The sequence below is a fragment of the Salvia splendens genome, chromosome 11 (assembly GCF_004379255.2).
Source record: "Salvia splendens isolate huo1 chromosome 11, SspV2, whole genome shotgun sequence".
NCBI lineage: Eukaryota > Viridiplantae > Streptophyta > Magnoliopsida > Lamiales > Lamiaceae > Salvia > Salvia splendens.
The window spans coordinates 738497-878626 of record NC_056042.1 but is presented as its reverse complement, the minus strand read 5'-3'; the positions used below and the strand labels follow the sequence as shown (position 1 = coordinate 878626).

Below are 140130 nucleotides of genomic sequence, written 5' to 3'. Positions count from 1 at the left end.
TTCCGTTAGTTTCTGAAATATAGCTTTCAATTCAGATTTCGTTTCTGTTTCAGTGGATTTTCCCTAGATTTATGCACAATGCGCCCCAACATAGCTCGAATTCAGCTCGTGAGTTCACACCCTGAGGTTTACGATCCGTGTGATGATTCGTTTGCATTGGTTGATGCATTGCTAGCCGATAGAGCTAGCCTAATCGACCACCGTCCGTCGATTTGTATGGAAATCGGCTGCGGTAGTGGCTACGTCATCACTTCGCTCGCTCTGCTGCTCGAGAAAGAGTGCTCTGGCTTGTACTACATTGCAACGGACATAAACCCCCACGCCACCACAGTGACGCACGAAACACTAGCAGCGCACGGGTGCTCTGCTGAGGTCGTGCACACGGATATTGCATCGGGGCTGGAGAGGCGCTTGGCCAGAAGTGTGGACGTGATGCTGGTGAACCCGCCTTATGTGCCGACTCCGGATGCAGAGGTTGGCTGCCGCGGAATCGCCTCCTCCTGGGCTGGGGGAGAGGATGGGAGGCGTGTTATCGATAGGATATTGCCGGTCGCGGATGACCTCCTGTCGGATAAGGGCTGGCTGTACATGGTTACACTCACTGCGAATAACCCCGTGGAATTGTGTGTACAAATGAGGAAGAAAGGGTATGCTTCTCGGATTGTCCTGCAGAGATCGACTGAAGAAGAGAGCCTCAACATCATCAAGTTCTGGCGGGATGTGGATACTTTGCAGGAGGCTAATGAGTGTACGGAAGTTGAGAAAACGGAGAATGGGATCGGGTTGGGATTGCCTCATTTTTCTCCGTTCTCGTATTGGAATTATGGGAACCGCACTGCAAACTAGCGTAAAGAGGATGAGGAGTCATCTCGTCTTGATTGGTAATGGTTTCATCTCTTCTTTCTTATATTTTTCTGTTACTTTATCAAGCAATAGACGTAGATAGTTTATGAACCATGTTTATAACTCTAGTTTCTTTCGTTTCTGTGGCTGTGCTACTCGGAGCTTGCTTACACATACGCAGTTTTGGCTGAACTGCGGAATTTAAGAGGTGAAAAAATGTGAAGTTACATCTGGTATTGCCCTGAAATAGAAAAGTGAAGTGTTCAAGATTAGGAATTATGTGTATATTATAGATTTTGAGAAAATGGATTAACTCTCTGTCTCAAATGCAATTGTGTAACTGTGTGCATGTTTTTTTCAAACAGTGCCGGTTCTCAGTGGATCAGCTGATGCATCATTGCTCTATCAAGGATGTAGCTAGCTGACTCAACGAAAAAAGGGGGCTTACCAACGTATATTTCCGTTGGTAAATGCTGAAAATCCGGCAAAGGCGTCGTCATGTCTGTCACAAATTTTTACCAACGACGTCAACTGTCAGTAAAATGCCGTCCCAAACGTCGACGCCATCCCTACCATGGTTTACTGTTGGAGTATTACTGATTGGTGTCTGTCGGTAATTGTTTTTTTTTCTAACTACCTTGTTCGTTGGCAATCCGTCTGTGTTTGATTTTTATATTGGGATGAAATATTGTCATTTTTATAAAATGGTGTTTCTTTTATTTATCAACTTGATTTAGTAACTCATTCCCTATATCAATCGAATCATTTGTACAATTAAAAATGTTCAAACCAATACTTTCTTAAGTCTTGTAGCCTTCTTAGAAACCTCCACACCGGAGCCATCCACCACCAAATCTTCCCCCACCACCACACCGCCTTCGTCTTTGTAAAATAGCAACGGTGTTCATCGCACCGCTGCAGTATATATCCAGTAGCCACCTCCACTCCCACCTCCACCGTCTACCCACCGGAAACCCTTGCAAAGGCCTCCTCCCACGGAAGGCCGCGAGCGTCCACCACCGCCCTGCGGCGGGCCGTCTTCTTCTTGCCCTGGGAGAATCCGACGATGATGGCGCTGCCCACGGAGCTCCGGTTGGGACCGTAGTAGAGAGTGATGTTGATGTTTTCGTAGCGGAGTGGGTCGTAGGCGACCTCTCTTTTGAATTTGAGGTCGATGATTATGGAAGTGTTGAGGTTTGAAGCGTTGTTTGTGTGTGAAATTGAAGATGAGAAAGATATTGTTATGGTTTGTGTACATATATCTAGTATAGTAGTATATATACATGATATGATATTGTTCTAGAGATGTTATTATATATAAATAAGGTGTTCGATGGATACATAGAGCCTAATTATACTTAATCTTGTGATAATTAATGTCACTTATGATTAGGTCTTAAAATAAGTTAATCTTATTGTGTAAGTAGCTTACAAATCATATAAAATTACTATTAGTAACAATGTTTGGTGATTGTTTCCTTTTGCTAGATTGTAGTATGTTCTTGATAGTTATTGAATGAGGTTTATCAATTTGGTGATTGTTTCCTTTTATTCCCCCGTTTAATTTGTTACACTTTTTAAATGAATAATTTTAATTTCACCATAGTATTTTTGATTGGATATAGTACATTTTTATTCCCCCGTTTAATCGCTCTCCCGCACTTCACTACCAAAGTACCAATTGAGACCAACACCATTTCCATCTCCAAAATCAAATTGAGCTGTGATTTCTTCAATCCCGAGCTTCCCGAGTCGCCAATTGATAGGTTTTAATCAGAGATTGCGTGATTCTTTTCGCGCCGAGTAAATGCGGCGGCGCGGCGGAGATTACCGGTGGCCGGCGAGGCGGAAATTTCCGAATGCGCTGTGGTTATCGCTTTGTGGGTTCGTGATTCTGCTCTTCGTTTTGGTGTTGAGACGCGTGAATCATCGTCCCACTTCGAGATCGGTTTATACCAAGGTAATTTTTTTCATCGATCCAGTTTCTGATTCAAGCTACACTAATCTGCGTGTTTTGAGTGATTTCTGTATTCGCATTGCAATTTTGAGCTTGAACTAGTCTCAGTGAATATTTTTGTGGTTTATTTCGATGGCTTTTACCTTTGAATTTTGATGGTAATTTCGCAGTAGAGAAAAATGCATAGTTGTTTATGCACTTTGGTGTGTGAAGAATCTATTCCCTCCGTATTCAAAAAATAGAAACATTTGGTAAAGTAAGAAAAATTGGTAAAGTAAGAGAGAGGAAAAGAAAAATCGGTAAAGTAAAAGAGAGGAAAAGAAAAATGAGTAAAGTAAGAGAGAGGAAGAGAAAAAGCGGTGGAAGTAGAGTTAGTGGATTGTAGGTTCATGCCCAAGATAGAACTAGTTGCTATTTTTTAAAAACGGAGGGAGTATTATTTTAGTGCCTCAATAGCTTCAAGATTGGAACAATAGTGAAATTACTTAAAACATTTATACTCCCTTCGTTCCGTGTTAAGCAAGACGCTTCTTTTGGACACGAGAATTAAGGAAGTGGAGTGATGATAAAGTAGCAAAGATAAGTAGATAAGGGAATTGATTATTGCCAAAAGAGGAAAGGAGTCATTTAACTTGGGATGTCCCAAAAAAGGATACGAATCGATTAACTTGGAACGGATAGAGTGCTTATTTAGTGCCAATATTTGGCCTTTATCAGCTTCAGAAGGATTTATTGTGTTGTTGTTTGTATGAAATTAAGCTTTTAACAGCTGCCAGTTGCTATAGTCTAGAAATGTTGGCTGGGTTCGCGTATATGCAATATGTTCGGATTTAACCGTGTGGCTGTCTTTGAGGGATTGCTTGCACTAGGTTTATTAGTTTTGGTTTAATCGAATAATTAGACTAATGCTGCTATATGGATGACTATATATATGTTGAAGTTAAGAAAAGTCTGAACTTTTATGTGTTAATCATGGTGATTGTAGGAGTATTGTCTTTGTATTTGAGAATTATTAATGAGATGGGTTCGACGGATCTTACTAAAGCGATAAACGTGTGTCGATTTGGATGTTGGTGCAGCAAGATCGTAGCTCTTGTTCATTGCAGGGAACCTTCTTGAAGGTTCTTGGTATTTAGTTGTTTTGTGTTTCGTATTTCGCTGACGTATGAATTAGTTTGCTCGATTTTTTTCGTTGTGAATCTGATATCGATATCCCTTTTATGTTATATATGCAGAGATCGCCTACACACGAAAGATTCACTGATGGGCTTAACATCACTGACGAAATGTTGAGTCCCGATTCTCTGACGAGGCAACTGAACGACCAAATTTCTCTGGCTAAGGGATTTCTGGTTATTGCGAAAGAAAGCAACAATCTGCAATTTGCGTGGGAACTCAGTGCTCAGATTCGAAACTCACAGATCCTTGTGTCGAATGCTGCCTTAAGACGAACTCTGCTGACAATCAGCGAATCAGGAACTGCTGTTCGCGACATGGCTCTTATGCTCTTTCAGGCTCAGCAGCTTCATTACGATAGCGCTGCCATGATCATGAGACTGAAGGCCAAGATACAAGGTTTCGAACAGCAAATGAGCTCGACCAACGAGAAGAGTTCAAAGTATGGACAAATCGTGGCTGAAGAAGTCCCGAAGAGTTTGTTCTGTCTCGGTGTTCGACTGACCGGTGAATGGTTTAGGAATGCGTATTTGCAGAGGAAGCTCAAAGAGAATCGGCAAACTGCTTTGAAGCTCAATGATAACAGCTTGTATCATTTCTGTGTCTTCTCCAACAACATCCTCGCTACTTCTGTTGTTGTGAACTCGACATCCCTGAATTCGAAAAATCCCGAGGAGATCTTCTTACACCTCGTGACTGACGAAGTCAATTACGAAGCAATGAAGGCTTGGTTCACAATGAATACTTTCGGAGGGGTGACAGTCAATGTTCAGAAGATCGAAGATTTCAGCTGGTTGAACGCGTCTTACATACCTGTTCTCAAACAGCTCCAAGACTCCGAAACCCAGAGATACTACTTCTCCGACAGTGGTGGCGACAATCGGACTCCGATCAAGTTCCGGAACCCTAAATACCTATCCATGCTCAACCGCCTCAGATTCTACATCCCCGAAGTCTTTCCCTCCCTAAAAAAAGGTGGTGTTTCTTGATGACGACGTCGTGGTGCAGAAAGATCTCTCGCCTTTGTTCTCGAAACGTCAACGGCGCAGTCGAGACATGCATGGAGACATTCCACAGATACCAAAAGTACTTGAACTACTCCCACCCACTCATCCGAGAGCACTTCGACCCAGCCTTTGAGCCCTTCATCGATCCACACTTGATTGAGAAGGGAGCGGTCCTGCACTTCAATGGGAACTCGAATCCCTGGTTGAAGATCCGGATGGAGAAATACAAGCTACTTTGGGATAGATACGTCGATTACAGCCATCCGCTGATGCTGCAGTGCAACGTCCGTTAGGTTCGGTTTCGAGAATCGGAACCTCCCTACACTGGGATGGTTAGATGCATCCTTGCTGGGGTTAGTTAATTTAGCCCTTCATATTTTGGTTATTATTGCAAAGATTTGTTTAGTTCATTGTTGTATCATATCGTATATGATACGTGAAGGGAAGATCAACCAAACCCGAGTGAGGTTTTTATCATAAAACCAACTGGTGATAAGAGGAGTGACTCGATAGGTATTTAAGTTGATTTCTTTCTACTTTGCATTTTCAATGTCGAGCAACTCATATGTGAATATCTCAACCGAGCTAGTTATAAGTAGGTCCAAATACTAATGTGAAACAAACATGGATCTGCAAAACATTCAAGAAATCCCTTAAAAACTAAAACTCAGTCTCCTCTGTTTCTTCCTTGTCTTCACTTTCATCAGCACCTCTAACATCTCTCTCTTCTGCACTTCTCTCAGCAGCTCCTTTTCGTTGCTGGTGCCCGTTTCCATCCTCCGCAGTCTCATCTCTCGGCTGCTCATTCTCTTGTTCGCGCCCGCCCTCTGTCTTCCTCTCCGAGCCCTCGGCCAGCTCTTCCAGCGACGCATGAGTTTGCTCCGTGCTCGTGTTTCTGAGTGCACCATCCGCCATCGTTGAATCTCCGTCGCTCTTCCTCACTTGCGCTTGCTTCCCAATCGATCTCCATCTCCTCCCCTTAGCCCGCCTCAGATACCCGCGTTTCCCTCTGAATCTACGAGTGCTTCCCCGCACCTCCGATTCCCGATCATCCGCGCCATCACCCTTCCCTCTCGTCGCATCATTTTCCGAGCTCGTGTCGTTCACCGCCTCCGTTTCTGCCGACGCACTCTTCCCTCCTCCACTCCCCGTCGCGTCCGCCTCCGCCACTGTCGCATTCGATGCCGCCAGGCGAAGGCTCAGATCCTCGATTTCGCCTTCCTTCCGCCTCACCGCCTCCTTGAGAGCCTCAACCTGAAGGCGGCTCTGGTCATTCATCTGCGCATACTTCTCCTGGAAGGCCGACTCGACCGCCCTCTGCTCCTCTCTCAGAGACGAAATCGTCGACAGCATCTCCGACACCTTGGCGCTGAGCTCTGCCTTCTGAGACCCGAGGCTCGCCATGTTCGTCCGCATCTCCTCCGCCTTCCTCCTCGTCTCCGCCACACGCTCCCTCTCCTTCTGCAAGAGGAGATGGAGGGAGAGGATTTGGTCATCCTTTTCCTTGATCATGAGTGAGAAAGAGCTTCTCTCTTTAAGCCTATGGATTCCCATTAGGCCAAGAATTCCACATCCAAAAACACAACACACAATTGCCATTACTATGTAAGCATTGCTCCATCTCCTTCTGTAGCTGTGGCTGTGAGTTCCCTTCATTGTCTCTCTCTCTTTAGAAAATGGATTGGGAAGTTTTAAGGGGGAAAGATGGCATAATTAATGTGTGTTGCTTCTCATGACAAAAAGGCCTTTACTCAGACAGTCAGCTCATGCATTTCTAGAGAGAGAGGCACAGTTATACATGCATTTTGTGTATGTAGAGTGGCGGAGAAAGCAAGGAGGAGAGGGCGTAGATTCAGGCCATTTTTTTGGTTATATTCTTCTAATTTGTTGTATAAAAATAGATGGGATTTATTTTGTTTAGAATTTGTGTGTTGTCTTTATACACATGCAATTGAGTTTGCGGAAAAAGGAGTGCACAACACCACCGCATTTGTTGAGCAATTGGAGGAGCGCTGCCTTCTATGCATAAATTGTGTTGACTAAACTTTTTGACTTACAAAGATAATACTCTCTTCGTCCTAACTTAGTTTCGATTCTGACTTGATGCGAATTTTAAGAATTTTGTTAAATGTATAAAGCATCTGCAATGACGATGAAGATTGAGTGACGGATTGAAGGATGCGGCTCAACTACCGTGTTGATGAATAAATTGACACCGTTATAAGAAAATGATGTTTAGTAAATTAAATGGATAAATAAAATACTCCATCTGTTCCATTAAATATGAAACATTTGGGAACTGATACGAAATTTTATGTAGTATTATTTTGTGAGTTAATAAAAAAAGAGTAAAATAAGAGATGAAAAAGTAGAGACAAAGTTGTTTTCATTTTAGGAAATGTTTCGTTTTCAATGAGTCAATCCAGAAAGGATAACGTTTCATTTTTAGTGGGATAAATGGATTATAAATTATTAAAAATGAGGATTTTTGCTAAAATAAAAATAAATGACTCACTTATCTTAGATATTTAGAAAGAAACACACTAACTACTTAAATTCAAGCACAACAATAAAACCCATTTCTCAATTAAAGTAAAATAAAATTTACAGAATGTACATCTTTCATCTTGTTAGAGAGAAACACTACTTGCTTAGAAAAATCGCAAACAGCTTCTCATCTCAATCAATGCAAACCTCTCATCCCTGCTTCAAACACTGCTTACTTCGAAAATCATCAGACAACAATGTCTTCATGAGCCCCAGCAGCCTCTGAGCCCCGGGGCCAGGTCTGAAAACCGAATCATCGCCCCTCACCAAGCAAGGATCGGCCCCTCCTTCCGAGCTCCCCACACACCACGCCCCGGGGGCAAAACGGTCCGTCCGGCCGAGCAGCTCCCGGTCGATCTTGTCCAGAACCGGATCGTCCTTGTGGAACTTCCGGGCGAAAGGCGAGCTGCTGTTCACCATCTTGCCGAAGTCCCTCATCGTCAAGGACCTCGGGTGCTGCTTCGGAGGCGTGTCCCACGCTATGTAGTGGAGGTCGTGGCTTATGGCGGTGCCTTGGAACTCCTCGGTGTTGCAAAGGACCGTGTGGAAGTAGCCCTCCGGAGATGAAACGAAGTTCGTGTAGTACATGAGGATCGTCCGGGGGAGATTTTCCCACCCCCATATGCAGTACTCCACAAACGAGCGCGTTAGAACCACCCAAGCCGACCCTGCGTAAAAAGCAAGACGAAGAAGAATACTCAAAAATCGGAGTAACAAGGTTATCTATCGGTTGAGTAAAGTCCCGAAAGTAGTCATAAATATATGGCCGTTTTATGATTTTGGTCCAAAACATTATGTTTGGTACCTTCACATCCAAAACTTATGAAATCGGTCCGTTTTTTTTTCTTTTACCTTTTTTTGGATGGTCAAATAAATTCTGGTTGACCGTTAGTTTTTAACGGTTCCGTCCAAAAAAGGCAAAAAAAGGATCGATTTAATAAGTTCGGGCTAAGAAGGTACCAAAGATAATGTTTTGCATCAAAAATCGTAAAACAACCATATGTTTATGACCAGTTTTGGACTTCAGTCATTTGTTTCAAGAATTTACAATTGCGTCTAAATCGTGTAATGGCATAATAGATGAAGGATGGAAAAACGCACCGGTGAACAACTTAAAAGATGTAGGGAGAGAGCGGCGCTGAGTGGTCCAGGCAATGTCGGATTTTTTAGACAAGTATAGACCAGGATCGATTATGATAGGTTTCGCTCGCTGGTTCCTGGAAAAAAGTATGATAACAAAAGGTCGTCTTTTAGTTACATCAAACGTTTCACGCTATAGCCAATTTCTCAAGTGTCTAGATACTTACAGCTTCCAGCCGTAGATCTGTGTGTGCTCGATAAAGTTGAGATTCCGAGACAGGTTCGAGAAAACATAAAGCATATCTGCACATTGAATAAAAGCTTCAATATCTTCAAGACAAGAGTTTCACAAATAGAAGAGTCGGTGATAATGTCAATTGGAAGACACGGTGCATAACGTTGTCCACAAAAAATCGAACTTTATGCTGTTTTCGACACAATATAACAAACCCTTATTTCAAAATTTCAATACGAAAAAACAAAGAAAGCACTTATTGCTTAATAAACCAACAATTTCTGCATAGTTATGAACAATTTATTCTCAGTTTCAGTAGCAGTAGTTTCCGATTACGACACAACTCTATCAATACATACTATTTCGAGAAAAGGTGGACAGAGACAACTCATAGGATGGAGCATTTCTTCAAAAGGCTTAAGACTTTAACCGACATTCGATTCTATGTTGGGTCACATATGTTCAAGCAGTAGGTAAAGCATTAATGGCAATGAAATGCATCACCTAATTCACCGATGTGGAAATGGGCTCGAATCATAAGCTTATTTCAAATTTTGTTCACAATTAGTAAAAGAATCCAAAGCTGTATCTATTCTTACGAGCCAATGTTCATACACAGCTAAACTTAACCAAACTATCGACTTAAACAGTAAACAAATAGAATTTCTAGAAGGCAGTTTCTTCGATCTAACTACATGCCTAGACTCGTGTATGATACACGCTCAATAGTTCGAAGAAATTCAGAATAACAAAAAAACTGCTTCTAAAAATATCTAAGAACAGTTGAATGCAATGTTGAACTACCAAAGTAAGCCAATCCCTACTAGAGCTCGTAAAACGTATAATAGCAAGTCTTCCTTTCGTATACTTCATAGTCACGAGATCAGAAGGCAAACAACGTCCACCCTTTTCGAAATTTAACACCTTATGACTTAGCAACTTTTCAAAAAGCATGAAAGCATGAAGAATACACAAGAATATCACGATAATTGAGGCGAACAAGGCGGAGAACTCACCATCTTGAGTCATGAGAGGATAATCGGAAGCACTCAGATTGATAAACCAATCCCAATTCAAGCTCTCCTTCAGCAGAATGGCTACAGCTTGGAGAGTACAAGCAATCATAGTAGGACCTTTGTACGTCACCAAATTCGACTGAGCCATCACGCGCACATTCTCCACAGCGCTAAACGTCGGGTCATTCTTCACTGATATAGTCAAATTCAGCCTCTCTCGTGGAGGAGCCTCGAGATCCATGTGAAGAATATACTGATTCCTGGGATGATACACGGCCTGCAGCGTCCTCAGCATCCTCTGGCTGTCTCCCTTTGTCCCTGAAATCAGATAAGCGAGCCTTGGAGGCTCGACCTCAGCAACCTCGGTCGATTCCAAAGACTTCCTCATCTCAGATTCTATGAAATACCCCTCTGCCTTCTCCTCAGCATCCTCAAACGACTTAGTATCAAATTGCAACTGATCCCGGCCATTTTGAGACGTATAGAGCCCGAAAATGGTGCCGGTCAAAAGAGTGATCGACACGAGCAAGTTCACAAAGAATGGCATTTTCCATCTTCTATCACTAAACATCCTTCCTGAATGAGGATTGCCATTTTTCCTCATACTCAAACTCTTGTTACACTCTCTACTTTTTCAAGAAAAACCACAACTTTTATCTATGATTCTCAAAGCTCTCTTCTTTAATAAAAAATGCAATAAATAAACAGCTTCAAGATTCCCCAAATCTCCGCCCACAAAAGAACTACCTTTTCTTCAAAGGGCCGCTTTGAAATGTGGGCAAAATAAGGGTTCTTGAATTACCATATATCAAGAAAACAGAGTAGATATACCAAGAAACAAATTAATTTCCAAATTGAATTTACCCCCAAAATTGAAAAAACCAAACCTTCTACCCAGCAACAACTTCACTTAGATCCAACCATTTATAAATAATAAAACAGAGATACCAAATGGGCTTCCCCCAAGATTCAATCTTTCCAACAAAGAATTCCTAAAAATGTACAAACAAATCAAAATCTTGATAATGCACCAAGCAAGAACCTTCCCACTTCAAAAAACAGCTAAAAAGATGCAATCTTTGGATCAAAAAAATGTAATTATAAAAGAATATCTTACTATGATGGAGGAGCTATGCTAGAAATGAAAGAAAACAGAGCTGCTGCCGTTGTAAGATTCCGACAGGAAAGAGTAAAGTTGGGTGAAAGAGAGTGAGATAGAGAGGAGTACAGGTTGCTTAAGAGTTGGGTTTTGAGTTTAATAATTAACAGCATAATTATTAAATTGAATGGGTTCGATTAAATTTATGCAGCTTATAATTATTAAATTGAATGGGTTCGATTAAATTTATGCAGCTTCTATAATGGCAAAGTATGACAAAATTGGAAGGTTATTAATTGTCATTGATATTGACAAAATACCTGACAAACGTTGATAGCACGGGTGGCTTCTTTTTTTCTTGCTTCGACCGTTTGCTGTTGTTTTATTCAATAAATAAAATGCTTGTTTTTTAGAAATTGATTTGTCTATTTTATATACTCAATTTGTCATAGATTCACTACTAGTACTATGGACTTTAACCCTTTTTACTTTGGTGAAATTGTTATTATGTTTTTTAGAAATTGATTTGTCTATTTTATATACTCCATTTGTCATAGATGCATTACTTGTACTAAGAGAAGGACTTTGCTTTGGTGAAATTGTTATTGGTATTTAATAGAAAATGAAATTTACAGAATTGGACTTAGTGAAAAATATCGTGTGTTATAGACGTGATGTGGTGAGTCATTATCATTGCCTCTTTGCACCAAGATAAACCATTAGCTGAACTAATTAACACTAATTTTAATTGTGTAGACCACATGTCAAAAGTAAATCATTAGCTGAATGAATTATACGTTAGCTTTAATTATGCCATAATTATATTATATCATTTAATGTATGTATATAATATACTTGCTCCGTCCCTTAAAAATAGATAATATTTGCAATTTTTGGTATTCTTTAAAAATAAATCAATTGTATTTAAGGAATTTTTTTCTCTTCTAATGATACTTCAATTACTTTTTTCTTTCTATCTCTCTTATTTTACAAACTGTGTATTAAAATTCACACCATTCAAATATTGTCTATTTTTTAGGGTCGTAGGAAGTATATTTCTACATGGATAGGGATAAATAATACCATGAATAAGTTTTTCTCCATAATATTTAATCAGAGGACTTAATAGTAAGCTATGATGTGGAAATGGATGAAATAACAATTGATATGATGAGACAAGTAATTAAAATTTAAAATAATTATAATCAAGGAAATGAATTGAGATTTCATAATATACATGACCTATCAAAACTATTACAAGGATCTGTTAAAACAAAAAAGAGTGTGTATATATACTAAGGTGATGTAGATAAGGTTGAAACTATATAAAGATCAAATCAATTATAATGTGGTCCTTTTAATGACTTAACATTGCTAAATCCCATGCCTCTAAGAGAAATAAAGTTTTGCATATAAAAAGTGGTACAGGAATAATAAACTCCACCATAAGGCCTAACTTTTTTAGTGCTTTTAGAGTAAATATATAATCGGTCATCACTTCTGAACAACAAGTTACCATATGCCACTCTGAGGTGGAATACAAGTTCAGCATGTTTACAGAACTTTGGTGTGTTGATGGTATATTCTTTTATCCAAGAATTCGTGCCTATGTTGTTCTTCATCATTATCCAAATAACAATATGAAAACGATCTGACATATCGCATAAACATAGTCGGCTCTCCAAAATACTTAGCTTATATAAGTGCGAATGATCTGAAGTGTCACGTTGAGGGAGAGAAAAACTGGTAAAAAGCTCAGTTTCAATATCAAGGCAGCATACAAAGAGATTGCTCATTGTATCATATGCCAACCAGTAAAGATTTCCATTAAAAAAAGAAGCAACCGTTTGTGTAGGGATTTCCGATGCTCCTTCGATGCATCTCCACGCCCCTCGTCGTCCTCCTCCCCCGAGAGTACATACATAACATGACCAAAATCTAGATCCATGGTAACCACATAAAATCTTATACCACCGGCTTATTTTACTTACTCCAAACCCAAATATGGACCTAAAGTCACGGAAATGCGCAGCCAGAGGAGATGTGACATATTCAAGATTCAGTGGATTGCATATACAAAAATTATTGCACCATTTATATCGCATCCAAAGCAAACCATTAACTGAAACAAGTATAACGCGGTCGTCAAAAAGATTGGATTGATACCAAAATCTACCAATAGACAACACGATTCTAAGAAGTGGCATGAAGGCCTCATCGCAGACTATGTACACATTGTTGGGTGCAACATGGTGTTGTGTTTGGGCAAAAGCCATATACGACGGTGCAAGCAAACCCCCTTCTATCATATGACGTCATGACTTACAAACACTCTTGCACGCTATAATGCTTCTAATCGGGAGTCTTTCTGTCACGCCCACATTTTCTAAGGATAGAAAATACGGATGATCGCGACTAGGGGAGGATTAAAGAAGCGGGAAAGAAAGGGAAAACATCGTATCAACACCACAGCTCGAAATAAATGGGAATAGCTCAAATCAAATCAGAGTACCATTTCAACAATCAACAACTCCAAATGAAATATCCCAACAATACACGAACTCGAAAGAAACAATATTTAGCGGAAGCATTCGAGAGTAGAATACTATTACGTATGAAGACATAATATATTCAAAAAATTTTATTTAGTATCTTCTTCACTTTCATGCTCAACACCCACCGCGCTCGTCACCGCTCTACCTGCACATAGGGAAAACACATGCAGGGCTGAGTACTTGATACACTCAGTGGACTCATGCCGAAAACATTTTCAATAAAAATATTTATCATGCCATTAACGAGTGACCTCGGGGTTTTAAACTTTGAAAGGGCCGAGTCACTAAACATTTCACCAAAATCATCATCACCATCAACCTCATCATCATCAACATCATCATACCATATCTGAACATACATGACAAGGAATGTGGCCACATTCCAAGCTCAAAGAGATAGCGTACGATCTACGGGGGTACACTAGCCTGAGTAGGGACCCACTCCCTAGTCAGACCCGAATTCGATTAACCATACATGGCAAAAGCCACTTCAGATAGGTCTCATAGCAACACAAAAATATGGCATGACAAACATATTTCGCAAAAATAAATATACTTAGGACATAGTCCTTATTTAAAAAGAAAGCCCACCCCGTTCGTTTAATTTTCCTGAATTTGAATTCCTTACTTCGACTTCAATTTTGTTCGCAGAGAAATTTCTTCCTTGAATCCATGCTTCTCTTTCCTTTCATTTATTTTCGAGGCCGCCCGATCTTCCTATCTCCATCGACCCAACACTAGAAGTTAATCTTCAACTCATTCTTTAATTATTTTGTCCCAAACTCCACCAAATTAACATTATGACCCAAAGTAAAAGTAATAATCAACCCCAAACATTTGAAGAAGTTTCCCAAGAGGAATCAAGCTCCAGATCATCACTTAATAAGTATGCAATCCATTACTTCAACAATTAAATAAAACCCAACTGACTCATTATTCATTTGATTAATAATTCGCCCAAAATTTTGTCCAACTCCTTAACACTCCCACGTCTCCTCAAATCTGAAATCTCCATTCCCATCTCTCTTTCGCACCTTCTCTGACTTCTCTTTCGGTGGCGCTGCTGCTCTCCTTTTCACGACCGTGTAGCGCCAATCTCTTCCCCTGATCTTTCTCTCCCAAATCCTCCGCCTCCAAGCAGTCTCAAATTCCTCTGATATCACTCTGTCGAACTCCTGTCTCTTCCTCTCCTCCGCCCTCTCTCATCGCCACTCCTCCGCCGAAGTCTAGCTGCTATAGTTTCCGGCCTGATGTCACCGCCGTTCAGCGTTCAGCCCGGTGCTGTCCGCCGCCGCCATCGCCGCACAGCCGCCGCTTTGAGCAGCCGCTGCTGTTCACACACCGGATGCCAGCGCCGCTGCTCCCTCAACCGACATCTCCCTTCATCTTCACTTGTTGTCGCAGGAAAAACAGAGTACCACTGCCGCCAATGTCGCGACGCAGCAGGAGATTCTGCAGTCACAGTGTAGTTGAAGCCTCCTGCCTCCTCCGTCTCCCTCGCGCGGTTTCACGCCGTCGTATCCAGCCATCACTGGACATCCCCGGTTCGCGGCCGCTGACTGTTCCAGTGAACAGACGGCAACTCTCTCTTTCTCCTAGTCTCGGTACTTCCTTTAGTATTTCGTTTATTTGGTATTGAATGAAAGAAATTGTGAAAATTGTGGAAACAGAGTTGAAGGAGATATAAGGATTTGCTTTGTTTGTCGGAGATTTTTAAGGTAATGGGGATGTTAATATAACCGTGATGTTGCAATATAGAAGGATTTGAAGTGCTGCATATTAAAATAAAAAGAATAACTGATTTTGGGCTCCTCAAAGTGATTCTATTTAAAAAGAAACAATTAGACTAGAAAAGAAATATAATTGTTTTGGCCCAATATATATATATTAATTTTCTCATCGTCAATATTACATATCTCGTTTCTTCGGCTTCATCTTTCCTATCGGTCTAAATTGAGTCTCTCAAACGTACAAAGAACTTGAGCTTTAAAAAAATCAAGTATACGCACGACGTCTTCGAGAGCAAAAGTATAAAGGTAGGAAAAGCCGGGGTGTTACACTTTCTATGATCTCTAGCGCCATCTCTCGCGGTAGATTACTAAGCAAATCTTCCTTCATTATCACAAAAAAAATATTCTTATAATTCAATTTATAATTGATTCATCATAATAGGGTTTGATTAGTATCAACAGTGTTAAACAATAACAAGTAAATAAACAAAACCTTAGGCTTTGAGAAAGGCTTGCAACAACAACTCCCCATTGCCTCTTTGTTTCTTCTTATTCTTCTTCTAGTTTTCAGATCAACAGGAATTTTATACGTATTAGTCATAGAATGTCTATTTCTATATGGATTTGGATAAATGATAGTATATGTGAAAATATTAGATGGATTTGATGCTGAGAAGTAATCGGAATCAAGAATTTCATGGATAAGGATTTAGATGAGAGGAAACATTGAGAAGCCAAATTGGCGTTTTATAGTAAATAAATCATTAAAAGTGAATGATAGGAAAAGAATTTTTTAAATTACATCTCATTAAATATTAGTTTTACAAATATTTATATTATCTAGGATTACAATGATTTTAAAAGATATCTCATACAAAGGAAGTAAATCAATAAAATAAGAGACTATGAGATTTCTTGAACCTATTTTTCTTACTACAAAAATTCATAACAATAATTTATTTAGATACATTTTAGAAATAGTATATATCTAACTTAAAACTATGTTTATAAGTATTTTTTTTTCTTTTTTTACTTTCTATTCTCCATTTTGAACTCCAAAGCAGATTAATAGAGTTTTTTTCCGGTGGCACTCATGAGCCGAAGGTTGATTGAACAAACAAAATCGTTAAGTTATTGTTTGATCATTAGGATTGAGATGGACTTTGTCATCGTCGTTCTTATTCATTTTTTTTATTGAGAATATAGAGGTGAAAAATGCGATAATTAATGAAATGAAAGTGAAAATGTAGTTGTATTTATAAAAATTATATTTTGCATTTCCATAGTTCTTCATCCTTCAAATAAGATGCAAATAATCTGAATAATCACATAAACATAGTTGATTCTCCAAAACACTTGTCGCTTATATTGATGCAACAATTTACTACTATCGAGCTCAGTTTCAATATCAAGGCAACACACTATCATTTATACCATATAAAAAAGATACTATCCTCTCCTATATGTTGGCCCCGTGCTCCTTCAATGCGTCTCCACACTCCTTGTCCTCCTGTTCCCCCTAGAGTGTATACATAATATGACCAAGATATAGATTCTAGATAACCGTATAAAATCTCATATTGTCCGCTTATTTTACACTCATTAACGAAACAAACGTCATCGACAAGCTTAGGCTTATGCGAAGGAAGAGGAAGTTTGATAAATTCACTAGTCATTTCATTGACTACGAAAATATGATCCAAGTGTGGTACCAAACGCAAACCATTAACTGAAACACAAAATAGCCTACCAATGTTCCGAGGACTATTGGGCGGGGATGTGAGAAGTAATTCCCGCGACGATGTAGGCAAACCCCCTTCTATAATAAGGCACCATGCTTTACAAACATACTTGCACGTTATAATGCTTCTTAGCGGGAGTCTTTCCAGGATCTCTATCATCATCTCTCGCGGTAGATTTGTAAACAAACCTTCCTTCATTGTTACAAAAAAAATATTAGGTTAGGTGAAAAAAACTATTGTTTCTATTAATAATCGATTCATAATAATAGGGTTTGATGAAGTATTGCGGCAACAAATTCCCATTGCTTCTTTCTTTCTTTCTTTTTCTTCTTCTTCTACTAGTTTTTATATATATGTAATTTTATCATCGCCGCCGCCCCGCCGCCTCACCATGCATATGTATTTCTATATAGATATTGAATAAAAATAATCCACTAGTTTTATGTCTAGGGTTTTTACGCTTATCTAAATGATATATTGTGAATATATTAGATGATTTGATACTGAGAAAAAATAGGAATGTAAGAGTGAATAATAGGAAATAATATTTTAAAACTTCCTATTAAAGATTAGACATATATTAAATATGGAGATATTTGATTGTAAATTAGTATTAAACTTTCATCAAATTCTGGTTTTTGAATACTAACTTTAAAATCTGCGTGTATATTTCAAATTATTAATTTGTTGATTTTGCAACCAAGATTCTGGTGCTAACTTAGCTTAATATAAACCAAAATTCGACATATGAAATTACTTAATTTAGTAAAATATGATCCTTCTCTGGACCCCATTAAATGTTCCATATTTCATTTTTGCACGACCCAAGTAAATATTCAATTTCACTATTACTATGTTTAGTAAGTGCCAATAAATATTCAATTTCACTATTAAATGTTTACTAAAATATGATCCTCCCTCTGGACCCGGTTAAATGTTCCATATTTCATTATCTTGCTCAAATAAGTGTTGCATGAAATGCTAGAATGTATTATGTATGAATGGTGGAGAGATTTCATTGTAATTTGTGGAAGTCAAAGTTGAGCATAATTGTCTAACTAGATGAGTTCATAATGGTGAAAAAGGTGGCTAATTTGAGAGAAAAAACAAAGGTTGGAGAAAAAATATTCTCCTAATTGTATATAAGAAAGTTTGGGATATAAAAAGTGATACTTGAATAATGAACACTATATAGTTTAAACAATAAGTCGCCATTTGCTAAAATATTGAGTGGTGGAGTTCAAGATATGTTCTTTACCCAAGACTTTGTATTTTTGTAGTTATTTCATCCTCCGAATAGCAACATGCAAATAATATGAATAATCACATAAATACAATTGATTCTCCAAAATAGAACCCACATTATTTCGCTTACATATATAGATGCAACATTTTACTGGTAAATAATACCATATGACACAATAGTTCCAATGTTCTTAGAGTAGATATGTAGTCGATCGTTATATATAAACGACAAATATCCATTTTCTAAAACAATGAGTGATAGTTCACGATGAATTTTATGGAACTTTGGCGTGCTGAAGGTGTATTCTTTTTCCCTAGAATTTGTATCTTCATGGTTCTTCATCTTCCAAATAGCAATATGCAATAGATCTGAATAATCACATACACACAAGTTCATAGAACACACGTTATTTCGCTTTTATAGATATAACACTGCTAAAGAGCTCAGTTTCAATATCAAGGCTACACACGCCTCAAGGGATTCATCTCTATTATATCACTTGCCAACTAGTAAAAATTTCCATTCAAATACGATGCAAGCTCTCTGTAAGAATGCCCGATGCTCCTTCATTACATCTCCACGCCTCTCGTCCTCCTCCTACCCCTAGAGTGTATAAATAATATGACCAAGATCTAGATTCATGATATCCGCATATAATCTTATGTTGTCCATTTATTTTACTTAATCCAAATCTAAATCCATATACGACCCTAAAGACGAATAATCCTATTGTACATGCACGCCAAAGCCTAGGCATAGGCTTAGGCAGAAGAAGCGTGATATACTCACGAGTCATCGGATTGACTATGAAAAGATGATTAATGTGGCTACCCCACACCAAAAGCAAACCATCAACAAAACCAAGTTTTGACACCTGTCCCAATGATTGGGTGGAGATCGAATGCGTAGACCAGACATCTTGAATGTGAGAAGTGGTTTCCGAGCACACGATGTTGCTGGCAAGCCCTCTTCTATAAAAAGGCGTCATGCTTTACAAACATACCTGCACATTATAATGCTTTTAATCGGGAGTCTTCCCAGTATCTCTAGCTTCATCTCTCGCGGATGATTTGTAAACAAATCTTCCTTCATTAATTCAAAAGAAAATATTAGGTGAAGCGAAGACAAAACTATTCTTGTAATTCAATTTGTAATCGATTCATCATAATAGGGTTTGATTAGTATCAAGAAAACCTTAGGCTCTTTTGGTAAAGGCTTGCAGCAACAAATTCCCATTGATTCTCTCTTTCTCTTTCTACTTCTACTTTTCAAACAACCATAATTTTTTCGCCGCCGCCTCCCCACCACGTATAATTGAGTGTATCCATTTCTAGGTATGGATAAATAATCAATTAGATTTACTTCTTGTTTTTTACACGTATCTAAATGATACTCCCTCCGTCCCTGAAAATTCGTCACATTTCATTTTCTGCACTCGTTTTGGAAAAATGATACTTCATCCGTCCCCGATTAATTGTCACTCTTGATCGGGCACGGGTTTTAAGAAATGTAAAGAAAAGTTGGTTGAAAAAGTTAGTGGAAGATAGGATTCATTTTTTTATATTGGTTTTATAATAAAATGTGAGTGGAGTGAATTAGTGGAATGTGGGACCTACTTACCATTTATGGTAAAAATGAAGTGTGACAATTATTGAGGAACAGACCGAAATGGAAAAGAGTGACAATTAATCGGGGACGGAGGGAGTAATAAATAGTTAAAGTGGGGAGAGAATAGTATAGAGGAGACTAAATAACAATCAAACGAAATGAGATTTGAAAATATACATGACCTATCAAAACTATTACCAACATGTTGAAACAATAAAAGTGCATAAAATGTGTGTGCAAGTTGGTCAAGCGTTAGAGTGGTAATAGGCTAATAGCTGAGGCTAAAGGTGTAAAGTAAGAGAGAGAATAATTTAGATAAAGATTTTTTTTCTATATTATTCTCTCTCTTATTTTACTATCTCTCCACTTTAACTATTTATTATTACCTTTACAAAACGAGTGCAGAAATGAAGTGTGACAAATTTTCAGGGACGGGTTGAGTAATACTAAACATGTTATAGTTTGAATAACATGTCGCCATTTGCCAAAATATTGAGTGGGAGTTCAAGATAAGTCCATGGAACTTTGGTGAGATGAAGGTATTCCTTCCGTCCCTCTGTAGTAGAAGCGTTTCATTTTGAGCACTCATATTGAAAAAATGATAATAAATAATTAAATAAGAGAAAAAATGATAATAAATAATTAAATAAGAGAAAAAATAATATAGAGAAGACTCTTAACTATATTATTCTCTTTTTTACTTTACTTTTTTACACTTTAGCTATTTATTATAATTTTTCAAAACGAGTGCTCAAAATGAAACGTCTCTACTACAGAGGGACGGAGGGAGTATTATTTTACCCAAGAATTTGTATCTCCATAGTTCTTCATTCTCCAAATAGAAATATGCAAATTATTCATATAATCACATAAACAAAGTTGATTCTCCAAAACAATTAGCTCATAGGAACTCACATTATTTCACTATATATTAATGCTAAAGAGCTCAATCTCAATATCAAGGCAACACAAAAAGAATCTCAATATCAAGGCAACACACCAAGAGATTCCTCTATTATATCATCATATGCCAACTAGCAAAAATTTCCATAGTAATATGAAGCAACCAACCGTTCAGGGTTGGTTGGTGTTCCTTCAATAAACTTCGATGCTCCTGAAATGCGTCTCCACAGCCCCCGTGTTCCTGTTTTCCCTAGAGTGTATACATAACATGACCAAGATCCATATTTACGATAACCGCATATAATCTTATATTGTTCGCTTATTTTACTTACTCTAAATTGGAACATGAATTTAAAGCCACTGACAATCTTATGCTTAGGCTCAGGCAGAGGAAGCTTGATATACTCACGAGTCAATGAATTGACTATGAAAAGATGATTATAGTCTTTATCCCACATGAACATCAAACCATAATGTGACCATTCGCCCCAAATATTCCATAGACCCATAAGGCAACGACCATGACACTTGAATGTGAGAAGTGGTTTCCGAGGTGAAAACCCTTGAATAATAAAGTGCCATGCTTTACAAACATACTTGCATGTTATAATGCTTTTAATCGGGAGTCTTCCCAGGATATCTAGCGTCAGCTCTCGCGGTAGATTCCTAAACAAACCCAAATCATCCTTCATTGATGCAAAAAAAAAATATTAGGTCAAGCGAAGAAAAAACTATTATTGTAATTCAATTTATAATCGATTCATCATAATAAGGTTTGATTAGAATCAAGAAAACCTTAAAATCTTCTGGTAAAGCCTTGAAGCAACATAATCCCATTGCTTCTTTCTTTCTTCTTCTAGGTTTTAGATTACCTTAATTTTATCGCCGCCGCCACGAATAAGTATAGATAGCTAGATTTAGTTCTTGTTTTTTACACGTATTTATACGATTGTATGTGTGAAAATATATAGATGGATTTGATATTGAGAAAAAATCGGAATCTAACAAGTTTCATTTGATATTATGGAGTGCTTAGATGAGACGATTCTGGTTTTATAAATTATCAAACTATTAATTTATTGATTTCACAACAAAAATTTTGGTGCTAATATAGCTTAAAATAAATCATAATACAAATTATAAATAATTTAGAAAAATATGATGTTGTTTTGGTGCTTAATACGTAACGTTATTTTAATTTATATCTGATATTGTGACATAAAAAGTCATCAAAATTAAATTTTTTTTAACTACCACGAACTATGTTCTACAAATTAAAATTAGGAGTATGAATTTTGGAATTTTCACAATCAATCATTTTGGTATTAATCAAATCGCTCATATCAAAATAAATTATTTCTCTGACTTTTTTTTTAATGTTAAATCTATAATTTTCAGAATATCAACAAAAAGAATGTCTCCAAACTCGAATTGACACATAACATCAAATGTCATTTTTGGTTAAATTATCAATATTACTCCCTCTGTCCCATAAAAGTTAGTCACTTCATTTTTTGCACTCGTTTTGAAAAAATCGTAATAAATAGTTAGAATGGATAAATAGTAAAGTATAATCGAGAATAACGTAGATAAGAGTCTTCTCTACATTATTTTCAAATTTACTTTACTATTTATCCACTTTAACTATTTATTACGATTTTTTTAAAACGAGTGCACAAAATGAAGTGACTCAACTTTTAAGGGACAGAGAGATTACTAAAATACAAAAAATGTTGAAATTCTTATTTGTCTCCGACTTCTAAAAATTTAGAAAGTAATCATGAAACAATTTCAGAATTATTACATTCTTCTCTTTCTAGCAAATTATAAATTGACGTGCTACCCGATTTAATATACGTTGATAAACTTTGTTTCAAACATAATTAAACATTAGCGTTTTGCTCAATACCATTTTATCCACATATTTGAACTGGCCACCAATAAAAGAAATATGAGATAATTGCAAAATTTTCATCCTTCCGAATTTATTTTTCAGATTTCATATTATTTATTCAACAGCTTACTCTCTTATTTTTGCATAATTTAAATATTATTTATTAAATTACTGTTTTCATTTTCTTTCCTCTATCCTTCACCGTCGTCACCAAAATTCATCGATGGCAAAATTCCGAATCCTCTGAAATCCCAAAACCCCTCAAATCATGTCGACCGCGCTCTCGACCCTCTTCTCCAAAACCCCAATCAATCTCTCCCAGCCTCAAATTTCCCCTCAATTTCGTCACCGCAACACCCAATTCCCGTCGCCACTGACCAAAAAGGCGAAACCTTTGAGCAAAATCCAGATTTCCCACAGATTTTACGGCTCATTCGGGAATTCCATTGATGGGTTTTCAGTAAATAGAAGTGGATTTGTGGTAAAAGCTCAAAATGAAGAGAAGGATATTCGTGGAGAGAGCAGTATGCCCGAGAGATTCAGATATTTGACTAAGGAAGCTCCTGATAAGCCTGTTAGATGGCCCTTGCTCATTGGTAAGATTAGTTTTGCTTCTCTCTGTGTGTGTGAAATGTGTGTGAATTTATGATTGGATTATTGATTTTGGAGTTGATTTATGGTTATTGTTGTTTTTGCTTTATTTAGCTTCAAGATGACTTGAGAGCTTGTAGCATGTAACGGGATTTTATGCAATGTTGTTTTCTGAGTTAACTGAGGGCGAATAAAGGACTCTGAGAGAAAAAAGGTGATAGATTTATGTTTCTATTTTACGAAATGTGTCAATTAGAGTGGCATCCTGAAAGGAAAATGTGTCGCTTTGAGTGGGATGGAGGGAGTGCATGCAATGGATGATTTTCGATTAAGCAAAATAGATAAAAATTTTGGCATGTGCGATTGTGAAACACTACCTCTGACCCACTCTCAGTGTCGTATTTCTTGTTCAGGTGGGATTTTATGTAGTGTTGTTTTGTAAGTTAAGTGAGAAATGTAAATTTGAAGAGAGTAGTGTTTCCATTTTAGGAAATGCTTCAATTTGCGTAGGACAAATCAAAGGGGACGGACCTGCTTTAGTTAGAGTGGGATGGAGGAAGTGGTAGAGAATGTGAGGAATATAATCAAGTTCTTTGTTTAGCTAAAGATGCATAATTTTCACTATAATCTTTCTTTAATGGGACTGAAGTTTTTAGGTAAAATGAACGAGGTAGGTAATTGAAACAAGCCTACTACCAAAGCTGATCTTTTTTTTTCGACTATACTATGAGGAGCAGCTTGATCTTCTAGTTCATAGGATGATATTTCGACTTGCAACTCTTGAGTCTTGAGTATCCATAATAAGATAGGATTTTGTGGCTGAGTGCTCATTCAGTTTCGTTAGATTTTTTTGGATTTTTGTATGTTTACAAGATTTTGATTGTTTATAGCTGTTTCTTGGTTTTAGGATGATGCTTACATAGTTACATGATGAAACAATACACCTTAGTTTGGAATCTGCCCAAGGGAAAAACATAACCTTTCTTCGGTTTCTGTTTGTTTTATGCTTATGAAGCTGCGATTTTTACTGGTGCCTAAACTTTGTCATCTTTCTGAAATAGTATCCGTCTAGTTTCCCGTAGAGGACAATGTAGTTTGGGTTGCTGTCACAGGTTGTTGATCCGTCTTTTGTAGTTTGAAGTGTGGAGGTGTTGCAACATAAAAGGATCTTCGAGTTCTTGCCACAGCCTTGCGTTTTCTTCCAAATAAACATCTTTCTTATGTCCCGACAAATTTCTTGTCTAATGCGTGAACTACAGATGGTAATGTATAGGCGCAGGGACTGTAGGTCTTGTGCAGGAGCAAATTTTAGTGTTTCAGAGCTCTATTTGTCGAAGCTTTTTTATATGTATTGTGAAATTTCGTCTATTCTGCTTCTATTTTGAGTGTCATATTATCCTTAGTGATCACTAAACTGTTTGGATGCTTTCTTTCAACTTCCGATGCAATTCTCCGTTGAATGATTTTGACGTCTTACACGCCATTGATAATGTCTCGACATCGTTTTCTCCCAGTGCTGGCGTTCTTGCTGTATGCGTGGAGAACCGTCTTGTGGGAACTAACAAACTGGAGAAAGGCTCTCGGGGCTCTAGCATGGTTCTCGGGTTACATCTCGAAGCTGGTGTTGGCCTTCGTATTCCATTTCATCGGAGATCCCCTCACCTCCACAATCCGCCTAGTGGAGACAGCCTTCTACAGTATCCGATCCTTCTACTCCGGCATAGTCGCGTACGCTCCAATCCCGGAGCTGACACAGATCATTGTGCTGACATCCGCCGTGCTCGCCGTCGCGGAGGCCGCTTCCCCGGACTCCGTGAACAGCCAGCCGTATCTGCTCACGCTGGCCGGCCTGGTCGGCTTCGCCGCTGTCAGGAACTACATCACCGAGCTCTTCTTCTGGACGCTGCTCGTGGGCATGTTCTGTTTCGCTAGGTTTGTGAAGAAGAGAGACTACGTGTCGTCTGCGCTTCCCGTTGCCGCGGTTTTGGCTGCTGTGGGCGAGCCGTGGGTAAGAGTCGTCGTGATTGGTTCCTACTTGGCCTTGGCTGTCTTCCACCACGCCCAGAGCTCGGGAGGCGCAGGGGACGATGCAGGCACCCGAGCTATAGAAAGGGCGCCGGTTCCACTGTTGCTCGCTGCGCTGGCGATTGGCGTTCGAGTCGCGGCGAAGTGGGCTGGATACCGACATTTGACATGGATGATTGTTTAAGTAATCTTTACATTAAATTTAAATATCGCACCACGATTGACTCGAACCGAACCTATTAGGTTCTTGTTGGTAGATATGGTAAGGGAAATTTCGAGAAAATAGAAAAGTATTATCTTGATGTTTTGTTTCTTAATATTTGTTGTATTTGTCTTACAACTACTTAATGGAAGTGGTTAATTGTCAAATAATTATATTAATATTTTCATATCAATTGATCTGAAAAAGGTTTTCCATATAAATTTTCTTTTCTTTTTGATTAATTTTTCTCTCTAGAAATGACAAAAGAGGTGAACTCCTTGTAGTATTTTCCAAAAATATGCTTCAAAAGGGATATGGTTAAAAACCATTATAATTATAGTATGAAAATATTAATATCAATCATAAAAAACAAATGTTCATATATATAGAGATTGATGTTATTGTCAAATGAAATGGCGAATAAAAGTACACACTCTTAGCCAAAAAGGAGGAAAGAATTAAATAATTTGATTAACATACTTAGAAAATTGCAGATCCCAGATGGCGTATAGCTGAGGTTAATATTTCCCCACTGAGCTATTCTCTTGCAGTTCTTAGTGAATACATAAAATAAATATCCTAAGTTTATTTCCTTTTTTGCCTCAATATACACCTTCCATTCATTCATACATACAAATATACTTCAATTTTTTTAGAAAAACATGTATAGCAGTTGAAAAAAGAGAAGATTAAAATTTGGGTTTGTTCTTGTATTTCAAGAAAGTGCTCACACAATGAGTGGCTGCAGATTTTATCAGAAAGCTTCAGAGGCTTATTACAGCCGTTCATATCTCTATAATTTGCTTGTAGTTTCTACTGTCAGGTTTGTATTTTTGTATTTTTTTTAAAATGTATTTTGTTGTAGCTTTTTTTCATTTTAATTGATCACATGTTCATATACTACTATGTTTGTAAACGATGATTTCTAACCCGCGTTAAAAAATGAACGATTATATCATAATTTGATATTTTTCTCAATTGTGTCAGAGGAAAATTAAGTCTGATGTGGCAAATGGAAAATGCACCCAGTCAAAGATTTTATAAATTAAAACGACGTCGTTTAATCCACATAGTCGGCCACTTTTTTTTTTTTTTTACACATGTATATATGTGACGTCCACAAATTAAACTACGCATGTTCTCTTTTACTGAAATGGAGAGTGCTTGTGAAGTGGTGGAGGGCTACTGGCATGCTCAAGCAGTAGTCCGGCAATAACCGCGTACGCAGACGCTGGCGGGGCCCACATCAGGAAGGTGGTGGTGTTGGGAACCGGTTGGGCCGGCACTAGCTTTCTCAAAGGCTTGAAACATCCTTTTCTTGAAGTCGAGGTTGTCTCTCCCAGAAACTACTTCGCCTTCACTCCTTTGCTTCCGAGCGTCACCAATGGCACCGTGGAGGCTCGCAGCATTGTCGAGCCAATCCGCAACATTGTCAGAAAGGTGAGCTCATCGCATATTAATGCAGAATTGGTAAAGTATGATAGAGAGAGAGAGAGAAAAAATGCAAAGTAAGATAGAAAGCGATAAAAAGTTGTGAAAACGTTTCCATAAATACTAATTTTAGTGGACAGACCAAAATGGAAACCGAGATTGTTTACGTTGTTTCTTGCAGAAAAACTTCGGTGTTCAGTTCAGGGAAGCCGAATGCTACAAAATCGACACGAAAAACAAGAAGGTGCATTGCAAATCCACACCACAGAACAAGGCATTCAGGTAGAAATTCTTGAATTTAGAAAGATGGTCTAATCATAGGATCTTGATATGTTGTGGATCGCGTATCATGTGATGGCCATGATATTCGAGTGAGATTTTTGAAAAGAGCTGAGCCATTGGCCAACGAAGACCGAGTCACAGTTGATATTCGGATTGATGGCCAGGAAATCATCAAGAGAGAGATTGAAATCTTGGGCAACACTTGTGCATGTTTCACCACTCACTTGTCCATGAACTGAGTTGCAAACTGCATCCGCGTCTTGCTTTTTGAATCCCACTGATCAAAGCGGGAGTAATTAGTAAAAGACGAAAGAATAGTTCGTTACATAGCTCACTAGAGATAGTAATTACTAATGGAGAGACTCTGAAAGCAGTAAATTTTCTCTTACGAAATTCTCTCTTTCCTAATTGCATGGTTGCGTAATTTTATTATAAATTATAAAGTGCGATAAATAAAAAACCGATGATCGGATAATTCTTGAAATAATTTCAATACTATACTAGTGGTTCGATAAGCAATGTATAAAATTACTGAATTCGTTGTGTAGTTAACTATGGTGGAAAAAAAATGTGTTTTGAGATAATTTAGCTACACGACGAATTCAGTAATTTTACATAGTAACAATGAGGAGATTAATTTAAAGTAAGGAAAACTTACTGCCGCGGTTAACGCTCTCAGCCGTACAAATCATAAGAACAAGAGTGAAAACGAGAGCCAATTTGAAGAAGGCATAATTAGTTTGATGAGCCATTTCTAATTAATGATATATCTTTGTCAAAATGAATGTTTAATTTGAGTAGTGATGAATGCTTTAAGTGTGTTTTCCGTGAGTATTTATAAGAAGAAATTAACATAGTATGGAATGTTTTGCCGGCAAAGCCGTTCTAGTAAAATATCACACATGAATACATGATAGTGGAATTGAATAATATTCTTCATAAATACCCACTTTTCCAAAACATTTTTGAATAAACTCAAACATTTCCCACAAACTGACACACATATATAGTGGTGTTTTTTTTTTCAATGATAATGCTATATTTTGTATAATATAATAATTTACTATTTTTTTCATAAGAAACGTAGATAGATCAAAATCAATGACTCAATTTGATTCCTAATACACAAAGATAATTATTTGCCCAGCTAATCGGTTATCAATTGTCAGTATGTTAGTGAAATGTATAGTTAGCAGGGACAGCGCAATTGATTTCGGAGGACCAGATTTGTATAAATGGCCAAAGATCACATCTCACTATTGTCGTGTAGTTGCAACACCTCATCTTGGGAAGTGGTCTTCTGGCAGGTAGTGGGTTAGGCCCTTCGACCTCTTAACTTAATCTAACATATTAATTAAATACATTAATTCTAAGTTCAACTAGAAATAGAGTAAGTAGTTTATGACGAGCCGAAAAGCAACAGTGCAAGTAACATAAGACGGACGGATGGAGTATAATGCTAGTGACTTTTATGTTTTGATGTAGCATTGACCTAGAATGAGAGAGGTTGCTTTTTTGGGACAATCATTAGAAGTTTATACACTACTATTGTATTTTCAAATAATTTTCTCTAATCATTGCGAAAAATCCTATATAAACAGGAGTATACAATAATTAATTCTTCTTCTAATGACAATACTCCTCTAGATATATACATTTACAAAATAAATTATTACGATATTTCTAAATTATTATTGACTATCATAGATTATTGAAATTAGTGATAGGTCCGCATTATGCAAGGCAACCCATATTCCACTCCAATTCAAAAAATATCTACTAGAACTTTCATGACATTCACATAGTACTTATTTTTCCAAAACAAAAATGTTACACAAACTTAACCAAAACTAAAGGAAAACAAACACACATATAGACATCTTATAAATAACAACAATGCTTATTATTAATAAACAACAGACATACATAACTTAAGCCCTTATTCAGTCCCTTAATTCGGCTCGGCGCCTCCGTGAAATCCAATGCATAATTTCGGAAAGAAAAATGTTATTTTTAGTTTGATTAAAGGTAATATTTTGATTTCATAAAGTAATTTTTTTTTTAAAAAAAGTCCTATATCGATGTTGTTTGATGTCTACTTAATAAAACTATAGAACAATTGGTGGCTATGGCATTTTGAGCTGATTCCGAGATAAAATTAGGGCCTTCTGGCGATATGAGGACATGCCCTAGCTACTTCCACAAAGGACTCAGAAATAAATTCGAAATCTAAGCAATAACAATAATAATGAGTCATTGGTACTAGGGTGCACTCCTCTATGTACGGGTCAGACCTTATCGAGGTCTTTTTTTTAAAATATATTTTATCCATCAACACGGTTTGTTTTACATGTTAAGAATAATAATTGTCACTTATGTTTTTTGCAAATGTCTGTTTTTAATCACAATAAGTGTCTAAACATTGTTACTTTTACGTATAGCAAATGTCACTTTTTTACTTTTGAATAGAAAAATGAACAAAAATAATTGAAAACTATATCAGTCGACTCGAACTCTAGCATTAATCACTCTACTACTAAGCTAACACGTGTACACAACAAATGTAACTTTTGTTCATAGCATGAGTCACTTTCACAACAGCTAATTGTCACATTTTCTTAGAGGTTTTGGTGAGGAAGGGCTCATGCAACTTTAATTGAGATGTTCTCTTGCCTAATTTTGTGTATATACCTAACTGAAGTAATTGACAATTGAACCATGTAAACTTAATTAGATAAATAAATAAAATAATCTTACATTTGGGAAGCACTCGACTTGGCAACATGCACTAAAACAAGGGCAAGAAGAAAAACTGCAACACTAAGAATGGATAAATGCCTTACTGATAGATCCTAGATCTATCAAACTAGAGCACCAACAATTTGTAGCGAAACGAAGAACAAGATAAACCCTAGTTGATGTGCTAGGGGCGATTTCCACCAGAACCGTGAATGAGAATAAGTTTATACTATGGATGAAAATACTATAGAATTCTATTATTTATAGAATTATACCCAAAAACATATCTTGCTAATCAAGCAAGACAATTAAATAAAAGTTCACAAAAAGATATAGAAAATAAATAAAGATAACTAACTAAAATAAAAGATATGCTGGATCAAGAAATATATATTGGAGAGGATCTTCTGCGATATTTGCTAAATCGAGGACCCTATCACTTACTGTAATTAGCCATTTGATCTTAGCTTATAATTATAAGATTATCAAGTTAATATAGTCAGACAATTTTGTGTTTGTTATCAATAATTTGTGGTCGTATTTATAGGAGAATCGTTGGTTTCCACGATGTAAAAACCGCCGGCTTTCCTCATTTTTCACTCCTTTTACAGTATTTTAATTTGCATTGTGCTACAAATTACTGTAGATTATATTTATATTTGTGTACAAGATTACCAATGGGGGTTCTAGATTTTCAGTTTTGGTTAAACAAATAATTACAGTGACTTGGAGCCTTGAAGTCTTGAGCAGTCTGGCGGGAACCAAAATGAGGCAATTGTTGAAGTCTAAAAATCATTGAACATTTTTTTCTTTTTCTTATCTTTGTTCTATTAAATAAAGTAGCCTATATCTTTTTTTTATAATTTCTAGTATGAATAATTGTTGAAATAAATAGATTGACTATATAAAAGTTGGGAAGTTTCAATAGTTTTGGTTATACACAATTACATGTATAGTAGATACTTAATAATTATATAATAATGTTAAAAATATTAAGGTAAAGTTGTACCCTCGGACTCCAGCTAGATCCGTCACTAAAGATGAACAAAGTAGCCTTTTTTCTAATTTAATCTATGTTACAATCAATATTGTTTAACTAGTTGATTGGTGGATATTTTGGAATATTCTCTTTGTAATGAATTAAAAATATTTCGTTGTTTCTATGTTTATTCCTTAATTTGAATTACTCATTTGGATCACATAGCTTCATGAGCTATCAACAACATATGTCGAAGATTTTGGAACATTTCAGCTGGTAGAAGTTACTTTTACTATAATTATTCAGGTTACTTTACTATTGTTGATGTTACTTTTTTCATTAAGAGAAGCTTTTTTGTCTAGTGCTGATTTATATAAACAAAAGATTTATACTAAAACAATTGGTCGAAAATTAGAAAACCCCAAGTTGCTAGCGGTGCTTAACACGCGTCATGCTATTAGAGTCGAGATGAGAGAGTGTAGTGCACGGTTGCATATGAAATGGCTCGAAGTCGCGGGCTCCCACTGGAAAGCTAACTTGCAACACGACTCACGACCATCATATTCCAATTGAACGCGTGCGAAACGTCGCGTTCTTGGTGCCCTAAGGGAGCACTAGTGTATGCTAAAGCAGGAAAATTTCTAGAATCGTATGTTTTCAATTACTTACGATTTATCAAAAATTATTAGCAAAATGGTTGATCCAAATTGATGAAAGAATCCATTCAATTTGTGTATAAACTATTTGATTCTCATTGATTACCACTCGATTTGATTTATCAGCTTATTGTACTATATGTCTATAGTAAATAAACAATAAAATTCAATAATTACTAACAAACAAAAAATCAAAAAACAAAAGTTAGGTGTAATAATTAACTTCATTGGCCCATCTATTATTGAGGGTACAACTATACAAGTGATCATATACACAAATCTACACTATTTACAATCAAGTCCTTTATCTCCCAATATCTCCCATTCCCCACCCCATATTCCGGATCCGGCAACCCGACCCGCCGATCCACGCGCATTCATCCCCTCGAATAACTCAACCGAGTTGAAAACTCGGTAGATCGCTGAAATTACAATCCTACCCCTGCGGGCAGTGGGGATTCCGGCGGTCAGCTCTGCCCCCAGCAGTTCAAGTACATGACTTGCCGGAGAGAATCGTCGGCCTGCCCCCTCCTCTCGCAGGATCCGGCGGCGGCGGCGATTCCTTCCATATCGGTGCTGGAGAAGGGGCGGAGATCGGCGCCGGAGGAGGAGAACAGGCGCTTCTTGCCGTGGTTGAGGGAAGTGAGGCCGGATTTCAGCTTCTGCCCTTGCTCGGAGTGGCCGTTCACGACGGCGACGCTGGCGGCCATCCACACTCTGTTGAAGTAACTCATCTTTTGTATTTAATTTATGGTTTTCAATCGAATCTGAGGGATTAATCGGTTTGTTTGGCTTTGGTGGGAATTTTGGGGATAATTGGGGGAGTTTATTTATAGAGTGGTGAGGGGTGATTTGGTAATTTCGGACTCTATTTTGGAATTTCTGAGTTATAGCTGAGCTTGAGCTCTTATCTCTATACGTGTTACGGGAATCTTGAATTTATCGTATATCGCGAAACGAGAAACGAACTGATTAATAAATGGATTAATTATTTTAAGTCATTGAATAACTCACGAACTGATTCAATTGAATGATAAATTAGTTCATCAATCCTCATTGGATTAAAATAAAATATTTACTACATCCTCTCTATGTGTGTGCTCACACTTTTTCAACATGAATTTTAATGAAGGTTAGGTGAGTTTGTAGACCAATCACTTATTTATGGTGGACATATTGTATTTTTTTATATAAAATATGTAAATGTTGAATTTAAAAGTGAGGCAATTTCCAAATTAGTAGTACTAATTTAATCTAAAATAAGACACCTAAAAATAGATTAAAAAAACTGTTGTCAAAGACTCAAAGTTAATTGATTGGTATTCATTTTCAGATGTTTTAATTTAAATGGGTTACTTTTTTTAGAAAAATCAATTCTTTTAATTTTTAAGTATATTATTTCTCTATTCATCAAAAAAATGTGCCAATTATTTTAGAGGAGAGAGTAAATATAAAGTGTAAATGGGACAAATAATTGAGATAACATAGAAAGAGAGTGGATGGTGGCAGGTGTCGAGCTTATCCACCAAGTCACTATCATGCGACCAATTGGCGGCCCACAGCTTTCACTTCAGCCAATTGTTTAATTCCACTGGGCCCCACTATAATCTTATTCATTTTTACTTTTATGGCCTTCCAATTTTGTTGTAATGTGAAAATTTGTCGTGTAGTAAAAATCGCGCCCCTTGGAAGAGTAATTGGCTGCCCATTGGCATGAAACCAGTCTCCTCGTTACAAACTTCAAGACAAATAATATATGAAATTCACTAATATTTTTATGGATATCAAAATTCATATCTAATTGGATATTTATAAATTATAGTACAATTATTTGTAACAAGTAATGGTTGATCCCACTATGGTCGGGGGATCGAGTTACTCTGTTGTCGGCCCATGATAGTCGGAAAATCTCATTAAATTTAGTCTTTGAAGTTGTCGCCGATTCTACAATACAGTGAGTTCATGATCCACCTATCACATTTTTATAATTTTTGTCTATCATTTATCGTTAGCTAGGGTATCAACTGATTCTATTGTCGGTCCATGACAATTAGAAAATCTCATTAAATTTGGTATTTGGAGTTGTCACCAATTCTACGATGCGGTGATTTCACCGATCCATCGAACACATTTTACAATTTTTGTCCATCTATCCTCAATTACTATTAATGCATTATCTTTGTGTTAACGTTGATAACGATCTTTTCCACTGCTATCGATCATTTTTTTTAATCGGTCTCTTTCCCACTAAAATGATGGTTTTTACAGTACTAAATTACACTTGACCTTCTATATAGTTTGTGATTTGGATCCAAATTATAATCAATCATATTATTATAAAAAAACTTGGGTTTTTGATATGTAAGCATCAAAGTAAAAAGAAAAAAGGTTGAGAAAGTGGGCAAATTCACGAATGTGTATTATTGGAATCTACACACGTGCGATCTGCACTGGCAAACCAACAACACTTCACCTCAAATTCCCCACTTACAAAATTGTCACTCCCACGTGCACAAAATAATCCAATTAGTATTTTACTAGTATCAAATAAAGTTGCTTCTATATGATATAGATTATGTAAGAATTAGTCTAATAAATGATGTTTAGTTGAATGCATTAGGTAAAATCGGAAAAATTGTCACGTAAAATTAGTTTTGGAACTCAATCTCTTACTATATCATATTAATACGGAATATAATCTTGAATTATCGAATTTCTAGATGGCTTTGAGATATTGTAATTTATAATCTTTTATAATTATACTACTAGTATTATTTATTTATAGAAGAAATAATCCTAAATGTGAGAATCTCACATGAATCAGAAAATAGCGAACAACATATACATATCATATTTTTTATTATAAAAATTAGATTGTTGCTTTCAGATCTAAATTTATCCAATTCGTGAGGTTGTCAATATTTGACCGAACTCCCAACATCTAAATAAAATAAAATGTAACGTTTAATTCTGGTTAAAATGTGAGGTTATGATTACTTTTGCCTCTATTATTGCTACCACTTTGTTGCTCTCGAATCTAAAAAGACTCATAATATCTATTATATTAATCACGACAACCGAGTTCCACTTCTATTCAAGACATAATCAAGAGCACCCACAAAAAAATTAATAGTGGCAAGTTGGAATATCAATGCAGGTAATAAATAATTTGGGGGCTACTAAAAGAATTTAGGTGTGGTGTCATCAAACTATTGGTGAGATTATTTTTTATCAGATTAATTTCTTCAATAAAATTGGATCAAGGGTTGTTTGACTGTTGCTGAAATTCAGGCACATTAAATAATTGAACATACGACGAAAGTTGATTGTGATTTGAAAGAAAATTTGAGCCAAAAAGAAAATTATTCCAAGAGATGTGAACAAGGCAAGGTCTACCATTCGATCAACTTTGAAAGTACCGCTTTGCCCTTCTCTAGTTTCTTGCAGCAAAAGGCGATTTCGTCGCCTTGGCGGCCCCACACTCCGGCCCGACATCATGTGAGAGGTTTCAATCAGGGTACGCAGTAGCCCGTTAAGGGGGAGGCCTTAACCCACTGGCTGCCAGAAGCCCATTTCCAATGCCTCACACTTGTGCCTGAGAGATGGAAGCAACTGCAAGACAATAGTGAGATTCGAACCCATGCTTATTGCAGCAAGATCTGCCCTTCCATTGCCAACTGCGCCGTTGAAATTATGTGAGTGACATAAAGGATGGGCATAAATGACATTTCGAATTGGTGAATTGATGGCCGATATTAGATTAATATATGCGATTATAGTTTGGATAATAGGATTAAGAAATATATTGCCATAAAAATTCAATTGAATATTATAATTGTAAATCTATGAAAAAGTCATAAAAATATCTTTTTCGTAAGGTGTGATAAGGTTGCAGATAAGGAGAGGTGGTGATTGAGATTGAAAATAAAACGAAGACTTTAATGAGACTATTGATTTTATAGAGTAGAACACTTATTGCAATTAATTTGTTTCCACGTTTATATGAGCTAATGACATATCATAATAGAAAACTATAGTAATGTAAATAAAAATGTAAGAATAGTACTACTATACTAGTAATAATTTAGACTATTATGTCTTGGATAATGATTGTGAAAATTGCAATGTTATACACGAATTTAGTACTTGTACAATATTCACTATTACACGAAATTACGTAAATTTGTTTATTGTGCCGTTCCTGTTACAATGTTTGATGTTTATTATACAAATCATTTAGATTAGACAAATTATTGGAAATTGGAATATTTGCCTTCATCAAGGCAAGATCATAGAAATATGACTATTTTTGCCTATTCTAGTAGTAGGTATATATATATTACTATGATTTCCTTAGTATTTTTAATCTATAGCTTCCTTGGTTTCATTGTTTGCCCTTGGAAGTAACACATGTACGTATATATGCGTCTAAGAAATTGATATATAAATATATAAATAATCTTCAAAGATATAATTACATAATTTGTAGTAAGTATTTATCTTAAGAGAGTATAAACTCAACTGAACTTCAATATAAAAAATTATGATTCCAAAAATAATATAAAGAAAAATATACTCCCTACGTCTGCGAAAGTTAATAAAATATGAGTCTCATTTGTGTATACTCCCTCCGCCCAAAGAGTATGAACTTTGAGTTTGACACGAATTTTAATAAATAAGATGAAAAGTAAGAGAGAGAGAGAAATGGTAGTGGAAATAATGTTAGTGGAAAGTGGGGTCCACATTATTATAATGACATAAGTGTTACTGGGTGATGGTATAAGTTGTAAATAAAATGATGTGAGAGGTAGTACGTTGTTTGAATTTTTTAAAATTAGAAAGTTCATACTCTTTAGGGACGGACGAAAAAGGAAATAGTTCATACTCATTGGGAACGAAGGGAGTATTAGTTTTAAATGATACGTGAGTGGAAATAGTTAGTGGAATGTGGAGGCTCTTTACCATTTATGGTAATAATGATTATGGACTCCTCTTCGCAGACGGACCAAAATGAAGAAACGGGATTTACATTCTTTGGCGGAGGGAGTAGTAAATACTCCGCGGACATGAAAATCCAATTATAACTTCAAAAGCCATAAATATTTGGGCCAAAATTACAAATCAAGCACAGAAAGGTATTTACCAATTTGGGCTTTATTTAAACAAATAAAAGCCCACACTTTGAAAACAAACGATTGCTCAACAAAAAGAAAAGAAAAGAAAAGAAAAGAAAAGAAAAGAAAAAGAGAAGAAAAGAGCTCTCCAACAGCGACCTGAATCTTATTGCACAGTCGGCGAAGCTTCGCATTTCTTTTAGCTTCCGAAGATTGAAGGTATAATATGTTATCATAGCTCTGAATCTTCAATTGGTGAACACAAGTCATATTTTTCCCCCAATTGTTAAATTTCTAGCAAATGGTGCGTATTAGCTTTAAATTGATTTATAAGAGCAAATATTTGCCCTCGAAATTGGGGATTGATATCTTATTTATGGAATACTGAGTGACAATTGAAGTTGAGTTCTTCAAATTATATAAGGAGTGGAGATTGTGATTATAGAGTTATGTTAAGAATAAATGTATCTATTCCAACTATGTTGCTAACTGTCTACTTGATGAGCCATGAGTTTTAGATGTTTATATCTGATCCTAATGTTATAAGTCTATATGAGGCTTGTTTGTTTTCGAAGTAGCCATGGTGTAAAAAGATGTGATCTAGTGAATTTTTGGATTTTGTGCAAAGTTAGGCATATAGAGAATCTAGAGATATAAGTATCTTCATGTTTGTTTTGTTGTCACGACGGATTGGAAGTGTGAGGAAAATGATGATATTGGAAGTGGATGGTTAGGAGTAAATTTTGGCTCTTGAAGCTTCTGTTTTGAGATATTCTTGCATTCTGGTTAAAGAGCATAGGATTTTGTTTTTAGAATAAAGTAATTATTGGAAAAAAAGTATTAAACTGAAGAGGGATGTGTAAAATTTGTTTGGACTCGTGAGTCGATATAATAAGCTTTTGCTTTGAGAGATTATTGGGTTTTGCCTTTTAGAGCTAGAGTAGTGATTGTAAAAAACTTAGTAAACAAGTAGAGACATCTATTTTGAAAGTTTCTTCAAGATTGTTTTGTTGTTGTGGCGAATTAGAGTGAAGTGTAGGTAGAGGTAAGATGGATTAGGATTTAGGAGTGACGTTTGGGTCTTGAAGAGGAGTATGCTTGAACTCATGAATCGATTGATAAGCTTCTGTTGTGAAGATTCTTGGATTCTTGTTGGAGAGATTAGGAATTTGTTTTTAGAACTAAACTAATGATTGGGAAAACTTAGAAGACTGAAGCTTTTAATTTGAGTTTCGTTGTAAGTTTCTACCACACAATTCTTGTTTGAACTTATGAATTGATTGATAAGCTTTTAATTTGAGAGATTCTTGTATTTTGATTTTTAGAGCTATACCAATGATTGGGAAAAAGTTAGTGAGCACACAGAGGTGAATATTTTGAAAGTTTCTTCGTAGACTTCGATTCTGTATGTGAAGCGTTTACGTGATCCTATCTGGTCCTGTATCTTCAGAAGAAACTAGTGGCTGCAACAATGGATGATGCTTTGCCAAAAGCTCTACCTCCCGAGAAATCTGATCCCTCGGAAGATTGGACTATTGTGTTGCCGCGGCGTGGAAAGAAGAACAGAACTGTCAACAAGTTTGTGATCCCTAAACGGCAAATGGAAGTGCAGTTATGGGCACCGATAGATCTCGAAACTGATCCAGAGAGAGAATCAAAGCTGAAGCAAAAAATGGACACTTGCATTAAGAAATTCGAAAACTCTGAATTCTACAGAAATCTACTGAGCCAAATCCGAAATCCTGATATTGTGGATAAGTTTTCCAAAGTTTTGGGATCAGAGGAAAAGATGCAGATGGTAGTTTACGGGATTGGTAGCATTGAATCGTTCGAGCCTCCCCGGCTGCAACTCTGCCTCGCCATTCTGTTGCAGAGGAGCTTCGATTGGATCGGAGGAATAGAACTGTTTGACCCGATAATCTCCCTGACAGAATCAAAGGTCCTGACGTCTCTAGGCTGCACTGTTCTGTCAATCAACGAGCAAGGCCGGAGACGAGCTGTGAAGCCTACGTTTTTCTTCATGCCACACTGTGAGGCGGAACTGTATGACAATCTCTTGGAAGCGAATTGGGAGGTGGACCGGTTGAATCGGCTGGTGATCTTCGGGAATAGTTTCGAGGCGTACGAGCAGCACGCGTCGCTGTGCAAGAGCTCGGCCGTAACGAGCTCAAGGAAGCATGTGTTGGCTATTAGGAGCTTCGCTGAAGAGTTGGGAGTCGATACTTTTTCCGATGATTCGTTTCGAGCATTTCATGGTACGAGTTGGCATTTTTTTGGCCCTTCTGCTGAAGCAGATTTGCAAATTATTTTGTGAATGTGTATTAAGTTAATCCATTTATATTTAAATATAAACTGCTAATATATAAAAGTGAGATTTATATTCTATTAATTTCTTTTACTTACAATTTTTTCATAATATTTCTTAAAATTCGTATCGAACTTAAGTAGAATAATTAATGATGGATAGAGGCGAATCAATGTTCGTGTTAACATAAATAGCCGAAACTTGACTTGAAAAGAGATCCGACGACGTCGTTGCCGATTATGCCACGTCACCCGATGAATCGATTGCCGTAATGAATGTAGCGTTTGTGATTAGAAAGACATATACTTGGATAAGGAGATTTTAAGCCATAACATAAATATAGTTTTGTAGAATAAAAGTCATTTTCATTCCATTTTATTGAGAGTTTGACACTGATTGATGTAATGGAATTAAAATTCCTATCCAATCATAAATAATCAAAACCATTGTGACTACTAAAAAAAATCTAAGATACAAAAAATCAGCACCAGATTTTCTAATGCAATTTGTGGTGACAAATGCACTGTCTTTTCAAAGTGGCTTTGCATTTTCTTTATCTAATCCACCACACAATTTTACTACAAATATCAAACTTGACGAAGCTAAGCCTCTATACTTAAATTTCTCTTCCTCGAAATGTTGAAGAGAAATAACATGGCAGCGAGCGCGGGCATCGGCCCTTCTCCGCTGCCAATGGCTGCCCGGGAATCGCCCGATGCCAGCTGGGCCAAATGGGTTTATGGAGGCCCAATCGCCGCGAGGAAATCTAACTCTGAGCATGAGGATTATGCAATGAGGAGAGTAAGGGAATCTGAGAAGGCTGAGAAGATTATGCATCTTATTTGTTGGGGTGCCACTAAATAGAGATTTCGCTTCGGTCTCGTATTTTATTTCATCAGTGTTCGATTGGTTAGATATATATATATAGTATGGTATTGAATCTTGTGATTTTATTTTGGTGAAGAAGTAGCTTGTTGTTTCTATCTCGTATTTGATTTTGGTGAAGAAGTGGCCTTTTGTTTCTTTGGTTGTGTAATCCATGTCAATATATCCAACTAGTGTTGATTTTCTATATTTTGAGGGGGAATATTAAAATTTTGGTGTGTACTATTCTTATATTTTGATCGAATCTGGATTCAATATACTAGTAAACAACACAAATGATAATGGTATTTATTTTGTTGAGATTAAAAATGTAAACATTATGTTATTATAGGAGATTAAAATATGAGGTTTAATTACAAAAGTTTTTTTTCCTTTTGGTAACTGGAAGATGAGCCATTAATCCAAACTAAAATTTACTTCATAATACTTGTCACAACTACAACTATAGTACCAGTATACACCCTTTTAGATTTAATACGAATTTTAATAAATATTTAGAATATTTTCGAACGGAAAAATTGAATTCCTTATGATACTAGGACACATTTCATGAATCACCTAAAAACAAAATTATTTTGTAGACATACCCATAAAAAACACAATATTTTTCTCTGAATAAAAACCAAATAATCCAAATTAATAATAATAATTTTTTTATAATCACACAATATCAAATTTTTAAAATAAAATTCAATAATTCAAATTACTGTATGAACAAAAACCACTACACAAAACATGGGTCCACGTGTCATAATACCATTGGGCAATCCCTGACACCTCAAATCCAAAGAGAGAAACCGGAAACGGAAAACTGTTTTCCCCCTTTCCTATTGTTACCGCGAAAATCAACAATGGCGGCCGTGGCTTCGGTGTCATTTGCTTCAATAGCTCAATCAACCGACCGGAAATTCCCGATTCCACCTTCGCACAGATGTTTTCCGTCGAATTTCAGCTCTCTCAAGCTCCGCTAGCCCGGTGGCTCCTGCGAATTCCGGAGCCGGAGTTTGGCGGTTCACTGCCTATCCTCCGCGGCAGGCAAGCGCCCTTCTCTATCACTAGATATTTTCAGTGCTTTGCTATGATTAATTTCTGAGAATTAGTTTGTTATTGTGTGAAATTAGGGATTTGCATTTTGTTGTAGTGAAGTAGCTCAATTAGTCATTCTGCATTTTGATGATGATTTAGGGATTGGAGGTCTTCAATTGTGATCAAAATGCACCCAATCTTAAATTGTAGTTTCCGTCGCAACGTAGCTGAGTCGTATTCCTTAGTAACAACACTTAATTGAAAGTTATAAAATTAATGAAAAAATTATACTTCCACGAGTTTTAACGTAAAATTAGTAAAATAAGAGAGGAGTGGAAAGAAAAAACTTTTCCAAAATTGGAAAGTGCATATTCTTGTGAGACGGACTAAAAAGGAAAGAGTGCATATTCTTATGGGACGGAGACAGTAAATGTGAAGAGTGTAAGTGCTTATCTGTGCAAATGGATGTGCAATAGTGCAGAAAACTCGTGAATAAGTGCTTAAGATTTAAGTGTTTTTTCACGTACACGGTTGTGGATGCCCTAAGAAGCAAAGGAACGATGTGTTTTGACTTCGTTTCCCAACTGGTCAATTCTGAGACGTCCTGTGGATGTTGCTTTCAGATCCCCCTACAGTCGCGGACACGAAGTTGAATTTCTTGAAGGCGTACAAGAGACCAATACCGAGTATATACAACACAGTATTGCAAGAGCTGATTGTACAGCAGCATTTTGACGAGGTACAAGAAGTCGTACCAGTATGATCCGGCGTTTGCCCTTGGTTTCGTCACCGTGTATGATCAACTCATGGAGGGATGCCCGAGCAACGAAGATAGAGAGGCCATCTTCAAAGCTTATGTCAAGGCTCTAAACGAGGATCCTGCTCAATACAGGCTCGCTAATGACACTCTTGAACTAATCCTTTATAAATATTCCGTGTTTTATCATTTTGTGTAATTTACCTAATCAAAATGTTCGTGTTTAATGTCGTTGACTGAATTCGATTTATGATCACCACACGAACAATTCAGTATCTTGGTTGCCTTTGTAAGCAAGTTGTTTTCTCTCGCCTTGGGTTTTCCACGTTAAATCTTGGTGTCATTTTGTCTCTTTTATTGCTTTTGTCGTGTGCACCATTTATAACTGCAGAAAGCGTTTTGTTACATGCAATGGCGGATCCAGAAAATAAAATTCGTGGGGTCGGATATAATAAAAAATAATACTAATAAATATAATATTTAAATAATTATTTAAATATCATTATATTAATTAGTGATGAAATAACTTTATACTCCCTCCGTCCCCAAAGAATATGTACTTTGGGGTTGACACAGGTTTTAACGTAAAATTAGTAAAGTAAGAGAGAGGTGGAGAGAAAAAGTAATTAAAGTATTATTAGTGGAGAATGAGTTCCACCTCATTAGAGACAAAAGACTTTGCCTAATTAGAAAGTGCATATTCTTGTGCGACGGATTAAAAAGGAAAGAGTGGATATTCTTATGGGACGGAGGGAATATACAACATCGATTCTAAAATTTTAGCACCAAATATTAAATAGTTTTAAAAAATTAGTAAATAAAATATAAATATAATGAAATTTTAGTTGATGAACGAAAATTATAAAAATAATTATGCTTAGTTATCCAAAAAATAGGCAACCTATTTAATTAACTGCCCACTAACATTTGGCCCAAAGAATTTCACTCATTTAACCTAATTACTAAAGCACCGTCAGATTATGCCTTCTCTGCAACTCCTCCCTTATATCTCTCCTCTATTTTATTAGTATCGTTCCTCTATCCTCTTACTTTTTGAAAAAGGCCGAAGGTTTCGGGTGAAATTGAAGCTTCCGTGGGGTCAGAGGCGGAGCTGCACCAGATCAAATGTGAAAGATGATGTTTTCCGGTAGCGCCCGGTGGACCGCCGGTGGGGTCGGCCGACCCCACGCGACCCCACCTGGGTCCGCCGCTGGTTACAGGGTCGATGCACAGAAGGTCGAAGAATGGGCTCGTTCTCAATCCGCCATCACTTCAGTAGATTTTGCATCTCGAGAAGGAGAAGTTGAGGACGTATTTAGGGATTTAGTCCCCCAGAAAAGTGCAGTACCTGTTAGGGTTTCAAGTTCTTGCCAACAACCAGTAGTGTGCTTTTTCATGATCTTAACATTACAAAGTTGAGAAATGCTGCAATGGAAATACATTCAGGCTTACAGCGTAAGACATTGACGAAGAAAATATAGCAACGAGCGTGCATATGTAAAAACGGGCGTTTCGCCATATGAGCACGAAAACGGGCGTTCGGTGTGGAACGCGTAAGATACCTGATCATCCATGCCTGAAGAGCAGAAACAACGAGACGAGAGAGTCTACATTAAAGCTAAACCCGAACTGTATATATGTTGTGAAGATTTTATAAGAAGATTCGTTCGCTTACCCATGCTGAAATAGTTCCACAACCCTCCGCGAAACGTATCAGAACCTTCCCGAAACCGCGACGAGCGAGGCATGAGTACAACGTAGCCACAGTTAATATGGTAAAAACACACCTTACACTAATTTCTTACCACATTAAGATCATCTGTCGAGCAAACCCGATGAAATGCATGCAACGAGTGAGGCAACTCGAGAGGAGCAACCAGATCACAAGCTTGTTTTGCTTTCATTCTAAAAAAACAAATTTGAGATTGAAACCATACATTCAAATCAGAAAATTGACTAATTTTGAACAAATAAAATAATCGCACATTCAATCAAAATTGACAAAAAAACGATTGTTTGAAATTGAAAAAATTGAAATTGGATTACGACATAATTCCCGTGAAAAGAAATCGCGAAGGGAGAATGGGAAAAGTTCGTGGGAAAAACCGGAAAATAGGAAAAGGTTGTGACTTTTAGGGCTAATGAATTTCCGACGTTTTCCACGTCAGATTTCAGGCTTGCTACGTGTTCAAGATTTCGACCGGAAAACTCTAGGGTCGGGTCAAATGGGAAATTCCAACAACCCGATAAAGTTCATGACACTCTACGCCAATTTTTTAGTTCGTGGGAAAAACCGGAAAATGGAAAAAGTTTGTGACTTTTAAGGCAGTTTGCCCTTTTATTTAATAAGGATGGGGAGAAATTGTAACCTTACCAATAAAAAATAATTGAAGCCTTAGGATGCATGCATCTTAATTGTTGTTTGATTTCTTGTGTTGATCTATGTGTTATTTAAATGTTAAAGGCGATTCCTTGCAAGCAAGACGTGATATCAAGGGAAAGAATATATTTGTGGATTAAGCACTCGAGGTGGACTTTCTTTTAAATAAGGACGATGTCCTAAATAATTTATCAATGGGAATGAAACTATGTTTATCATGCCGTGTTTTGATTTTAACGTGTCTATCTGATGTGGCTTTTGCCATTATTATTTAAATCGGATTCGGGTCCTCGTAGGGTCGCAAACCCTACTTGGATTAGTGTACACCTATGGTAGACTGTGTGCTAGCGTATGGGTTGGCCGATCTAGTAACTTGTTTGTGGCCACATTCCATGTCATGTATGTGCAGATATGGTTAACGTCTATGGGAAAATGACTGATCAGTCGACTTTTTACAATGGGAGTGATTTTGAGTGCCTCGGGCCTATCTAAAGCTAAACCCCGATGGTTACTTATGAATGACACGATAAATATCATTTTGATAACTTGTTTTCGACATAAGTTCACTGAGTATTTTTATAGTACTCAGCCCTGCATGTATTTTCCTTATGTGCAAGTTGAGCGGCGACGAGCATTTGGTGGTGTTGAGCAATTAAAATAAAAGTATTATTTGGTTATCTTTGAACTACGAGTGTCGTTGTATCTCCACACATGACGCCACTCTTTCTCTTGAACGCTTCCGCTGAGACATTGTTTTACTCATCATTTATTTAGCTTTGAACTTAATTATTTGGAAATTTAAAAACTTGATATCTTTTGGATAATGTCAAACCCTTGGTCGTTTTTTTTAAATATTAATTATTGTTCAAACTCTTTATTGAAACCTTAGTTTTCTTCGTCTGTTTACTGAGTTCTTTTAATCACGATCGTCCATATTTATTAACCCTAAAGGGCGATAATGACAATTGTAAAACAATTATTAAAAAAACTACACTTCTTTTATTTTATTACTAGGTGATTTACATCAATACCACTTTATTTTTGGGAGACCCAAACTAAAAATGTAGCAATAAATTCTTTTAAAATGTAGCAATAAATAAAAGCGCACACTCTTTTATTTGTTGAGACCATCGGCAAATATAGCAGTAAAAGCTTCCATCCTTTTCTCCGGCAAAGATAGCCCAAACTCCAACCCTCCGCCGCCGTCTCTGGCATTAGCCAAAGACATGGAATAATTCTCTCCATCAAGCGTCACATATTCCACCTTCTTCGCTTTTCCCCACCCGAAATCCGCTATTCCCAGATCAAATTTCGGCGATCCAGACACCCCAAACACCTTCATTTTCTTCTCCTGACATTTCTTCATCTCATTCATCCAATCCTCCGCCCCTTTAAGAAGCGCCGCTGCATCATTCACCCCATTCCTAATCTTCTCCGTCGCGGCCTCCGCCGCCGCCTCGAATCCCCCCTCCCCCACCAGCTCCCCGTGCCGGATCTCCACCACCGCGAACGCAATGCAGTTCCCAAAGTAGTTCCCCGGCACCGGGGGGTCGATGAGGGCGTTCCTCCGCCCCCTGACGTCGACGGGGGCGACAAACAGCTCGTACGCATCGTCCCCGTCGGGCTCCGACCTCGCCACACAGCTCCACACGTAGCAGGCTGCAGCGACGAAGGACGAAACCCGGTTTAAACCGGGTTTCTTTACAAGAACCCGGTTTTTTAATTTTTCCAAATCGGACCGGGTCAGACCGAAAGTCGCCCTGACCTGGTTAGTGGGCAATGGGAAAGGCGCCGGCGAAAAGGGCGTCTTTCTCATTTCGTCCCAGAAGATGCCGTCGATCCCGGCTGCGTCTTTAATCACGCGCCGGTCGAAGATCGGCGCGGACTCGAGTTTCTGCTGGGCGCGAAGAAAGTCTTCGTCTCCAGCAGACTTGCTGATCGAGGCCCAGCCGAGAATCAGGCTCGCGTTGACGGCGCTTCCGTCGCCGAGGAGGTGGAGGTTGGCGATCCCGAGGGCGACGCCGCGGCCGGGGAAGTGCGTCGCCTGGACCGCCATGAGCGGCGCGTGTAAGTACGCGCCGGCGTCGACCGGTGGCGCGAGGTCCGGGACGAAGTCCCAGAAAGGGTCGGCGTCGCGCGGGTGGTTCGCGGTGAGGTAGTCGAAGTCGCGGCCGGACTCGGCGACGGTGAGGCGGAGGGAGTCGCCGGCGGTGTAGCGGAGGAGGGGTTTGTTTTTGGCGGTGTCGGTGGGGTAGAGGAGGTTGCCGGCGGCGGGGGGGAAGTGTTTGAGGGTGAGGGAGAGGGATTTTTCGAGGTTCGGGACGATGGTGGTGAGGAATTCGGCGGTGGAGCAAGGGTGGTCGTAGAAGAGGACGCGGCGGATGGGGTGGAAATGGACCCACCACATGTCGAAGAAGGTGAGGGGGAGTGTGAGCTCGGCGGCGGCGCCGTCAGCCGGAGAAATTTGAAGTGTTTGGAGTATGGTAGTCATGGTAATGGTGGTGGTTCTTGCTCAATAATACTAGAAGGGTATTTATAGCTCAAATTTCAGATGTTAAATTTAAATTTGACTCAGATATTTAGCTTCCTGACATTGGTTCTCTTAGGTGATAGGAGTATTAAGTTTGCAGGATGGTATTTCGGGAATATGTTTTGTTCATGATATTTAAATCCACAACTCAATCCTAGATGAATAATCATGGGATAACTAGTCATAACTAACCTCCTATGACTAAAATAATCTTACAACTTAATCCTAAATTATATCATGATATTATTTTATCTAAGCAATCAAACACCATTAAATCTAGGATATTATTTTGTCCATTTATCTAAGCAATCAAACACCTGGATGCCATTAAGTAAAAATTGCATTAGTCCAAACACATTGCTATGTAGATTGGTATGCAATGTGTTTAGTTTAACACAATTACTATAAGAGAGATAGATTTCAGTTTACATTTTGCGTTCACATTGATAGATTTCAGTTACGTTTTGGGTTCACATTTGTAAATTTTTGGTGCAGTATAGATTCGAGTTGAAGTATGAGATGCAATATTTATTATGGACATAAGTGATTTTTGGATTTAATTGTAATACATAATTGAAAGATACTCTCTTCGTTCATTAATAGGAGTCTTATTCTTCTATGAATAAAGATAAATTAACAAAAATTGGACATATAATATGCCCTTAAATTTTAAACCGGTTTTCTTATAAATTACTTATCCCTTTACTTGATTACTCTTTTTGTTATATTTGCTAAGTTAAATCCCTACCAAATTAGTACATGATTATATATGGAAATAGGAAAAATATGAATAACCAATGCAACAAAATGGTGCCATTTATTTAGAGATTTTTCATAAATTGAAGTATACTAATAAATTTTGGTTGCCGATTTTAATAGTGCTGCATCCAATAGTTTTTGTCTAGTCATTTTATTCCATCTACTTGTAATTATATCTTAGGGTGCAATTATTTCTGATTTTTTAAATTGCACTTAAACAATTCAAAAATAGATTGGAAATATAATTCTTTTATAATTTTAAATTAATTTCTTATATAAATTTATGTTTACAAAAAAATATATTATTTGATGCGAATATTGAATAGCTATGATTATTTAAAATTTTAAAAATGATTTAACTGACGATTTAGAATTTTACAGTAATAAAATGGGGTAAATACAAAACTCATACAAAATGTATCACATTTGTTTCATATTAGTACAAAAAGTTTAAAGTTGGCATAAATCGTACAAAAGTTTCTTTCGTGTTTCAATTGAGTACATTCCGTTATATGTGTTTAAACGGTGTTAACTTTTTACTTATATGACGTACAAACCATGAAACAATGATAAAAAATTTTGTACCAATATGAAACAATCAAAAAACTTTTTGTACCAACATGAAACAATGATGAAACATTTTGTACTTCACATAGACAAAGAGTTAACGCCGTTTAAACACATATAACAACAGAATGTACTAAATTGAAACACGAATAAAACTTTTTGTATGATTTATATCAACTTCAAACTTTTTTTACTAATATGAAACAAATGTGATACATTTTGTATGAGTTAAATGTGAATGATTATGATTATTTAAAATTTTAACACCCATTTAATAATAAGAAACTGTATATGAATAACTATGATTATTTCGATTGATGTGAATGACTGTGATTATTTTGTTTGATGATAACATTAAGAAAGTAAGTATATATCCACATTTAGTCCTTTTTATAATTTAGAATTTTAAAAATTATTTAATGATGAAAAAATTGATGTGAATGACTATGATTAGTTTGTTTGATGATAACACTAAGAAAGTAAGTATATATGCATATAGTCGTTTTATAATCTGGAATTTTAAAATTTATTTAACAATAAATAATGGGATGTGAATGACTATATTAATTCTTTTGATGCTAAGACTAAGAAATTAAATATTTATATGCATGTAGTAATTTTTATAACTTGAAATTTTAGAAGTTATTTAGTAGTAAAATAATCCAAATTTGAATGACTATGATTAAATTGTTGGATAATAACACTAAGAAATTAAGTCTATATGCATGTAGTAGTTTTTATAACTTAGAATTTTAAGTGTTTTAACAATGAAGTAATTGGATATGAAATATTATTATTATTATTTTGTTGGATGATAACACTAAGAAATTAAGTATATAATCATGTAGGAGTAGTTATTTGTTAGTAACTTGAAATTGTAAAAATTATTTAATAAAATAAATGGACGTGAACGACTATGATTATTTTGTTTGATGGTAGCACTAACAACCATTTTTTTAATTTACAAATTGATTAATAATAAAATAAATGGATGCGAAATATATTATTATTTCGTGGGATGATAACACTAAAAAATTAAGTGTATATGCATGCATTCATTTTTATAACATAGAATTATAAAATTATTTAATAATAAAATAATTTGATGTGAATGACTATGGTTATTTTGTTTGATGGTAACATAAAGAAATTAAGTATATATGCATGTACTCATTTTTATAAAATTACCAATAATAAATAATTGGATGTGAATGACTATGAATAAAGTTTTAGATATAACACGAAGAAATTAAGTATATATTCATGTAGTTGTTTTTATAACTTAAAATTTTAAGAATCGTTTATTAATAGTAATAACTAGATGCGAATATATTAGTAGTATTTCGTTGGATAATAACACTAAGAAATTATGTATATAATTATGTAGTCATTTTTATAACTTCAAATTTTAAAAATTATAATAATAAAATAGTTGGATGTGAAGACTATGATTATTTCGTTTAGCACAAAGAAATAAGTATATATGCATGTATTTAATTCATATTTAGAAATTAAAAAATGACTTAATAATAAAATAATTGGATGTGAATGACTATGATTAAATTGTTGGATTATGACATTTAGAAATTATGTATATAGACATATAGCCGTTTGTAACTTAAAATTTTAAGAATTATTATTTAATACTAATAATTTTTATTTGGATGATTAACATTAAAATTTACGTATACATGATGCAGTCTTTTTTATTAGTAGAAAAAATTATGCAACTAATGTATGTTTCTATGGAATTGATTACTAAATCCTTCATAAATGTGTAAATACAGATTACGGAAAACTTAATTTTCCTAAATGAGCATTGAAGGCTAATTATGTAATACGTTAAATTAAGTAATTATTATAAATGTAAAATACCTAAAACATCTAATTTTGTATATACAATTTTTGTTAATTTATCACTACTCTCTTTCTATTTGGTCCGTCCGAAAATATGAATATCCGTTCATTTTTACATAAATGCTATTAGGGTCTCACGTCCCACTAACTCATTCAATTCACATTTCATTTAAAACTATATATAAGTTGGACCATTATAACACTAGCCTTTTTCCACTCACATTTATTAGTATATTTTAAAATCTGTGTCGAAAATAATGAGACTCTTATTTATGGAAGGAAGAAGTATTATGTAAAAGTTATGATGCTATTCTTATAAGTATAGAGATATAGTTGCGTTTGAAATTTTGACATAATAATTTCAACAATTCACTTAAATTATCTAGAATTTAATGATATTATAATAGTAAAAAAAATTGTTTTTTATTAATAGGGGCTTAAGTCCCTCGTAGTCCATAGAGTGCATTTGTGTCTGCCAATGTCGGTAAATATAAATTTCTCTTCCATAATGAGATGAATTGAGAATATGAATAAAAATTATTGATGTATTGGGAATGGATAAAGAATACAAAAAAATAACGTTAGTGAAGTAATAATAAAAAAATATACTACTGAGTGAAAAAAATGGTAAGCATTAATGAGATACAAATAATAGGCAAAAGATACGATCGTGAAATATGTCCATCTTAATTAATCTTATCGATCTATTCCTATCCGTCATTTTATCTGTTTAATGCCCGATGACCTATCGATTGGGATACGAAATTAGTTATTGAATTATTTTTGAGATAATATCCTTACTTAGTTGAATTTAAATAAAATAATTTACATAGTCGTTTGAAATTCATAGCGAAAAAGCATATGAAACGACGTGATTTTACAACTTCAAACCAGCTGCAAATATAGCAGCAAAAGCCGAGTTTTTGAGTGTTTTCATGTGTGAATGAGAGAGATTGAATGTGGATCTCACTCTATGTCGGTACCGGAGACGACGAAGGATTGATCGGAATCTGTTTCACTGCGTTCCAAAATATCGAGTCGATCCCGGTGGGGTCCTTGACGACCGATCTATCGAAGATTGGCGGAGAATCTGCCGGTGCTAAAAGGGGGATTATTTGAATCCGGCTTCCTCGGTCGTTGGAGACAACGTCATTAACATTGAAAATATCTTATAACTATTAGCAGTAATTTGGGCCCCAATCGTAAAACTTCTGGCTTCGCCACTGGTCAGCGGTAGTGTCATCTTGGCCAGTGTGTCGTGTGGAGGATGGATTCTAACGGTTTCCCGTACAATCGGCATGGTGTGTTTAGGATTTAGAATCGGAACAAATTGTGTTCAATCTTCTATTCAAAGATGTTTTGATTTGTAAAATATGTGCATGTGTAAAATATCACGAACACTGATAATGAAAAAAAAATTTAAAAATAAAGTTTAGTTATTTTTATAGATGTGAATAAGATAGCTAATTACAAGCTATCAAATTATGCTAATTGGGTTATTATCGGGTCTGGCCGTAAACGACTCAACCAACTAGATCCGAACATGACCTATTAAGTGAAATCCTTAACCCACATGAACTTGCCTGCTGATCAGAATCTGAAGCAACCCAATTCCATTTGTATTAAAATGATAACGATACTAACTCCGTTACACACAATCAAAATCACTTTGTATTTTTCTATTAGCAATACTTTTCGTACTTGTTTGGTAGTCTAGATAAGACTAAGATATATGAGTTATATGGATTATTCGAATGTTTGTTAAATAAATAAGGTTCGTGTTAGGTCATCAAAGTTCATCGCAGCCTACTTAGATTCGAAACAAATTAATTCAAAAAAATAAATTATTTAATAATCCAAAAGAATAAGATATCATATCCTTATATTAAAATCCATCTTAATTACGTAGATATTAAGTAGACATATCTATCAAACATGGTATATGTACTAACTTACCTTTGTCGTTTAGACATCAGATATACTACAATAATATGTCCCACCAATATGGAATTGAAATGAACCATTCAATTTTGCAAGTAACTATTAGGACGGCATTAAAAAAGTCAATGTCACTGTTTTTGTCACTTTATAAATTAATTTTATATTGAATTGTCTAGAGATAATGCCCTATGATTTTTTCATTTGTTTATTCATAGGACCTAACAAAAAAAAAAGGTTGCGACAGCTGACAATTCATATCACAGAATAAATATGGTTTCATAATTCATTTCAAGTATAATTTTGTTTCTTCCAAATTCGCTCACAGATCAGATCAAATCACTTAAATTTTTATATCTTGAAGAAACAAAACTTTACAAAAAAAATTCACATAATTAAATCAAGCATTCAATATTTAAGACCATCTTCAAAGATAGTCGCGAAAGCATCCATCCTCTCCTTAGGAAGCGACAATCCGACCACCAAACCGCCCGGGGAATCCGACGAATTACACAACGACATCGAATACTTCTCCTTATCCATCGACAAAACCTCCAACCTCGACCCCGTCCCCCACCCGAAATCCGAATTCAACAAATCGAATTTCGGCGAACCTGAAACGCCAAAAGTACTCAACTCCCCAAATTTTGGCATTTCCGACAACCAATTATCCGCTCCTTTCAAAAAATTCTCCTTCTTATTCACCTGATTCTTGATTTGATCAGCAATCGCTTCCGCCGCCGCCACGAATCCTTCCTCTGCCACCACCTTCTTATGCTCCATCATGATCATCCCGCCGCCTAAACAGTTTCCGAAGTAATTAACCGGCACGGGCGGGTCAACCATAGCGTTCGGCCGGCCCCTCGCGTCCGCAGGGAAAAAGAACACCTCGTCTTTATTCTCGTCCACATCCTCCCCGGCAGCGTCCGCAGACTTCACCACAGAGCTCCACGTGTACGCAGCCGTGACCGCGAAAGACGAGATGAAAACTAGGTCCGGATTTTTAGACAATACCTTATTTTTGAGTTTTTTAATATCTGACTGGTGCAGTGTGAACGCAGCCCTGACCCTGCCACTAGGCACCGGAAAACTTGATGATGTCAGCGGGATGTTTCTCGTCGCGCTCCAATACTTTTCATCGGCCTTTTGGGTGTCTCCAAAAGCCGACGACCTGTCATAAATCAGTGGAGGCGAGCGGTTTCTCAGCTGCTCGTCTCCGTTATTTTTATTGACCTCGGCCCAGGCCCACATGAATCCGACGATGGACCTGGCGTCGCCGAGGCAGTGGTGATTGCTCACCCCGATGCAGATCCCGCGGCCGGGGAAGAGGGTGGCCTGGAGCGCGATGAGAGGGGCAATTTTGTAATTTTCCTCCTCGATCGTCGGGGGCATCGGGGGGAGGAATTCGTAGAATTGGTCGGAGTCTCGGGCGTGGCTGCTGGAGACTTCGTCGAAGTCGCGGCGGGAGACGGCGATGGTGAGGGGGGCGGTGTCGCCGGAGAGGTAGCGGAGGAAGGGGCGGGATTTGTCGGTGTCGAGAGGGTAGAGGAGGTTGCCGGCGACGGGGGGGAAGTGTTGGAGGGTGAGAGAGAGGGAGTGTTTGAGGTTTGGGACGATGGTGGAGGAGAATTCGGCCTCGGTGCAGGGGTGGTTGTAGAAGATGAGGCGGCGGATGGGGTGGAAATGGAGCCAGATGATGTCGAAGAAGCAGAGGGGGAGGGTGAGGTCGGGGGTGGAGGCGGGGGGAGGGGAGATGGCGGTGATTTCGAGCACGGTGGTGGACATGGTGGTTGTGGAATTTTGAGGTTGGAGTGGAAAAAGTTGTGGAATTTATTGGATTTTGGTCTTAATTGGCTGATTTTTGTGAGTATATTTATAGATTTCTTTGTGGTAGTAGCTATTTGAATGTCAATACTTCAATTTGAATTTGAACTCTTGTCGCGATTCTAGGATAAATTATGTATATGTATTAGACTATTATTCACCCGGTTCAAGAAAAGATGTTCCATGGATGTGATGTGATAGGATTTTAGAAGAGGATGAATAGTAATTGAATATATTAATGGGAAAATTTTAATTTAAAGTACTTAATGAAGAATGAGAAAGATAGGTAATATATTAATAATGGTTTATATTAAACGGGAAAATTTTAAATTTTTATGAGAAAAATAAGTGTGGAGGAAGTGAGTTAGAAAAAATTAGTGGTACGTGGGTCTACAGGCAGTATTACTTTATTTTGATTTAAAATATCGGGTGTTTTGATCAATGTCGAATGCAGTGCAGACAACGAAACTTAAAGGGTCTAACAAAGGTATCATCGACGTCGGATTGTAGAGGTAGTGTGACAACCACTGGAAATAGATGACAGACGAAAACGAAAGTATACCCTAATCTTAAAGATTAGGAAGGTGTCGTTGCGCTGTGGGGTCCGCGTGAGCGGGCTCCAAAAGCCATATGTAATAGGGTTTTCTCACCCTCATGGGACGGCAACATGGTTGGTTGACCCCGACTCCACTTGGACCCGACGATTATTTTTAAAGTGAAGTATGTTAATAGGAACGAATTTTATGGGAAACGTTATTACATGTTTTTCTATTATGCTTGAATTCAATCATTATCTCCAATATCGAATTTTGCTAATTCCTGATAATATGAATTTTGAATTTTGCATATTTAACTACAAAACAAACAGACAAACTTATTGTTTATACCGACATATATAATCCGTATAGTGGATTAGTCCACTTGACTTGTCATAGCAGAGCAAAAACTAGAAATTAACGAAAGTTGTCTTAATAAAAAATTGGGATTTTGTCCCCTTTAGATTAAACTTGATTCGATCTACAAATTAAAATCCAACATATCAATATGTGGACATTAAAGGCCTGCAGTTATTTAAGTGTAAGTGTGTAACTCACATGGGGTCTTCGTCAATTGGTCTAACTTGAATTATATTGGCCACCTCCATCTTTCTAGAAGATTAAGAATAATACACTATTTTATTCAAAGATTTGACCATACTCAACAATTGTTGTTATTTTACTTGACGAAAGTTTGCATGTGAGATTATTTCATCCTTATGCAAATTAGTCACATAATTAAACCTAATAGCCACATAAAAATTTCATGATTGAGCGAACTTTGTATGAGATGGTCTCATTGGAGGATGAGTCGAGATTGAAATCGCATTCCAAACCTAATGTAGTTGGAAGTGGTGATGGAGCTCAATAGTGTTTTAAATTGAGAAAGTTAAGATATATTTTCCAGTCTTAAAATAGTTTGGACATTTCTTTTAGAGATAAGATTTAAGAAATAAATGTGTTAAAGGTTAAAATAAAAAAAAAATAAGATAGTTTAGACATTTGTTTTAGAGATAAGATTTAAGAAATAGATATGTTAAAGGTTAAAATAGGAAAAAAAAGAGAATACACAAAATAAAATAATTATTAAAAATTAAAACTTTTAATCATATACTTTAACACCATTGCACCAACTATTACTTAAAATTTAAGGCCATCTTCAAATATTGTTGCAAAAGCCTCCATTCTCTTCCTCGGTAGTGAAGTTCCGACCACCAAACCGCTTTCGGAATCCGGTGAATTACACAACGACATCGTATACTTCTCTTCGTCCATCGATAAAACCTCCAACTTCCTCGCCTTTCCCCATCCAAAATCCGCATTCGACAAATCGAATTTCGGTGAACCGGAAACTCCAAACGTATTCAACCTCGCCAATTTCGACATCTCCGCCAACCAACTATCCAAATCACCCAAAAAAACCTCTTCATTATTCACTCTGTTCTTGATCAAATCCGCAATCGCCTCTGCCGCCGCGACAAATCCTTCCTCCGCCGCCAGCTTCTTATGCTCCACCGTCGCCACCCCGCCGCCCAAGCAATTCCCGAAGTAATTCACCGGCACCGGAGGGTCGACCAGCGCATTCCTCCGCCCCCTCCCGTCCGCCGGCATAAAGAGCACCTCGGTCCCATCTTCGTCCGCGGCCTCCCCGGCCGCAGCCGCGGATTTCACCACAGCGCTCCACGTGTACGCCGCCGTGACGGCGAAAGTAGAGATGTAGACTAGGCCGGGCCTCTTCGACATGACAATATCCTTGAGTTTTTTAATATCGGATCGATGCAGTGTGAACGCGGCCCTGACTCTGTTAGTAGGCACAGGCGAACTTGGCAGAGCCAGCGGAATTTTCCTCATGGTGCTCCATAAATTGTCGCTTATGCCCTTGATATCTCCAAAAACAGATCTATCAAATAGCGGCGGCGATGAGCAGTTTTTAAGTTGCTCGTCTCCGCCGCGCTGATTCGTCTCGGCCCAGGCTGAGACGAATCGGAACACGGACCTCGCATCGCCGAGGCAGTGGTGATTGCTCACCCCGATGCAGATGCCGCGGCCGGGGAAGAGCGTGGCCTGGAGCGCGATGAGAGGGGAAATTTTGTAATTTTCCTCCTCGGCCAGCGGCGGCATCGGCGGGGTGAAGTCGTAGAACTGATCGGCGTCTCGGGCGTGGCTCCCGGTGACTTCGTCGAAGTCGCGGATGGAGACGGCGATGGTGAGGGGGGCGGTGTCGCCGGAGAGGTAGCGGAGGAACGGGCGGGATTTTTCGGTGTCGAGAGGGTAGAGGAGGTTTCCGGCGACGGGGGGAAAGTGTTGGAGGGTGAGGGAGAGGGAGTGTTTGAGGTTTGGAACGATGGTGGAGGAGAATTCGGCCTCGGTGCAGGGGTGGTTGTAGAAGATGAGGCGGCGGATGGGGTGGAAAGGCAGCCAGATGATGTCGAAGAAGCAGAGAGGGAGGGTTAGCTCGGCGGCGGAGCCCAGCGGAGGAGGGATGGCGGTGGTTTCGAGCACGGTGGTGGACATGGTTAAAAAGTTTTGTTCAATTATTGGGCTTGGTATTGATTTTGAGGGTGTAATCTATGTCTATATAGATTTTACATATATATAAATAGTAAAATAGATATAAGAATAGATTATATGGGGTAGTAAGTTGGTTTCGGATTCGGATGGGCAAAATTGCAAAAATGGGAAGAGCTTTCAACTATATTTCGTGTTCACATTTGTAAATTTTTGGTGAAGTAGATCCTATAGTTGGAGTATGAGATGCAATATATATTTTGGACAATATTGATTTTTGGATTTTGTAATCATTACTACTATAATGTATTCTAATTTACAGTACAGTAGATTCTATAGTTGGAGTATGAGATTCAATATTTATTTGGGACATTAGTGGTTTTTGGATTTATATAATCATTAATTCATTATTATGTAATTAAAGGTATTCTCTTCGTTCTTTTGTATTTATGTTATTTTTTTTATATTTTGATAAAAAATTTTATATTTAAGTCATTTTCACATATAGTAAAAAAAGTAAAAAAGTGATGAATAGAGATAATGTGTTATTTAACTATTTTAAAATTAAAAATTTATACATTTTAGGAATGAATAAATAAAAAAATTGTTTATACTTTTAAGAGACTGGGAAACCAAGTATAAAACCCAATGTGATTTGAGGGTGTGGAGCCCACAGATTTCATGCTGAAATTCTTTCGTTCAACGAGTTTGCATGTTTGTGCATATACTCCATTACTTTATATTTTTGTTGTGGGATGACGTAAATGACATCGTCCAATTTGGAAAATGGGGAAGGAGGGGAGCTCAAAATTTGGGGGAAGTAAAAATGTGAGGGGTAGTTCCGTAAACTTAATTACATTTCTTGATACATTTCTCAAAGCCGTTTCAAAAACCAGATCTGGCAGATTACAACACTCAACAGTGCGAGCTGTCATTTATTTCGAGGGCTGATGAGATATGTACGTTTCACACGTAGGGCATCCGCGTGGACATCCCAAAAACACCTCATGCCACGTCATACAGACTTCCCACTGCGGATGCCACGTCATACTGACATCCCACTGCACAATGACGGACATCCCGACGGACTTTTCATATTAAAAAAATTCACAAATTCACCAATTTAAACATTTACGGAATTAAGCAATTTACGGAAGTAAAATTTCGACACAAATATGGAGAAAATGAGAACACTTTATTTAAAAAAACATACTTAATTAAAAAAATACATAAATATAAAAAAAACCGTCTTCTCACTCCTCGGATTCCCCGCCGCCGGTAGCCTCGTCGTCGCCGCCGCCGTCACCCCCCTCACCGTCGCTATCCGACATCTCGTCGAACCTTAAATCGCGTCGCATACTGTTGAGGAGGGGTTTAAGCTTCCGTTTGTAATGGGGGTTGGTCGCTTGGCGCCATTCAACCATCCCACGTAACAAGGTTTCATGTGCCGCGATGCGGGCGAATGAGTGGTTCTCGGGATCGTTTTGGGTGGGTACTGCCGCTTCCCCCCGGAGTCCCCGCCGCGGCCTTTTGCCCAACCGGGCGACGGCGGCGGTTCGACGATGTGGGTGTGGGGAACTCTGCCTCGGCGGGGGGAGCTCGTAGGAACCAGCACTGCTACTATACTCCCCGGAGGCGCTAATCCTCGTTCGCTTCGGCCAGACAGATTCAACGCCCGCAGTGAACTTGGCCGAATCCTGCACCACGAGATAGATATCCCAATACTTGAATTCCTCGAACCCCTTTGAAGGATCGATGTACTGCTGGTGCGCGGCAAGCTTCACGTCCTCGGCGGACATGACACTGGACGCCATGCGGAGACAGTTCGTGTAAAGGCCGGCAAAGCGGCTGAGCTGCCTCCTCAGCCGCTCCCACTGTTTCTGGCATTGTTCGCCGTTGTGAAGCTTCCCCCTACCAGTTTGAATTGGAGGTAGCTTTGGCTAATGCGCCACCACATCATGTCGATGTGTTGGTTCGCCCCGACGTATGGATCCTCCACTACACTGATCCACGCCTTCGCCAGCGCAATGCACTCCTCCGTGCTCCAGATGGTCCTCTTGTTCCCGCTGGACCCCTCCCCCACCTCAGCGGCCCCCGACCCACCATCGTACACCGCCGCAGACGATGTAGTGTCCCGTCCCCTTTCCCCTTCCCTTTCCCTTCCCCCTCTCCCTTCTCCCCGTGGGCGTCGGCGCGTCCGTGGGAAAATCCCGGATCGGAGACAACCCTAACTCCTCCAGCTAGAACGTGTCGAGGCCAGTGAACTAGGTCTCGACAGGAGTACTCGCTGGGTTGTCCGGCGACAGTAAATCCATGTAGGGCCGGTAGACATTGTCCACCGGTGATTAGGGGACCCCCTGCCTACTCCCCCCGCACCCGCCGGCGACTCCTGCATCATCCCCAGCATCATCATACCGGGCATCTGGGACATCATCCCCGGCATTCCAGGCATCATACCCGGCATTTGGGGCATTCTGGAACTCCCCCCGGGCATCTGGGACATTTGGCTCATCATCCCATACCACTGCGGGTACATGTTGTAGTACCCGGGCATCATCCCCGCCGGCATTTGAGGTTGGGGCATCGTGGCAGTCATCGGCGCCGTTACGCCGACGGGAAAAAAGGCGATGGTGAGTCGCTTGAAGCGGGGGAATCGCTATCGTGGTGCTCCATTGTTCTTCGAAAGAAAAGTGTGTTAGAGAGAGATAAATTGTTAAAACAAGTGGTGCGATTGAAATAAGGTGCAACGAGACATATTTATAGATTTTTTTAAAAAAATTTAATGCAAAAATCGAGAATTCCGCGCCGACGTCCGTGAGAGTCAACGCAATGGCGGAGTCCTGACAGACGTCGCGACGGATGTCAGCACAAAGGCGTGGACATGCGGTGTCCGTATCCGTTGAACAGTTGCACAATGGCAGACGTCCCGCGCGGACGTCGCGCACGCCGGTCTGACATCTGCGCGAAAGTCCGGCATTGCGGATGCTCTACACACCAAATGCATAGAATTAAATACATAGAAAATGTGCACATGGAGGATGATTTGATAGTTCCCTGTGTCATACTGTCGTATAGAAACATAATAATTGAAGATGGCACAGATTTTAATATATTTAAAATAATAGTATAAAAGATAGTAGGATCTATATATAATAAAGTAAAATCAAAAGAGAAAAATTATCATAAACAGTTATAGATTATTTGTATGGAACAAATGAAAAGGAAATTTAGCATATTTCTATGGAACAAATAGAGTATAAAGTATCGTCTAGAGTCACTAGATATATAGATTTAGATATAATCTCGAGCCATTTAAATATGAAAAAATGAATCTTTAACCGTATTTATCACTTTTTTCCTTTTACATTTTAAAAATTATATTTCATTTATCCCATAAAAATATGTGCACTTTCTATATTTGGTTGTCCTATAAAAATATGAGCATTCCTTATTGAAAGTTGTCTCAACTAATTATCCATATACATCATTTTATTTACATACATCATCACAACTCATTAAGCACTAATTATAATTCGGATCTTACTATCCACTAACACTAATTTAACTACACTTCTCCTAATCTCTTTTATTTTACTAATTATACAATCATTTTTATATTATTCACTAGCACTAATTTAACTACACTTCTCCTAATCTCTTTTATCTTATTAATTATACACTAATTTTTATGTTATTTAAAATGCCAATATTTTGGGATGGGTCAAATATAATTAAGATATTATTGATGAAAGGAGATTAATTAGTGTAATTATAAAAGACTGAATTACAAAAATGGTCCATGGACTATGGGTTTATCTCGCCCATAGTCCCTGGACTTTAAAAATATCGTCAGACATCCCTGGACTAAGGGTTTATCTCGAAATTGGTCCTTTTGGCATTTTTTGATACAAAAAATACCCTTTTGAGGGTTTGGTCAATTTGGTCTTCTTACACTTTTAATATTTTAATTATGATATTATTTCAGTAATGTATTAAATCTAATATTATTTCAAAATTATCATTCTTCTTCCATTTGTCATCCTTCACGTTGTTTCTTTATTTCAATATTAGATTTAATTTTATAAAATTAAATTTTAAATTTATATTTTTAAATATCAATAAATTTTTATTAATTATTAAAATCATTAAATAACAAAAATTAATAGTTTTAATCAATATTTAAGTGTCTAATATTTAACCAATAAGGTATGCCGACGCCAACGTAGTTTTAATCAATATTTAATAGTTTTAATCATAAATAGATCGTATAACACGATTATTCTTAAATAAATATGCATCTAATGTAAGACTAATATAATTTTCGTTTATTTATTTGAAAACAATCAAAATTAACTAGAAAATTTAAACAAAATACTCCTATATAAAATTTTTAGTAGTATCAAATTTTTAGTCAACTTCATAATATATAATCACAAGCAATTATAACAACCGAACGAAGGCTAAGTAAAATAGCTCTTAGTTTTCCATCATGATTAATATTATTTTTCTATACTTTTCGATTAAATTGAATATTATATTAAATAACAAAAAATAATAGTTTTAATCAATATTTATAGTGTCCATGAATTAATAATTTTAATTAATAAAAATTTATTGATATAAAATCTAAATTTAAAATTTAATTTTATAAAATTAAATCTAATATTGAAATAAAGAAATAAAGTGAAGGATGACAAAATGGAAGAAGAATGATAATTTTGAAATAATATCAGATTTAATACATAATTAAAATAATATCAGATCTAAATTGTTAAAAGTGTAAAAAGACAAAATTGCCCAGACCCTCAAAAGGGTATTTTTCGTATTAAAAAATGGCAAAGGACCAATTTGGAGATGAACCCTTAGTGCAGGAATGTCTGGTGATATTTTAAAGTACAGGGACTATAAACGAGATAAACCCATAATCCAGAGACCATTTTTGTAGTTCACTATAAAATGAATCCCCAACGGCGTAGCGGAGTTTGGGGATTTTGTCGGTGTTGGACGGGTAGAGGAGGTTGCCGACGACGGGGGAGGTAGTTGATAAGGCTAATTTCATGCATGGGTCTAGGGACTTAATTCATGATTTTATTGGGGCTAACGCACGTTTTAAGCCAGGTGTGTGAAGGAATTCGCCAGATCCAGGAAAGAAGACCAAAAAATCACAGGGTCGAGGAAATGGCGATTTAGTGAACGATTATGAAGAGAATTGCTCGACGGAGGAAGCTCTAGAGTTGAAGGGTAGAATAGGGATTTCTACGAAGACTCGAGGGCTATGTCCGCATCTATAAAAGGCAGAAGCATGCAAGCTGGAGGGATCTTCTCGGTGGAGACCTCACCACAGCCTGTTGCTTAGTTCATTTTTCCATACACACACTTGGTACTAATTTGCGGAGATTTCAGTTCACACGTCCGGGGTTTCATCTTAGCTTTCGATAGTGTGTAACACCGCTCTTATTTGGGGCGAAGAAACAATTTCTCTTTCGCTTTCCGGATTTTACTTACTCTGCCGAGCTTCGTTGTTCGAAGCTCGGTTCGCTGTTTTTACCGAAGAATCTCTGGTTTTAATGCAAGTTTGATTTTCTGTTATGGCAATTGTGTTGATTTCTAGTTTGATTGTTTCGTTGTTGAGATTTTGGTGTTTTAAATTGTCTGAGTTGGATGCGTTTCGCAGCTGTTTTTGAGTCATTGCAGGTTAATGGTCAGATCTGGGAGATTGGAGTTGGATTGTAGAGGAATCCGTGTTTGATCTGCTGAATTTGTTTGTTGTTGAGTTCGGATGTCTTGGATCCGGAGTGGATCAAGTATTCTGGCGTGAATCTGAAGTAGTTTCGATCTGATTTTTATGCCTAGTTTACGTGTTGTTCTTTCATTCCGTCTAGTGTACGCAGATCTGATGTGTTTCCATTTTGTGGCAAGTTTCCGACGAGCAAATTTCTATATTCTGTTCGAATCTCGCTTTGTGTTCTGTTTTGTTCATCTGCAAGTTTAATCCAGCTGAGAGGATGCATTGTGCTACGAGCTAGCGTCAAAGTTTGTTGTCTGCAGTCCTTTCTGTACTTGCCACTTTTTGAATGATGGTCCCCACTTTCAGTTATATTCTGTTTAGCTAGATTAGGTAGTTGTTTACACTGTCCAGGAAGTGGTTATGTTTCTTGCTGTCGAAGTCTGAATTTACAAGTTAACATGTCCTAGGTCTAGCATTTACATTTCCTGCCTAGGTCTAGAGTTAGTTTAAAATTCTCAACCCTTTTACGTGGCAGCAGCCATTTGTTTGTCCAAAGCCTCTGAGCACTACTTTGCGAGTCCATCTCTGTGGGATCGACCCCACTTCCCTATACTAATTCATAGTATTCGGGTTGAGGGATTTATATTATTTTTTGAAAGGGGAGTTGAGAGTGTCCAACGACTAAAGCACTGTATGTTCTCTTGAGTTCCTGGACCCTGTGCTCCAGTGGACTTAAGAAGCATGGTGTCTTGACCGAGCGCTTGCATTGATCAATTTCTGTGCATACGTACGAAAGAGCGTCTCTCTGAATCTCCCCCCCTTCCAGTAGTGTGTGAGAGTTAGGGAGATGGATTGTTTGAGTTGTGGAACGATTGTGTGGAGGAATTGGGATTTGGAGGAAGGGTGAAGAGGAGGCGGCGGACGGGGTGGTAGTGGAGCCATTTGATGTCGAAGAAAGAGAGGGGGATTGAGAGGTCGTTGGCTGCTGCCGGCGGCGGCGGAATGTGGCATGTTTCGAGGATTGTTGTTGTTGTCGTCATGGTGTTTGTTGTTGGTGTTTGGGTTTTTTTTGGGTGGGAAGAGATGGTGGTTTATAGAGATGGTGGCGGTGGTTTATCTGAGGTTTTTTTTAAGGAGGATCGACGGTGGTTCCCCACCTACCCCCGAAGTGACTCGGACCCCCGGCCTAACGGTCGGAGGTGAAGCGTCTTACCACCGAGCTGCGCTTCGTTGTCCCCTTGGGAGCAAACGAGTCAACTTTCCGACCCCAGAACTGGTACACGGCATAGTCAACTGTCACCCCCAAGGTTGGGTACCAACGAGTCAACCTGTCGACCCCAGAACTGGTACACGGCTTACTGACTGTCACCCAAGGGAAATTAATCCCAAATTGGGCCTCCTAGGGGTCGAACACGTGACCTCTAGGATGGCGCGGTATCCTTGCCACCCTCCTCAACCACTTGAGTTAGGGGGCTTGGATGGTGGTTTATCTGAGGTTTAAGGTACGGTGGTTGACACGAGGTGGTTGCGGCGAGTGAAGGACGAACTGGTGGTTGAAACGAGGGAGGGAGCTACATTTTTAAATTTGTACATAGCATATATTTATGCAGTTAAAAATGGTTAATGTCACCAAAGATTTCAATTTCGAGTCTAGGAGTGACTGAGTCTATTTCAATGTCGAAATAATTTTTAAAGATTGAACTAGAGACTAAATCTCAGTAATTTATTTTTTAATTTAGTGGATAAAATAAATCAATGATTTACTTCATTGTATAAAGACTGAACTAAAATGATCTTAAAATGAATTATGTGTTATCTAATAATGAATTATATTTTGGTTGCATAATTAAATGTCATACGTTGACTTAGCAAAACTTTTAAGAAATACGATTAATGTAGGTAGAAATAAAAAGTAAATTAGACACTTAATTGTGGACGGACGAAATTTAAATGTGTTGAGTAAGTGAAATATGAGATTTATTACCAAAAATAGTAATAAAGTAAATTAGACACTTTATTGTGAACGGCCGAAAAAGGAAACTTAAGACACTTATTAGGGATGGAGAGAGTATTACAAAAATAAAAAATTATGCAACTAATAACCAAAATTAATACGTGGGCTTGCTCTATGATGTGAGCATTTACAAATGGGCTTTGGCATAATTTGATCATGTTAACTTTAGTTAATAACTTGGGCTATAATATTACCCAGTTTTGGTGTACAACACTATATATGCATATCATACTCCAATATTCCAAATTATCACAGTTGATTATATTTCAGAACGGATTCAGAGGATTAAAATAAATATTTTTATATGTTGATGATCAAATTAGATGATTCCGTTTGCACCTTTTCTTATTATAATTTTTAGTTCAAGTTTTCAACTACACAACACTTTGCCACCTCCTGACTCCAGATATTTATAGCTTTAAGCCTCTAATATATCTTAATCCGTTAAATAATTGATCTTACTTACATCCTCAGATTTGGTTGTTTAGCAACAGAAGCATAGGGATAAGACTCCCTAATTTTTAAATCTAATTACCATACTTTACGTATACTGTCTCCATGCAGCCATACACGTATTTTGCATGCACTAATCTACGTAGTTTATTCAATGGTTTATATATCCACACACTAATATAATAAGATTACTTTTTTTATTCTTCGAATTGATGAATAATCGATCGTGGCGAAATAAAATCGAAGGGGGGAATAAATGACTAATATTTTACTCCTATTAAATAAATAGTCATTGCGAAATAAAATTTATAGACGGTCTCGTCCTTTTAGATTTTTTCAGATGTCATATTCAGTACAATTTCACTCAAATTAGATCAGTTGAAAAACTGAGGAAATGACAAATTTCATGATTTTTAAAGTTAAATTTTTTTTTCACATTTTATCAATATAGTACTCCGTATAAAATTTTAAAACTGAGTACAGAAAGTTTAGAATTTGACTTGATTATGACTTAGTGAAAGATTAAAATTATCTATGAATGGTTAACAAATTTTATAATTATTTTTAAATTGATAGTAATATGAAAACATTAATAGTTACTTTAGATAGAAGTAAATCACGAATTGTATTAAGATTAATGTCTTTGACTTTGGAGCTACCGAAAGTAATTGATGAGAGAGTAATATTATAAAATTGTTTGACCGAAAGCTTCTAATTTTGAGGATAAAAAATGTATGTTGTTAGCTAAGAGTTTGATGAAAACAGTTACCTAACAGATTTCAATTGCTTACTTGTCTGATTCATCCAAATCATGGGAGTTTAGCATTGTGAGAATGTGAGTGTGAAGGTTTTTCTGGATATAATAATTAAAACTACATTTTAATAGCAACAATAAGAGTGTTCTCCCTTCCCATATCATATATGTATAAACACACTTACGTGGGTGTATATGTGTGGCTACACACTGTATATTTTGAGTAATTAAATTTTTTTTTGGAAATAATGAAAAAAAGATTAGGATGGCATGAAACATGATTTAAGATGTACGTGGCCACACAGACTGCCCCAATTTGGAAACTTGGATTTTGTAGCAGGTAAACACGTGTTAGCATCAAACTCAAAATAGAAAATAACAAAAAACAAAATAATAATTAATCATGGATAATATATTCTATTTTCTTTGTAAACACGACGACGTCACTCATTCAAAGGGTCTACCTAAATTAAATTTTCGTATCAATATTTTCATTTTCTTATGCATAATTTGTCTGTGAAATATCTCATACTAGCTTTTACACCGAATAGCTAATAAATGTTTGTAATCTTTACTTTAACTTTTATGAGAGAAATTAAATAAGATCATAGGAGAAAAATTAATTAAATGATGATGTATAGAAGTGATTAAAACTTTGGCTTCTTATTCAGGATCAACAGGGCGTATACCGCTGACTCCACAGTGTGACAGCTCCAATCGGACCACCGCAACCCTTCGTATTGATCAGATTCACTTTTATTTTTTGTTTGTTATCCATTGCTAACGATGATCGTTACACACTTACATTAACTATGCTATCTGATAGAAATCCATGGGTTTCATCCTAAAACCAATTGGTGATAGGAGAAGGGGCCCATGAGACTTATATACTAGTTTCAGTTTTCTCTTGACACCGATGTGAGACAGTTATATGTTATATTTTTAGTTTCAATTGCCAACACCCTCCCTCAAACCCTTCAAGGTGAACCTTGGAGGGGTTGGACTTTTTTCTAATCGATTGGACAATCGGCCCAATTTTTTTCGATCGGTTGGACCACTTGGCCAAATTTTTAAGTCCAGATATACTGTTGGGTCAGTAATTTTTTCGGTTTCAACCCAGATATACTGCTGGGTCAGTTAAATTTGACCCACAGTCGGCGACCCACTCTGATACCATGATAGAAATCCATGGGTTCCATACTAAAACCAATTGGTGATAGGAGGAGGGGCCCATGAGACTTATATACTAGTTTCAGTTTTCTCTTGACACCGATGTGGAACAGTTATATGTTATATTTTTAGTTTCAATTGCCAACACTTTCAATTTATATTGGGTTACTTGAAAAGGGATTACAAGATTTTCAAAATTGTGCCCTACTCTTTTAAATCTAATGCTAGAAAAGTTAAAGAGGAGTGTTTTATGCTTAAAAACAATTGAAGAAAAATAAGACATAATTGCTTATAATTGGGTAGGGGGTGTAACAACCATACCCACCAATCACCCTAGATTTTATGTATTAGGTCAAATACACTTTCTTTGGCTGCCACTTGTCCCTACCTATTTTTTACATAATCTTTACATCTTTGAATCATCATTCATCAAGATATTCAATCATACTATATTTTCGTAAGATGGAATTAAAATCAGAGGAGCATTTTTGTACTTGCGTAAAAGAGAAAATAGTTTGTTGATTTGAATTTGGTTGCAAAAAGTCATAGTCATTGATTGGTCCATTAATTTATAGTATTATGTTGTATTATCAATCATTAGATACATATGTTCATTATGTGAATTGAAAAAAAAAAAGAATAAATAGTCCTTCATATATGAAAAAAGAACAAAGAATAAATCATAACGTGGACTTCATCATTTAATTACTAGCATTAATTTGATCAGATGGAAAGAGTTGTATAATTTGCAAGAAATCTAACCTCATCACCTTGAGACATACAACACACAAGAGAGAGAGAATGGACGGCGCCAATCACATTGACTTCAATCTATTTACCACACTGTTCCATTTACTTTCTATAAATAGAAGATGTTTGTGATCACTTTTTTAACAATATCACACTTTTTCTTGCAAAACACCATCTCCTTCTCCCAAAACCTGTCCAAAACTCATCATATTTCTTCTCACTTATCAAGAATGGGAAGATCGCCTTGCTGCGACAAAAATGGCCTCAAGAAGGGGCCGTGGACGCCCGAAGAAGACGAGAAGCTCAGTCGATACATCCACGCCCATGGCGCCGGAAATTGGAGAAATCTTCCCAAAAATGCTGGTATCATATTTAGATATTATCAATTTCTTTGTATATGAATTAGTATGTGATTGGATTAAATAAACTATATATATATATATATATATATATATATATATATATATATATATATATATATATATATATGCATATGTTATAGGTCTTGAAAGATGTGGGAAGAGTTGTCGGCTGCGTTGGATTAATTACTTGAGGCCAGATATCAAAAGAGGAAGATTCTCATTTGAAGAAGAAACTATAATCCAACTCCATAGTGTTCTTGGCAACAAGTAAGATTCATTTCTAGTCATCATTTTTCAAATTATTTTAAAAACTTAATACTCTCTCCGTCCTATTACAACCGTCAATTTTCTAAAAAGTTAAAAGTTTTTACGGCATAAAAAGTTGCTTAGATTTACCGAGCCCTATTATTTTACATATAAAACACAATTTTCTTAATACTCGTGCTGAAAAGTAACAGGCTACTTAAACATCAGTCTTAGTTAACTAAAATTATGCACTTTTTATTTTTAATAAATACTTTGTGTTGAGACTAATTCTACACTCACCTCTTTTACGCAAAAAATTATCATTTGTGGAAGACACGAGTTTTAAATAATAATGAGCTCAATTTTAAATTTTAGACCACTAAAATGATTTTCTCTTATGATTTCTAGATGGTCAGCTATTGCGGAGCGTCTGCCCGGGAGAACAGACAACGAGATAAAAAACTACTGGAACACCCACGTCCGGAAGCGTCTGCTCCGGACCGGGATCGACCCAGTGACCCACGCGCCACGGCTCGACATGCTCGACCTCTCGTCGCTCCTCACCTCGCCGCAGCTCAACCTGCCGAGCCTCCTCCGCCTCCAGACGCTCCTAAACCCGGAGGCGCTGAGGCTCGCCATGAGCCTCGCATCGAGCCACGGCGGCGGCGCTCAGCTCCTACAAAATCAGCCACAGGCGGCGGTCCAACCTAATCACTTTGAAAACATTGTTGATCAACAAATTCCACCAAATCCAATCAAAAACGATGCGTTTCAATGTCAACAAATGGTTCAAGACAATTTGGTGAGGGCAGATTTGTTGGAAAACTCGAGTTTTGACAATGTTAATTTGGATTCAGTTTCTCTCTCTAGCTCTCCTGCGGTTATCAATGGAGGAGGAGAAGATGAGAGAGAGAGATTCTGCAGTGATTTGTTGAGATTTGAGATTCCGGAGAGTTTGAATTTTGATGATTTCATGTAAAATTTTATTTTTTTTCCCAGTGTTATTATTGATTTAGTAGGGGAATTCTTTTGTAATCTTCTATATGTATACTATTTTTTATGTTTTTTAAATATTTTTTTTATCATGTTCAATTTCAATTTAGGTTAATAACATGTCTGAACATGACTATGTTGCATTGACATTTTTGTTGTTATTTCATTATTTGTTGGCATTTTCTAATGCTCTAGATCATAATTTTGAGTTTGCATTTTATCATTATATATTTATTACATATCTTTTATATTAACCAATAAAGTCCAATATATAAGAAGAAAAATATGGCCACTAATAGAAATTACGTCCACTTTTTTCTACGCATAATCATTTTTATTGAAACAAAATACCATACTTAAGATAATAGGTTGACAATATTCTCTCAACATTATACATTTTTTTGAGATGGCTCTCAAATTATACATAATGCATAAAAAAACCTTGCTTTCATATCAAATTGTTTTGATTATTTTCAATATTGGTTGATTCATCTACCGATGCCAGAGTACGAGCCTGGATGTGAGCAAACGGCTTCCCAACATAGCCCGCTGCTACTGCTGAAATGCGGTCAATCTGCATTACATATATTGATAAAGTGAAACACTAAATTTTTTATAAAAAAATAACTGAAGTTTTTCTATTACTATGTATGAGACTATTTAGGTTTTGTCGCTCATTATTTTATCATTCGGAAAACTACTTGGTGGTTTGAGATTTTTGGATTATAAAAAAAAATCATTCGGAAAACTATACTAGATGAGTAGTAATACTTGGTCTTTTAGCAAAAAATTGATCAATTTACCTCCTCCCTTAGCCGAGCATTCTCCATTCTGAGCTGACGCTCATCAAGAGACACATCACTAATAGCGGCCAGGCGACCACAAGCAGGGCAACTCGCGTTGCTCAGAGCTTCTTTGTATCTCATGTTTTCAGCCCTAAGTCTCTCATTTTCGGCCCTAAGATGCTTGTTTTGCTCCCGCTCATTTTTCGACTGCATAGTTTTGAAAATATTTTAGAGTCACACTCCTCTCCGGGCTTGCACAAATTATTATTTTTAATATAACTTTTATTAAAATAAACTTTTTGATTGCATATATTATATAAATTAATAAAGTGCTCTAGTATTAGTTTTAATTTATAGTGCAAATTAATTAGAAAAACAATAGTAATAAATTTACCTTAATTTGAGTACGCTTATTTTGGAACCAAAATTTAATCTGCAACGGCTCCAACCTTAATGCCAAACTAAGTTCATTTCTCTGTTTGGCGTCAGGATGAGGACATTCTTTGAAAAAAACTACAAAAAAATATTAATTCGAATTCAATAATATTACCACCAAAATTTTAAAATAATAACATATATCTAATATTCCAACGAAAATTCAATAAAAAATGAAAACTAAAAAATTACGCTTCCATTGCATGTATCTGATGCATGGTGTGGCGATGGTAGCGCTTCCTCTTGTTTTGGCGATCCTCAGTCGAGTTGATGTCGACGATGTCGTCACCACTAGACTTGTCGTCGACCTCTTCGCCGTTGATCTTGCGATCTTCCTCCCCTTCAGACAAGTTCGATTTCGCGTCCATGATGCCCCTGCGCTACATATGTTAGTCGATTAATTAAGAGTTAATTGCCTGTAAATTCAGGGACTATACATAATTTTTTTGTCGATAAAAAAAGTTATGATCAAATGTATATTTACGTGCTATATTATAACAATCAAATTTCAATAATGAAGAGGCGTGTAGGATGAAACACACATGAATTATATTGACAAAAAATACTCACTTTTGAAGAGATAAAGAAGAAACTACAAAGAGCAAATAAAAGTGATTAGAAGAGACAGAATTTATTGACAAAATTAGTAGAAATTGAGCAATTTTTAATAAATAGAGGTGTGAGACAACTGTAAATTGGAAAATAGAAAAGTTAGGGGAAAAAATCTATATTGTTGAGCATAAATTAAAAAAAATATCTAAACCCTAGTCTGATATATTATTTGATTTCATAATTAATTAAGCTTGTGAACTAAAATAGGTATTATTCGGATATACTTCGTGTATTTACCGACTATTAAATTACGATATTGTAGAAAGCATACAGGAAAAATATAATAAATTCATATTACGTTTAAATCGCGGCTTATAGATTTTTTCGAATAAATGGTGCATGATTTTATTTTTTATTTTTTTAGAGGATTAATGCTCCTTTATTAATTAGATGTACCAATAATTTTCACTCCAACATATAGGGTATCTAGCAATAAGGTTCTCAAAATCAATATTGTCATAATGAATTGATAAAGAAAGAGATTTTAGATGAATATTATATTTATTTTTCAAATTTTGTAGATGCTAAGAACACACTATAGGTGAAATAATTAATTATGAGATTGATTGTTCATCTGAATTTGTAAATGTAGATAGATATGGCAATGAAATATTGTTGATATTCTTTTAATTACTTGCATATAAATGTACTAAACCTAAAATTGTTATCTTTTCTATTGGAAAAGTAAAATTAATAATTTTTCCAAGCAAATATGAATAAGTTAGACCTATACTATTCACGTATCGCATGTGTTTTTAAATCCATATCAAGACACCCATGGGCCTAAATTCAGCCCAACATATATTATTCAAAGTCCTAACACTTGGTGGAAACAAATGTCAATCATCAAATTTCTAATTAATATGGGCTTCTTCAAATATTGTCCTTTAAATGGGCTTCCTAGAATATGTTACCAAAAATTTCCTTTTTAACTACTAGCACTACAATATAGGTCTTTAAATGGGCTTTCTGGAATTATTTGTGTTTTACAGAATGATTGTCCCACACATATAACATGAGCATTATATGTAAATATCACCTCGATTAATGTATGTTAACATTATAATCACAAATTAATTTTTTATTTTTATGTAATTTATAAATTTAGTTATGTTAATAATAGTTTTAAGGTACTAGAATAAAATTAAATATATATGATATTCTTACCAATGATGCTCAAATAAAATACTCCTATATACCATAAAATCTTCTATATATATAGACCAAGAATATGGGGGTATGCATTCTCTTGCATAAAATTCAAAACTATGATTTACACAAATTATAATTTAAAGGTATGTGTCAAAAATACATAGTAACATCAAGTTTATCTTGAGGCCTTACATTCATTCATAGAGAAGTTGTGAATACACAAATGGGAATGTTCTAGAGAGATCTAAGACCACCATGGTTCCTCTCCAGTTCTAAAATCAGTCTCCACCCATGGAACAAAAATCACCTTCCCATCATCAATATCTGCATGAGCCAAAGCCAAAGACTGCACCAACCAAAATATATCACCACCACTTAATTAACAAAAATGAAAACCATAAGTTTGTTAAATTTAGTTTTTTTTATAATTAAAATTCAAGATGATAGTAATAAGCTCTATGTAATCCTACAAACACTATGTATTTCTAACTTTGGAAAGTCTTGTGTGAGATTGTTGGACGAGTCTGGTCAAGAAAACAGATCCAAACCCATATTTCAACATGATTCAAAATACAGATAGAAATATGGTTTGGATTCAGATCTTGACCAATCTCACATTAAGACGGATAAAATGTACAAGAGCAAGATGATAATATTTTTGTGCCAATATATACGAGATGTAACACGAAAACATACCAAGGGAGCAGGTCCTCTGACAACCTTCCCTTGGTTGTTGTATTGTGATCCGTGGCACGGGCACATGAACTTGTTCTCAGCCTTGTTCCACGGCACAACACAACCAAGATGGGTGCAAACGGCGTTGATACCGTATGTTGCAAGCGTTTTGTCGTTCTCCACAACGAGGTACGTAGGATCACCCTAAAAATCATCAAAGAATCAAACCTATCCTTTCAACATATGAAAGTAGGAAACCTATCCTTATAATAGCTCATATTGATTTGCATTACCCTCAATCCCTGTGTGAGGGTCCGGTCACCGGGTCCGTGCGTTTTGAGCCATTCCTCTGCAACGACGTCGTTCCCCAAAGCATCCTTTGCCGGAGTGCCACCATCACCCCCTCCAGAACTGATCTCGGTAACCACACAAACACAAATATTGAGTAAATATTAACTAAAATTTGACATTGATTTTTAAATGATTTTTCATTTATACACGATATGCAATTCAGTATATTTGACGTTATTGTCAAAATATGGTATTTTCCTCGAACCACAAACTTTACATTCCGTTTCTTATTTCCCAAACCGATCCAAATAAGATATTTTCTGCAAAAACTTATCCTACATAGGCAACAGTGAAACATTTACGATATTTTAGAGCACTTTTTAAGTTCGTGACTAGTATGATAGAAAGTCACGCTGATTTAGTCACCATGTATTATACTCCATCCGTCCCACAAGAATATGCACTCTTTCCTTTTTAAGGTCGTCCCACAATAATATGCACTTTTTATTTTCGGAAAGTCTTCTCTCTCTAATGAGATGAGACTCATTCTCCACTAACAATACTTTAATTAATTTTTCTCTCTCCCTCTCCCTTACTTTACCAATTTTACATTAAAACACGTGCCGAACCCAAATTGCATATTCTTTGAGAACAGATGGAGTAGTAGGATATGGTGATTGATCTACAGTAGGAAATAACAAACGAAATGTAATATTTGCGATATTTTAAACCAATTTTAAAATTCGTAAAATATATCAGAAGACCAAAGTTTATTATTTTAGCGACCAAAGCAATCTAGGGAGAGAAAACAAACCCAGGTGGAACAAAGAAGTAAGTGTAGGGCAACAACATCCCGGTTGCAGGAAGAGAAATGGCGCCGAGAAGCAGTAGATTCATGAGCTCTCTCTTCCCCATATCCGGCACCCGGTCGGCCGGCACGCTCGCCATACACCTAACCTTCATTCCCTTCCCCTTCCCGACCTTCACCGCCGCCAAATTTGCGCAACGGTTCATCCCATTCTTGCTGCTGCAGAGCTGATCGATCGATCAACACAAGTGATTAATTGATTTTTTTGAATTAGGGATTGATGAGTGAGTGAGATTGAGTTACCTGAGAAGGGGTGATGGAGGAGGAGAGCGTGGTTGAGGAAGCCATTATTGATGGGGAGTTTGTGTAGAAAGGAGTGGGGATTTTGAGATAAGTTGGTGAAGTGATCAAGTGTTGGCCACAAGCCTTTGAGATAAGGTGATATGGTATTGGAAGCCACATGTTTGGCTGGGCTTTATTGGTATTCAATTAGTCTTTTTTTTTACTATTATTAGTACTATGCCAAGTTTATTTGGTGTGGGGCCTACTCACAATAGTGTGTTGGGTTACAAATCTATCTCACATCGGATGCGTGAGGGAAGTTGTTAGGTGTATATAATTCCTGTCCAACTTCAATTAGTCTGAGGCCTTTTAGGAGTGACCCAAAAATAAATTCGTGCTGGCTTGACCAAAAGCGGACAATATCAAACTAATGTTGCAGTCGACGATCCTAACAAGTGGTATCAGAGCCCAGGTGGCTATGGGTTGTGCCTGGATGAGCCCCGGTTAGGGTCGGGCCCTGAAGGACTCGGGTTAGAGTCGGGCCCAGGATGACCCAGGGGCCAGGGTTGGTGGTGACCATGCCCGAGCAACCGTCTACTGTAAGATCGTATGTGAGTATTAGAAATGGATCGTTCACCCCTTAAAATGCCTAATAAGGGAGAGGGTTATCCATATTTTTATAGGTGAGTTAGGATCGTTACTAAGTTGACGTGAGATAAGATATTAAGAATTTTAACAGGGAGGGGAGCTAGCAATCGAACCCCTTGTGAACGACGGTTTAAAAGTGGTCGGGTCAAGTTTATCGAGCTAAAAATGTGAGCATGTTTGAACTGTCTATAAATATATTCGGTCTGAATCGCGAGACATAGCGGGAGAAATTAGAATTATTGACCTTACTATAAATTTGTGATATGATTTTAATCCAAAATCAGATATATTTAAATTTGGCATCGTTGATCGTAACGAATGAATTTACTACAAACCTTTCTAGGTCAGGCCCAAACCTATTGGATTTGGAATACTCTAAATCAATTTCGGGCCCAAATATTGTAATGATTGGTAATTATAAAATCAGTTCGGGTGGGCCAAGTCTCGGTATCTCATTTTCTTTTTATAACCCCCAAACTAATTAGAATAATAATATTATATTCATTTCACATTTTTTTTTCCTTTAAACCTCACAACTTAAAAATTACTACAAAATAAATATATTTATATTTTTTGTCGCATGTATTATTTGATGAAAAATCTTATATACGAGTTGTCGTTCAGTTACAATCTTTACTAACATTATTCACATACAAAATAATATGTTTTGTTGAAAAAGATTATTTAGTAGGAGCATCAATGTTCAACTATTGACAAAGGTTTATGCTACATGTGTTTCACTTTGTTGATGATCAGATCTTGACCAAATTGATTTGAATTAATTAGCTACATTTAGAATTAAATGTATACATGTCTCTTACTACTATTTAACAAATGGACACATATCATGCTATAGTCATCGGTAAATTTGTCTGTAGTCTATGTTTGTTTGTGCAATTCTCCATTGATTTTGTTCACTTTGGATGAGGTGAATTAGAGCTTGAAATGTGGCCTATCATGTGGGGTTGGAGATGTGTTAAATACAATAGTAGTATTATTTTGATGAATCTTTAGCACCTCAATTATTCATTCCTATATATCTAAATTTTATTCACTTTTATTTTTAATTTGACCGTTACTAAAAATAGAAACACAATATTTATCTAAATTTTATTCTCTATTTTTACTTTATTCTCTCCACTTAATACACAAAATAAAGCTATATAAAATCTCTTGCTGCCAAAGAAAGAGTCATCTTCTTTGGAACAGGGAGAATAGATCGTAAATAAAAAAGTCATTTGTGTAAATTTTATTAAGTGTCATCAAGTGGATATAATATTATCATGTCCTATACTCACTCGAAGTATTAACCTATTATTCAGGCAAAAAATAATTTATCATCTAAGTTGCATTTCATTATTTAATTAAGAGATTGTTATTTAAATCATAATTTTTAATTGATTTTTAGACAATTCCATAACTTTTAAAACTAGAATAAAAAAATCATAATTTTTCAAGTTTTTGCAAAATGGCCAAAAATAAAAAATTATATGACAAAATCAAATATAATATGACAACGGAACATGTTATGTACAAAATAACGTTATTCTATTTTGATTGTTAATTAAAATACACCAATTGTTATTCGAAACGAATTGGTTTTGTGCTACATCGGTTTCACTTCTAAATTTTAATCATTGTTGATCAATTGCTAAAATACTAAAAATTGTGATTTTATTTTTAGTTTCAAATAGAAAGATTTCCTTAATTATAAATTTGGGAGTCGAAGATGTTGATGATGAAGTGGCTATTGTATTGCTAAAATTAAAGATGTTGATGATGAAGTGGCTATGGTATAAATGTTAGTAGTAGTTTATAAATCACATTGGAAAAATCAAGTAGGATAGATTCAACTTAAACATATTGATGAGATTCGAACTTGAGATAGACTTTGGACTTTTTCTGCTAGTTTATCCTCAATAGTTTTTTTGACTATAAACTTGTGGAGTGGGCCGGGTTGGCTCAGTTGGATTGAGGCTCGGCTCATCTAGGCCAATGCCTGAAATGGGCCGGCCGCACTGGGTTATGCTTTTGCATATATAACGAAGCCTATCCTAATCTGATCATGTTCACTTGGTAAGTGGACTAGTCGGGCTATTTCTTAATCCCTACAGACTTGTTTAGGCTTTGAACGGGATTGGGTTTGGACCGATCCCTACTAGCAACTGGCCCACTACAACCGTGGAGTTGAGCCAAGCTCGTTCCGTTCTCCAGTGCTGAACCTATTACAAACCAAATATGTGATATTGAATCGTAACATAGCTAGTTGAGAAGTCTACTTCATCCATTGTTTTCGTTTGAAATCAAACCTTTATAGACTATTGCTTTAACTTTCTCTCCTACCAAAACAAGAGGCACTCCATCATAGAATCGAAAAAAAAAGGCATGCACTCTAGAAAGAAAGCTATAAACATATACATGCACATGTATATAATCATATATCCTCAATTTCATGAGAGAGAGGATGTCTATATAAATATATATGTATGTATAATTTATTCTAGAAAATGAAGAGACATAGTCACATAGGGGAAACATTTTCAATGTTGCTTTTATGTTATTATACCTTCTGAATTGCTACTACATTGCTCGTCAATTTTTAGCTTTTGAACATTTCTTATGTAATAAAAATGCTACGAAAACTTTAATTAATACTAGGTGTTTTTCTGTTTCTCTTTCTTTTGGTGTCTCCTTCGGTTTTTCCGTTCATTATGACTTTCCCTCTATTATATTAAGCGCTTCTATATTATATTAATTATTAATATTAATTTCACCAATTTTCCCATTAGAATCCCAAACAAAAAACAAGAGAACATTTACAATCATTGTACAAATTTAATTATACACTTTTAGTCTTTTTTTATTAAATTATAATTTCTAAACTTCTTTTCTGCCGGAAAATCCTAATATTTGAATTTTCTGCAATGAATTTTTATGATATATTTTTAATTTGTTTTTTTTAAAAGTTTGATACACTTGGAAAAAATTTATTTTTTTAGGTGAAGAATTCATTGAAAGATTCATGATTGTAATTTTTTATATTTCAGTTATATTTATTCCATGTAACCGATGAATGTTGTAATAGATCTATAATACACGACGGTCATCTGTAACAATTATGTTATTTTATTTAACTTAATTAATTATCTCTATTTATGAATTAGTACATATTCAATCTAATTAATATTTCCAATTATGGGTAAACTACAAGGTCAAAGTTGATTAATAGAAAGTCAATAAATTTGCTCCTTTTAATACCAAAATGGGCCTATGCTATTAATTTTAAATAGAATGGGATGAAAATACCACCACACATTGATATTATTTAAGGAAAAACATTAGTCAAAACTATTAATTAGCGTGGTGAATTATGTCAAAGTTAGGTGTACACTTAGTGAATACTAGTTTCATTATAATGGGACCATGATCATAGCCCATAGGCGACCTCGAATTTTAGGAATTAAATATAAAAGAATTCAAGTATTAAATGATTGTACCATAAGGCCTAAGATGCATTATTACATTAATATTAATTTACCATTCTTATAACGTGTAATTAAAATTTCTTACCTTGTAGTATAACATGGTTCGAATTAATCAAATACATGCATTTAAAATTCAATGTGCTACACGAAAATAATCTGATGATTGTTTAGACATCGACAGCATGATTCTTAAAATTAAAATAATTGACTGAATAATAACAATCACATACTGATATACTGTATTGTCATAAAATTAAATTGACAATTATTTTATGCAATAACGTAGTAATAAAGATACTAAGAACACACAGTCAGGCTATTGTATACAATGATTAGGTTTCCGAATACTCCCTCTGTCCAGCTGAAGATGACACGTTTTTCTTTTTAGTTTGTCTCAATTAAGATACCACATTTTCTTTTTTAGAAACTTTCTCTCTCCAATTAATACACCCAATCACTTTTTTCACTCCTATTAAAATATTAATTTTTCTTTCTCTCTATTTTAATACTTACACTCACATTTTCTCACTCCAATTTAATCAATAACACCTAAAATCCCGTGGCGGCCAAAAAATGTGTCATATTAACCGGGACGGAGGGAGTAATATTTTAGTAAAAAATAATTTATGACAACACTGGATTTATGCCCATTCCCTCAAAATGGAGAACTAAAAAACTATCCATATAATTGTTTTTTTAGTAACAAACTCTTTTCTTTGTTGTTTCATATTTTCGACACATTGCTATATCCGTTCGCGAAAAATATACAACTCTCGCAATATAATCAAATGCAAAAGAAACAAGAATTTTGTAACGGTAAATTCTCCTGGACATAAATACCCTTCCTTTGTCCGTCATTAATTTTCTTAAACCCCTACTAAGGGTTTCCCATACCAAGTTGAAAATTTTCTTTTTTTGATTCTTATAATATCGTTAAATTCTCAGTATTTTGCAAGGACCGTTGTGTAAAAACCCCTATTATAACTATATTGTGAAACTTAAAGTATATAGCCTAAACCCTAAACAAATTTTTGCATCGTCTCATTTAGGATCGACATATATTTTAAGAAATACTAACTATATATGAAGTAATGATGCATGTAGAAAATATTAGTGGTATGCGGATTTCATTTTTATGTAGTAGTAAGTTTTATAATAAAATTTGACTAAAATAAATTAATTTAAGTTAAAATATATTTATTACAAATAGTATAAATAAAATGAGAGCATCTATGAAAAAAAGAGTGTAGAGTGAAGTTGAAGTCTCCCTCTCCACATTTTCTTTCTTTTCAAAACATGACACCAACTCTATATAAAGACTTAACAACTAAAAACCATCACTCAAAAAAAAAAAGAGAGAATATATCAATGGAGTTTGATCTCGAAAATCCACTCCCATTTTCAACTCACATTTTCCCTTCACTATTCAATACAGAGATTCGTCACATGCCTTCCAAAACCTTACTCTCAAGCCACAATCTCCCCATCCGCCGCGAAATCGCCTCCGCAATCCTCCACATCTCGCGCGAATCCGATCCTTTCCTCTCCTACCTCGCCGTCAATTACATGGATCGCTTCCTCTCCGCACACTCCATACCGGTAAATCGTCTTCGATTTTCTCTTTTTTTTCACTTTTTTCTGAGTTTGATCGATCTGCTTTTGCAGAATGGGAAGCCATGGATCTTCAGATTAGTAGCGGTTTCCTGCGTTTCATTAGCGATGAAAATGAGGCAAGCAGAGCTCTCCGTCTCCGATCTCGCGGTAATTTTGCGAATAATCAGTTTAAATTCATCAGCATTTTCGAATTTTACCTTCCTTGCGATGAATTGCAGGATAACGATGGAGGTTTGATCTTCGATTCCGCGACGATCGAGAGAATGGAGATGCTGATCCTCGGAGCTCTGAAATGGCGGACGCGCTCGGTTAATCCTTTCTCGTTCCTCAATTATTTCGTCTCGCTCTTCGATTCCGGCGACGACGAGCGATCGATTCAGGCTTTGAAGAACAGAGGAGCTCAGATCATCTTCAAATCTCAGAACGGTTCGCATCAATCGATCAATCCGTTTATACATGTTTTATTTATTTTTTTAATTAATTTTTTATTTAGATATCAAATTAATCGAGTTCAAGCCGTCGATCGTCTCGGCGTCGGCCCTGCTCGTGGCGTCTCACGAGTTTTTCCCGATGCAGTTTCAACCGTTCAGAGATGCTATCTGCAGCTGCAGTTATGTGATTAAGGTCCAAAAATTGAAATTAATTAGTCAAAATTAGTTAATTTTACAATGCTGCTGATTTTTATTTTTTTTTAATTTTTTTTTTGTGGCAGGAGGAATTGCTGCATTGTTATGATGTGATGGCAACGGCGTCGGGGCTGTTGACGCCGGCGAATGTGCTGGATTTCAGCTGCTCGTTCTCAGAGATAGAGAGCATTCATTCCGCCATTAATGAATCGCATCAGCTTTCTCAGTGACTAATTAGTGTATATATATGATGAGAGGGACATTTAGCTTTGGCCACCATAAAGTTGGAAAGGGCAAGGGTATTTTCGTCTTTTCACATCCCGGTTCGGTCGTCTTGGTTTGACTCGGTTGTTTTTTATTGTAACGATGTGTTTTTCTAGTTGAGTCCTTTTTTCGAGTCGGCTTATCGAGTAGTCGGTGCTGTGCGTGCTAGTATTTATAGTGTATTTCGATTTTGTACGTACGAATCAGGTGATGGAGAGATAGCTATTGCCAATCAGTAATTTATTTTGGTAGAAGTATATTTCTAGAATTTCAATTTTTTAATTGAAATGAGAACGTAAATCTATAAAATTAACGTTGCATGGTAAAAATCGACCAACATTAGCATGTGAAATACTTAGTTACAAGTTTTAAGAAACTGGATCTGTTATATACGATTCAAAGTCGACATGTTTGACATAAAAAAAATACAAAATTTGTAGCGTAATGCTGTTGGGAATAGAAACAAATTACTATGTAAGATACTCAGAGGGTATTTTCTGACTAAAACACCCTTCAGCCTAAAAGGGCATTATGATCTTATCAAATGTAAATCTGCGGTGGCGGCCTGTGCAATCAGCACATTATGAATCAGAGATGGCAGATATGAGCGACGAGACAATAGATTTACTTTTTTTTATTTTTTATTTTTTATTTTTATCATAAACATCTTTACTATGCCACACGCATTGCATGCACATGTATTTTAATTGTAAAAATTAAGAAAACCAATGCACTCATAAAGATATATGACGTGTATTAATTATAAGAATGATTGTTGCATCATAGAGTGATAATGAGAGATAAAAAGACTCATACACTCTTTACGATCTCAGGAGCAAAATATTCACCAAAAGCACTGTTAGGATTCGCACACACAAGGCTTTCACACACTCAATAAGATCACACACACACTCACTGTTGTATGAGATCACACAAAGCAGAAAACACACACACTCACACTTTGAGTATTGAAGATGATAAACTTGGAGAGAAAACTGGAAAACTCTTTATTGATTAAACTCTTCTCTAAACTACATACACGGTGAGCTATTTAAAGCTCTATAATCAAGTAGCAACTGCTACTAACTAACTACAAGAAGAATCAAGAAAGCAAGAAGAATAACCGCTACATCTCAGCTAACTAACTGCTGCTCCAACGGCTAGTTCGGCTAGGTTGCTTCTACCTTCTCGGTTCAAGACCGAACTCCTTCCTCGGTTCAAGACCGAACTCCTTCCTCGGCTTACAACCGAACTCCTTCTCGGCTTACAACCGAACTCTTCCTTCTCGGCTCGGCTTACAACCGAACTCTTCCTTCTCGGCTCATTCCAGCTCAACGCCGAGCTTCCTTACCGAGCTTCCTTACCGCTGAGCTTACCGACTTCTGCCTTCTTCTTCTCGGCTAGTTCCAGGCTAGTTCCAGCTCGGTAAGCCGAGCTTACCGAACTCCTTTCTAGCCGAGCTTCTTCCAACTGAAATGAGCACTCCATTATTACAATTCTCCACCTGAGGGCTCATCTCAGTTCTTGCACAAACATTGATCAATTTCTTGCAATGATCAAACTTGTCTCTACCTAGAGACTTTGTTAGCATGTCAGCCGGATTGTGCAAGGTGTTAATCTTAATCACCTTCACTCTCCCCTTTTCATCTGTATTCAGCTTGGATTTGTCCACCAAAATCCATGTTTTGTTCTTGAGTAAAGACTCTATTTCCTCATTCATGGCTTCAATCCATCTTTCTCTATCTTTACTCTGCATAGCTTCTTTATATGTGAGTGGATCTGCACCATCAATACCTTCAGCTGCACACAGAGCATAATACACAACATCAGAGAACTTTGTTGGTGGCCTTGTTTCTCTTCTAACTCTGTCCCTTGCAAGCTGATAGTCTCTGATAGAGTCTGATATAGACTCACCAGCCTGGTTGCCCTGAGTTGGAGCCTCTTCTTTATCTGAATCAGACTCACTCCCTGAGTCAATAACTCCACCTGCTCCTAGGCCAACCCCCACAGGCTCCACCTTGAAGAAATCACCCTCATCTTCACTGGAGTCCAGCTTATCTTTCAGGTATGGCATCTGATCCTCCAAGAACACCACATCCCTACTCACCAAGACCTTCTGCTTACCGGGCTCAATACACCAGAGCCTATACCCCTTAACACCCCTCTGATACCCCAGCAAGATACATTTCAGAGCCCTAGCTTCAAGCTTACTTTGCCTAGCATGAGCATAGGCCACACACCCAAACACCTTGTATTTTGAGTAGTCACTATGAGCTCCATACCACATGTAATCAGAAGTTTCAGATTTCAGGGCAGTAGATGGGCATTTATTGATGAGATAGGCTGCTGTATACACAGCCTCACCCCAGAATCTGCTGCTCAAACCAGACCCAAGAAGTAGGCACCTCACCCTCTCTAGGATTGTCCTATTCATCCTTTCCATAACACCATTTTGCTGAGGATTACCAGGAACAGTCCGGTGCCTCTTCATACCCTTCTCTTTACAAAACAGATCAAACTCAGCAGACAAGAATTCTAGGCCATTGTCTGTCCTTAAGCATTTAACACTTCTACCCTTCTCTAGCTCAACCTCCTTACACCATATCTTGAACTTTGTGAGTGTTTCAGATTTTTCTTTAAGAATATATACCCACAACTTTCTTGTATAGTCATCAATGATAGCTAGATAATACTTTCCTCCACCAATTGAACACACCGGTGAAGGCCCCCAAAGATCACTATGTATGTAGTCTAAAGGGGCTGTAGAAGAGTGAATACCTGTAGGATAGGGTGCCTTCTTAGCCTTTCCAAGTATACATTGCTCACAGGGGTCCATCTTGTTGAAATCTCCAGAGATCAGACCCTTCTTGATGAGTTCTTTCAAGCTTCCTTCGGCTGGGTGGCCCAATCTCTTGTGCCATAGCATTATGGAATCATCTGACACTGCATTGCTTTCTCCATCAACAGCCTTAGCCTTCAGATAATAGAGAATATGCTCTCTGTCAGCCTCCATCATCACTGCATCTCCAGATTTCACAAACAATTTTCCTTGACTCATCAATATGGTGAACCCTTTCTGTTCCAGCATTCCCAATGAGATGAGGTTCCTCTTTACTTCTGGAATATACCTCACCCCAGTTAGGATCTTTATAGAGCCATCTTGTAGGCTTAGCTTTACATTCCCTATTCCTTTGATCTGACAAATGTGATTATTACCAAGAACAACCGTACCCGATGCTTCTTGAAGATCATGAAACCAGCTTCTATTTGGGCACATATGGAAGCTGCACCCCGAGTCCATTATCCACCTATGACTGACCCCACTATCACTGATATTCATGAGTTGAGCCGGGGGATCAGCACTCTCCACACAATCAGATTGATTGTGTCCCTCAGAGGCCATCTTTCTCTTCCATGCATGACAATCTTTCTTCAAATGTCCAGGTTTCTTGCACCAATAGCAAGCTCTGGTTTCCTTCTGAGCATCAGAACTTGAGGGTTTAGGGCCCTCAAACTTCTTCTTGAAGTTCTGCTTCTTGAACTTCTTCACATTCAAGGCCTCTGCAGCTTGAACATTGGAGCTTGCAGAGCCTCTGTTGGCTGTCTTCTGGAGTTCTTTGGCCATCAAGGCTGAATAGACTTCTGCATAGGTGATAGGTTTATCTCTTCCATAGATAATTGCATCACTTAGCTGGTCATACGAGCTAGGCAAGGCATTCAATGTGAGAATGGCCTTATCCTCATCTGAGATCTTGACATCAACAGATCCCAGGTCATCAATGATCTTGTTGAACTCCTCTAGCTGCTCAATGATGGACCTATCTCCAGAAAAACTATAGGCATACAGCCTCTTCTTGAGATACAGCCGGTTAGCCAAGGATTTGGCCAAGTAAACTTCATCTAACTTGTCCAAGATCTCCACCGCAGTCTTGGCTTCTTGAACTTCCCTCAAGACCTTATCTCCAAGGCACAGAATCACTGCAGAATGTGCCTTGAGCTGCATTTCCTCCATCTTTGCCTGAGCTTTTTCATCAAGCACTGGAGCCTTTCCTTTCTCCTCTGGTTTTGCAAGAACTGCCGCCAAGCCTTGTTGAATTAAAACCGCCTTCATCTTCATCTTCCACAGGCCATAATCATTCTTGCCTGTGAACTTTTCTGCATCAAGCCTTGCTGCCATCTCTGAAACCGTTTGATCCTCTGCAAATCAGCTTCAATATCCCTTTCCCACAGACGGCGCCACTTGTTAGGATTCGCACACACAAGGCTTTCACACACTCAATAAGATCACACACACACTCACTGTTGTATGAGATCACACAAAGCAGAAAACACACACACTCACACTTTGAGTATTGAAGATGATAAACTTGGAGAGAAAACTGGAAAACTCTTTATTGATTAAACTCTTCTCTAAACTACATACACGGTGAGCTATTTAAAGCTCTATAATCAAGTAGCAACTGCTACTAACTAACTACAAGAAGAATCAAGAAAGCAAGAAGAATAACCGCTACATCTCAGCTAACTAACTGCTGCTCCAACGGCTAGTTCGGCTAGGTTGCTTCTACCTTCTCGGTTCAAGACCGAACTCCTTCCTCGGTTCAAGACCGAACTCCTTCCTCGGCTTACAACCGAACTCCTTCTCGGCTTACAACCGAACTCTTCCTTCTCGGCTCGGCTTACAACCGAACTCTTTCTTCTCGGCTCATTCCAGCTCAACGCCGAGCTTCCTTACCGAGCTTCCTTACCGCTGAGCTTACCGACTTCTGCCTTCTTCTTCTCGGCTAGTTCCAGGCTAGTTCCAGCTCGGTAAGCCGAGCTTACCGAACTCCTTTCTAGCCGAGCTTCTTCCAACTGAAATGAGCACTCCATTATTACAAGCACTTCAGAAGAGATTTTTCCTTAACCAAATTCATGAAACATGATTTTTCTCGCTTAAGGGGCTATTAAAAGTAAACCTCATTTTATAGAGAGTAATTATGAAATCCCTCCAATTTAAAACCTGAATAAAGTGATGAAATCTAAACAATCTTGTTTAAACAATAGTTTTGAAATGAAGTTTGTCCCAACTCTAATCAAGATGAAAAATAGTTTGAAATGAAAAATTACTGCACTATACTTCACCTGCAACGATTTGACGGTTGTGGGGTATAATTGATCATTTTAAAATTGGATGAGTAAAATCAGGTAGTATAACTTGATGGTTGTAAATTAATATGAATATTTATGCTATTTTAACTAACGGGTTGCGTTAAAGATAGAACCATTCTTAAGTGTAGAACCTAGAACTCTACATATTTTATTCATTGGATGAGGAAAAAATGACGGTCAAGATTAAAAATCATACATATTAGACTATGTTTTCACGACATTCCGGACTCAACATGTGAAAAAACTCACATGTTGATGGAAGAATGAATGAAACGAAGAAGAGTCCATGCATGCTTTATTTTTTCACTTATCTGCATTCACCCATTACTAATAGTTTTGGTTGTAATGGGAAGTTGTTGTGCAAATCAACACCATTGGATTAAAAGATCTAACGACCTCCGTTTGGCATTTGTTCTACGTTTAAGAATGGTTCTACGTTTAAGAATGGTTCTATCTTGATCACAATCCTTTAACTATATATTTATTTCCTATAACTTGAATTTAATTATTTTTACGAGTTTTTTTTTCCTTTTTGTTTTCCGTAACAGTTAAGTCATTCCCTATACTTATTATTTTTTTCTATGGAATAACAAGACATTCATGAATCGGGGAATCATGAAACTTCTTGCATGTTGAGATTAATAATAATAGCTCATACATTCCATAATGAATCTAGCACTTGTTTTCTAGGTTAATTTTTTAAAATTTAACCTTTTAATAATACTAATAATTCACTAATGCTACATATAAACTTTATTCAATCAGGAAGAAATATGAATTACTTAAGCAAAAAAGAGATGGCTAGTTCATTTCAGATCAATTACTGACTTCATTACATGAAGCGCTACATTGGATTAAGATGTAGGAAGTTTGGGTAAATATGGTATTGTACACAAGATGAACATATTTGATTTTGCCGCAATAAATTAAAAAATTATGAAATTAACTAAAAATCAACCCAAAAATTATGATATTAAATGACAATTATTCTTTGAAAAACTATGATAACTTTTGACATACAAATATATTCAATCATTACAATGTTTTAGTTGTACAAAGCTATTCAAATTTGAAGCCAAAGAAAAGTCTTACAAAACAACATTGATATTAAATGGAGTACTATAATAGCAACCACCAGTATAAGTAATAAATTTACTTCAAATCCACACATACATTTATGTGATTTTTAAAAAATCATTAATTTAAGCGCACTAGTAGTAGTAGTAGAAATATTTTTATCACACAGCGGGAATATGTCTGAAATGCCCTTCAAGGCATTTGGGCATTTTGGTCCGAAAAATGGCTACAAATATACGATATGTGATTATATTAAAGGTCAGAGTCTTGTGGCAATATTTTTTTTTGTCAGGGGTCTAGAGTGCAACAAATGGAAACGTCAGAGACATTTTATGTAGTTCACTCTTATTTTTATTACTACTATATTTTTTTATATTAATCTTAAAATAAAGTGGATGATAAAGATAGATAAATCAAATTAGTCGTATGACTAAAGTTCTGGCATGAAACAGATTTCTAATTCTCAAGTAATTAATTAAATAATATATATTGAAATTCATTCTATAAAAATATGAAAATAATTCTAGAAAGTTTCCAAATTTTTGGGAGCCCCACCCCACCATGTAGATCCCCTAGGTTCATAATATGCAGTTTTTCATTCAAATGAGTCACATTATGATCTCATTATTTTGTTTCTTGCTAAGTAATCCCAACAATTTTGAGATGGTCCCAAATATAAGAAATGAAATTTCGTTGTCACATAAATTATGTACCAACATTTGATATCTCTATCGGCAGTAGGTGAAAGTAACTTTACAATAACAAACATAAATTTTGACAGCCATATATAGAGACATATATAGTACTCCATAAAGATTCAATGATGACAGTGGATAGGATTGAAATTCAGTTCAAAGCTTTATATAGTTATGTACTAGTTTGGTTTATCATTGTTCTTATAAAGAGGTCACATGTACAATTCTTGAAAACATATAGAGTGAATTTACACAAGTTTAATACTCCCTCCGTCCCCGAATAAGAGTCGTTAATTTCCTTTTTGGGCCATCCCCCATTAAGAGTCACTCTTCATTTTTACCATAAATGGTAGTAGGTCTCACATTCCACTAACTCACTCCACTCTCATTTTATTATAAAATCAATATAAAAAAGTGGGTCTCATATTCCACTAACTTTTTCAACCAACTTTTCTTTACATTTCTTAAAACTCGTGCCCGGTCAAACAACGACTCATATTAGGGGACGGAAGGAGTAGTTTTTTGTCCCCGACTTTTATTATTTGCACTCTACGATCAAATTTCCATGTACGGCCGAGCAGAATATGACAAGCATCTATAGGTATAACATCACACTACACCTCATCCTGATACCATTTCCCAATCAATATTTTTTCATAAAATGTCACTGTAAAAAAACCTCAACTTTCAGAGGTTTTGTAGCCAAATTCTGCAGAAAACATAAGTTGAAGACATTTTTCAAAAAATGCTATAAATTGATAATGCAAACCATGAACACGGTTATACATACATGATACATGTAGAATAAAGGTTTATTTTACTAGAAACTCAATTTAGGTTTGTTTCTTAAAAAAATGCATGTGTTGGATAATATTGCCTCAAAATTATTTTCACAAAATGTTTTCATTGGTTAAAAATATAAATCTAGTCCCCATGATATCAATCTAGGCACAAAATGTTTTATTTTGGGCCTATTAGTTGAAATTAAAATTAAACTGCATTATTTTTGGACTATTTCAGAGTCCAAAAGGTTGTATATTTTATTCATTTGGACCTAAAAGTTTAAATTTCATCAAAGCAGTTTGAGGCAATAAATTCTGACTGATTTGTTTTTGTTATTTTTTTATCTATCTTACAGATTGGGCTCTTAGAGCATCGTTAACGCAAGGGGCCGGGCCGCAAATCGCGAGTCCCGGCCCGTCCTGCGCGTTGGAGGGAGAGACGTTGCGGTCTGGGCCGGTCCCGGGGTCCGGCCCGGGATCGCGTTGGATGGTTCCATGCCGTGATGGAGCTGCAATTTTTGCTAAAAATTGGAAGAGGAAGAAGAGGGAGGGAGAGAGGAGATTGAGCGAGGAAGATGAAGAAAAGGGGAGGGGTAATTTTTTGCATTTTTTTGCATTTTTTTGCATTTTTTTATGTTATAAGTTTTAGTTTTTTTTTGCATTATTTGCATTTTTTATGTTATAATTTTTAGTTTTTTTGGATTTGTATTTTTTTTCTATGATTTGTAATTTCTTTTTTCGAATGAACAATTTATTTTTCCGGTTTGAATTGTTCAACATATTGCATTTACGAGTCAAATAGGTTGAAGTTATGAATAGTGTCAATTATTAGTTGCGCCTCGGGTTGTGGCCTGCATGGTTAGAACAGTTGGGGCCTAGGCCGCAACTGTAGATGAATGATGACGTGGAGGGGACTTGGGGTCGGGGTTAATGATGCCCTTATATCTTTAGGTATGTTGACTTTACTTCACTGCATCGAACATAAGAAGTTACTGACTCATTATGTAATTTACTGCACTGAAAAAAATGTCATCTTTCGAATTCGAACAAGGTAAAAAAAATTTCATTCAGTAAATCACACAAACTCAAAATTTTCATTTAATTTCATTTTTTTCCAATTACAATTAAACATCATAATCACTTGACTGTTTATAACTCTTCGTGCATTGGACATACAAAACTCCCATTTATATGGTATGCAAGTACTCTATCCGTCCTATATATATAGTAGATGTCACACTTTCCTTTTAGTTTGTCCCACAAAAGATGTCACATTTCCTCTTTTGGAAAAAGTTTCTTCTCACATCAATTATAAAAATTATATTTTCTCTCACCATTAACACACAAAACAACATCTTCTAAAATCCCGTGTCATCTCCCAAGTGTGGCATCTACTATTGGACGGAGGGAGTATTATTTATACACAACAACATACATATTCTCTTATGTCTCTTAAAAATTCGGTCTGGTTAAGTTAAACCTTGCTCCTCGTCTGCTACCAAAAGAGACCCGTCTCGTAGTCAAAACACTGAAGCAGAGGATCATAACCAAGATAACTACACGTCTCACTCTCCGAATTCCATAAGCTTCCATAGGATGATCCGAAACCCTCATTTAGAGCACCATCTGCCTCGATTATACTGGACAACAACGATTCAAGATCGTCTTGCGATGAATTCGTGGAGAGAGAAGTAGCTTCTGAGGAATCACTTTTTTCTATGGTAGAAGGTGTGCTTATAGTGATCTGGGATGCGCGATTTGGATTGCGCCGTTTCTCGACATGTGTGTGCCAGAAGTTCTTGATCTCGTTGTCTGTTCTGCCAGGCAGCTTTACTGCGATGGCTGACCACCTGATTAATTATTACAGCGGTCAAATGATTAGTTTGCCTTTTTTTTTAAAACATTTGTACTGATGAAATGAAACACGAGAGTCGTTACTTGTTTCCGAGCTCCGCGTGCAATTCAACGACGAGTTGTTGTTCTTCCTCGCTGAAATTTCCCCTCTTGAGTCCCGGTTTCAAGTAATTCACCCATCGCAATCGGCAACTCTTCCCACATCTCTTCAGGCCTAATCAAGAAAATTGCATGAATTTCCACAATGGAAAAAAAAATCAGGGTTTGTCAGCGGAATTTTCCGTCGGTAATTCAAAAAATACGTACATATAATAGAATTTACCAACAGATTACCGATGGAATCAATCCGTCACTAAATCATGGTCAACAAAAATTTCCACAATGAAAAAAAGGTCGCGCCTAGACTGACTCGTACATTATTAGAAGGCAAGTCAAGTGATTATTCACTAAAATTTCAGATGCTGACGTCAGGTCAACATCTGCTAGACGAGCAGCGGCGGAGCCAATTAAGGACAAGGGGGGCGGTGGTACCCCAAAATTCTGTACTTATTGTTATTTGAGAGTAACCAATGTCAAGGCTATCACAATGGTCCAATGGTGTTGCACTCATTTCTCATTGATTATATCACGTGTTTGATTCTATTTGGACACCAATTTAATTTTCTTATTTTGTTAAAATAAATTGGTGTCTAGAACTGTAACCATTGAAAATATTTTCAATAATACTTTCCCAAAATAATGTAAAAGATGATTTTTGAGTAACGGTATTATTTTATGTAAAAATTTATCGCACCCTCAAATCAAAAGTTCTGGATCCGCCACTGTAGACGAGGAATATCAATAATTATTTACTCACCGGCGTATCTAGGGAGCAATCTCCAATTCCAGTGGCCGTATTTCTCTATGTACGTCTTCAACTTTTCGTCCTCGTCTTCGCTCCAAGCACCCTTCTTCATGCCATTTCTGTCGATAGAAGATGGCCTCACCATCTCTTTCTTCTTCTTCTTTTCCCCCTTTTGTGTGTGTGTGTGTGTTTTGTTTTAGTTGTTATAAATTTTGAGTGATGTGTGAGAAATGTAAGCTCAGTGTTTATAGTATATATATAGAGAAAAAGAGGACAAAGGTTTTATCTTGTGAAAGTGTTGACGTAAGGAAAGAACGTAGGAAGATGTATATTGGGATAGTAAAGTATGGAATTGCAAAAACATGATGAAAAAAATTATATATATAAATAATTACTATTTAGAAGGAACAAGGATACTTCTTCAGCTTTGTACGTCGCTTTCGAAATAATTTACTCTTAATTTTAAGGAATTTAGGTAGTTTAGTTCTTGGAGTAATGAGTTGACAAAAATATCCATTATTAATAATGGTTAGGTATTGTTGAGATTATTTTTATTTAAAATTTAAAATTTGAAGTTTTAAGTATTGCAAATTAGATCTATTTTTTTTAGTGATTTAGTAATGTCTCGAATTTAAGATTATTTTTTAATTCTTTTGATATAGACATTTTTGGTAAATAGAATTTTAAAACAATAGTATATCTTGGATAAATTAATTCTAACACAATAGTTTTTCTACCGTGATAAATGTTTCTCCACCTACGACAGAGACAAGGACCAAGTCATCCAAATAAAACAAGCTAGACACATAACTATTGGCCTATAATAAATTAAATGATAAATTTTTAACATTTGTTCAAAGCAAAAAAATATATATATTGAAAATGACATTACGAAAAACGTGTGAACAAGAAAAAAAATTAAAATTGTGTTCACATATATAGACTTTAGTCACTATTGACTGCATATTTTCTTTCATTGACTATTTGAACACTTCCTATAGAAAAATTGGCTTCTATGAATTGTGGCAATTCGAAAAAAATGTACTTCCTCCGTCTCACTTAATATCTCACTTAACATGACCAAAAATTTCTACGCAGGAATGCATTTTTATAATTATAACTTGAAAAATTTTGAGATGGAATAACTAAATATTAATTCTCATATAATAAAAACTAGATTTTTAAATGAAAATTTCATTCAATTCAAAAAGTTTTTCCCTATCTTTGACTGATGCTATTCAAGTCTGTCTTTGGGAAAGCTTAATTAGCACTAATTAATCATTTTTAATTAATATTTAAATCATGTAAATTTCAAAATTCACTAAAAAGGGTGATATATATATATATATATATAGTACTATAATTTAAATACACGACTCATTTTCAAAATAATTCGTAATCTACAAACCAAAATATTGAAATTCTATGTATATATAATACAAAGTAGATTTGAAATAATATTTGTTTATATTAAAATAATTAATTTGCAATAAATTTTGGAAATACACTGAGTAAACACGAGTCGGCTTATTATTTAAATTAAACGCGTTGGAAAATAAGGATTCCACTTTCACACTTAACTGCGTTTCGACTGACAAAATTGATCGAATTGACTTTTTGAATTAAACGCGTTGACCAAATAATTTAATCGCTTTCTCCGCTACTAATTTTTTTTTATTTATAAACTGGACAACTCTATAAATATTAAATAGAGTTAAGATTTTGATAAAGATTAATATATTTTTAATTCATATAGTGCTGTAATAATCTCATCTTATTTTTATAAAAAATTTCAACTTTTAACAAGTTAGTTGATAAAAAAACACCATTTGAAAGATAGTACTACTAGTAGGCAAATTAACTTATACTATAGCTCATTTAAACAATTAAATAAATGGACAATAATGTCACTACCATTTTATTAAAATTTGTGTGCTAATTTTTTTAACTAACAACCGATAATGACGTCAACATAACTACGTCACTTATCCTCAAAAGCAGATAATTCATTAAATAAGTATATGAAGATATCATACTAAAATTAAAACATCCCTCTCTTTGAATTTTCAACTGGCCCCAAGCGACAAGCGTTACGTTAATAATTTACCTTACATTATAAAATTTTACAATCACAGACACGTTTTTAACACCCCTTCCCTAAAAAAACAAACACACCAAATTTCTAACTGCGCTAAATATAGCTTATTTCATCATTTTAACTTGTCACTTTCTGCAAATGGTTTATTTCATATGGTAACTTTCCTTTACATCATCTTGTAACTTTATAAATTCGTTCGGTTCCTGCTATTGCTCATGACTAGAGACCATGTTTATTCTTATATCTTCTCCGGTTGTCCTTTCTCCCAAAAACTTGGCACGTGTCAATATATTTCGGCACATCTCCAAAGTGCTAAGATTACACTTTATCCAGTATTAACCATCCCACATCCCACCCGGTCCACCCCTATGACTAATTTAATCCAAAATAAAGTCTATTTTAATTTATCTCAATATTTCTCGTCTAATGTATCCAACGTCCACCCCTATGACTAATTTAATCCAAAATAAAGTCTATTTTAACTTATCTCAATATTTCTCGTCTAATGTATCCAACGTCCACCCCTATGACTAATTTAATCCAAAATAAAGTCTATTTTAACTTATCTCAATATTTCTCGTCTAATGTATCCAACGCCAGCTACATATAGAGCTCTACAATATAACAACATCAAACGATGAGATATGAATGCTTCCCATATTCTCTAATTCAACACAACACACATAAAATCACCACAATATCATATCATTTCAAACACACAACACACTTGATAGTTTCAACAAAACACATAAAACCACATGGTGCAAGACATCCAAATCATATATATATTACAACAAAAACACAAATACCCCTCAAGATTCTCATGAGCAACTTATTAAGGGATACTTCAAACACAACCAACTACACACAATTGCTTTATATATGATATAGGACTTGTTGCTCTTATATATGTAGATACCTCAATTGTATTACTACTTTCCATAGTAATCACCAAATATTTTGTTGAAGTCTTGTTCAAATGCAGCACTCAAATCCCAAGAAGCAACCCCCACATCTGAGTAATCACTTAGTAAAAACATCATATTTTCCTCCTCCATCCCATCAAAATAATCTTGCTCGATAAAGCTCCCATGATTGAAATATGAATCTGCATTCGACTCGAAAACACCTATGTTTTCCGCAACCTCAGAAATAGCAGTTGTGTTTTGATTCAGACAGTTTGTTATAGTACTAGAGTTGCTGTCGGAAGATAGCTCTTCCTGGGCCAGATTTTGGGGCTTGATCTCTCTAGTTACACGGGCGCAGGTGCCGTTGCGGCGGCCCTTGCGTTTGTGTATGTGGGCGTTCCAGTAGTTCTTGATGTCGTTGTCGGTTCGCCCGGGAAAGTGCTCAGCAATGGCTGACCATCTGTTTTTAATATTATAATAAATTGAACAAAATTAACGTTTTCTTTTCATAATTGATAAGATAGATAGAATATTTGTGATCTTATTATTAGCATTTTTTTCAATTCCACAAGCAAAATTGATAAGGTAGATGATTGAATTTTAATTTGTATCTTCTTTACTATAATTTCTCCAATCTCTATGGGATGTAAATTAAACAAAATTAGCTCAATTGATATCCCAAAATTCCAATATATTAACCTACACTATTTTTTATCTGTCATAGCAAATCCTCAAAAATAAAATGCCTACTTAATGAAATTAATTCATACTTGTTTCCGAGTACATTGTGCAGTTTGATGATGAGATGGGTTTCATCTTCAGTGAAATTGCCACGTCGGATACCAGGCCTCAAATAGTTCAGCCAACGCAGTCTGCAACTCTTCCCACACCTCTTCAACCCTAAATTAATTAAAATTAAATCACATATGTTAATTATTGTACACAAAAAAACATATAAACCACACATGTATAACTACCATTGATCATATATATGTAAAATCACCACTTATTAAGGTCTAATCTAATTACCACAATCAATTAGACTGCTTCTCCTCCAATCAGTAAAATCACCACCTAATGTGGGTGTGTCTGAGTCGTATAAAAGGTTAATTTTCTTGAAACATTTGAAATTAAAGTGATGACTAATTAGGGTTTTTAACTTTTCATACATACATACATAGTAGATCAAAGATAAGATGGACTAATAAATTGATTTCACTAAGCCCTAATCAAGAAAAACAAATGTAAAAAATCAGGGTTTTCATCAATTAACTTATGTTTCCAAAAACCCTAATTGGAGAGCTCCGGCTTACCAGCAAACACCGGCAGCTGGCGCCAGTTGGTCTGGCCGAACTGGCCGATAAAAGCCCTCAATTTGTTGTCCTCTTCTTCACTCCAAGCTCCACTTTTCATTCCATTTATGTCAAAGGAAGCTGGCTTCACCATTTTCTTTCTCTACCTCTCTCTCTAGTTGAGTGATATTTAAAAGTGCTAAGATGTGGGAGAGCAGGGAGCTTATAATTGGTGGTCAATAATTAAAGCGTGTTTAAGAAAAAGTATTGTCAATTATGTCAACAGGAGAAGTAACATCGAAACCGTAATCATCGGATTATTATATTACTATATTATAATATATGAAAAGTTGACAAGAAAAGTTTATGATAATATCCACACATAACCATATAGGAGAAAGGAAAAGTTGATGACTTGATTCAACGATTAAGAAATTAATGGCTTGGAATGTCTTAAATCATATAATCAAACGTAGAGATGAATTTAATCTAGACTCATAATGGATATTGCACGTTGAGAATGTAAGCACAACAAGTACATAAATGTGCTATTTCGTTTTACCATTGAATCTACTATATGCATGTCAATTCGATTCAGGAACAATTATTGATATGGTCACCAATCAGAGAAATCCAGGAAAGCTCTAATTGAATACATGTATTATTTTATTTGACACAAGAATAGTTATATTATTTATCGAAGAATGATATGTTAACATATCTTACATGAGCATTACTCTCGTTTGACGCGTGTTTAACGTTGTTCGTTTTGATTTATATATTTAGTTTGATTCTAATACATTGAAAAATGTTATTGAAAATTTTAATTTCACAAAATTTATAAAATCAAAGCTTTATTAATTTATTTGAAATTATAGAGAAAATGAGCAAATCGAGCTTCGATTTTATGAATTTTGTGAAATTAAAAATTGTAATAACATTTTTTAATATTTTGGAATCAAACTAAATATATAAATCTAAACGAACAATACTAAACCTGCGACAAACGAGATTGGTGCTCAATAGGGTATATAACATACCATTACTCCTTATTTATCTATAATAGAGAAATATATATTAACTGCATTACAGACTTTAGGTATAGTAACTTGCATTCTTTTGTCTGCAATAACTAATTAAAATTAATAGTAATAACTAATTAATCTAGTTCATGTAAATAACTCCAATTTTCTAACACTAAAATCAAGGTATGACGAGTTTATATTCTACTTAACTATACAAATTTCTTAATCAGCGAGTGAATAGGACTAATCACGTATAAAATCGTGTTATTTAACTAATTAATGTTAAAGGACCTTTAATTTGCCCTCTTTTATTAGTAGTAACATAATAATACTTTAATGCGGCAGCCGCCTGCAACTTTATACGCACGTGACTTAATTATTTTGGTTTAAACCCACTAACCAAAATATGTAGTATGTGTTTTTGTAATTTTTTTATTGAGCATTCCATACATATGCATTTAAAATTCTAATAATATTTATGTATAAATATAGTATGTCACCACTCACAATCAATGATATTGTAGCAAGATTCATTGTACCCCAATCTTGAATTATAATAAATTGTTTATGTTTTCTCTTTCATTAGTCTTGAATTAGTACTTAGTTCTACGTATTCATTGAACTATAATATGAATATCTAAGTGATTATTAGCCAAACAATAAGTACTCACATAATCAGTTTATTTAATTAATTTAAATATTATATTGATTCACACTACCTAGTAATGTTGTTAAGATATCTAGAAACTTCCACCTAACTCCAATATATTTGTTATTAAACCAGAGAATTAATTGTTTCATTTTATCACGTATATTTTTTATAATATGATGCAGTTTTATCATTCATTTGTCATGAATTATCTAAGTCTTATTCAAATATGTCAAAAATGTATCAATTGTCATGAATTTGGTTCAATAGTTTCTTCTCATTTTCTGAAAGACATTATTTATCTTCTACTAATTTTCAAGAAACTTTGTTATATTATTACTATTTCCTGTGTATAAAGAGTGCAAACATCTCGCAGCATATATGGTAAAATGTTAGGGCCTATAAATTCGAACTTATATGTAAATAGTAGTATAACACATATTACAATAATTTTAGGTAAAAAAATTATCTTTTTATCAGTCAACTCCAAGAAATTGGTATGAAATTTACTAATTATATTTAGTAATTTGGACTTTTGGCTGACTCCCTGTTAAATTGGAATGAAATTTTCTAATCACATCCCATTAATTTGTTGTAATTTGGATATTAGCATGTAAAATCAAAACAAATGATTTCTATGTCGGGTTTTTCTATGTTTCAATTCCTAACTTATCATAATTAAAAATACATAAAACTTTTACGTGTTGGACAATTTGCACTAAACACGTACCTTCTCCACTATTGTTCAAGATTTTCATAATATGAAGACTAGATTCGTTGCTCATGAAATTTTGATTAATGATTACTCGATCTTTTCGATTACAATTAAACTTCTTACGTCACTTATTTCACGCCATCTTATTCAAGAAAGGAAACACTTTACTAAACAAATAATTAGTGAATATTAATTAATAAATGGAGTAAATTATAACACAATTATCTAAGTTCCACGAAAATACTCAAGGTTGACTCATATTCAAAATAAATTTGTTATATTTGCTTACGCGTTCCTCAAAAAATGCTATGTTTAAATTCTTTTTGTTATTTCTGTTAATTTTCTAATCATTTTATGGAATTCCAAGATTCATTATTTGGCAAAAAGGTTCTATTTAGCATACTTATAGAAATATACACTCTCCCACAAATCCGAAAATCAACGATAATATGTGTATGTGCAAAACATGGGTTGATGGTCGAGGTGTATTTTATATCGACACATTGTCACGTGATATGTTTAACAGATCATAATTGCATTAATTATCAATATTTTCTCTTGCTTTATATCATTATTATGACTAACTATGTATAACACAGTGTCTGAACCACTAAATTTTTACTCGAACTCACTCTCCCGCCTTCATCTTCGGCCACATTCTGTTACCACTCCTCCTTACTTCTTGTATATTGTATTTATATATTTTAATTTTCGACAATCATTTGAATCTCTAATTTGGAGATGATTTATACTCGATGAATATTATCACATCTATTGAGTTAGTAGTTGTTTGCTGTGGTTTTTTTATTTAGTTCAGATTGATCATTATCGGTAAAAATGCATGAAACATCGCCTTGAGAAAATTCAAAATAAATAAATAACATTACCACTCTTCACACTTTTGAATAATTTCAAGCAAGTTTCATAGGAAAAATTGAAGGGTCGACACTTATATAAGAGCTAACTATAAAAAGATCTGTCATTGAAAAACATGAGAAGTCACTACAACTAGCTTGGTTTCCGCATGTTACGACCGGCACGAATCACCTCGTCCACGAGTAGCAGCTGCGACGCAATCACAGGCCTGCAATTTCACCAATCAGTGTAAGAAACGGAGCGAAAAATCAGCACACAATCAAACAGTCACTGTGGCATGGTTACTTGAACCCCCGACCTATTGGTTGGATGAGGAAGCGTTTTACCAACTAAGATACTCGTCTCAAACAGTAAGTTTCTTGACGTACCCGGAGTTTATAAGCTGGCGCTTGACAGAGTAATTGTCAAAGATGCCCTCCATTTGAGGGTCGATCGGTTCTCCCGTGAGAAGATTAAGTCCGACCACATTACCCTTATGGTGTTCTCCCTGAAAAGAATGAGACAGTGTTGAGTGATGAGCAACATTGAATGATCACAGTTTGGAAACATCATACAAACTATTTACCGTGAGTTCAATAATCACATCCTGGGTGTCAAGACCTGAGTTTTCAGCAAGTATCTTCGGAACCACAAGAAGCGCATCGGCAAAAGCTTCTACGCCAAGTTGAGCACGCTAATCAAAGTTTCAACAGCATCAGAGCAAATCCCAGAAATATGTTTCGATTTATGTTAAGATTTATCCCAGAAATAATTATGAGTTCAAAGTTATTTTAGATAAATGGGAGTTGCAAAAAACGAAAATCACATACTCCTTTAACGGTTTTCTTGACTTCATTAACTAGATATTGTCTGGCTGCAACCTCAAATGCCCCTGCGCCCTGTGATACGCAAAAAACAAACTCATTTTAATACATAGACGAGCACGTAGGTTCATAGCATATACAACAAATGGGGTCAACTCAGAAACGTTAGCATCACCATGGGACACGAGAGTAATAGCTCACTTAAAATCACAAACATTTGGCATATTTATTAACTTACCAGCACAACAGCTTCGTCTTCAATAGTATTTTTTACTGCCCTCAGACCATCACGAACAGCATCCTTAATCTGAGCAATTGTATGATCATTTGGCCCTGCATATGTTGCAGGGTGCATTAGTAGTGGAAACTGGATACCCAATCAATATAACCGAAGATTTCAAAAGCAACTGGATGCCAATAGGACCATGGCGATAGAAGTAGAAACAATAAACATAATAAAGGAAACCATAGACAACAGGCGTCGAGACACAGCACATATGAGTATGAGTAACTATAACTACCTTTAATGAGAATTGTACAGGAGTGGGGGTTTTTGACATTTTCCACGAACGTGTACTTCTCTTCTCCTAGTACATGTTCATTGACCAAGCCAGCCCAACCAAGGCACTCAGGGGTTAGGTCATCGACTGAATTGACAGCCTCTCCTCCACAAGCCAAAACCAATCTCTCCATGTTTCTTCTTTTCGCCCTTCGCAGGGCAATTATCTAGAAGTTATACAATAAACCAGAACGAATAGAATTAGGATATAAAGTTATGAAACAGTTTTTCAGAATAAACTCATCAAAAAGAATAATTAAAATCAACAATAAAATACAATGAAATCATCAACTTACTCCAGCTCGAGCAAGAAGATCCAATGATGGAGGATCAATTCCTTTCTGATTAATGACAGCGAAATTGCTGTCATTGTCAGCACACACCTGGAAGAAACACTAGGGATTATCATCTTCGAAATGGAAATGTTGTGAATGATTAGTCATCCCAATGGTATGGGGGGCACAAGAACCTTGTTTTTTAAATCAATAATCTTTTGGACCCTTTCGTCAACAGATCGCCTTTCTGCAGCAACCATTGCTTCTCTCTGTTCTGCGCTTGAGTAAAAGAATCCTGCATTTACTTCACTGAACAAAATATAGTCAGTCTTACTGATCACGGATATAAATAGAACAGAACTAGCAAAAATAGCATAAAAAGCGAGCACAACATGCCACAGTTACCTTTTTTCATACTCCAGTGACACATTACAAGTCAAAATGTAACAATTCTCTGCTCGGCGTTTCATATCTGGATGCCTTGAGCCATGGTCAAGAACAAGACCTTCAACCTAGATGCAGCAGTAAGATAATGACTATGTACTGGTTCAAGCAGGCAAATATGTAAGCCAAGTTGGCAACTTCAGTAGAAGAATAAATAACAAGTAACATACCAAGCGAGTATCTACATCAAACTTGTGGCGCATATGCATTATCTCAACCATAAAGAGATCAATAGGCTCTTCAGGCTTGCGGATGCAGAGAACCTGCAACATCATGATAACATCTTGAAATGAAGACAAGTAGCAATTTACTTCAGATGCATTAATTTAACTTAGCTACTATATAATATATCAATCTTCCCAATGATAGGAGGATGTGAAAAGAAATTAGCATTGAATATAAGAACTTACAGCATTTACAACAATATCAGTTAGTTGGTCAGCCAATGACTCGTACAACTGCACAAGAAACAAACAGGTTTTCGATGTGTGAGTATACTGTTTAAGAGTTATATACATTACTCACAAATAGAGAGGTTGAGGAAAACCTTCGTCCTCAATGCTGTTCTTGCCACCATCTTCAGTATCTCTTCATCAGGTTCGGCACCCATGACTACAGGAGTCTTAAACTTTTCAAGAAACTGGAGTGTTGCTCTTTTAGCTATTTCAAATCCATCAACTAGCACACGTGGATGCATTCCTACAACAAGATGTTTAAAGTTTCACCATTCATGTTCACTATATCAAAATTTGCAACAATTTCAAACATAGTTTGATGCTTGTCAGTTTCTTTAAAGCCTTAACAGAATCTTATGACCAAAAATTAACCATCATTAATATAAAAACAATTATTCCGTAAAGAGGACACGAAAGGCTTTCACAAACACCATTAAGAGCTTCCAGGTACACTAGTTTTCTTTTTGGGAGGAACTAGTTACTTCCATATTCTATGCTAAAAGGTAACTTTGCATTAGATTAACCAAAAATTCTAACAATTTTATCAGTGCCATGCCCAAAAGAAACTAAATTAATACAGTACTTATAACAATAAGGAGTTATCCTGAAATTTTCACTTCCATTATTTCCATAGTCTGAAATCCGAGCTTCCGTAATTAAAACATTTACTTATATTAAACAGCATTACCACTGGTAAAAGATCAGTGTGTACAAGTAAAACTCTTAATACGAATATCTTAAGAAAGTTAATTCAGTTTACCTTCGTCTATGTACCGCTCTGATTGTTTCATGAGCTCGCCGATAAAGATAACAGTAGAAGTGGTACCATCTCCACTGGTTTCATCTTGAGCAACAGCAGTCCGAGCAATCATTATGGCTGTAGGGCTTTGTATTTGCTGTCATTAAAAATTTTAAAATAAAGAATCCACACTCTAAAAATGAAGCTGTAGATATACATAATATATTGATATTGGTCCTATTCACTTTGAAGCTGAAATTTCCAGCTTCAATACAAGTAACAAACCTGAGAAATTTCTAAATTATTTGTTCCTTCGAAAGATAATCGCAATCCAAGTCTACTCTGACAACTTCCTCCCTTACCCCAATCATATAGAGAGCATTATGTTCCCCCCTTACATCCTAATGCACTACACTTTAAACTGAACACAAACTAGAAGTGATCCATGGAACAAATATAACAACACCACTGCCAAAATATATTACAAAACATAATTACCATACAATAAATATCAAAATCAGAAATGCGTATTTTCATTCAATCAAAAACTCCGAATCACACAGCCGATACGCCAAATGAGAAAAAATCAAGGATGCAAAACTAACCATCTCCTTCAGGAGAGTGTTTCCATCCTTAGTGAGCTTAATATCTCCCGCTCCACCAACAAGCCTGCAAATACCAAATCCAAATTACTGAATGCAAATCACCAACAAACACACGCGGAGAGATGATAATTACATTTTTATAGTTCCTTTAGGGCCGAGATTGCTTTTGAGCACATCCTGGAGGCCTTTTGCGGCATTGATGTTCATGTGAAGAGCATGAGACTTGTTCAGCACCTCCGCGTTCGGATTCAACACCTTCAGCGACATCGTATCGGTTTACCTCTCGCCGGAAAATCGATAGCGACGGAGCTAGCAGAGAGAATGAGCTGTGGAGCTAGATCGGAGGTTCAAACTAGGAGTTTCGAGAGAAGAGTGAGAGTGAGAGTGAGAGTGAGAGTGAGTGAGAGAGGGGTTTCAAATTTAGTAGCTGGGCCGGGCCTGTGTGAATGGATATTTAATTCTATGGAGCAGGTTGAATTGGATTGGCCCAATGGGCTTAGCCCAATTTGATAAAGTCGAGTTTTAAATTTGGGTGGGAAAGAATATACACTTATATAATTACATTGACAAAGTACACAATATTTAGGATAAATAATTATAATCAATTATGGAGTATAATTTAGTTAGAGTGATTGTGAGAGGAGTCGTTGTATTCATACTTTTCACATGCTCCCTCTGCAAATAGTTTTGATATGGGATAAATATGGATTTTAATGTAAAATTAGTAAAATGTGAGACAAAATTTTATTTAATTATTATGAGTGAAGAATGGCCTCATTAATAGAGAAACTTACAAAATTGAAAAAGTATTTAGTAGTATTTCTAAACAACTCAAAATAGAAAAAATACTACTATAACAGAGGGGGTATAATAATATGATCGAGAATTTTCACAAATATAAAGGCAAATTTTGTTTATTTAGGTTTTTATAAAAGACAGAATAAATTAGATATATTATTAATAACAATAAATTAATATTAAATAGTGTATGTTAATTTATTTGACAGAAAATTAAATCGTTACTACCTTAACTTTGGTCCAAAATTGAAATACTACTAATAGTTAATACTCCCTCCGTCCCGCACTACTCGCACTTATTTCCTTTTTGGGCGTCCCAAATTACTTGCACTCTTTCCATTTTTAGTAAAAAAATTCACCTACAGCCGTCATTTTTGACTTTCCTATACACTCATTCCTTAATCTTCGTGCCGAAAAGGAAAGGTGCGAGTAGCCCGGGACGGAGGGAGTATTATATTAAGACAAGATGACATTTCTGAAAAAAAAATTGCTCCGTAATACGTTTTATAGTGGTATTTATACCAATATAATTCATAATAAACACGACTATCATTTAGATTTTCGACATCAGTCTTATTTTATAGTATTAAAATATATAAAAAATGTACAGATAAAACACTTTTATAATTATTAGCAACGACATACTTATGTAAAACAATGAAAAGAAATAATACTGCAATTTTAATTCTGCACCGCATGCATTAATGACACATAAATCAACGTGAAATACCCATTTATATTCTGATATACAAAGATCTTAAAAGTTATCTTCCTTAACAAAAAAAGAACAAAAAAATGAGGTCCAAAATTAAGGAATATGTATTGAAAATGACCAATCACCATCTACATAATATCTTGTTTGAAGGGGTTGTTGTGAACTTTCAATAAGTGCCACCTCAAAATCCAACCATCATTTTCTTCCACACTTCTTTTAACAAGTAACATCCAACAATTCTCCACCACAAACATCCCATGCCCTAAACTCCACCATTTTTTATTCTATGGAATTTTCTTGTATTTTATTATTTTATTTTCATTTCGATTTAGTCCTCGATTCACCCACGATACGAACGGTGTGGTTTGAAGACGAGTGCACAAGCTTTAAAAAAGGTTAAGAAATAATATATTTTAAGTGGTGAAGAATCTCGTATCTGAATTAGATAAGTATTGGTTTAGAAGTTTTGAGGCTCATTGTAACATGGTAGAAGTCCTCAATTCGAGCTTGATTACCATGATTCTATATGAGTAAGTTTGTAAAAATATTGGGTATGAATGATGACAAAATATAAAGAGTTAATGTCAAGAAATGGAAACACCACACTTTTAATGGATGGAGAATAACATAGTAATAAGTATGTGTGTGGATGCCAAGAATTGGCCTTGGTCACCTTATTTATAATTACTTAAAAGTATATGTTTTTCATTTATTCAAAATTTTGTACGGATAGGCGACGGGGGGCGAGGACGCGGCTGCTCCCCTGTCCGCCGCGGCTATAGCCGCGCCTCCCAAAGCGAGTGGCGCGTCTGCTGTGTATTTCGACGATTTTTGTTTTTTTTTTTAAATTTACCTCTATAAATACAACTCTCCCTCCCTTATTTTTCACAATTTTCACACAATCCATACATTCACTCTCTACACTTTCACTCTCTAAAAATGCACGGTCGAGACGAATATTCGTTATATAATTTTAGTTGTATTTTAGTTGTACTCTCTAAAAATGCACTCTCTAAAAATGCTTGGCTGAGTAGACGGTGGCGGAGTTTTTTAGTTTTATTTTAGTTTAATTATTCGTTGTATAATTTTACACGTTTGCAATACAACTAATATTCGGCCTCAATTGCCTCGTTTTCTAATTATTTACACTGCGATAATTTTAATTATACCTGATTAAAACTAAAAATATTTTAAAATGAAAATTGATTATAAAATTTGGGGACTATTGGAAGTGTCCATCATAATAGGCGGAAATAAAATTTTGAAGCTATGGACAAAAAAACTGGGGCTATGGACAAAAATTAGGGCGGGGCTATTGGAGTGTCCGCCTAATGGTGGACACCCTAACAACCACAAACTTGTGAGTTCTAGTTAAGCCTATAGAAATTGACTAGAAAGCTAGAAAACAACCTAATATATACATAGATATTTTTGCTTATTAAATTACAAAAATACCCCTAGGGGGGCTCGACAATTCAAATTCAAATAATTATATAATATCCCAATTTGGGATTAGTTTTGGACCAAGCAAGAAAAGCAAGAGATATGGTTCACTAATTTTGGGGCACGAAGTCATCAAACTTTGTGACATATATTGAACGTTGCAGAATTAAATAGAAGCAATAATTTATGCCACAAAAACAATTAATTATTTGACGGTGAGTAAGATATAGATGGCAATAGCCGTCGCATCTAATTTTCTAGGCTATTTCTAGCCATCAAATAAATCTTTTAATTTTTTGGAGTGTATGGAATAATATATTTACAAAGGATATATATGATCGAAATAAGATACTTCACGTGTGCATGGGGTTAAGATTCATGTATTTTGGTGGGGGAATTTAATATTCTCATCGACACTTTATAAAGTCCACCACCAAATTGTATATACATGTATTTCAAGATATGGATAATACGTAAAATAATATTTTTTTTATTTATTTTATGATTTAATACACGATTCTTATTAGTCCCTTTTTAATTTTGGAATTAAAATGTGGTATTTACTATTTGTGTGGTTTATAATATCGATCGATTTTCAATCGAATAAAAATTAGCGTGATTGACAATTTACATTTATATTTTAAAAATCATAATTAAATGAAAAAATAAAAGAAAAAATATTAATGATGCTCACAATTACTACTAATTTTAGTGTCATTATAATGTATATTGTATGGCCATTATTGCTTTACGATGAAGTTTATTAGTATTCTTAAAACTAATTGAGCAAATTAAGTTCTAATGAGGTGCAAGTTGATAAACACGTACTAATGTATAGTATATAATTGTAATTATTGTGTGCACAATACCTAATCCCAAAACGTGATAATCATCACCAAATAATATCATAAATTAGTTGGACTTCTGCAAATTATTGTTGATATCAAATGTTATTATTCTATAATTATAAAATCACTTCAGATTTATGACTTTTTATGGCACATGACCCCGGTGACGGAACCAGAAAATTGAGTAAGCCGGGGCTAAATCTGAAAAGAAAACTCCATAATAAAATATTTAATTTTACATGTAATGTTTGTTCAACTTTTACGACACACTAGATGTTAACAGTTTTCGACGAGTCGCCATGTTTTGTAATGTCTGTTTTCGTCTTGCCGAGTCACTATTTATGTTTTCCGCGATAGATTCGACACTTGCAACATTAATTCTTTCTTGATTTATAATCGGATTCGGAATTGAAATACTACTATCATCTGGAGCATTTTAGTTGAATCATTCATTTGTATTTTGGAAAAATACCGATGCATAACTATAATTAATAACAATAAGATTAATTAGTGTAAGATAGTAGTATATATTAATTCAGATGCTAATAAATTCACTAACTACAACAAGATTAATTAGTGTTAAATAGTAGTTTATATTAATTTAGATGCTAATAAATTCACTACTACTACAGTACTATTGCACAATACATCAATTCTAATTTAATTAAAAAACTATCAAGTGGTTCAAATCTAAAGACCAATTAAATTAATAAGAATTGAGGCAAACAAAGTACTATATCAAAAATCACGTACTGCACTACGCTGTTACTGCAAATAAGATAGTAAATTATTTTTGAAATTCTTTCAAATAGTGAATTACTGAATTACATAGTCCTGATACATACATATAGTTCTTACCTGAATGGCGCAGCGGCTGGAGTGCAGGGCTGCTCTGGGGCGGAGATCGGTCGGAGGGCGGCTGTATAGGCAGGGGTCGGGGTCTGGTGCCGACCAAGCCCCCGCGGGCTTGCGTGGGGGCTTGGCCCTATGTAGTTCCGTCACTGCATGACCCTAAGGGAGATGATCAAAGTATAACTAATATTAAGTGTATGACTAGAAAACAAATCTCAGCCATTAGATCAAAATGATCTAGTTCACTATATGAGTGATTTAGTTCACTACAGGAATGAGTGAACCAAAACACCATTATAGTGAAGTATTTACTTCGTGAAGGATTTAGTTCACTGTAAAGGCGTTTTGGTTCACTCTTTCATGTAATGAACTAAATCACTTTTTATAGTAAACTAAATTGTTCTTATAGTGAACTAAATTCGTGTTCTCTAGTTATTCATTTAAGTAGTGGTTTCCCTAGATCACTACTCCACGACCCTAATGCTAAAATACAGAATTATTGGTAACGCCCAACTCTATTTGTCACGAAATTAGGTGAATGTTTTTTAACATATAGGAAAGTAAGCCATAGTACATATACACCTTTTAGTTTAGGATAAGGCCGAATAATTTAAATTTAGAGTGTCGACCAAATTAATAAATTAACCATTTAAGTATGTACCATATTTCATAAATTATCGTGTACACACACACGTATAAAGGGTTGCCTTATGGCGACAATTAGATACAAGAAATTATATATTTTTAAATATTATTTTATGAGTAAAAAGATGTTTCAAAGGTAAAATATTATTGCGTGTATAAAACACATTATTTCATTAAAAATCAATTTTAACCATAGTAATACGAATTTTTTCATATAATATAATATAATATTAAAAAGCTTGTTTCTAAAACAACTTTATCATGTGTAACGAATGTGAATAACATGGTTGTGATTTTTGTTAAACACACCAATAATACTATAATTATATAAAGTGATGACTTAATTAAATAATCAAGTTAAGTCCAAAAAAATTGTACGTATATATAATGTGATAATGTTTAGCCGAAAGAGGAATTTCCAACTTATCTATATGTCCTTTCATGACGATATATGTAGCTGCTTTTTCTTGCATCATTATTAAATAAAACCATTGATCTACTCCTATTTCTTAAATTATGCGAATCTAAATAGGTAATGACGTGCTGTGATTCAGTCCAACCACCAATAATCAATAATTATAAATTGGAGTACATAGTACAATTACTATTAAATAAAAAATGAAATCAATAATCTTTTTAAAACAGAGATTTGGTAAAAAAAATATTATTTTAAGAAGATCAATGATTATTTTCATTAATATAGTTATTAATTCTGATTCAAATCCATAATTTATTTATTTTAAGAAAACATATTTTATTAATTAATCTGTGCTTTTATTTTGGACAAAAATAGAATGCTCTAAAAATAGAATGCATAACTTTATGTAAAAATTATTTATTGATAGTCGGCACAAAACAACCAATTATACATGTATATGTGACAGTTATAGTACCGATGATTTCATTCCATGTCACTAAAATCTTCTTTTTTTCAGCTTTAATCAACAAACATCAAAAGTATAATCTTGTGATAAAAGAAAAGGAATCCAATATATCAAAATACTATTTGTAACTATACATGAACAATAAAGTAGTACTAATATTATTCTCATTTTGTAACTATACAAGAACAATAAAGTAGTACTACTAATATTTTTCTTATTTTTGCGGTGCAATAATTTTTTTAATTCACACATTTTCTAAAATAAAAACGTAACTCGTTTATAAAATCTCTAAACGCTTCACTTAAAATGTGACATCGTACCCCAATATAAAGTAGAGGTTTGATTAATAATATGATGATCATGCATCCTTGCAAGGGAACTCAAGATGAAAATATTTATATACTCATTTTAGCCATTACCAAATACAACAAACAAAAATTAGTAGTAACACAATAATAAAAAAAAAGCTCAAGTCCTTTCCTAATTAACTATTTCTAAAAATCACAATAATTCTAATTCTAATTCTAACTCCGCGAAAACTTATTATCGATCATCAACCGTTGAAAAGCCCCAACGTCAGATTCAGATCAACGGCACGATAGTCCGGCATTTCGTCGCTGGCAGCCTCTTCTTCCGGCCGGAATCTCCTCACCGCCTCCTCAGTCAGAGATTCCATCTCCGACACCCTAGCTTCAAACTCACCGCCACCCACTCGCTGTAACTTCGGCTGACTCATCGATATTCCTCTCCATACAGAATCCGCCGCCTCCGTCGCCGCCACCGCACATATATTTAAATCATCCTATAATCCATCACCAAAATTAGTCAAAATTTATTTAACAAAAAAAATATTAAATATGAGAGACGGAGAGAGTATTTATTTATTTTTATTTTTTTTCTAAATGAACAGAAATTTAAAGGGGGCGAGTATTCATACAATAATAACAGGACGATCATTCTCGAGCCTGCCGCGTTTCCTCGTCACCGCCGCTTCCCCGCCGTCGCCGCCGCTGAGGGAGCTCTCCGGCGGCGGCGACCACGGCGTCTCCGCCATTTCCTCCGCCGCCTCGCGGTCTCCGTCGGCTCCTCCCTTGGCGCACCTGCGGCAGGCGGAGTAGGTGGCCTCGAGCTTGGAGCCGGCGGCGGACCACGGCGTGGGAGACTGGCAGACGCGGCAGAGGAGGTTTCTCGAATGCCGCGCCACCAGAAAGTTGGCGGAGTGAACTTTTCCGTCGCAGTCCCAGCATAAGCTAGCCTGGTCCGACTCACAGTGAATCCGCGCCGTTTGTTTACACAACTCACACGATTTCTTCATTTTCATCCCCTTTTTTTCCTTAAAAAATTAGCGGAAAAAGAGAGAGAGTGAATTTTGGAGTTGGAAGGAGAGAGAATTGGGAAATGTGTGTGAAGGAGAGAGATGATTTGTTGGGTAAAGGAAGGAAGAAGAAGAAGAACAAGGAAGGAGAAAAGAAATTACTTAAATTCAAGTTGCAGTCAAACAGCCTCATTCCTAGCTGAAATTACCAAATTGCCACCCCCACGATGGGAGCACTTGTGACCATTTTTGGCCACCAATATATTATGAATAAAAATATAATTTCCTAATCAATCACTATATGATGAAGCTACTAATACATGTCCTCTAATTTAAAGCAAAAAAGTACTCCCTCCGTCCCGTGCTACTCGCATGTTTACTTTTCGGCACGAAAATTGAGGAATGAGTGTATAGCAAAGTCAACAATTGCGGCTGTAGGTGATAATTTTTACTAAAAATGGAAAGAGTGCAAATAACTTGGGACGCCCAGAAAGGAAATAAGTGCAAGTAACACGAGACGGAGGGAGTAATTTCATTTGTTAGGCTCAATGTGGCATGTTATATTTGTTAGGTTCAATGTGGCATGGAACCAAGCAATACAGATTTTAATGTAGGTGTAGATAAAGCGGCTAATTTGAGGAATAAAACACAATTAGCCACTCTCCTTTTTGCCGTGATAAGGTTTTCATTGACGAACCAATTACTAATTAATTCCCTTATTAATTTGTAAGCACTTAAAGCATGAGATAACTCCCCGACAATACTGACGTAAGAATGTATGAATGTCTTTAACACCATATACTTAGTTACATTTCAATGACGTGATCATATATTTGACAATGAGTGATGTGTGATCTACTACAATATATGTATTCAAAATATAGGACTGATTAATTTACATTTTTTCATTCAACTATTAATACAGCGCATCAAATTATGTCTTTTACTTTGAGCTCCAATCTTATACAGAGCCTACCTTGTAGATTCTCAAAATTATGATTCAATAACAACCTACTAAAATCTAAATAAATTTTCGAATATAATCACTTATTTCAGTCATTCGATACTAAATCTAACCCAACAAATTATATTTTATACAAGATCCATCTTTTCAGCGACTATTAATCTCAATCAAAGATTGAAAAGCATTGTTTAAAATATTATTTTTTGCTTGGCCTACAATTTTTGGAAAATAGAAGGCATTTTACTAGGCACAGAAGAGAAGGGAATGTGTGGGGAGGGGCAAAGTGGGAAATTCAGGCGGCAAAGAAAGATGCGGCAGATATTTCGGTGATTCGACGTGGTACGATGAATGGTGGAGAGAGGTGCCACGTGTCGCAAATTCAGGGGCGCAGACGCCGGATTTTTCTAAGTTTGTGGCCTGTGTTTGTGGGTTTGGATTTTGTGTGGTGTCCCTACATTTCTCCCCAATGACGTGGAATTTCCTGTTTTTTCATTTGTTTTTTTGGCCGGTGGAGTTATTATTTATGATGTTTTTAATAAACGAGCATGTTTTATTTTTAGGAAAAAATATTGAATAAATTACGAATTTGATCAAATTTTAGTCTGATTCATATTTTATAAAATTGGAATAATGAATTATTAAGTTTAAAAAATCTATAATTATATCATCAAATGTTTTTCAGTTGCCTAACTGTAAATTTGAATATTTGAATGACATGGATGGATGTATCATGTGTACTAACGTAAATGATATGGTGTATATGTTCACTAACTAATGTCTATTTAAATTACAAAGTGAAGTTAAGAGCATCTCCAATGCATGGATGTCCCACTCAGACATCCACTAGGACTTTCTAAAAACACCTTCTGCCACGTCATTAGGACTTTCCATCCCATTGCCATGTCACTAGGACTTCCCCTGCACAATCCGCCCTTCCCATCCCTCTTCCCACTAGGACTTCCCGCAATAAAAAAATCACAATTATTTAATTACGTAACGGAATTATAATTTTGACACGGAATACGGGAAAATTGCGAATGCTTCATTAAAAAAATTACATAATAAAATTAAAATTTTAAACAAAAATTAAACTCGGACGTCCGACCCTCGCCACAATGGCGGACATCCGCCCGCCCGTCGCCCGGATATCCGAGGACATCCGACGTTCATACGGGACATCCGTATCCGAGTTGCTTTGTTACAATGGCGGACGTCCCGGTCGCCCGTCGCGGATGTCCGACCGGACGTCCGCCATTGGAGATGCTCTAAGAGACACTATCCAGGAGAGGAGATGAAGTAAAAGAAAGAATAATAAAAATAAATATTTAATAATGTGACTTTTTTTTAGTGTAAGTGTGTTATTGAACGATGTTGTTTTGTCCATATATATATATATATTTAAATGTTGACACAATTATCTCAATTTTATCCAAATTATGAAAGTCAAGATGATTGTGAATTTTACAAACTTGGTGATTTATAGTACCATTTTTTGGAAAGTGTGGGATATACCAGAAGTTAAACAAACTTAGTGATTTATTTGGCAAAAAAGCGTTATCGGATGCCGCCATTTGGTTAACGTAGATATTTTGATTGACATATCAATGTCAATTTCGCCCAAACTAAGGGATATGGGATGGTTGCTAATTTTTAAACTTGTTGATTTATTATTCCATTTTTTAAAAAATATAGGATCAATAGAATTTGACTAAATTTTGTAATTGGCTCAAGAATTGGGCTCAAAATTGGCTCAAGAATTGGGCTCAAAATCAAAGAAAGATGACAAAATAGCAGAGGGAAGTTCGACTATACTACAGTTAATGATGAAATTCAGGAAAATGAGGAATTTACTAATATGTTGGAGAGAGAAATCTTCATAAATATGATCTATGAGACCATTCTTGAAGCTTAAGAGCTTCCCCCCGAAATGACAACAGTGGTATACAACCTCCGTCCATCGTTAAATATCTCGTATTGCTATTTTGAAATGTTCATTACTAAACGACTCATTTCAAATTTACTAGTATTTTTATAAATGAGTTTCACAATCTACTTAGTCATTTTACTCGAAACATTTTTTTCACTCATTTTAGTTTACATTTAATTTCAAAGAAGTTTAATTAGTAAGCTCTATATATACTATTAGGCGATCTATTTATGTGGCGACGTGAACAAGAAGAGATGATGTATAGGCCGGAGTTGGCCAACTCTGCGATCTCCAACAAAGTCACGTTGGAATGAAGTCGAAGCGTGGTGAAGATTATGAAGGCGATAATTTCGAATGGGAGGAAGCTCCGCCTCTGCCTACTGGTAAACCACTTTCAGGTGGCCAAACTAAACAGTTTAAGTTGACCTATATGAAGAAGCTGAAGCTTCCGAGGATGGCGTCGACAAGGAAGAGAAGGATGAAGCTCCGGTGGCTTTACATTACCATATGCAAGTTGTAGAATCTTGTTGTGGATATAATCAATGTAGAAAAGTAGTACTGATCCATGTAAAAGTAGTAGTTGTAGTTCCTGCACCGCTTTCAGAGTATCTATACAGCTAACTCACAACAGGAACTCCATTGTTACGGATGCATCCACCTCGATCTAAACCTAAACTCGGAAAGAGCGAAAATGAACCTGCAGTAGGGCCATTTCCGATCACCTGATTCTAGATTAGAGAGTCATCACATTCCTTTAACAAGAACTTCCAATATCTTGAACACGAAGGATTCATATGGATGGCTCGCAGAATCCATCTCATTGTACTGTCACCATGAGAAGACTCTCTAGATAGCAAATGCATTTGAAATAGGAGCTCAGCAGACCGGTTTTCTGCAAGCAACAAAGCGGGGCATGCGTAGGAATGGTCAACATTCCATTCCATCATACCAAGCATGTCGTTAATATGTCGTTCAAATAAAAGGCTATTATTTGGTCTAGATCAAGCATGCAGATGGAAACTACAAGCATTATTCAAAAGAAACAAACCTGGAGGCCAAGAAAACCATTCATCGCGAAGGTTGACGAGCCACTTTTCTTTTGAGCCAAGGCTTGCTTCTGCTTGACCCAGCAACAGTGAAACAAGAGGCAAAGGGTCAGCAGAGGTATCTTTCGCTTTCTTCAGACTTCTTATGGCACGTGTTATGTAATGTGACTCGCACTTCTGCCTGGCAAGCTCCATGCAAATGGCTCCTGTGTTTAATGAAAGACAATGTTGCTAAGTGTTACAAGGCTAATGACAGCATTAAAATCCGCTTCTGGCAAAAATAACAATTTATAGTTGTTCGAACATTCCAAATCTTGACCAGGACTATAAACGATGTTCCGTGAGTTTGAGATTATTTGAAGAGCATCAAATAACTGCTTTCACGATTAAGGGTCAAAATATAAATGCAGACGCGTAAGTATAAGAGCCCATACCATGACAAAGAAAGAAACAACTCTCGTCATCAGGCACACAGCATGCTTGTGAAAAGAATTCTTCAGCAGCAACAAAATCACCAAGCGAAATGGATATCAAACCCTGCACAAAACTGAACAAAGCCGTCCATATATTCCATGACATCTTGAGATCTTTGGAGCAATCTTCAAATTTCAGAGCTAAAACGGTAGAATCATCTTGTAGGCCATATCTGGATTCAATAAACTTCAAACAAATCCAACCAATATGAGAATAAGTTCCAAGCTCCAAACAATATTTGTATTCTTTGTGCAGGTTCACAAAATCTTCCTCAGAGGCATATGCACGGCAAAGTAGCAAATGTGCGAAAAAGAGATGGTTACTATGAAGTGATGTGCTTAAAGCACTTCTCACGAGTCTGAAGCATTCAGTATTATTGCCTTGTTGCAGATTAACCTCAGCAGCACAGAGAAGAAGCTGAAAATTCTGATATTGCCTTGATACATCTTTGATAGAGAAATTTTGATCAGACAGAGCCACAGCTGTTAGCCGCTCTACAACATGGCAACCATGCTGAGGAAATTTTTCTGCACGAGTCTTCTGTAAGCAGTTTACCGCAAGTAAATACCTTGCATTGAAGTTCCAAGGCTCTTGATGCAAATACCTGTAAATTCGCCAAACTATTCAAATTCGGCTTTGCAAGGGAAAGCATTTTGATCTGGACTAATATACAGCAGTCATTAAACTAGCAGTAAAAAAACTCGAGGGGTCATGAAAAATTATACTTTTGCAGCACTTGAATGGCCCCAGATCCAGAATAGCATTGACGTCTGCAGGTCGGTAGTGGAAACTTTTGATTTGGACTTCCAATGGCATAACAAGCAACATTTCCAGCACCAACAATCTCATATGCTGATTTGAGACCATCATCCTTTTGATAGTCAGACAAATCCAGGGAAGAGCATCGGGTTGCAGGACAGAGATATCCCCGTTCTTTGCTTGATAGCAACAGATAACCAAGAAGATTTCTGTCAGCAAGAAACTAAGTCAGATAGCATTATTAGAAGTGTAAAATAACAAGACCTGCATAATCTAAAAGAGGTTTTATTTAGAGCTAGCGCTAGCAGCTAGACATAGTGGATATGTTGATGAAAACCAGAAACAAAATGCATTCTTTGCTTTGCACTCTTGGGAGAAAGAGTACTTTGACATTTTACACTGTGATGGGATAAACAGGAATTAGCATGCTCAAGACCCCAATTCCCCACCAACCAAAATATAGGAGCAAACAAAAGGAGAAGCACCATCATCAAAAGTTTAACAAAAAATAAGTCAATATAACATTATAACTTAATATATGTATTCACTCAGGTTACCTCAATACACTGCTGTTAGGGAACATGTGAACTGCTTTTCTAAGGTGATCTACTCCCTTTTGAATTCCAAGGGAGTTTTCGTTTCCGCTTTTCAGCTGACAATACAAATGAGTGAATGCTGCTATTAATAAAGTCGAAAAGCATTAATATCAATATAAATCAGGAACTTACAAGTTTTCCAACTGTAATCAACATGTGCATTGAAATAATGTCTTCACGAGATGTAACAAAGGAACGGCTGCTCGAAACAACTGCCTCAAGTTGATTGTTTGGGTCCAGAACATGAATAGCAGAAACAATAAAACTAATTTTTGAACTGCTAAAAAGTTGTTTGGGCATTTTCAAAATGCTTGTGATCGCAGATTCCTGTCCAGATATGTTGTAAAGCATCCTACAGATGAAGCTAATGGAGGCAGCAGCTAGGTTTTCTTCCATAGATAAAATGCTAGAAGCAAGTGATCTTGTTGCAGATAGAGCCATATCATTCTTGCCCAGTCTCCATAAACCTAAAGCATATATATGTAGGCCCACAGTATCGAGCTGTCCTAGAAATTTAAGGAAGCATGTCAGCTAAAACATAAAATTTAACAGAAATTGCAGTATAGAAGCAAATAACTCACACCTTTTTGCCTTAAATGTTCGCACTCTTCAACTGCTTCGCTTGCATTTCCAGCCTGAATAAAATAAGGATTTTTTCATAACAAACATCAGAAAGAATTTTCAGATCACTCTCCAAAAGAAAGACTTATGTAAAGGAATATTTTGACTATAAAAGTGCATCTTGAACTGCCAATTAGACTGAAAAAATTACCATGCAAAGTGATCTTGCCAAATTGATGGATATATCGTCTGAATGAGATTCTGATGTTTCGTCTGCAAAATACTTTAGAGCATATCTGGCCAGCCTGTAGGAGGCGACTGCACCTTGATAATCAGATCTTGATTCACATACTAGACCATTCAAATTGTGAGCCTCGGGATAGTGTGGAATATGCAGCAACGCCTGTTGGATGGCTGCAAAGACCTACAACGGCCATTAAATTGATAGGTTTACACTTTGACATCTGTTTGATAAAACAGTATGTGCCTTACAGAAAAACTCATGCAAAGATATATTATTACTGTGTACCTCGGAAGATGACAAGCAACTTGAATGCAACGCAAGCTTTGCAAGACCAATCTGGAAATCTGCAACCTAATTGACCATATATGATGAGAGCTTTAATAAAATGACAGAACCTATAATTAAAGGGCATATATATTATTAACGTAATGTTGCTTCCACAGGAAATACCAAAATCAAGCATGAGTAAAGCATATCATACCGGGGATATCTGTACAGCCCGTAGACAGCACTCATACGCTTCATTCTGCTCAAACTTTCTGAGACCAAACAAATAAGAAACATTTGAGACTTTGCCTGGAAATTTCATGAGGTAATATTCTATATTCTCCCTAGTGTTACCTAACATCAGCATCTGCTGACATGCCTGCCCATGGTAATGCAAGTGAAGGTTCTATACTTCTAGCACGGTCAAATGCTTGTTGGGCCAGTTTCTTTTCACCTTCCAGTCTATAGAGCTGTAGAAGTCCACAGTGAGACCCTTACGAGGATTTAAAAGAATTGAGGATGCGAATAAAATGAAATTATAATAAATAAGGATAGACACATAGAAAGTGTAGTAAATAAATATAATCATTGATTTCTGTAAATAACACAACATACAACTTTTAATCATTCTAATTACAACACCACCTTTTAATTTTGGCAATTACATCCCAGTTGTTCCAGCAAAACTTGCCCGATCTGTAAAATCTGGGGATGTTGTAATTGCACAAATTGTAAGGTAGTATTGTAATTTCACTTAAAAGTTGTGTGAACATTGCAAATTTGGATAAAGACTATGTTACTTCTGGAAATATATCCTAAAAGGCTAAAACTAGGGTGCAACCTAAGTTTTAGTTATCAAAATCAATCATCCAAACATAATCCATATAAGAACCATCAATTCAGAGAAACCTGCTACAAACTATTATCCCATATACGAGCAATGCTTTAAACAATACTGCTGGCTCCTATACCAGTCTTAAACAGATCTGTAGTTACCTTCCCAAGGTAAGCCCACGCAACTGCTAGAGACACGTCCAGTTGTAACCCACGCACCAAAGCATGTTGCTTTAGTGCAGCATTACTGGATAAGCATGCCAATGCTACCCAAAATTCATCATTGTAACCCTCGAGTAATATACCACCGAAGCACATCTTTTCAGCAATAGGCCTGGTTATTTGATGACAGACAGAAGGGTAAGACCATTGACATCCACATTACAATCCATGTTAAGGAAACAAATATTTACCAAACACTCCAATCATCTTTAGCAGATTCCTTAAAAGATAAACTGACATCTGCTGCAATGGCAACATCAATGTATGCATTAGCTAGCCAAGGGGCCAAGTGCAAAGCACGCTGATAGGAGCGACCGGCATTTCTAGAAGCAATGAAGCAGGTCCTTTTCCATGCACTGACAGAAGATTTGAAAGATATCTCATCAACTTGCCCAGGCCTGGCTTCCTCTGTCCATGGGTTACATCTGGCATACATAAGCTAAGAGAAAAGACTCAGAACTCATTCTCAAAGGTTCATATTAAACCTACAAACCAAGTGTGTCTGAAGCAGGGAAAAGGAGTTTGATATGAAAACAAGAACATTTTACGAAAAAGAATAAAATATTTCCTGGTTTTATACCTGAATATCTCCATGTAGCTTCCATGAACATGAAAAGTTACCAGCTAAAGATGTGACATGCGTGGAAACTTCAGTTGCTTCCTGGAATCAGCTTGAATCTTATATAAGTAAGTTTGATCATCATTTCAATAATCACATTAAAAGGATCTTACTTTGAGATACTGACCTCTAAAAGTGAAGCTCCCCATCTAAAGGCACCCGAATTGACACATTCCTTCGCTAAACCAAGAAAAGCCGAAGCAAGCCCATAGTTTGCGGACACATTGTGTGGTGATATTATCAGTGCTTGCTGAAATTGCTCAATTCCCTTTGCAGAAAAAGAAACATTTGCTTAGAAGGTAGGTATCACAAAATGAACCAAACAATGTATTCATATTAAGCAAAAGGATTTAGATATATGGAACATTTGAATAGTCAGACCTATCTACTGTTTCATTTTTCAATGTAAGAAAGTGCAAGATAGAAGAATAACTCTATCTTACACATCTTTTGGCAGATAAAGATATGCTCTTGAAATGGAGCAGATGCTGCAGTAAACATGAAATAAAGGCTATAGAGATAGAGTACAACAACAAAGAGCTAGAGAAGGAAAGGAAGCAATGAATAATGCCTTACCTTTCTGAAGGAGCCAAGCATCAAAGAAATATTTCCACTTTCAACCAGAGCAAATATCCTCGAGTCGTCCAACTCAACAGCTCTACCATATGACTATTACAAAACGTGAATAAAGATAAAGTACAGCGCCACGGTGGCATACCCAGATTTCACTCAACTCCTTAAGATGATAAAAGTCTAAAAGGGAATCCTCAACAGTTTTTGAAGTTGTAAGGAAATATTTTCAGAGAAGGTGTTGCACTGCTACAAGAGAGAGTTACCTTAAGTGCAGCTGTAAACATACCCATTCGCCCATAAGCAAGACCTAGTGTCTACATAAGCAAATCAAGACAGTAAGACAGAGATCTACCACCATAACTATTTTGAATATATACGTAAATAGGAGATAAGGCTGAGGACCTCCCACAAATCAGCGCTAGTAGGAAATCCACGTATGGCTTGTTGAAGGCTCTGTATGGCTTCAGCCCAGTTTTTATGATGAGCCTGAAAGAGAGTAATTGACCTCTGTAAAAAAGTGCGATGGCTCTAAACAAGAGGCCATGCATTATATGGCTGCAGAAAGAAACCTGAAGGTACCCCAGCCGACGGAATGCCCAAAAAGCCCTGGCAGACTTCTCAGAAGCTTCCCGACAAACAGCAATCATCAAGTTATCTTGGCCTCCCTCATCCAATAAATCACAAATTGCTTCCTGGAATTTACCGTCGAAATGATTAATGATCATACAAGCATTTCGACATTTCAGAAACTTTTAACTAACAGAAATGGGATGAATTGTGCAAATAAAACACATTTCTGATAGGTCTTACATCACCAAAGAACAAATACCACAGCATTAAAATCGACATAAATAATCAAAGAAGAACAATACTCCGGCATCAGAATCATCAGGATTAAGAGCAACAGCTCTCTGGTAGCACTTCAGAGCTCGTTGCGGCTCGGGCGAAACGCGAGCATAGTAATGACCTAAGTATCTAAACGTAGCAGCATTCTGCGGATTGAGTTTAGCTGCAATCATGAAATGCTCCACCGCTTCATGCCTCAGTTCTGGCCTTCTCTCCCCCTTCTCCCATAGCACCACCCCCTGAAAACAATCAAATCACAAATATGAATTGAACATTTCTCTCACAATCGAAATGAATTAATACAGTAAACAATAAACAATATTCAAGTATTACCAGATTGAAACGGACATCGGCGTCATCCGGATTGGAACTCGCTGATTCTCGCAATTGCTTTAATGCGGAGAAATCGCATTCTTCTTCTCCTTCCAGAGCCTGCAATCATATCAAAATCGAGGAACCGGTTACTAAATTCGCCCGAACTGAAGGTTAAAACTGATAAATATTGAATCGAGAGGAAGAAGCTACCATGGCGTCGGCGGTAACAGGATTTCACTTTGCTCGAATTGAACTGAGCTTCAGTTGGAAGAAGATGAATTCTCAGCTGTGCCCTTCCAAATCTTTTGTTTATTTCCGTATTTTAAAAATAGAAGTATAGAACTTACACAAATTTTAATTCGAAATTATTAAATACTAGAGATAAAGTGAAACACAAATGCATTAAAAAAAAGTATAGTAGAAATTTGACTAATTTGTGAGACTCAAACGATATAAAAGTTAACTTTTTTTTTAGAATAAGGGCTTGTTCTGTTTGTCCAATAGGATTTAGGGTAGATAAGGAGAGGCCAGATAAATATGACACAAATTAGAAGTTGGGTTATTCATTTCAGCTGTTTGGTTTGCACTATATAAAGCACAAGTGATATATATCGTGTGTTTGGTTTGCTGTAAATCAAATACCACAATACCCAAACCTAAATTGGAGAATATATATTACAACTCTCTTCCGCCGCTCTTCCATTTCAGTGTTCCAGAATCGCCTCGCAAATTCCGCAGAAGCTATTTTCACTTTGTCCAGTTGAAGATGTCTGACTACATGCGTTCAAGGTTCACTTCCCCTGATGTGCCGAGTTCGCAAGGTACATATAGCTATCTCAGAATTGAATAAAAGAGAGTTTATTTTCGTATGGTTCAACATCATTTCGTTTGGTAATTTATTTGAAAGCACCAGTGAATTCGCATTTCGTTCTTAGATCTTGCAGTGCTTTACAGTTTTAATTGGGTGATTTTGTTGTGGTTCAGTGAATTCCCGCCTTGGACGGTCAAGGAGAGGCAACGGTGACCGAACCCGCCGAACCTGGTCATACCGTGAGGAGGAGATTCTTGTGGTTGCGCTGAAGGACCTTGTTGTCACCGGATGGAAAGCCGATAATGGATTTCGGACAGGCTACCTTGGCAGACTCGAGGAAGCCCTGAAGAAGCATTACCCCAACACTGACATCAAAGCAACTCCTCATATTAACTCGAAGCTCACTTCCTGGAAAAGATGCTACAATTCTTTGCGTGGCATCTTAAGTCGTAGCGGTGTGGGGTTCAACCTCCACGACGACTACAAGATAGATTGCGACGACGATCAGTGGTCGCAAATTGTCAAGGTACCAAATCTCGTTCTAATGGATATCATCATGTTTTCAAGTTAGTTTTAAAAATAATACTCAATATGTTTGCTTCACATTGGCAATTCTGATGGTGTGTGTTATGTTACGAATTCGTATGTACAGCAAGACCCTCATGCTCGCTACATGAGGGATAAGAGCTGGCCATTCTGGGACCATTGGCAGGTCATCTTTGGTAAGGATAGGGCTGCTGGGGGATCAGCTACTGGTTTGATGGATGCGGTCAATGGGCTTTACACTCAGGACACCGGCTCAGGCTCAAGCGATGGAGGTGAGGTTGGCAACTCTGTTGGCTCTACTGATGTGCCCACTTCTCATCCACTGAGTCAGACCAGCACTCCTCCCGATGCTCCGGTTGAAAGCTCAGGCAACACTAACCGTGAGAAAGCTGCTCGGCCTGCGGGTGGGAAAAAGAGAAAGGCTGACCATTCTATAGATGGTCTCATTGAACTGCTGGGGAAAATCAATGACGCCACCAACGTGAGGTTGGATTCTTTATCCCTCCGCATTGGTTATGAGTTCGATCTGAGCAAAGCACGGAAGGAAGTATTTGCTGAACTAGGTCGCTTGCCTGGACTGACAAGGGAGCAAAAGTTTGATGCAGGGGAGATTATTCTGGAGAAGGTGGAAAGGTTGGATTTCTTTCTTGGGATGCCGGATGATGACCGTATCGCGTTCGTGCTTCGTGTGCTTGCGAAATATGGTTCGGGATAGATGGGGGAATCTACAACGGGTGAAGGGGTGGCGTAGGTCGATGGCTTGCCTGATATAATTTATAAAGCCTATTTTCTGTCTGAAACTTTTTTTTTGGAAGCCCCTCTTCAACATTGGCTTGTTGCAATTGTCTGTAGATTATATTATTATCTATCATCTTTTGTAGGAAGGATTATGTTGCCTTAATCAGTAAACGATTTCCTAGTATTCCTTAATCAGCTGCATTTGAAGGAAAACCTTAATCAGCAAATATTGATCTCATTGATTGAATTTCCACATAGATATTCCAGCAAAACGTACACGAGATAGATCACATACACAACCTAGCTTAATAGAGTAGAAGGAAGACAAATACAACATAAAACGTCAATACTTGTGGGTGTTCGAAGAGCCACATGAACTTCCATGTGGCGAACCTAAATTGCTTGGAGGAAATTTCTTCGGCTTTGGGGGGTATTTCTTCCCGATACGCGGGTCCATATCCTCGTTATTGGACTGACTACCCACATTCGTGAACCCGTCTCCAAACAAATTGCGTTTCATCTTTGGCACTTTGGGCATGGGAGGAGAAGAGACGGACACGCTTAGCTCCACGGTCGGCGCCATTCCAACTCCATCTAATGGCTTAAACATCAGATTGAGATCCTCTACGGGCACGGTAGTGTCAGAAATATTGAATATCAGTGGTGCACTCTCCTGCTTAATATCTTGCGGTCCGAACAGCAACCTCAATCTTGGAAATTCGGGGTCCCCACAATAGTAATAAGCTGCAGCCAATTTATTTTCCTACAAGAACAACGGAGCCATGGAGTTACAATGAACAAGCTGACATAAAACAAACATTGTATCCACCTACCTTCAAAATGGGTTTCCATACTTGCTCCGGTGCCATGACCACGTTGGTGTTAGCATTCCAATACACACCGTTGGTTTTGACTACCTTGTCGAAAAGTATGTGTCTCTCTTCAAGGTTCTGAAATCTCTCGTACAATTGTGGCCATGTGAATGGCACCCCCACTTCTTTGGTGAGCACCTCCGCCACTTCTTCGAGGATGGGTATGGGGATCACGGAACCGCTCCACTTGTTCATTTCTTTGGTTTTGATTATCAAGGATAGCAGCAGTGAATCTACCTCAGCTGTCCAGCTTGATTTGTAAAAGAAAAAGCCTTGTTGAGGGATTTTTGTTCCCATTTCAAGTGAAGGAATGAAAGAAGCCAAAGTTGCTGGGTCCAAGCTTCAATTGAAGGGTCAGCTAAATATGAGTTATTTCATCACCATCCCAAGCAATTGTATGCCCGTGAATGACTAGACAAATCAGACTCGTGAGGGGCATATCTGCCATCGCAGCCTTGTTTAGAGTAGATTCCTGCATGATAATAGGAGATTCCTGCATGATTTTACAGCTCATTGTTGCTACTGTGTTGTCTTTCATATAGTGATGGGTGGAGCAGATTTATTTTGTTTGGAAAATGCTTTGTCAAATCAGCTCACGGGTAAGATGTAGCCTCCACAAAGCTATATTGAAGAGCTTATGTTGTACAAGCCCCCAAAGTATCACTCTTCGGAACCAAACTGTATTCTCTAATCACATCATGTATGCAATGGCATCAGCATCAGCTCCTCCGCCACTGCTGCCGGAGTAAGTAATTTATTGTTGTCGATTATCGAACATTTTTATTTTGCATATAACCACTAACTTTCCGGTTCCTAGGCACATTAAACCATCGTTTTGTCGGACATTGACTACACGGTCATGCTTGTACCGCATGGTAAGTTGGAAAATTCATATGTATTTTACATGCGAGGCTTGCTTTCCAAACTAACAACGACACATACTTTTTTGACATGAAGGTTATTCCTTATGAATGGATGTGCGAGCATGGAGGTAGCTTACCTAATCTCTGCAGACTCCAAATGCTCAATGGCCTTGAATGGGTGGTGGGCGTAACAAGGGATGATCAAGATGACGTTGCCTCAACGTAGTCAACGTATTCAATGTCCCTATGATCTCCCTCGGCCTCAGCCCCTTGGCTCTCAGGCATGCAGTCCAAAAGGTCATCGAGTGGATCAATTGGCATCTCAGACCGAACGTAGTTATGGAGAAGGAAGCATGCTATAATTAAATTTATTTGAACTTTGAGGGGATAGAAGGAGGCACTGCGCAAAATACCCCACCGCATCTTCAGTACCGCGAATGCTCTCTCAATTACATTCCTAGCTTTGGTATGACGCATGTTGAAGAGCTCTACAGCATTTTGTGGAATTTGCGCATCAGGACCCCAATCTTGGAGGTGATACCTCACCCCCTTGTAAGGGGTTAGAAAACCTTCACTGTTCGCATATCCATTATCACACAAATAATAATTACCTAGACCAGACAAAACTCAACATCAGTTTAGTAAAAACTAACCAAATATAAATTTTCCATTTGAATTGATATATGTTGCTGAATATTGTAACTTATTCAAAGCTAGTCAATTTACCTATTGGGACTCGCAACCCATGAGGACGAGTTACGGCATCGCGAAGCACTCGAGCATCGCCAGCTGATCCCTCCCAGCCGGGTAATATGTATGTGAAACGCATGTGCCTGTCGCAAGCGGCCAAAGTGTTGGTTGTTATCTGACCCTTCCTATTCCTAAACCGTGGTTTGTCCTCGTTTGGTACTAAAACGTCAATGTAGGTGCCATCAAGAGCACCAAGACACCCCTGTATGCACAAGAAGTAGCCACACACTCACGTAGTGAAATGCTGAATATATAGTTTATTCCAAAAAGAATAGTCTTCGCTACTAAAATATAAAACATACCTGAAAACATTTCCATCGCCAATCTACACAATCTTCGCGAATAGGCTCGGGTTTGACCAAGAACAAGGAATGCAACTTTAATACTGCTGCAAGGACCTCATGAACGTAGAATGAAACTGTGTTCCCTGATCGCCAATGATCAAATCGAACAACACGGTTTTTCTTGTGATGTGCTATGACACCTAGAAAAATGGCGACTTGCTCTTCTATCCCTACGAACCGCCGGACGCGTAACATTCCCAACTCTGTAAACAATGAACACAACCTTCCAAACGTATTCCGGTCCATCCTACAATTAACTAAACAATCTGTGTCAGTTACCCCAACGAGTCTGTTTAAACGTTGAATCTGCATCGGTACTCGATTCAGAATGTCGTAAGCCAACGCAAATTCAGCTCGCCTCCTTTTCTTCGAAACTTTGCTAAAAATCATGTGCAGTATACAAATTCGCGCCACGGTTTGAGTCCAAATTATGTCCTCAATTATTTGCCTCACATAAGCATTTTGCTTCTTATGTTCCCTCATCTGTGCATAGATATACAAATAAGTTTCAATTCCAACTAATCTTTCATCATTCAAATAAAGGAAGCTTAAACTATTCAACTACCCTTTCATTATTCAAATAATAACCACAAAGCTGTGAATTCTCTACATCACAATTAGCACGATGCAACATCAATATTAATTTTTTTCACACAACAAGTTGCTGAAATACTGGTATATTTCTCACACTATATTTTGAATCGATTGGATTCAACATTACAAATTCAAAGTAAGCAATTGGATGAGAAAAAATTAAACTATGCACCATTGCAGTGGAAAACTTCAAAATTCCCATTTTTCTCACTGAGTTCAACCAAAATTCAGCATCTTTAATTCTTTATCATTAAACCAGACATCTTAATTAACATCTATTACGCGGTTTCATTTGCATTCAAAAACCCCAAATCACACGTCGAGACGCACAAAACGAATCAGCCACGTAATTCTACAATCCATATAACCTATAACACCGGATTGCATTCGAAAACGGCCAAATGAATTAATAAATTCGTTTGCTACATTAACTGAAAGGCAGATTCCCCACAATACGATCTAGGGTTTTTTAGCCTCCAAAAAAATTCAAATTCAAATGAATTAATCAATTCAATTGTAAACTTGGGTTGGATTCAAAATTACAAATTCAAATTATTCAATTAGAAAGGGAGATTCCATGGGTTTTGTAGATTTCGAAAAAAAATAGGGAATGAACCGGTAGGAGGATTAATTCAAAATTACAAATTCGAATTGGGTTTGTAGCCTTCGAAAAAATTAATCAATGCAAACAAAACAAAGAACAGACTCACCTGAAATCTCTCGTTGCGGTGAGTGTCGCTTCTCTTCTGCACAGATTTGTTCAAAGGGCTTGTGTTGGTTTGGGAATGTTATGCTACGATTCCCCCAATTTTCTATGCATGTTCAAAGCAAATGTTATTGGTTTACCTCAAACCCTGATTAGAGCCTAATATGTATCGTAGGGCCAGACCCCGATACACTAACGCCATTATATGGCCAAAAAGAAACGGGCCAAAGCCCATTTGTAGGGCTGTGCATTTATGGTGTATGTCAAATAGAACACATGATAGGCACAGATACATAATTTAAATGACCTCTATATGACAAACAGAACAAGCCCTAAAGGGAGTACTATAAGAGCACCGACAGCAGTGCTCGTGGCATGAACAACCGTCGGCTCGTCGAGTACCGTGTGCACGGTTGTGCTCTTGTCAACGAGCATTGTCGTGCCGAAGAGAACACTGACGTGTCGCCATGTGATTGCCGTTGGCAATTTCTATTTTTTTTAATAAAAATAATTCAAAAAATAAATAAAAAATATTTTCGGATTCTAAAAAATATAGCCATTTTTCTACCATTTTTCCCAAAACAGAATTTTTTTTTCAAAATAATTTTTAATTTTTAGTAATTTGTAATAGTATTTCAGGTATTTTTAATGCATTTTAATATTATAAAAATATTTAGTAATTGAAGTATTTAAATTGAATAATAGAATAATGTAAGAGTATGGATGTGGGTGTTGTGCATTTATACTCTTGCGGAAGAACATAGAATTAAAAATGAATAAATGTGGGTCTGGGCTCACATCCATGCTCTTTGACAAGAGAATAGATGTGAATGCTCTAACGAATATGGTTCTCATTTATTCATATTGTTACATTATTTCATAATGAATATTTTAAAATTATTATTAACAATATTCATTTATCAATTATGTAGTAGTACTCCATAAAATGAAACTCCATTTATCTGTTTACGTAATACTCTCTCCGTTTTTTCATAGTTGAGGCAAAACTTTTTGGCACAGAGTTTAAGAAAGAGATGTTGATGTATTAAATAAATAGATAAAAAAGTAAGAGAGGGAAAAAAAGTAGAGATAATAAAGTAAGAGAGAATAAAGTAATAAAGCGAAAAAAGTTACTATATAGAGAAATGACTCAACTATGAGGGAACTTCCCAAAATGAAAAAATGACTCAACTATGGAGAAACGGATGGAGTATTTCAAATAAATGAATAAAAATAATTTCAATTGTGCGAGAATAAAATTTAATCACACATGTGATACGTCAATATTAGCGAGGAGGAGCAACATGAATACTAAGCCAAACCGCTGGCGAATAAAAATAAGATATCCCCCGAGACCCGAGTTGTCCTCCTTGGCCTTCCAGAACTCCCATTCCGCCGACGGAGGATCCGCAGCTCTTCTCACCGGTTCCGGATTGTCGGGGGATCTGTCAGCCACGCCGTGGAGCGTGAGGACTACCTTGAACACCGGCAGCTGATCCGACGAGTGGCGCTCTCCAGCAGTCCCACTGCTCCTCCCGCTCTTCCGCCTTCGGCCTCCACGGTTCCGGATGGGCGTGGGGTCCCTCAGCCACAGCGTGGAGCGTGAGGAAAAATGCGGAGAGTGTGAGGAGAGCGAGGAGGAATTTGTTGCCCATGACGTGTTCAAGGAAATATCAGTAATATGATGGACTTGAACCCGAGACGTTTGAAACTAGAAACCATTATTTATATAGGGATGTTGTGTGTTGGCGGTTGGGTGGTTTCTTTTTTGGAAATATTGGTAATGACAGGAGAAAGTATAACAAATGAAACATATAGTATTACATAAATTTTAGTAATAATTTTATGTTAAATTACATGAATTTTGATAATATTTTTCATAAATTGTAATGTAAAATTAATAAAATAGCCTATCAATGATTTTGATAATATTACATGAATTTTTATTTAAAATGAAAATATAAAATAGTGATTGTTAGTACATTAATAACAGAAAATGAGGTTCATGTGATTAAAGGACCTGACGGCCGTTGTTACACCAAGATCTTCCCTTACTCAACTGCCAATACCGGTATGCTTATTATGCTTGTGATGCTCAAAGGCAAACGCCTTGCAACTTCCCAAAATAGACTCACTAAGGTATGAATTAATTTTCCATACTTGCGACAAACGTATGATTAATTGTGTTTAATTTTGGTTTCTTGATGTGTGTAGGTTGACTCAGCAGAGAAGCAGGCTAAGAACTGGTCCAAGCAGGGCACCATGCCCTCGGAGCCCGTCTTTGTGGCTAGGACGGGCGCGACCAATGAAGACTATGGTGAGTTTAGCTCTCAAGAATTAATTTGTGAAAACGTAATTGTTGAATAATGTTAATGTATGTATGGTTAATTGCATGGCTAGTTGCAGGTGTTGTAATTTCACTGGAAAAATGGTGATGGATTTTGCATTGTTGTAGTAAGAGATTCTAATATTTTGTACGGTATAATTTATGTAAAGAATTAAAGAGTATGTTTATTGAATTACATCAATTTGTTTAAAAAATTTTATTAAAAAAGTTGGTTCATTTATTTAAGATGCTGCAAAAAAATACTATTTAAATTAATCAAAAAAAATATCAGATATGGAAGCTACTCATATCAGAGCCAGGTTTCGATCCTGGGACCTGTGGGTTATGGGCCCACCACGCTTCCGCTGCGCCACTCTGATTTGATGCTATTTTCAATCTTATAATGATTGATATTCGTATTTATTTTCATTATGGGCATGATAATACCAATATGGCTCATGTTAGAAGTAGTAGGCCATAAGCCCAATGCTACTGGTGAGATTTTAAATTTAAAATCAATAGTAAATGGATGTGACATTCCATATATAGTCTATAATATTAGTATGTTTAGGTCACATACTAAAATCAAATAAGTAATATTACTTGAATTTCTTTTACAATAATAAATAGGACAAACTTGCATTCTAAATAGAAGATGATAATGGTGGTACTTATCATACTATAATTAAAATTATGATATTTTGGATAGTGGTAATTAATATCTACCGATGTTAGGATTGTTATTATGTTGAATTGCGCCCAGATCTAATTTAATTACTTCCTCTATAGAAGATTGAAATAAAGTTTTATTATTTAGAACCTAGCTAGTTGGAATTTTATTCCATGAATAATAAATGTGCATTTCTTGTTGAGTCCACTCTTGGAGTACATAAGATACTATATTAATTAATTAAGTGAATAACATACATTAATTAATTAGTGAATATTTATACTACCTATAATGTCGAATTTGGATAGGTAAGTCAATAATATTATTGTAGTGACTGATAATAATATTCTATTTGTGTTCGAATTAAATTGAGGTTCAATTTAATTAGTTCAAAGCCAAATAAGTGTGGCTTGCGTCTAAAACTCTACAAATCTCTGACTGACCCAATAGCTAACTTAATAAATAGGAGAATAAATGGGAAATAGTGGGAATACATTGATAATTTTCTTCCCTCTATGTGAGGCGCCGATTTTCCTTCTCCCACTCTCTATGGGATTTTTGTCTCTTCATTATTCAAGTCCTATGTATTTTGATAAGATCAGCCCACCCTTGAAATAATGTTCGGGATCCAGTTTAAAAATCCGTGGTCTAAGTATTGAAGATCATCATGTGGAGAAGTACTGAGTCATTTGCGACTCTTTGGAGAATAAGGAGGAAATTAATTCTCCCCGTAGAAAGCATGAGGTTTAATTAATCAAAACATGATTTAATTCATGTTTTATGCATGATACATATGTAATAATGGCACGAATTAAATTAATCTTAATAATCTGCTAAATAGATCTAGAACTCTAATTTATGTCTTTTCTGCTGCAAACTCCATCACCTGGACCTTCAAGCACTCCCACTACCACTCCGCCTCCGCTGCCGAAGGATCCGCAGCTCTTCTCAACGGTTCCGGATTGGCGGGGGATCCGTCAGCCATGCCGTGGAGCGTGAGGACTACCTTGAACCATGGACGGATCTAATATACGTTTAGATGGGGCAAATGCCCCACCTCAATTTCCAATAGATATATGCATATATACAGTATGTTAATCTAATACTCACATATTCACGATAATTTCCCCCCCTTCATTTAATAAAATAAAGATTTACTTGCCCCTCACGGCCTCACCTATGAAAAACACAGCTTGCACCATCACACGTAACAAAATAGTAACAAAATAGGGGAGATTCAAGGCCCAAATTAAAATATATAAATATAAGCCCTAGAAAATAACAAAAAAAAATCTAAAAATCTGTGTTCCTTTTGAAAACAGCCGCAATAACTGAGGCCCTCTCCCAACACGAAAATTTTTTCTCTTGTTATTATATTCTTTAATTTTAATATTTATTTATTTATTTATTTATTATATGTTAATATTTTGCCCTCCTATTACAATTTTCTGGCTCCGTCCATGCCTTGAACATTGGTGGCTGATCCGACGAGTGGTTCTTCTGGACCTTCCAGCACTCCCACTCCGCCTGCTCCTTCGTCGATGGATGATACACCGGTAACACCGTATGATAGAGCAGAGACTTCGACGGAATGGGGTGGGCGGGGGATCTGTCGGCCTGGGCGTGGAGTGCGAGGGAAAAAGCGGAGAGTGTGAGGAGAGTGAGGAGGAATTCATTGTCCATGACATGTTCGAGGGAATATAATGAACTTGAACCTAAGACCTTTGGACTAAGACGGGAAACTAGAGATCGTTTATTTATAGAGGAATGTTTTGCGTTGGCGGTTGGGTGGTTTCTTTTGAGTAGAAATTTTCATAATTTATTAACACGCGGTTAATTTGTCTTGCAACAAAATTTAAAATAATCATATTATTTTTATTTTAGTATGTTGATAAAGATTAGCCAATTTACATCCCTTTAGTAATATGTTTAACTTTTTCTCTTCCAACTATTGTTTTTCTTTTAATTATTTACTTTCAAATAGTAATATTCAATCAAATTTTTTTTATAACTATTTCACTAATTATACTTTAAAATATAATATATCGTCCTACTAAAATTATTGGTAATAGAATGACAAAGTATAACAAATGGAACATATAGTATTACATAAATTGTAATATAAAAATTAATGCCTATCAATAATTTGATAACAGATTACATAAATTTTAATTTAAAATTGATAATATAAAGTAGTTGGTAGTATATTATGTTAAATGGGCAGATTAATCTACATGCATGATGCAGATATGTTGAATTTCAAAGTAATTATAATGAAAAGTAAAGTATTATAGTAACAGTTCAAAACCTCAAATTCAACCGTGTACATATTACAGGGATAGCTTTAAAGTTCGAACAGCGGCGTCGAGAGCAGAGTATGGAAACGGAGTCGTCGCCTCCTCGTTGAGAGCAGCGGTGCAGTGAGAGAGAAGGGTATGCAGCGGCGGTTTTACCAGATTACAGTAGGGTTTTTACTTTGTAACCTTTTACAATTTTCCTTTTTACTCTTCTAAAATCAATATATAAAAAATATTAAATTAAATATTAAAATTAAGCGGTTAATCGGTTCTCGGTTTGAGAATTGAGTAATCCCTCTAACCGAAACCGAACCCTCACCTTCTTTTTTCGGTTCTCGGTTAACCAAGAACCGAAAAAATAAGGTTTAACCGAGAACCGTTTCCCCAGCCCTAACAGTTGTATGAATGTATGATGCCCTCTGAGCGAGAAGATTACATAAATTTAAATATGAAATTAATAGTATTTACATTAAATTACATAAATTTTGATAATAGATTACATAAGTATAATATACCCTAAAATTACTAAAATAGCAATAGTGATTGATAGTACTAATATAGAAGATGACTAATATTTGTGAATAATTTGTAATAAAAACACGACTATTCATATTGGAAGAGAGTATTAAACTAAGGTACTTTCAAATCATAATATTCAATTAATTTTTTTATTAACTATTTTACTAAATTTACTTTAAAGTTTAGTAAGAAGAGATTATAATCTTATGCTTTATGTAATCATTTAGAAATTATGTTTACGGAATTGCATCCATTTGCTTACAATTTTTTTTTCTTTGGAAATGTTTTTCATTTATTTAAGACACTGCAAAAATATAAAATAAATTAATAAAAAAAGGAAATGTTTTTCATTTATTTAAGACACTGCAAAAATATAAAATAAATTAATAAAAAAGAATCTGGGACACTGCAAAAATATAAAATAAATTAATAAAAAAAGGAAATGTTTTTCATTTATTTAAGACACTGCAAAAATATAAAATAAATTAATAAAAAAAGAAATCAAATTTAGAAGCTACTCATATCAGAGCCAGGTTTCGATCCTGGGACCTGTGGGTTATGGGCCCACCACGCTTCCGCTGCGCCACTCTGATTTTGATATTATTTTTATTGTAATATTTATGATATTTGCATATATAATTATTATGGGCTAAATGACAATATTAGTATGGCTTATGTTAGAAGTAGTGAGCCCATAAGCCCAATGCTATTGGTGATTAAAATCAGTAGTAAATGGATGTGTCATTCCATAGTCTACAATGTTAGTATGTTTAGGCCACATATTAAAATCAAATAAGTGCACTTCGATAAGAGAAATTGTTTGTAGTTATAATAAAGGGTATAGTAATTGTTTGTATGTTGAATGTGGAAATGTGCTAATAAAGTAATGTTTGAAAGAAATAAAGAAAGAAAACAAAAGGCAAATCGAGGAAACTGCGGTCAAGACTAAAAAAATGATGCAAAATGTATGTGTTGCTTTGTCCCAGATTTCGGGGCGAACAAAATTGTTTCGGGGCAAATATTCCTCTCACTTTAACTTAGCTTGATTTAAAAAAATGTGGAGAAAAATAAGTAAAAATATGAAATGAAATCTACTTATAAATGAGTTAGAAGAATGTGTTAGCTACTTGCTAAATATATTAAAAAGTAATAAAACATATTATACTACTTAAAAGTGGCAGTTGGTTGAAAAGACATTGATACCTTTTTAGAGGGAAAATGAGATGCATAAGTAAGTGATATCTGACTGTACTGCCTAGGCCCTAGAGGCTAGAGCCATGTCAAAAGTAATTAGACAAAAAATTATCCAATCAAATGCAAACTTTTTGAAGGAGATTTAAAATACTTTTAAATAGATGGACTAGAATTTGCATTTTGTGGACTGATTTAGTGATTGCAGTATAGCAAGTGTGGTTCTGCTTGGAATCCGGCGACAGCTGGCGGGTGAGGCGACGAGAGAGATGCCAGAGATGAAGAGGAAGTGGCGCCGAATGCTATGCAGGATGGGTTACGGCGGCGGCGGCGGTGCAGGAGGGCTGACGGCGGCGGAAGCGGAATAAAGAGAAGGAGAGCCGACGGCGGTGGCGGTTGGACTCGCACACCGGCAAGCCCAATACCTGAGAGTTACGAGATAGAGGGGTTGGTGACCGGCGATGGCGGTTGGGTGGCGTGGAGGAGTCCTCAAGCCGGTGGCCGAGAGGTGGAACCGCTAGAAGGAAAGAAAGAAGAACGATAGGCGGCCGGCGACGCCATTGCCAGCCGAGAACAGTGAGACCGATAGTGACAAAGGCTCCGCTGCCCTCTCTAATATTTGAAATATGATTTTGAAATAGTAGGGTTTCACTTCTATTTAGTTGTTGGGCTCATTGTTTAGGCTAAAAATTATTTAATTGTTTTACTTCTATTTAGATGATGGGTTCTTTGTTTGAGCCATATTTAGAGGTATAGGAAGCATAGGGTTTAGGAGCGTACTCATACGAATTCGTTTTGCATGTCCAAGTACAAATACTAAATAATTTATACAGTATATTTTATTAAATTAAAGATGAATAGCTAAGAAAAATATATTGCAAAAGGTAAGATACAAAAAATTATAATGTGCCTCACTTCAAAGAACTCCGTGAATATCTATTGAAGATTTGTAATCTAAAAATATTGCAAAAGGTTATACTGTACATAAAAAATTTCTTTCATAAGAAAGATTAGTTTATGACAAAAACTTTCGTATTTTTTTTTCATGATTCATAAACTACTATTAACCATATATTTAACCACACTAATTCACACCATTATAAATGACAATATAAATAATAAAATTATCACTTGAAAATTTAGGAACTAGAGTTAAATTGAAGATGCGTAGATGTTATCATGTTATGAAGAACTAGAAAGTAATATTAGTAATAGCAATAATATGCAAGTTGCAATATGCAAATAGATACTCAAAACCACAAACTCAAAAAAGAATGAGCAACCCATCAAGTTTTACCTCCATCCCGACTAAGATGACATGTTTCTTTTTCGAACGTGTTTTAAAAAAATAATAGAATTATAGAAGTAATAAATAGTTAAAGATGACATGATATTATTTCTTATTTCTACTTAATTATCTTATTTTAGTTAACTCATACTCTTTAATCCTTATTCATTTCTTTGTCATTTATTTTATTTTATTTTACTCCACTCATGTCAGAGAAGTACATTTCTCTTTTTGTTATTGTTTATAATGTTTTTAATTGTTTATAATATTTTTAATTTTTCTTAGTATTATTAATACTTATTGTAAGTAACACATATTCTTAACTTTAAACATCATTATAGTATTCTTACGAAAGCCAGTCCTCATTCATGGACAATTGTATGTTGATATATCTAGAGTTACGAGTCGTGCAGGTCTGAAGATTTTGGTTTGTAAGCATGAGGATGATGATAGCAGGGGTGATTCGACTGTTAATGTTGTTTACAAAGAGGTTTTTCAAAACTTATGAACTATTGGTGTTTTGTATATCCTATTTTGTTCAGCCGTTTATTTTGTTCCATTTATTCGGTTGTTACTTTTTGTCTTTATTTGCACATGTTTTATTTTCTTTCTCTTTCTATTATGTATTTATTTTTACTACTAATCTTTTATTCTAACCAACTCATACTCTTTTATCTTTATTTACACATAATTTAAAAATCTTATGTCCCGTGCATAGCACGGGTGTTGACACTAGTATAATAAAAGTTGGACTAAAGAGAAAATATGTGTATATATTCGCAGATGGAGATAGTTCTTTTAGTATATTTCAAACATCCCTGAAAATAGTCTCATTTTAATATTTATTCTTTCCATTAGAATTGATCTTATAAAATTTTCACTTTTTTTTCATTCCCTCCTACTCATAATTTAACAATTGCAAATAAAAATTTAAGCATGAGTTGTTCTATATTCATTTTTTTTTCATTCTCTCTTACTCCTAATTTAACAAATGCAAATAAAAATTCAAGCATGAGTTGTTCTATTTTCATGGTATAAGGTAATCTAAAAATTACATTTATACAGGGAAAATAAAAGCATAAGTAAAATAATAAAAAAATGACTCATTCACAAAAAAATAAATAAATCAATTCAATGTAACAAAGCTAATTCAAGCAAAAATAAATCCCTAATCTACTATCCACAATTCAATGTAACAAAACTAATCCCACAGCTAAGCTAAATTCCCTCACAATCGTCGTCTACGAAATAAGTAACTCATTCTGATCTCCTCAAAATCACCATCTACAATAAATCCCTAATCTACTATCCACACCCCAATAAAAACCAAAAATCAAGTCAAATTATCACTGCGCTTTCTCCTAGTGACTCGAATGTAGCAATAAACCGCGGCGATAGCGACGGTTACGAGCCCGCCGATGATGACTCCGCCGCCCGCCACCGACCCATCCGACGAGTGGTGGTGCTTCCCGATCTTCCTGCTCTCCCACTCCGCCGGCGCCGGAGCCTCCGCCTCCAACGGAGGATCCGCACCTGTTCCCTCCGGCTCCGCATTCTGGAGCAGAGACCTCGACGGATCCGGATCGGCGGAGGACGATCCGTCGGCCTCGGCGTGGAGCGAGAGGAAAATCGCGGAGAGTGTGAGGAGAGCGAGGAGGAATTTGTTGCCCATGACTTGTTCGAGGAAATGCCAGTGTGTGAATTCAGGCGTTTTCAGGAAGGTGTGAGCTGTGTGATTTTTCCTTCAGTTTGACTGAAGTTAGAAAACTAGTATTCCTTTATTTATAGACGATGTTTTCTCTCGGGTCGGGTCGGGTCGGGTCGGGTCGGGTCGGGTCGGAATGCAGTATCTTTTGGGAAAACGTGTAAGTGTGTGTGGATTTGGAAAAAAGCGTCTTTATTTATTAACGCGGTTACTGAGTAGTGTAGTATTGTACTCCCTCCGTCCCACATAATTTGGGACACTTTGACCGGGCACGGGTTTTAAAAATATAATGAAAAGTGAGTTGAAAAATTTAATGGAATGTGAGTCCTACTTTTATATATTAGTTTTATAATTAAATGTGAGTAGGAATGAGTTAGTGGAATGTGGGGTCCACTCCCAAAAATGGTAAAAGTGAAATGGGTCAAATTATGTGGAACGGCCCAAAATGGAAAACTGGGTCAAATTATGTGGGACGGAGGGAGTACTTCATTTGTTTTGACATTACAATAAAATTATAAAAATTATTTAATCGATGACAAATAAAAAGGTAAATTATCAGAAAAAAATCATAAAGTTTAGATTTGTGCTAAATAAAAATAACAAAATTTTTAATAGTCATGTATAATATATTGCTGATGTTTTCAAAACCAAACAATGTCGTGTTCGTAATGAATAGACGATGATGTTACACTCATCGCTGGTGACATTTACATTCACATGTGATTCATTTGCTAGCTACCAAATCAGGTAGTATAATTTTACAATAAAAAATAATATGGGATGATTTCTAATAAATCTAAATTTTATGATTTTACCAATAATTATTTCCAACAGTTATTGAGCTTCTATGTAAATGAAGTCAAACTGTAACCGAGTGACAATTAATTAAGACAATAGGCAATATATAGTTCTATGGTGCTATTCAGCTGGACCAAGTTGGTTACAGCTAGAATAATAAAGGTCCAATTGAAGTCAAAATGTACGAAAATTTAATTATTATATATACCTAAAAAATTTTGTGGTTTCTATTTTCACAAGTGTAATAATTTATAAAAAGATATAATGGTAAAGTTAAAGCACACTACAATGAAGGGAAAATGTTGATTCTATTTCTAAAAAATGCTTATGTAGATATATTTTTTGTAGGTTGCAATGGAGATAGTAGGTAGTCAACCATGGTCATAAATACCAACTATTTCCACACCTAACAAAAATTGCCTTAATTGAGCATCAGTATTTACCTAAGAGCATCTCCAATGGCGGACGTCCGGTCGGACGTCGCGACGGGCGACCGGGACGTCCGCCATTGTGGCGTTTAGGGTCGGATACGGACGTCCCGTGAGGACGTCGGGTGTCCTCGGACGTCGGCGCGACGGGCGGGCGGACGTCCGCCATTGTGGCGCCCAGTCGGACGTCCGGTCGGACGTCCCATTTTTATTATTATTTTTTAACTCTATATATACGGCTCGTTGAATTTTATTTCCGATGAAGTTGTTAATTTTTCCCGTTCGTATTCTCGGTCAAATTTTATTTCCATAAATGTTAATTGATTTATTTGTTAATGTATGATTTTTTTTAATTGCGGGATGTCCTAGTGGGAAGGGCGATGGGAAGGGCGGATTGTGCAGAGGATGTCCTAGTGACGTGGCAGTGGGATGGGAAGTCCTAGTGACGTGGCAGGAGGTGTTTTTGGGATGTCCTAGTGGATGTCCTAGTGGGATGTCCGCCCACTGGAGATGCTCTAATGAAATCACATAAAATAGTTGGCAAGAAGGTGACATCCTATATAACTAAGTTATTAAGATTACAAAATTGATCACTTAGCTATTTCTATTTTATAGGATTATATAATTTGAATTAAAGTTAGATGGTATGGAATGCATGATTCCCACTTAATTCGATTTTTGGGGAAGATCATTTTTGCAATTAGTTTTCTTATTCCCGGTTTTTGACAGATCCACGTATAATAAGGGAGTAGACTAATCCAACATTGGCACATCAGGGCCGAAAAACTTCAAATTTGGCCGCTCCCACCAAGCTTGCAGGCCGAAACTCTACCCAAAACTCTTCATTTCTGTTAAGTCACCTCTCATCCATACCAACCTTTGTTATCTTACTCCAACAACGATATTATTTACTCCCTAATACGGTTCGACCTCATAAATTATGTTTTCTGAATCCAACGTTATTGTTGGACAGTTTTGTGAATCCAACATCAGTCTATTTCTTGAGAAAGAAGTCAATATTTGAGTTGAATATCAACTTTTTTTTTTATCTTTGAAGCCGGTTCAGTTAATACATTTGAACTCAAATAATTGTTAGCTGACCACCCACCCCACATACAAACAAATTTTTCCACCTTTTTAACTAAAAACACTAATATAAAATGAAAAAAAACTATAATATGTACCTATACACAAATATGTAACTTTGGGTTAAAATGCTCATGCGTTGTAGATATAATTGCGACCTAGAATAAAATTTAATCGGGCCAATTTAATAGTTGCATGAGAAGAATTGTTGGAAAATTATAATATGCTCTAACATAATCATCTAAAAATTATATTATTATAATGACTATTTATCAATTGTTCGATTAAGTGATCAACTAATTTAACATAAACATGGGTCGAATGACCATCATTCTATTATAAAACTTACTATGTAAAATACAGTATTTGATAACTCCTTTTTCTTTTTGCAATTAAGATAAAACTCGAAACTAATTATCTAATAATTTCTCTCTAACGTTAATATGATTCTCCACTTCATAATTCTATCAAAAGCAACATATAATTATTGCAAAAATAATCAATTCTTGATTCCAATGTAGACTTGGATTGAAAGACTATTAAACTTGTGAGTCCACTTCGTTTCTTCATCTATTATTTTCATTACTTGCGACAACATTATTCACTATATCCAATCTCATATGTTACATTTTAGAAGTTTATTGGACAATTTTTGTAAATATAAACCTAATCAACCTTTTTCTACAAAGAGAAAGCAATATTTGGGTTGAAATTAGACTTTATTATCTTTATAGCCGGTTTAGTTAGTACATTGGAATTCATAAAAAAAATGAAAAAGCACCTACCCCACATACAAACAAAATCTAATCAAACATGGACACGAGGATTATTTAAATCTCTTTATAATGCAAAAAAGATAAAAGTAGTGAGAACCAAATCGATACCTCATTTTTAACATGAGAAATTTGGTACACCCTCCGTCTCTATAGTTGAGTCATTTTTTCATTTTAGGAAGTTCTCTCGTAGTTGAGTCATTTCCCTATATAGTAACTTTTTTCTCTTTCTTACTTTACTCTCTCTTACTTTATTCTCTCTACTTTATTCACTTTCTACATTATTCTCAATACTTTTTTCCATCTCTTAATAGTCATTATTTGGGGAAAAGTTGTACACACAATTAAACATGCAATTAATCTATGGCATCTATTTTATGACTATTATTAACATGAGAAATTTGGTACACCCTCCGTCTCTATAGTTGAGTCATTTTTTAACATCAGGATTATTTAAATCTCTTTATAATGCAAAAAAGATAAAAGTAGTCATCTCTTAATAATAGTCATTATTTGGCATTATTTGGCAGTTCTTCTAATATACACAAAAACTGTT

The 140130-nt window shown here is 36.2% G+C and overlaps 20 protein-coding genes, 2 non-coding genes and 2 pseudogenes across 27 annotated transcripts; 8 read left to right on the top strand and 16 right to left on the bottom strand.

Moving 5' to 3' along the window:
- Positions 1-78: 78 nt before the first annotated feature.
- On the top strand, positions 79-846 carry LOC121756013 (methyltransferase N6AMT1-like). The gene has a single exon (XM_042151467.1). The coding sequence runs from the start codon at positions 79-81 to the stop codon at positions 844-846; it is 768 nt and encodes a 255-aa protein (XP_042007401.1).
- Positions 842-5476, top strand: LOC121755537 (annotated as a pseudogene).
- A 167-nt stretch (positions 5477-5643) lies between these two features.
- Positions 5644-6639, bottom strand: LOC121756012. The gene has a single exon (XM_042151466.1). It carries the CDS (start codon positions 6637-6639, stop codon positions 5644-5646), a length of 996 nt encoding a protein of 331 aa, XP_042007400.1.
- A 900-nt stretch (positions 6640-7539) lies between these two features.
- Positions 7540-11153, bottom strand: LOC121756005 (beta-glucuronosyltransferase GlcAT14A-like). Its single transcript, XM_042151458.1, has 4 exons — positions 9862-11153; positions 8838-8913; positions 8632-8747; positions 7540-8198 (listed from the first exon to the last, which is right to left on the bottom strand). The coding sequence occupies exons 1-4, from the start codon at positions 10463-10465 to the stop codon at positions 7681-7683; spliced, it is 1314 nt and encodes a 437-aa protein (XP_042007392.1). The 5' UTR covers positions 10466-11153; the 3' UTR covers positions 7540-7680.
- An 11656-nt stretch (positions 11154-22809) lies between these two features.
- Positions 22810-25649, top strand: LOC121756240. The gene is made up of 2 exons (XM_042151734.1): positions 22810-23234; positions 24744-25649. The coding sequence occupies exons 1-2, from the start codon at positions 22907-22909 to the stop codon at positions 25436-25438; spliced, it is 1023 nt and encodes a 340-aa protein (XP_042007668.1). The 5' UTR covers positions 22810-22906; the 3' UTR covers positions 25439-25649.
- Positions 25650-36757: 11108 nt separating this feature from the next.
- On the top strand, positions 36758-39046 carry LOC121756508 (protein SENSITIVITY TO RED LIGHT REDUCED 1-like). 5 transcript variants are annotated; one of them, XM_042152072.1, is made up of 3 exons: positions 36758-36876; positions 37983-38024; positions 38108-39046. In XM_042152072.1, the coding sequence occupies exon 3, from the start codon at positions 38129-38131 to the stop codon at positions 38969-38971; it is 843 nt and encodes a 280-aa protein (XP_042008006.1). In that variant the 5' UTR covers positions 36758-36876; positions 37983-38024; positions 38108-38128; the 3' UTR covers positions 38972-39046. The 5 variants fall into 5 exon arrangements, with proteins under 5 accessions (XP_042008006.1, XP_042008004.1, XP_042008003.1 ...); XM_042152068.1 differs by lacking the exon at positions 36758-36876 and adding an exon at positions 36915-36961; XM_042152070.1 differs by lacking the exon at positions 37983-38024 and having other exon boundaries at positions 36763-36876.
- A 1537-nt stretch (positions 39047-40583) lies between these two features.
- On the top strand, positions 40584-43049 carry LOC121756007 (annotated as a pseudogene).
- Positions 43050-45088: 2039 nt separating this feature from the next.
- Positions 45089-46501, bottom strand: LOC121756006 (malonyl-coenzyme:anthocyanin 5-O-glucoside-6'''-O-malonyltransferase-like). The gene has a single exon (XM_042151459.1). It carries the CDS (start codon positions 46499-46501, stop codon positions 45125-45127), a length of 1377 nt encoding a protein of 458 aa, XP_042007393.1. The 3' UTR covers positions 45089-45124.
- Positions 46502-51921: 5420 nt separating this feature from the next.
- LOC121755988 (malonyl-coenzyme:anthocyanin 5-O-glucoside-6'''-O-malonyltransferase-like) lies at positions 51922-53631 on the bottom strand. The gene has a single exon (XM_042151444.1). It carries the CDS (start codon positions 53444-53446, stop codon positions 52070-52072), a length of 1377 nt encoding a protein of 458 aa, XP_042007378.1. The 5' UTR covers positions 53447-53631; the 3' UTR covers positions 51922-52069.
- A 1456-nt stretch (positions 53632-55087) lies between these two features.
- Positions 55088-56830, bottom strand: LOC121756255 (malonyl-coenzyme:anthocyanin 5-O-glucoside-6'''-O-malonyltransferase-like). The gene has a single exon (XM_042151754.1). It carries the CDS (start codon positions 56533-56535, stop codon positions 55162-55164), a length of 1374 nt encoding a protein of 457 aa, XP_042007688.1. The 5' UTR covers positions 56536-56830; the 3' UTR covers positions 55088-55161.
- Positions 56831-67560: 10730 nt separating this feature from the next.
- LOC121754120 (transcription factor MYB41-like) lies at positions 67561-69040 on the top strand. Its single transcript, XM_042149468.1, has 3 exons — positions 67561-67761; positions 67901-68027; positions 68415-69040. The coding sequence occupies exons 1-3, from the start codon at positions 67629-67631 to the stop codon at positions 68983-68985; spliced, it is 831 nt and encodes a 276-aa protein (XP_042005402.1). The 5' UTR covers positions 67561-67628; the 3' UTR covers positions 68986-69040.
- A 3023-nt stretch (positions 69041-72063) lies between these two features.
- LOC121756416 (cytochrome b6-f complex iron-sulfur subunit 1, chloroplastic-like) lies at positions 72064-74216 on the bottom strand. The gene is made up of 5 exons (XM_042151964.1): positions 74061-74216; positions 73764-73984; positions 72952-73069; positions 72680-72862; positions 72064-72329 (listed from the first exon to the last, which is right to left on the bottom strand). Exons 1-5 carry the CDS (start codon positions 74103-74105, stop codon positions 72228-72230), a joined length of 669 nt encoding a protein of 222 aa, XP_042007898.1. The 5' UTR covers positions 74106-74216; the 3' UTR covers positions 72064-72227.
- Positions 74217-79434: 5218 nt separating this feature from the next.
- On the top strand, positions 79435-80985 carry LOC121754042 (putative cyclin-D6-1). The gene is made up of 5 exons (XM_042149370.1): positions 79435-79771; positions 79838-79933; positions 80005-80212; positions 80280-80410; positions 80499-80985. The coding sequence occupies exons 1-5, from the start codon at positions 79469-79471 to the stop codon at positions 80640-80642; spliced, it is 882 nt and encodes a 293-aa protein (XP_042005304.1). The 5' UTR covers positions 79435-79468; the 3' UTR covers positions 80643-80985.
- Positions 80986-89442: 8457 nt separating this feature from the next.
- LOC121753898 (transcription factor MYB114-like) lies at positions 89443-91405 on the bottom strand. Its single transcript, XM_042149191.1, has 3 exons — positions 91092-91405; positions 90320-90449; positions 89443-90231 (listed from the first exon to the last, which is right to left on the bottom strand). The coding sequence occupies exons 1-3, from the start codon at positions 91222-91224 to the stop codon at positions 89877-89879; spliced, it is 618 nt and encodes a 205-aa protein (XP_042005125.1). The 5' UTR covers positions 91225-91405; the 3' UTR covers positions 89443-89876.
- Positions 91406-93861: 2456 nt separating this feature from the next.
- LOC121754928 (transcription factor MYB10-like) lies at positions 93862-95567 on the bottom strand. Its single transcript, XM_042150216.1, has 3 exons — positions 95399-95567; positions 94856-94985; positions 93862-94545 (listed from the first exon to the last, which is right to left on the bottom strand). Exons 1-3 carry the CDS (start codon positions 95529-95531, stop codon positions 94110-94112), a joined length of 699 nt encoding a protein of 232 aa, XP_042006150.1. The 5' UTR covers positions 95532-95567; the 3' UTR covers positions 93862-94109.
- Positions 95568-98620: 3053 nt separating this feature from the next.
- LOC121756262 (T-complex protein 1 subunit zeta 1-like) lies at positions 98621-102897 on the bottom strand. The gene is made up of 15 exons (XM_042151760.1): positions 102656-102897; positions 102523-102586; positions 101939-102074; positions 101271-101422; positions 101134-101181; positions 100894-100986; positions 100685-100791; positions 100474-100588; positions 100301-100387; positions 99967-100171; positions 99684-99778; positions 99452-99520; positions 99208-99315; positions 99011-99129; positions 98621-98850 (listed from the first exon to the last, which is right to left on the bottom strand). The coding sequence occupies exons 1-15, from the start codon at positions 102787-102789 to the stop codon at positions 98775-98777; spliced, it is 1608 nt and encodes a 535-aa protein (XP_042007694.1). The 5' UTR covers positions 102790-102897; the 3' UTR covers positions 98621-98774.
- A 6190-nt stretch (positions 102898-109087) lies between these two features.
- LOC121754290 (zinc finger protein CONSTANS-LIKE 4-like) lies at positions 109088-110234 on the bottom strand. The gene is made up of 2 exons (XM_042149663.1): positions 109645-110234; positions 109088-109509 (listed from the first exon to the last, which is right to left on the bottom strand). Exons 1-2 carry the CDS (start codon positions 110026-110028, stop codon positions 109261-109263), a joined length of 633 nt encoding a protein of 210 aa, XP_042005597.1. The 5' UTR covers positions 110029-110234; the 3' UTR covers positions 109088-109260.
- A 3224-nt stretch (positions 110235-113458) lies between these two features.
- Positions 113459-120612, bottom strand: LOC121755785 (tetratricopeptide repeat protein SKI3-like). 2 transcript variants are annotated; one of them, XM_042151171.1, is made up of 22 exons: positions 120480-120612; positions 120288-120386; positions 119981-120193; positions 119678-119800; positions 119511-119594; positions 119372-119422; positions 119112-119204; positions 118663-118803; positions 118497-118577; positions 118108-118355; positions 117857-118028; positions 117215-117330; positions 117075-117132; positions 116879-116944; positions 116561-116773; positions 116372-116423; positions 115921-116294; positions 115750-115844; positions 115159-115401; positions 114394-115037; positions 113962-114165; positions 113459-113805 (listed from the first exon to the last, which is right to left on the bottom strand). In XM_042151171.1, exons 1-22 carry the CDS (start codon positions 120480-120482, stop codon positions 113642-113644), a joined length of 3537 nt encoding a protein of 1178 aa, XP_042007105.1. In that variant the 5' UTR covers positions 120483-120612; the 3' UTR covers positions 113459-113641. The 2 variants fall into 2 exon arrangements, with proteins under 2 accessions (XP_042007105.1, XP_042007106.1); XM_042151172.1 differs by lacking the exons at positions 119981-120193; positions 120288-120386; positions 120480-120612 and having other exon boundaries at positions 119112-119193; positions 119678-119735.
- A 344-nt stretch (positions 120613-120956) lies between these two features.
- LOC121755787 lies at positions 120957-122556 on the top strand. The gene is made up of 3 exons (XM_042151174.1): positions 120957-121090; positions 121254-121606; positions 121733-122556. The coding sequence occupies exons 1-3, from the start codon at positions 121036-121038 to the stop codon at positions 122339-122341; spliced, it is 1017 nt and encodes a 338-aa protein (XP_042007108.1). The 5' UTR covers positions 120957-121035; the 3' UTR covers positions 122342-122556.
- Positions 122557-122579: 23 nt separating this feature from the next.
- On the bottom strand, positions 122580-126375 carry LOC121755788. Its single transcript, XM_042151175.1, has 3 exons — positions 126199-126375; positions 123198-123557; positions 122580-123127 (listed from the first exon to the last, which is right to left on the bottom strand). Exons 2-3 carry the CDS (start codon positions 123531-123533, stop codon positions 122708-122710), a joined length of 756 nt encoding a protein of 251 aa, XP_042007109.1. The 5' UTR covers positions 123534-123557; positions 126199-126375; the 3' UTR covers positions 122580-122707.
- On the bottom strand, positions 124051-126734 carry LOC121755786. Its single transcript, XM_042151173.1, has 4 exons — positions 126498-126734; positions 125152-125676; positions 124826-125051; positions 124051-124710 (listed from the first exon to the last, which is right to left on the bottom strand). The coding sequence occupies exons 2-4, from the start codon at positions 125674-125676 to the stop codon at positions 124301-124303; spliced, it is 1161 nt and encodes a 386-aa protein (XP_042007107.1). The 5' UTR covers positions 126498-126734; the 3' UTR covers positions 124051-124300.
- A 2393-nt stretch (positions 126735-129127) lies between these two features.
- TRNAM-CAU lies at positions 129128-129199 on the bottom strand. Its single transcript has one exon. It is a non-coding gene; the product is annotated as a tRNA-Met (tRNA).
- Positions 129200-132826: 3627 nt separating this feature from the next.
- TRNAM-CAU lies at positions 132827-132898 on the bottom strand. The gene has a single exon. It is a non-coding gene; the product is annotated as a tRNA-Met (tRNA).
- Positions 132899-136117: 3219 nt separating this feature from the next.
- LOC121756004 lies at positions 136118-136456 on the bottom strand. Its single transcript, XM_042151457.1, has one exon. The coding sequence runs from the start codon at positions 136454-136456 to the stop codon at positions 136118-136120; it is 339 nt and encodes a 112-aa protein (XP_042007391.1).
- Positions 136457-140130: the final 3674 nt, after the last annotated feature.

Excerpts from the sequence above, each read along its gene's own strand:
- LOC121756416 (XM_042151964.1), bottom strand. The coding sequence starts at position 74,105 with ATGGCTTCCTCAACCACGCTCTCCTCCTCCATCACCCCTTCTCAG. Across the intron at positions 73,070-73,763 it reads TACTTCTTTGTTCCACCTGG|TTCTGGAGGGGGTGATGGTG; the intron begins GTTTGTTTTCTC and ends TACCGAGATCAG. Across the intron at positions 72,863-72,951 it reads CCCTCACACAGGGATTGAGG|GGTGATCCTACGTACCTCGT; the intron begins GTAATGCAAATC and ends GATGATTTTTAG.
- LOC121754290 (XM_042149663.1), bottom strand. The coding sequence starts at position 110,028 with ATGAAAATGAAGAAATCGTGTGAGTTGTGTAAACAAACGGCGCGGATT. Across the intron at positions 109,510-109,644 it reads ATGATCGTCCTGTTATTATT|GATGATTTAAATATATGTGC; the intron begins GTATGAATACTC and ends GATGGATTATAG.
- LOC121754928 (XM_042150216.1), bottom strand. The coding sequence starts at position 95,531 with ATGGTGAAGCCAGCTTCCTTTGACATAAATGGAATGAAAAGTGGAGCT. Across the intron at positions 94,986-95,398 it reads CCAGCTGCCGGTGTTTGCTG|GGTTGAAGAGGTGTGGGAAG; the intron begins GTAAGCCGGAGC and ends TAATTAATTTAG. Across the intron at positions 94,546-94,855 it reads CACAATGTACTCGGAAACAA|ATGGTCAGCCATTGCTGAGC; the intron begins GTATGAATTAAT and ends TATTAAAAACAG.
- LOC121755785 (XM_042151171.1), bottom strand. Across the intron at positions 119,423-119,510 it reads CTAGCGCTGATTTGTGGGAG|ACACTAGGTCTTGCTTATGG; the intron begins GTCCTCAGCCTT and ends TTGCTTATGTAG. Across the intron at positions 119,205-119,371 it reads TGTTTACAGCTGCACTTAAG|TCATATGGTAGAGCTGTTGA; the intron begins GTAACTCTCTCT and ends GTTTTGTAATAG.
- LOC121754042 (XM_042149370.1), top strand. The coding sequence starts at position 79,469 with ATGACACCAACTCTATATAAAGACTTAACAACTAAAAACCATCACTCA. Across the intron at positions 80,213-80,279 it reads CATCTTCAAATCTCAGAACG|ATATCAAATTAATCGAGTTC; the intron begins GTTCGCATCAAT and ends TTTTTTATTTAG. Across the intron at positions 80,411-80,498 it reads GCTGCAGTTATGTGATTAAG|GAGGAATTGCTGCATTGTTA; the intron begins GTCCAAAAATTG and ends TTTTTGTGGCAG.
- LOC121755988 (XM_042151444.1), bottom strand. The coding sequence starts at position 53,446 with ATGTCCACCACCGTGCTCGAAATCACCGCCATCTCCCCTCCCCCCGCC.
- LOC121755788 (XM_042151175.1), bottom strand. The coding sequence starts at position 123,533 with ATGGGAACAAAAATCCCTCAACAAGGCTTTTTCTTTTACAAATCAAGC. Across the intron at positions 123,128-123,197 it reads TATGGAAACCCATTTTGAAG|GAAAATAAATTGGCTGCAGC; the intron begins GTAGGTGGATAC and ends TTGTTCTTGTAG.
- LOC121756005 (XM_042151458.1), bottom strand. The coding sequence starts at position 10,465 with ATGAGGAAAAATGGCAATCCTCATTCAGGAAGGATGTTTAGTGATAGA. Across the intron at positions 8,748-8,837 it reads CAGATCTACGGCTGGAAGCT|GAACCAGCGAGCGAAACCTA; the intron begins GTAAGTATCTAG and ends ACTTTTTTCCAG. Across the intron at positions 8,199-8,631 it reads ATCTTTTAAGTTGTTCACCG|GGTCGGCTTGGGTGGTTCTA; the intron begins GTGCGTTTTTCC and ends CTTTTTACGCAG.
- LOC121755786 (XM_042151173.1), bottom strand. The coding sequence starts at position 125,676 with ATGAGGGAACATAAGAAGCAAAATGCTTATGTGAGGCAAATAATTGAG. Across the intron at positions 125,052-125,151 it reads GGCGATGGAAATGTTTTCAG|GGGTGTCTTGGTGCTCTTGA; the intron begins GTATGTTTTATA and ends TTGTGCATACAG. Across the intron at positions 124,711-124,825 it reads TGGGTTGCGAGTCCCAATAG|GTAATTATTATTTGTGTGAT; the intron begins GTAAATTGACTA and ends TGTCTGGTCTAG.
- LOC121756262 (XM_042151760.1), bottom strand. The coding sequence starts at position 102,789 with ATGTCGCTGAAGGTGTTGAATCCGAACGCGGAGGTGCTGAACAAGTCT. Across the intron at positions 100,172-100,300 it reads ATCTTCTTGCTCGAGCTGGA|ATAATTGCCCTGCGAAGGGC; the intron begins GTAAGTTGATGA and ends TATAACTTCTAG. Across the intron at positions 99,779-99,966 it reads CTGTACAATTCTCATTAAAG|GGCCAAATGATCATACAATT; the intron begins GTAGTTATAGTT and ends CAACATATGCAG.
- LOC121756004 (XM_042151457.1), bottom strand. The coding sequence starts at position 136,456 with ATGGGCAACAAATTCCTCCTCGCTCTCCTCACACTCTCCGCGATTTTC.
- LOC121754120 (XM_042149468.1), top strand. The coding sequence starts at position 67,629 with ATGGGAAGATCGCCTTGCTGCGACAAAAATGGCCTCAAGAAGGGGCCG. Across the intron at positions 67,762-67,900 it reads AAATCTTCCCAAAAATGCTG|GTCTTGAAAGATGTGGGAAG; the intron begins GTATCATATTTA and ends CATATGTTATAG. Across the intron at positions 68,028-68,414 it reads CATAGTGTTCTTGGCAACAA|ATGGTCAGCTATTGCGGAGC; the intron begins GTAAGATTCATT and ends TATGATTTCTAG.
- LOC121755787 (XM_042151174.1), top strand. The coding sequence starts at position 121,036 with ATGTCTGACTACATGCGTTCAAGGTTCACTTCCCCTGATGTGCCGAGT. Across the intron at positions 121,091-121,253 it reads TGATGTGCCGAGTTCGCAAG|TGAATTCCCGCCTTGGACGG; the intron begins GTACATATAGCT and ends GTTGTGGTTCAG. Across the intron at positions 121,607-121,732 it reads AGTGGTCGCAAATTGTCAAG|CAAGACCCTCATGCTCGCTA; the intron begins GTACCAAATCTC and ends TCGTATGTACAG.
- LOC121756006 (XM_042151459.1), bottom strand. The coding sequence starts at position 46,501 with ATGACTACCATACTCCAAACACTTCAAATTTCTCCGGCTGACGGCGCC.
- LOC121756240 (XM_042151734.1), top strand. The coding sequence starts at position 22,907 with ATGTCGACCGCGCTCTCGACCCTCTTCTCCAAAACCCCAATCAATCTC. Across the intron at positions 23,235-24,743 it reads TAGATGGCCCTTGCTCATTG|TGCTGGCGTTCTTGCTGTAT; the intron begins GTAAGATTAGTT and ends GTTTTCTCCCAG.
- LOC121756508 (XM_042152068.1), top strand. Across the intron at positions 38,025-38,107 it reads AAGTTAGTGAGCACACAGAG|AAGAAACTAGTGGCTGCAAC; the intron begins GTGAATATTTTG and ends CTGTATCTTCAG.
- LOC121756255 (XM_042151754.1), bottom strand. The coding sequence starts at position 56,535 with ATGTCCACCACCGTGCTCGAAACCACCGCCATCCCTCCTCCGCTGGGC.
- LOC121756012 (XM_042151466.1), bottom strand. The coding sequence starts at position 6,639 with ATGAAGGGAACTCACAGCCACAGCTACAGAAGGAGATGGAGCAATGCT.
- LOC121753898 (XM_042149191.1), bottom strand. The coding sequence starts at position 91,224 with ATGGTGAGGCCATCTTCTATCGACAGAAATGGCATGAAGAAGGGTGCT. Across the intron at positions 90,450-91,091 it reads ATTGCTCCCTAGATACGCCG|GCCTGAAGAGATGTGGGAAG; the intron begins GTGAGTAAATAA and ends TTTCTTGATTAG. Across the intron at positions 90,232-90,319 it reads CACGCGGAGCTCGGAAACAA|GTGGTCAGCCATCGCAGTAA; the intron begins GTAACGACTCTC and ends ATAATTAATCAG.
- LOC121756013 (XM_042151467.1), top strand. The coding sequence starts at position 79 with ATGCGCCCCAACATAGCTCGAATTCAGCTCGTGAGTTCACACCCTGAG.